This window comes from Phyllobates terribilis, unplaced genomic scaffold (genome assembly GCF_046119375.1).
Source record: "Phyllobates terribilis strain yellow unplaced genomic scaffold, ASM4611937v1 Scaffold_7__3_contigs__length_470593459, whole genome shotgun sequence".
NCBI classification, from domain to species: Eukaryota; Metazoa; Chordata; class Amphibia; order Anura; family Dendrobatidae; genus Phyllobates; species Phyllobates terribilis.
The window spans coordinates 174,051,832-174,196,010 of NW_027362767.1; the positions used below are offsets into that span (position 1 = coordinate 174,051,832).

At 48.4% G+C, this 144,179-nt stretch overlaps 1 protein-coding gene across 2 annotated transcripts; it reads left to right on the plus strand.

Moving 5' to 3' along the window:
* The first annotated feature begins 10,102 nt into the window (after positions 1 to 10,102).
* LOC141153038 (serum amyloid P-component-like) lies at positions 10,103 to 93,012 on the plus strand. Of its 2 annotated transcripts, XM_073637713.1 has the most exons (4): positions 10,137 to 10,243; positions 59,035 to 59,337; positions 70,078 to 70,133; positions 91,496 to 93,012. In XM_073637713.1, the coding sequence occupies exons 2-4, from the start codon at positions 59,282 to 59,284 to the stop codon at positions 92,110 to 92,112; spliced, it is 729 nt and encodes a 242-aa protein (XP_073493814.1). In that variant the 5' UTR covers positions 10,137 to 10,243; positions 59,035 to 59,281; the 3' UTR covers positions 92,113 to 93,012. The 2 variants fall into 2 exon arrangements, with proteins under 2 accessions (XP_073493815.1, XP_073493814.1); XM_073637714.1 differs by lacking the exon at positions 59,035 to 59,337 and having other exon boundaries at positions 10,103 to 10,243.
* Positions 93,013 to 144,179: the final 51,167 nt, after the last annotated feature.

Consider the following 144,179-nt stretch of genomic DNA (forward strand, 5'->3'; position numbering starts at 1 on the left):
GGAGCCACTCCGTCAGCACTCACCACGTGTCCCAGGTACTGCACTTTTGGTTTTAGCAGGTGACACTTCGACGGTTTCACCTTCAGACCGTAGTTTGCCAGGGCTTCGAACACTTCCGCCAGGTGTTTCAGGTGGTCCTCGTAGGTTTTGGAATAAACTATAACATCGTCCAGGTACAGCAGGACCGTCTCAAAGTTCTGGTGTCCCAGACAGCATTCCATCAATCGTTGGAAGGTTCCTGGTGCGTTGCAGAGTCCGAACGGCATGCAGGTAAACTCGCTAAGTCCCATCGGGGTGGTGAATGCGGTCTTCTCCCGGTCCGCCTCTGCGACAGGAACTTGCCAGTACCGGCAAGTGAGATCCAAAGTGGAGAAGAAGTTAGCAGATTTTAAAGCAGCCAAAGACTCCTCTATCCTTGGTAAGGGGTACGCATCTTTGTGTGTGATACGGTTGATTTTCCGGTAATCTACCACATTCTCATGGTGTTGTCTCTCTTTTTAACCAAGACTAGTGGAGCTGCCCAGGGGCTACAGCTATCCCTGATTACCCCAGCCTCCTTCATGTCTCTAAGCATCCCCTTGGCGTGTTGGTAGTGTGCAGGGGGTACGGGACGATACCTTTCCTTTATGGGAGGATGATCTCCCGTGGGGATGTGATGTTCCACTCCCTTTACTCGCCCGAAGTCCAGCGGGTGTTTACTGAACACTCTCTCGTATTCCTGGATCACCCGGTAGACTCCCTGCTTTTGGTGAGCAGGTGTGGAGTCAGTACCCAAATGCAGTTGCTGACACCAGTCCTCCATTTGTTGCTTAGAGCCGTTACCTTCCTCTGGATGAGATGGAGGCAAGGGTTCCACGGACTGTACAGAATTTTGGTTGATGGTATACAATTTGGCTAGCGTAGCATACCGGGGCAGGTACACTTCCCTCTTCCCGATATTTATTATGCGAACGGGCACCCTCCCATGGCGTACATCAACCACCCCCCGTGCCGTCAAAATGGTGGGCCTACTATCTGAGTAGACTGGTTCTACCATTAGGATCAAAAGAAGGATAACGTCCTATAGAAGTGAATAATTGCTGTTGCGTATAGCCATCAACCATCAAAACACCTGGTCCTAGTCTGATAGAAATGTCAGAGACCAGATTTTACAGCCAACAAACATTTTTATTAGTACAGTACATAAACAAAAGCATAATAAGATAGAAAGCACCTCCAAACTGTGAGGGGTAGCAACTTAGGTATAGTGCCACAGTATCATAGTATTATATAGTATAAGATGGTAAGCATACCTAGAGGCTGGTCATATGACGGGCAACCAAATAGTGCAGAACCCCTCAATCCCCTACGTACGTTTCATCTATACAGACTTCCTCAGGGGGTGTGGAGGGAGAGGAGAGGCATGTGGTATTTATGTGTGGAAATAGCCTATCAACTAACCCTTCAGTTGATAGGCTATTTCCACACATAAATACCACATGCCTCTCCTCTCCCTCCACACCCCCTGAGGAAGTCTGTATAGATGAAACGTACGTAGGGGATTGAGGGGTTCTGCACTATTTGGTTGCCCGTCATATGACCAGCCTCTAGGTATGCTTACCATCTTCTTTACTATTTTGCATCTGCTGTGTTAGAGTTGTCCATACTCACTACTTGCAGTATAGCACCATATGGCGGTACATATATTGTATTTTTATATACTACTATGATACTGTGGCACTATACCTAAGTTGCTACCCCTCACAGTTTGGAGGTGCTTTCTATCTTATTATGCTTTTGTTTATGTACTGTACTAATAAAAATGTTTGTTTGCTGTAAAATCTGGTCTCTGACATTTCTATCAGACTAGGACCAGGTGTTTTGATGGTTGATGGTTCTACCATTGCCTGGTAATCTCTACCTCTCAGACCAATAGCTGCCCGGCACCAAATCATCATTTCACTTTTTGGGGGCATGGCAATAGGGAAAGGGTCACACATTCTTACGCTACCAATCTCACCGCCGGAGAGTTCCACCTGTTGCCGTCGCATCAGTGCCCGGATCTCTTTTTGGAGCACTCGCTGCTCGCCGGAGCTGGCGTTCTTGGCAACCTACTGTAAAATGAGAATCACCTCTGCAAGACAATTTTCAATCACATTAGTTCCTAGAGTTATCTTTGGGTGACTCTCGCGCTTGTCAATGTCTACAATGATCAGTCCCTGTGCTGCCAGTTCGACTTTACCGATTTTAATGGTCATCTCTTTAAATCCGATCTGTGGCACGGACTGACCATTGCTGGCGATGATACTCAAGTCGTTGTCTGGGTAGCGGGTTATATCCGAGTCATTCCAGTACTGCTTGAAGAGCACGTACGGGATGGTGGTGACCTGTGACCCGGTGTCAAGTAGGGCACTCATAGGAATGCCATCCAGTACTACAGGCAAGACTGGACGTCCTCCCATGTATTTGTCACGCCAGTTCGATGGGCCTGGTGATCTTATTCCTAGGGGTTGGCCCTCTACCCCAGGTTGTGCCAGTTTAAAGGACAGTACCTTGCCATATGTCCGGGTTGATTGCAGCGGCGGCAGATGGGTTGTCCGTCCTCGTTGTATCGGTCGCTGGGTCTTCCTCTGGCCAGTGGGGTCCTCCTTGGTCGGCGCCACGGGATATCCTCCGGTCCGGATGCCAGCTGGATCTTCCCTGGAGTAGAAACCTGTAAAGACTGCACAGTTCGGGTTAGCGCGGCAACGCTTTTAGTTAGCTCTTGGACCTGACGGTGCAGGTCTGGAGCCGGGTCATTGTTTAAAGCCTGCGCATCAGCTCCCACAGGCCCTGCCGACAAGGGCGCCGTCTCCTTGTGGTAAATGGTAGCAGGGCGTTTGTGGGTCACAGCGCCACCTGGTGCCGGTTCTCGGAGCACCCGGATGGCTCTGTCCTTGAACTGTGCAAAGTCCAGATGAGGGTCCTGTAAGGCCATTGCTCGCAACTGGGTTCGGTGGGCATTGCAATGTAGACCCTCTATAAATTGTTCAGTCAACAACTTGTCTTCGTTTCCCACGCCGTCAGGGTCGGCCTGCTTAATGGCTCTCAGGGCCTCTTGTAGGTTTAGTGCATAGTCCCTTATATTCTCATGTGCTCGCTGCTTGCACCCGTAGAATCTAAGCTTGATCTCGGCTGAGGTACGGGTATCAAAGGTGTCCTTCAGCCGGGCTAGTATCTCTGCGACAGTCCTCCTCCTCCCAAGTGGCCAGGACTTTACCTCCCTTTGGGCTGCCCCTGTTAATTGAGCCACCAGGATGCTCACTTTTTGCTCTTCTGTGAGGGGGTACACCTGGAAGAGGCTATCCAGCCTTTCTCTGAAGTCATTTAGGGTATGTGACTCCCCTGAGTACTGGGGTAGCCAGGCTGCCCCCGGGATGTAGGGCATGGTGAAAGGCATGACCGCAGCAGCGGTGGTGCTGGCGGTGGCTGTAGCAGTGAAGCTCTCCTCCGTATCCGACATCCTCCTCCCCCCTAGTGGACCGTGGCCTACCTTGCGATGATCCTCTTCCGTAGGCCGCGGCTCCGCAGTGGATCGTCAGGGTTGAGGACCTTCCGTCACGCTCCTGTGACGTCGGCGTCTGCTGGGCTCCTTCCAGGACCTTACGCAACGTCCGGACGTGAGGCGGGGCTTCAGTTCTCGCGCGCTTTCGGAGTCCATGCCCCTCTTCTTCTCGCGCGGCGTCCTCGAGATGGCGTCCAATGGCGGGAAAACTCCACGGATGGCGGGAAGAAGGCAAAAGATGGCGTCGGATGGCGGGAAAACTCCACGGATGGCGGGAAGAAGGCAAAAGATGGCGTCGGATGGCGGGAATCTTCACCACAGGTAAGTTTAACAGTCTTTTTCAGGCACGCAGTACCCGGTGGTTGCGGGCACGAGATCCTGCCGACTACGCCAAAGTTGACGCGCCCCCTGGGCCTGTGTTGTGTAGCGTTGCTCACGCGGGGAATACTCGGAGCCGGATCTGTCGGGGTTAGTAGTCCTCGTGGCAGTGACCCGGTCCGTGCCCAGGGTGTCAAACTAAGTGGCGGAATTTAGCAGAAGATGTTATAGTGTTCGACTACGCCACCCGTTGAATGCGGTTATGAAGCCGCCGCTGCAGGGCAGACCGCTGAGGCCGGTGGTACAGTTGTGCAGCGTGGGTAGTATAACCCCCAACGGGAGGGGTATGGCCTGAGGGCAGCAGACGTGGATGATGGGGATAGCAGAATTGCACGCAGGCACCAGGAACCACTCAGAGACGGTGCGGTGTAGTTCAGGGTCTTTACTGGTGGCAAAGGTAGACCCTCCCGGGAGTACTGGCTAGCGATCGGGGCCTGGTCAGTCCGTGAGCAGATAGGATCTCCCCCGGCCAGGCGGAGTTGTAGGCCTCCCCAACTAATTGTACTCTTCCTGGCTACCTTGCTAGAAGCGGGTAAAAGTAGCCCACGTCCCTGAGTGTACCGTGTGGTGCTCACACGTATGGCCGGTGACTCGGGGCCTTCTGGTAGCCTCCGCTCCACGACTGCGGTGCTGGTCCCTTGCGTGTGACCGTGCCTTCGGGTTTCTTGGCCAGAGGACCTGAAATCCCCTGCCGGACGGTTTCTGCTGCTGGGTATGGAACAGTCCCCACAGCCTCGGACTCCGTGTCCGGTGAGATCTCTTCAGTCAGGACGAGCTCTACAGCTTCCAGTCCTGGACCCCTTTTATCACTGCTCCCACAGAGCTCCTGATCTTGCTCTTCCTGCATCTGCTCCACTCCAGACCAGACTGTGTCTCTGTCTGGGACTCCTCTTCTTCTCTTCTTTTTTTCCTAACCCCACCTCAGCCCCAGTTTATATAGGGGAAGTCCTTCCCCTCCCAGGACTGGGCAGGAGGTGTGGCATGCTTAGGGTTCCTGACCAGGAGACCTCCCACCTGCTCACAGACGTAATATTGCTATTACTGTGGTAACCAGAACCCTGGGGTGCCACATTAGTCTAATGTGTATGGGGCCTTAACTTTAAAGGGAATCTGTCACCAGGTGTTTACTACCCCATCTGAGAGCGGCAAGATGTAGGGGCAGAGACCCTAATTCCAGTGATCCATCACTTACTGAGCTGCTTTCTGTCACTTTGACAGAATCACAGTTCTCTCTTCTGCAGATCAAGCAGAGCTCAGAATGCTGAGCTGTGTATAACCCCACCCATACCACTGATTGGCAGCTTTCTGCGCATGTACAAGCTGCCAATCATTGGTGGGGGTGGGACATACAGAGCTCATCAATATGGAGGACAATCTGGGCAACGTATCTCCGGCTGATAAAACAGTGATTTTATAAAAACGACACTAAGCCGCCCAATGACACAATGCTGGAATCAGGGTCTCTGTGCCTACATTATGCTGCACTCAGATTAGGTGGCAACCTGCTGACAGATTCCCTTTAACCCCTTAAGCCCCGCGGGTGGTTTGCACGTTAATGACCGGGCCAATTTTTACAATTCTGACCACTGTCACTTTATGAGGTAATTACTCTGGAACGCTTCAACGGATCCCCCTGATTCTGAGATTGTTTTTTCGTGACATATTGTACTTCATGATTGTGGAAAAATTTCTTCGATATCACTTGCGTTTATTTGTGAAAAAAACGGAAATTTGGCAAAAATTTTGAAAATTTTGCAATTTTCAAAATTTGAATTTTTAAGCCCTGAAATCAGAGCGATATGTCACACAAAAGAGTTAATAAATAACATTTCCCACATGTCTACTTTACATCAGCACAATTTTGGAACCAAAATTTTCTTTTGTTAGGGAGCTATAAGGGTTAAAAGTTGACCAGCGATTTCTCATTTTTCCAACAAAATTTACAAAACCATTTTTTTAGGGACCACATCACATTTGAAGTCACTTTGAGGGGTCTTTATGACAGAAAATACCCAAAAGTGACACCATTATAAAAACTGCACCCCTCAAGGTGCTCAAAACCACATTCAAGAACTTTATTAACCCTTCAGGTGCTTCACAGGAATTTTTTGAATGTGGAAGAAAAAAATGAACATTTAACTTTTTTCACAAAAATGTTACTTTAGACCCAATTCTTTTTATTTTCACAGGGGTAACAAGAAAAAATGGACCGCAAAATTTGTTGTGCAATTTCCCCTGGGCACGCAGATACCCAATATTTGGGGAAAAAACACTGTTTGGGCGCACTGTAGGGCTCGGAAGGGAAGGAGCGCCATTTGACTTTTTGATTGTAAAATTTGCTTGAATAATTAGCGGACACCATGTTGCGTTTAGAGAGCCCCTGTGTGCCCAAACATTGGAGCTCCCCCACAAGTGACCCCATTTTGGAAACTAGACCCCCCAAGGCACCTATCTAGATGCATAGTGAGCACTTGCAACCCCCAGGTGCTTCACAAATTGATTCGTAAAAATGAAAAAGTGAAAAAAAAAACACTTTTTCATTGTTACGAATCAATTTGTGAAGCACCTAGGGGTTCCAAGTGCTCACTATGCATCTAGATAGGTGCCTTGGGGGGTCTAGTTTCCAAAATGGGGTCACTTGTGGGGGAGCTCCAATGTTTGGGCACACAGGGACTCTCTAAACGCAACATGGTATCCGCTAACAAATTGAATGGAAAATCGGCTCAAATTGTTAGCGGACACCACATTGCGTTTGGAGAGCCCCTCTGTGCCCAAACTTTGGAGCTCCCCCACAAGTGACCCCATTTTGGAAACTAGACCCCCCAAGGCACCTTTCTAGATGCATAGTGAGCACTTGGAACCCCCAGGTGCTTCACAAATTGATTCGTAATAATGAAAAAGTGAAAAAAAAAACACTTTTTCATTTTTACGAATCAATTTGTGAAGCACCTAGGGGTTCCAAGTGCTCACTATGCATCTAGATAGGTGCCTTGGGGGGTCTAGTTTCCAAAATGGGGTCACTTGTGGGGGAGCTCCAATGTTTGGGCACACAGGGACTCTCTAAATGCAACATGGTATCCGCTAACAAATTGAATGGAAAATCGGCTCAAATTGTTAGCGGACACCACATTGCGTTTGGAGAGCCCCTCTGTGCCCAAACTTTGGAGCTCCCCCACAAGTGACCCCATTTTGGAAACTAGACCCCCCAAGGCACCTATCTAGATACATAGTGAGCACTTGGAACCCCAGGTGCTTCACAAATTGATTCATAAAAATGAAAAAGTGTTTTTTTTTTCACTTTTTCATTATTACGAATCAATTTGTGAAGCACCTGGGGGTTCCAAGTGCTCACTATGCATCTAGAAAGGTGCCTTGGGGGGTCTAGTTTCCAAAATGGGGTCACTTGTGGGGGAGCTCCAAAGTTTGGGCACAGAGGGGCTCTCCAAACGCAATGTGGTGTCCGCTAACAATTTGAGCCGATTTTCCATTCAATTTGTTAGCGGATACCATGTTGCGTTTAGAGAGTCCCTGCGTGCCCAAACATTGGAGCTCCCCCACAAGTGACCCCATTTTGGAAACTAGACCCCCCAAGGCACCTATCTAGATTCATAGTGAGCACTTGGAACCCCAGGTGCTTCACAAATTGATTCATAAAAATGAAAAAGTGTTTTTTTTTTCACTTTTTCATTTTTACGAATCAATTTGTGAAGCACCTGGGGATTCCAAGTGCTCACTATGCATCTAGATAGGTGCCTTGGGGGGTCTAGTTTCCAAAATGGGGTCACTTGTGGGGGAGCTCCAATGTTTGGGCACACAGGGGCTCTCCAAAAGCAACATGGCGTCCGCTAACAATTTGAGCCGATTTTCCATTCAATTTGTTAGCGGACACCATGTCGCGTTTGGAGAGCCCGTGATGTGCCTAAACAGTGGAGCTCCCCCACAAGTGTCCCCATTTTGGAAACTATACCCCTCAAGGATTTTATTAAGGTGTATAGTGAACATTTTGAACCCAGAGGTACGGCACAGAATTTGTTTACATTAGGTCATCATATTGAATAAGTTGTCATTATTCTTGAGCGCAAGTGCTTGCTACTTGAGTTTGCATCGGGTACTCAGGTATGCACCATGTACAGCGTGTGCTCGAGTGACATGCTCGAGTCCCTGCTCCGCATGTTTCACGGTTATTAGACACCCAAAAAAAAACATGCGGGGATCGCTCGTGCATGGCAGGCAATCCCCGTAAAGTTTTTTGGCTGCGAAGCATATGGGGCAGAGACTCGAGCATGTCACTCAAATACCCACGATACTCAATGCATACCAGAGCACCCGATGGAAACTCAAGTAGCGAGCACTTGCTCTCAACACTAGTCGCCATATTGTCATCTTTTTTTCTTACTTTTGAAAAAAATCCCAACCCCAGCCCTAACCCTAGCACAACCCTAGCCCCAGCACAACCCTAGCCCCAGCACAACCCTAGCCCCAAACCCAGCCCTAACCCCAAACCCAGCCCTAACCCTAGCCCAATCCTAACCCAAGAGTTTATTTTTGACGCCGTTCCTTGTGCGGTATAAGTGATTAGACGACTTTATTCTTCGGGTCGGTGTGATTACAGCAATGCCAGAATCATATGGGGTTTTTATGACTGACAGCTGTCACACACTAAAAGACGCATTTTTTGTAAAATCTAGTTTTTGCATCGCCATATTTTGAGAGCTATAATTTTTCCAGATTTTGGCAGACAGTCATGTGATGGCTCGTTTTTTGCGGGATGACTTGACGTTGTTATTGGTGCCATTTTCAGGCACGTGACATTTTTTGATCGCTTTCTATTCCGATTTTTGGGAGGCAGAATAAACAAAAACCAACAATTCAGGAATTGTTTTTTTTTTTTTTTTTTATTCTGTTCCGCGTGTGGTAAAATTGATGAGGCAGCTTTATTCTTCGGGTCAGTACGTTTACAGCGGTACCACATTTGTATAATTTTTCTATGTTTTGGCGCTTATACACAATAAAAGCTATTTTATAGAAAAAAATATTTTTTTGTATCGCTTTATTCTGAGAGCTATAACTTTTTTATTTTTCGGCTGATGGAGCTGTATGGCAGCTTGTTTTTTGCGGGACGAGATGACGTTTTCAGCGGTATCATTTTTATTTATATGCGTCTTTTTGATCGCGTGTTATTCCACTTTTTGTTTGGCAGTATGGTGATAAAGCATTGTTTTTTGCTTCGTTTTTTTTTTTTTTTTTTTACCGTGTTCACTGAAGGGGTTAACTAGTGGGACAGTTTTATAGGTCAGGTTGTTCCGGACGCGGCGATACCAAATATGTGTACTTTTATTGTTTTTTTTTTATTTTTTTTATAATAATATTTATTGATGGGTACATTATATTTTTATTTTTGGTGTATTATTTTTTTTATTTTTTTTATAATATTTTTGCACATTTTTTTTTTTTTTTCCACTTTCAGACAGTTTGTACACCTTATTACTTTGTCCCACTCTGGGACTTTCACTTTTTTTTTTCTGATCGCCTGCATGGCATAGGAATGGAGCACCATCCCTATGCCATGCAGGCTGTCAGAAGTGCACAGTGTTAAGATTGCTTGGAGATGCACTGCGCATGTCCAAGCAATCTTCCTGCTCTCTGGTGACCCGGATGTTGTCATGACGACATCGGGTCGTCATGGCAACACCCGGGAAGCCGCTGCAGTCTGCGCTGGAAGCCGGGAGAGGAGGTGAGTATCACCGATCACCTCCCCTTGCCCCCGCAATGCCGCGATCGATTTCGATCGACTTCGATCGCAGCATAGCAGGGGTTAATGTGCTGGGAGCGGTGCAGGACCGCTCCCTGCACATAGTACCGGGTGTCAGCTGTGACAATCAGCTGACACCAGGCGGCGATCGCGCCCGCACAGCCTGTGTGCGTGCGCGATCTCGATGACGTACTAATACGGGTCTGGGTCTTAAGTCCCAGGGCACAGACGCGTATTAGTACGTCAGATGTCATTAAGGGGTTAAGGAACCCTTCTAACAAAAAAAGGATTGTCCAAATTGTGTTTGCCTGGCTCTTTGTTCTTGTACTACTGAAGATATCAAACATCTGTCCCCAGAACTGCAGCTTTTTTTTTCCGTTTTTTAGCCACAGTGGATGTCCGATCAGGCTGCTTCACCCATGTTTTCCGGGAATTATTGAAAAGTGAAGAAAAAGCAGAATAATATCCTGCGGATGGGGTGGGGGTTGGGTGTCGAGCAGTATGTGACAGCACATGATTGCAGGTTAGTCATTACACATCCTCTTCTCCCATTAGATCGGCCTTTGTGGAACAATGAAGTCCGAATCCAAGTAAGTGAACCCATCTGTTACTCTAAATAAGTGATACAGGTGCTTCTCACAAAATTAGAATATCATCAAAAAGTTAACTTATTTCAGTTTTTCAATACAAAGAGTGAACCTCCTATATTATATAGAGTCATTACATAGTGATCTATTTCAAGTGTTTATTTCTGTTAATGTTGTTGATTATGGCTTACAGCCAATGAAAACACAAAAGTCTATCTCAGTAAATTAGAATAATTAATAACAAAAAACACCGGTAAAGGTTTCTGAAGCCTGTGAGAAGCACCTGTATGTAAAAAAACATAGAGGTTTGTTGGGCTGCTCTTTAAAAGTCTATGGTGGCTTGAGGTCAACTTCAGTAGATCCCCTAGTAACTAGTAGGAAAATAGAGGGACAAGCCCTTGTTTGGGCTAGTTCCATATATAGGTTACAACTTATTGGTCTCTGTTATCAGCCATTAAGGGCACATTTCATAGAAACTTGGACCCCCGGGCAGCAAGCAAAGTAGTAACCTAGTGTAAGCCTGGAGCAGTGAAAAGATTAACTAAGTTTATGTTCACACGGTGCTTTTTAGTAAGTTTTTTTCCGGCATGAATGAAGCAGAATGTTGACAATAAAAATTCTGCGAACATTACATGTGCTTTTAAAGCATTTTTTATGCGTTTTTAATGCTTTTATTATACATTCAGTTGAATATAGAAAAATAATTCAGCAAAAAATGCTGAAGAAATTGACACGGTGCAGTTTAAAAAATAGAGAAAAAAAACAGGGAAAAAAATGCTTCATATGAATGAGATTTTAGAAATTTCATTCATTTTGCTGTTACTGTAAAATGCTGCATTTTTTTCCTGTTCAAAAAAAAATGCCCCCAAAAAAAGCAGCAAAAATGGTAGGAGTGAAAAAGCCCTAAGTCCAAAGGCTGTTTAATTCTGTAAATGAGGTCTCCAGACTATGTACATGTCAGTGATAGCAGGGTCTAGATTTCAGCGCTTCTTTGCAAATTCGACAGCTTCGCTGAATTTTCCTCCAATATTTGATTTGTGGTGAATAAATTTTGCTACAAATTGCAGTACTGCAAAGCCTTCAGTTACCCAGAAAATCTGTGTATAAGACCGGGAGGTCTTCTAGGACTTTAACAAACCTTGTTTGAGTTTTGTAATGCAAGCACAGGCTTTCTAATGTCCAAATGACCTCAACCTATCTGACTATAGAAAAATGTATGGTAATCAGAGGTAATCAACATTGGTATTCAGGTGGCATGTACGGGTCTAATACTGGACTACTGCAAAAATTAAGTGTGCAAAGAAGGGAAAGGGAAAAAGAAATCCAAACCTACGGGGCCCTGTGTGAAAAGTGATCCCCCCCCCCCCCTTAATTTATGTTTTAACTGTGGTTTATCACATCTTTGGGAAGCTGAGTTCAATTTCCCTCGCCACACACAGGCCTAATTACTGCCACATCTCTTCTCAATCAAGAAATCTCTTAAATAGGACCTACCTGACAAAGTAAAGTAGACCAAAAGATCCTCAAAAGCTAGACATCATGCTGAGAGCCAAAAAAATTCAGGAACAAATGAGAAACAAAGTATTTGAGATCCATCAGTCTTGGAAAAGGTTGTAAAGCAATTTCTAAAGCTTTGGGACTAGTGATGAGCGAATATGTTTGAAATCCGATCTTAAAAGTTAAATTCAGCACAAATGTGGCACATTCGGTTTCGTGATTGGAACGGCGAGCATTTTTACTTAAATTGGGGAAAATCAGCAACATTCGGCGAATAAGTGCGGGAATGTGATTGCGAGGCAACTACAGCGTTTTTAACAGTTTGTCTAGCATAGTGCTTGTGTATGATGAGCAGGGGACATGTTAGATGAGTGGAAGGGCTGGTGAGAGCTCAGAGCAGGTCAGAGCAGCAGCGTAGTTGTAATCTTTTTTTTTTTCCTGTAAGTTTAAGTGAGGAAAGTGCAGATAGCCAATCAGAGCTCAGGAAGCATCCACTCTGTCCAGACACAAGGGCTTCTGCCATTGGCTGCTGAAATCACATGTCCTCTCTATATAAAGAGCGGCCATGTTCCCTCAGCGCCATTTTATGCATGTCACTGCTGCCAGACGCTCCTGCTGAGTGTGCTCTGTCCTGTGTACTGAGAGATATTAGCTAGATAGATGGGCGCTTGTGTGGTAGTCAGAGAGTGTAGATAAGTCCTGTGCTGTGTACTTGTGAAATTGACCTTGCATTTTTTTTCTTGTGCAATTACTGAGATTCAGACAGAAACAGCAGGGCCCACGGCATAGAACAGTGCTGTGCATCAGTTGTGCTGTCTGTGCTGTATGCACGAGTATGTCTTCAATCTATTTTTTCACGTGCTAATGTGATAAAGCAAACAAGCCCTTGTAGCCCACCTTTTGATTTTGTGAGGTTGAAATTCAGCTGTATGCAGACTCTGCAGAGCTTCTGAGTGCAGAGCACAAAAACCTTTTTTTTTTTCATTTGCTAATGTGATAGTGCAAGCTATAGTAGCCCACTTTGTCATTTTTTGTCGGTGAAATTCAGCTGTATGCACAGTGAAAAAAATAGATTTTTTCTGTTGCTAGGTAGAGTCCACAAAATATTTTTTCATGTCGCAAACGTGATACACTCTGCTATAAGCCAGCTAGCAATTTAGTGACGTTGAACTTCAGCTGTTTTCGGAGTAAAAAAATATATTTTTTATGTTGCTAGCCAGAATCCACAAAATATTTTTTCGTGTCGCAAACGTGATACACTCTGCTATAAGCCACCTAGTACTTCTTTAGTAATGCTGAACTTCAGCTGTTTTCAGAGTAAAAGAATATATTTTTTCTGTTGCTAGGCAGAGTCCAAAAAATATTTTTTTCTGTCGCAAACATGTTACACTCTGCTATAAGCCACCTAGTCCTTTAATGGCAGTGAAATTCAGCTGTATGCAGAGCTTATGCAGAGTAAAAAATCTATTTTTTGCTGTGACTAATGTGAAACAGTAGGCTAGATCTGAGTTTGAAATATCTTGGAGCATATATTCTATCTTATACAGGCATCATCCACAGTAAAAAAAATACTTTATTCGATTCCTAACGTTATACTGCAGGGGACATCTCAGTTGGAAATAATTTGGAGAATATCTCCTATGTCATACAGGCCTCATCCACACTAGAAAAAATACTTTCTTCTGTTACTTATGTGATACAGTAAGGGAAATCCCAGTTTGAAATTGTTTGTAGCATATATCCTATGTTTTACAGGCCTTATCCACAGTAAAAAAAAATACTTTGTTTGGTTCCTAACGTTATACTGCAGGGGACATCTCAGTTTGAAATAGTTTGGAGAATATCTCCAATGTTATACAGTCCTCATCCACACTAAAAAAATACTTTCTTCTGTTACTAATGTGATACAGTAAGGGAAATCCCAGTTTGAAATTGTTCGTAGCATATCTCCTATGTTCTGCAGGCCTCATCCACAGTAAAAAAAAAATACTTTGTTCGGTTCCTAACGTACAGCAGGGAACATCTCAGTTTGAAATAGTTTGGAGAATATCTCGTATGCTACACAGGCCTCATCCACACAAAAAAATACTTTCTTCTGTTACTAATGTGATACAGTAGAGGAAATCTCTATTTGAAATTGTTCGTAGCATATCTCCTATGTTCTACAGGCCTCATCCACAGTAAAAAATACTTTGTTCGGTTCCTAACGTTATACTGCAGGGGACATCTCAGTTGGAAATAGTTTGGAGAATATCTCGTATGTTGTATCGGCCTCATCCACACTAAAAAAATACTTTCTTCTGTTAGTAATGTTATACAGCAAGCCATATCTTACCTTCTCATTTAGTGCCGCTGAAATTCAGGTGTGCGCAGAGCTATCGCAGAGGAAAAAATCTAATTTTGTTTTGCTAATAGAATGCTCCTACCACAGTATCTGAGCAACATGAGTGGAAAAAAGAGAGGTCGTGGTGGAAGGGAAATAGGCTTGGTGTTCAAGGTATACGTGGGGTAGGTGGTAATGTTAGTGAAAGCACTAGTGAACCAACACCGTCATGTCCTATCCGAAGATGACTGACAACTTCTGTTACTGGACGGGCTACTCCACTCCCTTTCTTTGGCAGTCGCACAGCGATACGCCGTGTTGATAAGGGCCAGAAAGAGCAAATGCTCCAGTGGATGTCGAGCGCTGCTTCAAGTGGCCTCTCCTCTTCTTCCTCCACCTCAACATCTCACACAGTACAGTCCACAGAGGTGGCACCCCAATTACCCTTGCTTCCCCCCACGTCACAACTGTCCAACTGCCCAACTGACTGTAGCAAACCACAGATGGGCGAGTCTGTAGAACTGTTCACCCATTCTATACCATTGGCATCAGAAGTGTACTTCAAACATTCACAGAGCCAAGAAGAGAAAAGCATCTGCACCGATGCCCAAATTTTTTTTAAGTTGGATTCGGGGCAGGACGAAGTAGGGTTCGAACAGGTTTCTGACCCTCGTCACCACACGTTAATCACCGAGGAGGGAGGTGATCCTGATGAGACTCAGATACCTGTGGCTCATGCGGACTGAACTGTGCTGTCAGGGCAACAAGAGGAGAAGGGACACTCTGAGGGCGAGGAATGGGACAACACATTGGATGATGACGTGGTTCCGCAGTTGTGGTCATGTAAAAGATTGTTTCATCCTACACATGAGAAAGCTAAGAGGTTGAACTCCACCATCTCCAGTCTGTTGGCTACGGAAATGCTTCCTTTCCGCCTGGTAGATACAAACGGTTTCCAAAAGCTGATGGCCCCAGTACCAGTTGCCCAGTTGCCATTACTTCTCTAAGAAAGCTGTGCCTGCGCTACACCAGCATGTCGCAGACAACATCACCCATTCCTTGAGTAAATCTATGTCTGCCAGGGTGCATTTCACCACAGACACCTGGACGAGTAAGCATGGCCAAGTGCGTTACATCTCGCTGACTGGGCACTGGGTGACTCTGGTGGCTGTGGGGACAGGCGGGGAAGGGGCTGCTCCACAAATCTTGGAATCCCCAAGGCTTGCAGAACAAACCTCTGTATTTCACACTTCTTCCACTGCTTCTGCCTCCTCCACCTACTCTAGGGCCTCCACCTGCACACTCAACCTCTGCCTTAACGAGGCACGCGTTCCAACAGTGCAGAGCGAATCCCCACCACCTCCATACTGCACCGTCAGATCTCACAGCAATCAGGCAGTCTTCAAATTAATATGCCTTGGAGATCGTAGTCATACAGCTGAAGCATTGTGGACAGCTCTCCAGGCTCAGTTTGATCAATGGCTGTCTCCGCTGAACCTGGAGCCAGGGAAGGCCGTGTGCGATAACAGTGCGAACCTGTTGGCAGCCCTATGCCGAGACAAGCTCACACATGTGCCTTGCATGGCTCACGTCCTCATTCTAGTGGTACAGCGATTTCCCGCCACTATCCCGGCCTGAATGAGCTGCTTCAGAAAGCACGGAAGCTGTGTGCTCACTTCCGCCATTCGCACTCCTCATGTGATCGACTTGCATCGATACAGAGTCTTTGTCTATGCCAGTTAACAGGTTGGTATGCGATGTGCTGACACGGTGGAATTCCACTCTGCACATGTTGCAGCAACTGTGGCAGCAGCGACGAGCCCTGATGCAGTATGTCATGTCGTATAGCCTGGGCCAATGCAGTACAGACATGGGGCATATCACATTTATGGAGTGGGCACAGATTAAGGACCTTTGCACCCTTCTGCACAGTTTTGAAATGGCTACAAAAATGGTTAGCGCTGATGATGCCATTATCAGCATCACTATTCCGGTCATCTATATGTTGGAGCAGACTTTGAATAGCCCGCGGTTGGAGTTGGTTGTCCGTGAAGAAAAGGAGGATGTGGAAGGAATAAGAATGTCTCAAAGTTCCAGACTGTCGTCACACAGGCGGATGCGAAATGACGGTGGATTACTGCGATGGGGGGGGGGTGTTGGTAAAACCAAATGAACTGTTAGTGAAGGTGCAAGAGCCAATGAACAAATAAAGGAACAAGAGGTGATGGGCGAGCAACAGTCAGAAGATGAAGAGGATAATCATCCCTTCTCTGCTGAACGTGGTTGGCAGGAGGGAACAGAGGAAACAAGCATCAGTGTTACGTAGCCATCAATACAGCCTATCTTTGGACCTCCTGGAAAAAAAACCAACATATGAGTGCCTTCTTGATGCACTATCTGCAACATGATCCCCATATAGTTAGGATTCGAAATAATGAGGACTACTGGGTTGCCACTCTGTTAGATTCACGTTATAACAGTAAATTTTTCCAGATGCTTCCCGCCCTGGAAAGGCAGCCGCTAATGCTGGAGTATCGAAACAAGCTTTTAAGCAACCTTAATAGAGCTTTTCCCCAAGATAGCAGTGAGGCACACAGCGTGCATCGCAGCTGTAGTCTTTCAACCTCCGGCACGTCAGTTCGTCAATGCCAAAACATTAGCAGCAGCAGAGTAAGTGGCAGAAGCAATTTCTGTGAGTCCTTTCACACATTTTTTACATTTTTTGCACCAGCACAACAGAGTACAAGTCTGACAGGTGGTGAACGACTGAAGAGGATGGTACAGGAGTATCTAGGGCTCAATATCAATACCATCAGGGAGGATTTGGACCTTTTTACATTTTGGTCTTCAAAAATGGATGAATGGCCTGAGCTCGCCTGTCACGCCTTGGAGGTTTTATCATGCCCAGCAGCCAGCGTTCTCTCAGAATGTGTCTTCAGCGCTGCTGGTGGTGTCCTGATGGATAAATGCTGCCAGCTGTCCCCTGAAAGTGTAGACCTCCTAACTTTCATCAAGATGAACAAGTCATGGATCTCCAAGAACTTTTGCACCCCAATCGCAGACTGTACAGTCTAGGCGATGTTGTAGTTTTTAGTGTGCTGCATTGATCTCGCAGAATTGCAGTCTATGATATGGCTTATGTGCTGGCCTGCTCTTGCTGCTGCAGGTGTTAACATAAATTTTTGTGAACACACCTGATTGTGTCTCCATCTGCTTCATTAGCTGTAGTGGAAGAGGTTTTGGTTTCCAGTAAACTACTTCTACTCTGGTGCAATTAATGCCACTTTGGTGGTTTTAGGCCCTAATTTTTTTAAATGTGAACACTCCTGATTGAGTTTCCATCTAATGGGTTGGCTATAGTGGAAGAGGAGTCGTTCCTAATTACACTATTTCTACTGTAGTTAAATTGGTGTCTCTTTGCTTTTGTCTGCCACTAATTTTTGTAAATGTGGAGAATCCTGACTGGGTCTCCATCTATTGGGTTGGCTGTAGTAGAAGAGGTTTTGGTCTCCTTTACAATAGGTATATGTAGCACCCTGAGGATTCGGCTGCTACAGGTGTATTACGCCTCAAGCCAGAGGTGTGGTATTCCACTCCCGGGTAAGGATGGAGTGTGGGACTGAGCTCAGATAGCTGCATACACTACATACATCCCATTTCCGGGGGACAGACCGACGGTACTCCCACCAGTATATGTGCAGGTACGATAGTGTCTGTCCCTGGCTGGAGTGGGAGGGGGGTGGAACATCCCAGTAGTGTAGGGGCAGATAGGGGGAGTAGTCTGGGTAAAGCTAGGAGCCCATTGGGTGCTAGTCACCTGGGCTCACACATAGAGGGAGTATATATGGTGGGCACCATCTTAGATCAGGGTCAGTCTTTGTAGAGTCAGAGGAGCAGAGCAGAGAAGCTCAGCCAGAAGGGCTGACAGGGAGTTGTGGTTCCGGCTGGGCCCAGCTCCAAGGCCAAGTCTGAGAGAGAGAGAGGAGTCAGAAGGACCCAGAGAGAAGGAGAAGGAACCCCAAGACCCCAGAATACAAGCAACAAGGTGAAGGGTTGGCACCTAGGGTACCGGATCCCAAGCTGGCAGAGAGAAAAGCACACCTTAGCCAGAGACCGGAGGTCGTGGGCAGGATCTGCCACGACCCTCACCAAATCCACCAGGAAGGCAGACCAAGTATAGGGTCAGGGAACCCAGAAGAGGTGTACCCACCAAGAGACCCGAGGGAGCCGGACATAGGTGGATCCCTGGTGAGAACGGCCAGAAGAGAGGGAAAGTCAGACAGGAGCTCAGGACCACGCTCCAGAATTACTTGGGGGTTGGCCGAGTCCAGGACCTGGTGGACGCAGCACGGCTCGGGTGGTCGCTTCAGGCCAGAGTGACCATAAGAACACCCGTAAGTAAAAACCCCTGAACTGCACAGCCCGACTCTGAGTCTTCTTGCTGATTCATCCTGCACCTTCACAACCACCATCCTCTACATCTGACCCCCTGAGGCTATACCCCTCCCGTTGGGGGTTATACTACCAGAAGCTGCACACACACCACCAGCCTCAGCGGACCCTGCTGCAGCGGCGGCCGTATTGACCGCAAATCAACGGGTGGCGTAGTCGACACTAAAGAACATCCAGCAACATCTGTAGGACTGCCACACACTGAGCTTGACACCCTGGGCACGGACCGGGTCACCGCCACTCGGAGACTACAACCCCCATCTGATCCGGCTCCGGGTATCCCCCCAAACAACACTGGCCCAGGGGGCGCGTCAACTTTGGCGTAGTCGGCAGGATTACGTGCCCGCAACCACCGGGTACTGCGTGCCTGAAGAAAGTCCACATTTACCTCAAAAAGAAGTCTCCCGCCGGTTCCAGAGGGTCCCCGCCATGGGACGCCATCACGGGTCGTTTCCCGCCGGTTGCCCGCCATCTGCAGCCTTTTCCCGCCATCCACGGAGTTTCCCGCCACTGGGAGACGATTCCCGCCATTTCCAGAAGATTTCCCGCCTTGGAAGTGCGGACGCCATTATGGGCGTGCCAGAGGGTGGCAAAAGGTCACCTCCCATCGTGGGCCAGGTCAAGAAATGGCGCCAAAAGTGGAAACCGCCCCCACCAGCAGAGACTGTGATGATTGATATGTCCATCAGCGTGAGAGAACTGCCCCTGGAACTGACAATCACAAAGTTGCCCCGGGACCACCTTCAATGTGGGCGGAGACAGAAGAAAAGAGCGAAGATGGGTGCAGCCTGGAGGAGTCTGGAGAGAGCGCACCCGGAGACAAGAAGTCTGGAGAGGAGTCCAGAGAAAGCGTACCCGGAGATGGAGGGAGAGACAGGCAGCACCGACCCAGTGGTCAGGAGCCTGCTGCAAGCAACAACCCCACTAGGCTTAGTGGAGATCCTAGCACAGCTCCCCCGAGACCGGGAGTGTGCACAGACCGCGCTGGAGGGCCTCGCACGGAGGATGGCCCAGGTGCAGCGAGAGACGCTGACGGAGTGGAGCCGTGAGATGGCCCAGCAGACCGGAACCCGTCAGCGGAGCACGCCACCCGAGACGAGGAGACAGACCGCCTCTGAGGATGGTGCAGGAGGAGTGAAGGCCGGAGACGGCGCCGAGAAGGGAGCTGAACGGACGGAGGCAGGTAAAGGGGACGTCTCTACCCCGAGCCGAGAAACCGTGTACCTGTCCCAGCTCCCCGTCGCAGAGCCCGAAATTCCCCCTGCCGTGCCCGTCGCTGCATCGTCACCGTGCCGGACTAGGCCTCAAGTAGAAGCCGCGGCCGCGACCCCTGTGACGTCACGCGCCTCAACCCTGAGCGCGGCAAAGCAGGAAACACCACAGGCCTGGTCGCAAGGTCTAGTACCCCCGGGCGCCGCAGTGCCAACAGCGCCCTCTACCTCCACTGAGCCACCGGCCTGGTCGCTGGGCCAAGTAACCCCGGGCGCCGCCGTCTTCACGGTGCCCTTTACCTTCAGGGTACCCCAAGCCTGGTCGCAAGGCCTAGTGAACCCGGGCGCCGCTACCACCACCGCGCCCTCAACGTCCACCGTGCCGCACCTGGGTGAAGACTTGTTTGCCCAGCACACGTGCCCGGATGGGCAGCCCTTTGTGTGGCCACCGGAGTTCCACCATCCCCGACTCCGGAAAGAAAGACCCCTAGATGAGCCCCTGATTCCGGTTCCGAAGCCCGTTAAGATCACCCCACTCTCGTTGGAGGAAGCGCAGTTTGCGTGGGACCCCACCGGAGGAGACCTCATGGGATTCACCCAAGAGACTCGGGCAGCCGCAGCTGAGCGTGCGGAGTACTGCCGCCAGCAGTTAGAGGTCTTCGACCGGGAGCGAAGAGAGAGGCGGGTCCGAGAGCAGCGGCTGCAGGAACAGAGCGCAGGGCAGAAGAGCAGGACCAGGAGGAACCCCCGTGCAGCCCACGGTCCCCGTGCCACCGGGACTGTAATTAAATTCCAACTGCAGCACGGTTGGGGTTTCATCAGGGATCACCACACCCCCGGCGACGTCTTTGTCACCAGAAGAGACGTGGAGTCCCATCTGCCGGAGGGACACAGAGGTCGTGACCTATATGTAGGGGACGAGGTCACGTTCACCCGGCACAAGTGTGCCAAAGGACCCTACGCCCTCCATGTACACCGGCTGACGGAGGAGGAGCTACGGTGTGAAGAGGAGCAAGAGGATCCGGACAGGTCTGAGGGAGGAGCAGGAGTACGCCGTCATTAAAGTACGGTAAAGAGACTGTACATAGTTACCCGTCAGGGTATATGCCATGCTGCTAATTTAAATATGTTCCCCGTTGGGACAAGTGAGAACTGTTCCAGTGTGTCCCATCTCCCCACAGGCTGAGGACTGTGAGCAGCCATCCCTTTTCCCCATTGGTCGAGGACTGAGAGCGGCCATACCTTCCCTTGTATATAGTTGCGCTTTCTAAGGCGCCCCCTACCGGTTTTATAGGAAACTGTTGTTTTTCTTGAAGAGACTGTCGCACTTTACCCGGTCACAAGTTGCACCGTGGCCGGAGGAACAAGAGTGTTATTTATGAAAAATGTTTATATGAAAAAGTTTTATGCTGATAGTATATATATTGTTTTATATGTTTATGTTTTATGAAAAAAATTGTATGTTTGTGGATGTTTTTATTCTTTTACAGCCCGAGGACGTGCTGTGATTTACCAGGGGGGAATGTAGCACCCTGAGGATTCGGCTGCTACAGGGGTATTACGCCTCAAGCCAGAGGTGTGGTATTCCACTCCCGGGTAAGGATGGAGTGTGGGACTGAGCTCAGATAGCTGCATACACTACATACATCCCATTTCCGGGGGACAGACCGACGGTACTCCCACCAGTATATGTGCAGGTACGATAGTGTCTGTCCCTGGCTGGAGTGGGAGGGGGGTGGAACATCCCAGTAGTGTAGGGGCAGATAGGGGGAGTAGTCTGGGTAAAGCTAGGAGCCCATTGGGTGCTAGTCACCTGGGCTCACACATAGAGGGAGTATATATGGTGGGCACCATCTTAGATCAGGGTCAGTCTTTGTAGAGTCAGAGGAGCAGAGCAGAGAAGCTCAGCTAGAAGGGCTGACAGGGAGTTATGGTTCCGGCTGGGCCCAGCTCCAAGGCCAAGTCTGAGAGAGAGAGAGGAGTCAGAAGGACCCAGAGAGAAGGAGAAGGAACCCCAAGACCCCAGAATACAAGCAACAGGGTGAAGGGTTGGCACCTAGGGTACCAGATCCCAAGCTGGCAGAGAGAAAAGCACACCTTAGCCAGAGACCGGAGGTCGTGGGCAGGATCTGCCACGACCCTCACCAAATCCACCAGGAAGGCAGACCAAGTATAGGGTCAGGGAACCCAGAAGAGGTGTACCCACCAAGAGACCCGAGGGAGCCGGACATAGGTGGATCCCTGGTGAGAACGGCCAGAAGAGAGGGAAAGTCAGACAGGAGCTCAGGACCACGCTCCAGAATTACTTGGGGGTTGGCCGAGTCCAGGACCTGGTGGACGCAGCACGGCTCGGGTGGTCGCTTCAGGCCAGAGTGACCATAAGAACACCCGTAAGTAAAAACCCCTGAACTGCACAGCCCGACTCTGAGTCTTCTTGCTGATTCATCCTGCACCTTCACAACCACCATCCTCTACATCTGACCCCCTGAGGCTATACCCCTCCCGTTGGGGGTTATACTACCAGAAGCTGCACACACACCACCAGCCTCAGCGGACCCTGCTGCAGCGGCGGCCGTATTGACCGCAAATCAACGGGTGGCGTAGTCGACACTAAAGAACATCCAGCAACATCTGTAGGACTGCCACACACTGAGCTTGACACCCTGGGCACGGACCGGGTCACCGCCACTCGGAGACTACAACCCCCATCTGATCCGCTCCGGGTATCCCCCCAAACAACACTGGCCCAGGGGGCGCGTCATATACTCTAGTGAAATTAATTTTTTGGTGCAGATATTGTTCTCCACACAGGGGTACACAGACATGATAAACTAAAAATAGCTTTTTTTACTACCACGGTATATAAAGAAAGCTACATCTCAGCTTAAAATTCTTTGGTGCAAATGTTGTTCTCCATACAGGGGAAAAAAAATAGGGTTTGCGCAGCTTCCTGATCCTTGTCAGCAGACGTTAAGTTAACCCCCGGGGGAGATGGTGATGCTGATGAGACTCAGATACCTGAGGATCATGTGGACTGTACTGTGCTGTCAGGGCAAGAAGAGGAGGAGGGTGACTCTTGACACGCCCCCTGGGCCGTGGGGTACTCAGTGCCGGGCCTGTCGTTGCTAGGGGAGATGTCACAGTGGCGGAGACCTGGTCCGTGACCCAGGGCGGTCAATCAAAAGGGGAATATTACAGGGGAATTAAAGCTCTTATATAAAGTTTGTGACGCCACCTGTGGTATGTGGCTAAAGGGAGCCGCCGCTGCGGAGCAGGTCCTCTGGAGCTGGTGTAAATACAGCAGAGTTGGTTTAACTCTCCACAGGTAGAGCTTAGCTTCAGGGCAGTGAAGATGTTGCTGTTATGATGTAGTGCAGAGGATGGCGCAGATAATGATCACAGAGACAGTAAGGTGCAGTCCTCAGGGTTTACTCACGGTTTATTAGACTTCCAGTTACCAGTACTAGAGTAACTACCCACGGCATCCTGTGCTTACTCAGGGAGGGGTTCAGCAAACTCCCAGGACTCTCCGGAGTACGTAACGGAACCCCCTTCTGTGTGTTCCTTCTGACCATCTCCCTGCACCTCACACCCAGTGTCTCAGGCCAGTGGCCACGGACCTTGCCGGGCAGCGTCTTCTCTGTCCCTGGGTCCTCTATGGTCACCTTTCTGATGATTAGATGTGGCTTGTGGCTGCAGTACCTGAAATACTGCAGTCTCCGGTTTCCTAGTTGAGGCTTAAGAACTCTACTAGTTTAGGGACCGGTTCCCTCTGTGCAACCTGACCCCTCCACCTCCTGGCAGATTCGGGCATACGGGTGGCCTCCAGCACTACCCGTACCCCTGGGGTCCCTTCCACGTTCCTGGAGCCTTTCTCTTGCTCCTCTCTCTCTCTCTTCAGTCTTGGGCCTCTCTGGCTAGGCCCTCCTCCTCCTGAGCAGAGCTCCTACAGAGCTCCTGCTCCCTCTACTTCTCCTCTCAGACTGAACTGTCCTTTCAAGATGGTTCCCCTTTTTATATTATCCCTAACAAGTGCTCCCCTGATTTACTTCCTCCACCCACACCCACTACATGGTTCCCCCTCACTTTGGTTCCCCCCACTCCAGCCAGGGACAGGGCCCAGCAGGGAAGTGACGCATCTTGCCCCTCCTGCTGGTCTGGAGTAGTGTAGTGTTGGATGCAGGTGTTAGGGTCCCGGGCAGTACTCCTTCCTTACCTGAGCGTGAGATACCACACCACTGGGTGAGATGCAGTACCTCTGTGGTGACTGAACCTGCAGGGGCGCCACACTCTCAGGTCGAGGAATGGGATAACACATTGGATGATGATGAGGTTGTAGATCCCACTTGGTGTAAGCCCAGAGGCATGCAGCTGAGTAGCTCATATGAGTAGGTGGAGGAGGAGGAAGACAAGGAGGTGATGCAACCATGATGAGCACTACATCCTTAGCCACAACCAGTGACCAGCACCGGTCACAAGTCTGCAGCTTGCAGGGGCGGCAAGGGTTGTCTAGCCTGGGCCTTTATTGACACCGCAAAGGATAAGCCAACTCACGTTATCTGGCAACTTTGCAAGAAAAAACTCAGTATAGGGAAAAGGGGCAATAATTTGACTACTACATGCATGAACCTTCACATATGCAATCAACATGCGTTACTCTGGTAATCTTAGTGCGATAAAGTGCAGACCTCAACAACCATCAGCCGCCACATCAACTGCATCTTCTGCTTTTTCCTCTTCCTCTGTTACCGGGCCAAGTATTGTCAAGCAGGTCTCCCACTGCAGAACCTCTGGTTCTTTACCCGCTTCAGTCAGGCTGAGTGAGAGCCCATCCGCTGTAACAGAAGCGGACATGCCTGCTGTTTTTCACCGGTCTCAGAAGACGTGCACACTACAACTTTATCAATCCATCGTAACATCTCCGCTTGCATCTCACTCACGGTCCAGCAGTTTGTCTGGTTCACAGTACTCCACCCTCTCTCAGCACAGCAGCCAGCCCTTAGTCCTGTAGTTGTAGTCACGAAAAAGATTGTTTCCTTCTACACATGACAAAGCTAAGAGGTTGAACTCCACCATCTCCAATCTGTTGGCTACAGAAATGCTGCCTTTCCGCCTGGTAGATACAGACAGTTTCCAAAAGCTGATGGCCATCGCAGTCCCCCAGTACCAGTTGCCCAGTTGAAAATGGAAATGGTAGTGTCAGGCCCTAATTTTTTGAACTATAAACTGTGAACACTCCTGGTTGGGTCTCCATCTGCTGGGTTGGCTATAGTGGAAGAGTTGTCAGTCCCCATTATACTAGTTCTACTCTAGAGAAATTAATTCTTTGGTGCAGATATTGTTGTCACAGGGGTACACACGATATAATCGAAATTGGTTTTATTAATAAAGTGGTATATAAAGCAGGTTACATTTCTTCTGTTAATTGTTTGGTGCTGATATTGTTCTCTACACAGGGGTACCATTAGTGATGAGCGAGCACTAAATGTGCTCAGCTTAGTGGTTCAGCGGTTTCCCAAAACCTACCCAGATCTGCCAGAGCTGCTTGTGAAAGTATGCCGCTTGTGTGCCCTTTTCAGAAAATCAGCTACAGCTTCCGCTACCATGGCAGTGCTTAAGCAGCGTTTGAAGCTCACCAGCTGGTGTCCATTGTGACCACATGTTGTAAATCAACATTGCAGATGTTGGGAAGGGTGATGCTAGTCAGCCCAGCCTCATCTCAATGCAGTTTGGTTGATAATGAGGAGGAGAACATGGACAGTCATCATTTTGGTGAGGACAGGGAAGTCTTGGCTGTCTCGGAAGTCTTGATACTCCTCTTTCAGTCTGTGGGAAAGCTGTATGAGTTTTGCTTAATGATGACCTTCAGTAGCCTAAACCGTGGCTTTGCTTATGCACGTTATTTCTCAAAATGCATTGCAGATCAAGTCATTTCCCAACTCTGTAGTCATGAAATTCAAAGTGTCAAGAAAGATCTTTGTGTGTGACTAAGCACCACTGAGAAGTGTGAGTTGATGATGTTGGAGTGACTGCCATTGCTTATGGAACAAGCTGCCTTAGATGACTTCCTGGGAGAAATGACAGCTGGAGTAGATATGGTTTCCCTCTATGCCAGTCCTTTCACCGAGCTAAAGAATATGGATGTGGTGAAATACAACTGAGAAGCAGCCCTGGCTAAGAAAAGTCTGTGTGAAAGTTCCCGGACACTCTATGGCTGCTTTTTTTTACTGTGGACTGGCTCCAGCAATCAATAAGATCCCTTCACTGGATCCCCATTGCCCAGCGTATCCAGTTCAAACTACTAACACTGACCTACAAAGCCACCCATAACCTTTCTCCTCCGTACATCTGTGAACTAATCTCCCAATATATTCCCTTACGTAATCTCCGGTCTAACATGCTGGAGAAACTTGCACCTACTGCCACTCAGTGTCTTCACCTCCTTTGTGAGAAACTAATGTTTAGGCAGGCACTCAGTCTACCAAATAAAATTCCTGAGAAGGAAATTGTAGATAGCTTCGTTTCTGGTACTGGGTGCACTGCTAATACCATGGCGTGCCATAATTCACTGGAAATATTCCAGGCTGGTTGGAGATGAGCTCATTCCCACAGAAAAGTACCAGCAGCAAGCTAAGGAGATGGTGGCCTCTATCATCATAAAGGAGTTAGCTCGTTGTCTAGGAGACCGACCACCACTGCTGTGTACCTTGTGAACATTGTGTTGAAACTTGCAAGGTGTCACGGGTTTACCATGACAGAGAGGAGTCAGAAGACCTCAGCGTCTGATTCCTTCCACTCCTGCACTCATTAGAAGCCTTTCGTTTTCATATTAATCGGTGCAGGGGTTAATCTGCTCAGTTGTGAGCTCATGGAAGCCTCCCTTCATTTAGGCTCTCAGCAGATTGGTCCCATACATCTCCCCTACTGTGTAACTCTGTGCCCCAACACATCAGACTCTCGCCTACAGTGGAAATCTTGAAAAGGAAGCTGAAGAAGACCCACTTCTTCTGACAAGCGTATGATCTGCGGTAACCCTTGCTCCAGCATACAACTAGCTGTACCCTGACCTACTGTATCCTCACCCATCCCTTGTGGATTATTTGTGCGCCGTCGCGGGCAGGGTCCTCTATCCTCTTGTACCAGTCGGTGAGTCACCGACGGCGACCCCTTTTTACATGTAAAGCGCCACGGAATAACTGTCGCTGTAATAATAATAATAATAATTATAGTACTTGTACTCTGGGTCAATTGATGGCACTTTCCTGGTGTCTTCCCCTAATTTGATGTGTTTTGGCAGCTTTTGAGCCCGTTTGAAGGTGTTGTATATGCATTTGTTTTTGCCCCCCATTGAATCCTATGGCGTTCGGTAATGTTCGACGAATATTTGACGAATAAAATCAGGAATATTTGTAAATTCGGCGAACGTTACAGAACCAAATATTGAATCATTCGCTCATCTCTATTTGGGACTCCAGTGAACCACGGTGAGAGCCATTATCCACAAATGACGTAAACATGGGAGAGTGGTGAACCTTCCCTGGAGTGGCCGGCCGACTAAAATTACCCCAAAAGTGCAGCGATGACTCATCCAATGGGTCACAAAAGACCCCACAACAACTTCCAAAGAACTGCAGGCCCCACTTGCCTCAGTTAAAGTCAGTTTCATGACTCCACCATAATAAAGACTGGGCAAAAATGGCAGAGTTCCAAGATGAACTCCACTGCTGAGCAAAAAGAACATAAAGGCTCATATCTATGTTGCCAGAAAACATCTTGATGATCTCCAAGACTTTTGGGAGAATAATCTGTGGAGAAAAGTTAAACTTTTTGGAAGGTGTATGTCCCATTACATCTGGCAAAGAAGTAACATAGCGTTTCAGAAAAGGAGCATCATACCAACAGTAAAATATGGCGGTAGTAGTGTGATGGTCTGGATCTGTTTTGCTGCTTCAGGACCTGAAATACTTACTGTGATAAATGGAACCATGAATTCCACTGTCTACCAAAAATTCCTGAATGAAAATACCCGGCAATTTGTTTGTGACCTCAAGCTGAAGCGCACTTTGGTTATGCAGCAGGACAATGATCCAAAACACACCAGAAAGTCCACCTCTTAATGGCTTAAGAAAAATACAATTAAGACTTTGGAGTGGCCTAGTCAAAGTCCTGACCTTAATCCGAATGAGATACTGTGGTATGTCCTTAAAAATGACGTTCATGTTTGGAAACCCTCCAATGTGGCTGAATTACAACAATTCTGCAAAAATGAGTGGCCAAAATTCCTCCAGAGCGTTGTAAATGACTCGCCCCCTGGGCCGTGGGATACCCGGAACAGGGCCTTCTGGTGTACGGTGCTGATGGGGGTAGTAGTGGCAACCCGATCCCGTGGCTCAGGGTGGTCAGACCAAATTGTGGCAGTCTATCTATCAGTGTTTTGAATGTCCGACTACGCCACCCGTGGATTGCGGTCAGGGATAACCGCCGCTGCAAGGCAGACCGCTGAGGCTGGTGTTGGTGTGCAGCTCAGGGGTAGGATAACTCCCCACGGGAGGAGTGTAGCCTCAGGGCAATGTAGGTGGATGCTGGGGGTGATGGTGCAGGCGCAGCAAAGATCACACTGAGTCCAATGGTGCAGTCCAGGGTTTTTACTCACAGTTGTTATCCAAGTCACTTCTGTCAGCAATGACTGCCCAAGCCGTGCTGCGTCCACCAGGTGAGGGGCTCGGTCAACCCTCAGGCAACTCAGGAGCATGGCACAGGACCCCCTTCTGTCCTTTCTCTGGCCTCTCGTGCCCCACCAGTGATCAAACTTCTGTCCAGCTACCGCGGACCGTGTCGAGTAAGCGTTGGCCTCCGCTTCCCGCTATCCTATATGGCGCCTTCCTAGCAGGTTTGGCGGGGGGGTCGCACCAATAAATGGTCACGACCTCCGGTTCTTGGCTGAGGGATGATTTACCTCCACCAACTCGGGAATCCGGTACTCTTCCACAGCCTGACCCTTCACCCGATATAACGCGGGTTTGCAACGGTTGCTGTCCGTTCTGCTCTCTTAGGGTCCCTTCTGTTAGAACCTTGCTCTTAGGTTTTTTCCTTTGCTGGTCACATGACCTTGTTGGCCTATTTAATCCTGCTCCGCCCTTCTGGCTTTGCTGGACTTCATTGTATTACTACTCTTTAGCTAGCCTGTGCTCTGTATCTAACTCTGTTAGTTTGCTTGGTCTACGGACCTCTATGTTCTATATATTTTGTTTGTTTTTCTGTCTGCTACTATTTCTGTTAGGAGGTGTCCCATTTTCCTCCCAGTCCTTAGTACTTGTAGGGATTCCTTCCCCACATCTATAGGTCTCCGTGCAGACTAGCTTAGGACTTTAGCAGGTCTGATCGCAGGATCAGGTCCCCTGTTACATCGTAGGGATAAAGCTGAGTTCTATCGTAGGGACAGATCTCCTCTCTTTCCTTAGCTCTGGTAGCAGAACATAACAGTAAGTCCAGCCTGCAAATTCTCTAAGGAAAGATTTTTCTGTTCCATCATGGTGTCGGTTCAGGATTTGGCTCATCACCTGCAGGGACTCTCTCTGGAGGTGGCCGAGCTCCATCAGCACGTGAGTAACTGTCCTGGAGCACATTTCTTGGAGCCTAAGGTATGTTTGCCGGATTTATTTTTTGGTGAACACCGAGAATTTTTTTCATTTAAAAATGCTTGCTTATTGTATTTTCGTTTGAGACCCAAGTCCTCTGGGGATGAATCCCAGCGCATAGGGTTCATAATGTCACTTTTGCGCAAAGAGCCTCAGGAGTGGGCCTTTTCTTTGCAACCTAGTGATACATGCTTCAGATCAGTGGATAGTTTTTTTTCTGCTTTGGGGCTATTATATGATGATCCTGACCGTGTCGCATCAGCTGAGACTGAGTTAAGACGTTTGAGACAGGGATCAGGTAATGTGGAAAAATATTGTACTCATTTCCGTCGATGGTCTACTCAAACAGGGTGGAACGATTCTGCTCTGAAAAGTCTATTTCTTGCTGGGCTCAATGAAAGGGTTAAAGACCTGCTAATTGCTTATCCTACACCTGAAGATTTGCAACAGGCTATGCAATTAGCTATACGGGTGGATAGGAGACTGCGTGCAAGGGTTAATGAGAGCAAATCCTCTGCTATGTCAGTTTCTGGTTATGAGAATGTGTGTACTAACAGTGGTGAACCGATGGAGATTGGATCGGTGGCACCTCGCTCTCAAGAAAAAGACCGAAGATTTTTTGAAGGCTTGTGTTTCTATTGCGGAAAATCTGGTCATTTGATTAAAAGCTGTGAGCTTCGTATGAAGAAAGAAAAAAAAATGGTCAGTCATGCCCGTATTGCCTGTTTAAATTCCAAGGGTGTATTTTTAGCTGCTTCCACGATTGCTCAGGAAAAATTAATGGAATTTCGGGTGTTTGTCGATTGTGGGTCTACTCTGAATGTAATTGATGGGGGATTCTTGGAAAGACTCAATTTAAAACCCGAACCTTTATCATCCCCCATTGCTGTGGTTTCTGTGGATGGTTCCCCTTTGAAGAATATTACTCTCAAGGTCTGTGAATTTCCTCTCACTATTAATGGTGTTCACCATGAGAAATTGGATTTGGTAGTTTTGAATAACTTGCCTTCTCCAGTAATATTGGGATTGCCCTGGTTAAAATTTCACAATCCTGTACTGGATTGGTCTACCAGTGAAATTAAATCCTGGAGCCATAAATGTTATGACAAGTGTTGTAACGGGCGTATTGCAGCTTTGGATAGGGGAGAATTGCCTGTTCCTATTCAGGATTTTTGGAGAGTTTTTTCTGAGAAGGAATCGCAGGTTTTGCCTCCCCATAGAGACTATGATTGTTCTATTGAATTTGTCCCTGGAGCGACTCTTCCTAAAAGTCGTTTATTTAATCTTACTATTCCTGAGAGGAAGGCTTTGGAGGAATACATACAGACAAGTTTAGCCGCCGGTCACATTAGGCCCTCTAAGTCTCCTGTGGCGGTTGGATTTTTTTTTGTAAAAAAAAAGGACGGCGGTTTACGTCCTTGTCTGGATTTTCGTGAGATTAACAAAATTACTGTACGCAATCCTTACCCACTGCCATTGATTCCTGATTTATTTAACCAGTTAATGGGGGCCAAGTGGTTCTCTAAAATTGACCTTAAGGGGGCATACAATCTGTTGCGCATGAAGGAGGGTGACGAATGGAAGACTGCTTTTAACACTCCTGTGGGTCATTTTGAGAATCTGGTTATGCCTTTTGGTCTTACTAATGCTCCTGCATTTTTTCAGAATCTTATTAATGACATCCTTAGACCTTTGATCGGCAAAAATGTGGTTGTGTATTTGGATGACATTTTGATTTATTCGCCGGATCTGGAGTCTCATTGGCGGAGCGTACGTGAGGTATTACAGTTGTTAATGGACAATTCGCTTTTTGCTAAGCTGGAGAAATGTGAGTTCGCTGTACAGAGAATTAGTTTTTTGGGTTACATTATCTCCAGCGAAGGTTTTGAGATGGACCCGGTTAAAGTTCAAGCTGTACAGGAATGGCCTAGGCCTATTGGTTTGAAATCGATACAGAGGTTTTTAGGTTTCGCCAATTATTACAGAAAATTCCTAAAAAATGTTTCTAGTATTGTCAAACCTCTGACCGATCTCACCAGGAAAGGTGCTGATGCGGTTCAGTGGTCTTCTGAGGCTATTGAAGCTTTTGTGTATCTCAAGGAGAGGTTCACCTCTGCTCCCATCCTTATGCAGCCTGATGTTACTAGGCCGTTTTTGGTTGAGGTTGATGCTTCCTCTGTGGGGGTTGGCGCAGTATTGTCTCAGGATAACGGGGATGGATTACATCCCTGTGCCTTTTTTTCAAAAAAATTTTCGGAGACTGAACTGAATTACGATATTGGTAATCGGGAATTATTGGCTTTTAAACTCGCATTTGAACACTGGCGCCACTTCTTGGAAGGTGCGGAATTTCCTGTTCAGGTTCTTACGGATCATAAAAATCTGATATATCTTGATGCTGCCAAGCGCCTGAATGCCCGTCAGGCTAGGTGGGCACTGTTTTTCTCGCGGTTTAATTTCTCCGTTACTTACATCCCTGGTACTAAGAATGTTAAGGCGGATGCCTTGTCTCGCAGTTTTTCTCCCATAGTCGGTGCTGAGAAAGAGGAGAACATTTTACAAGAAGGTGTTGTGATAGCTGCTTTGGACTCCGTTTTGGAAGATGAGATTCTTAAAGCACAGGAGAATGCCCCATCTAACACTCCTCATGGGAGGTTGTTTGTGCCTGGGACCTTTAGGAGAGATTTGTTTGTTGAGTGTCACGAATCTCGGTTGGCAGGTCATCCCGGAATCTCTGAGACCAAGAGACTGGTGGGTCGCAGTTTTTGGTGACCTGGATGGCAGAAGGAAGTCATTAAGTGGGTGCGTCAATGTACTATATGTGCTAGATCTAAGTCCTCACATACTCCTGCTGCGGGGTTGCTTTGTCCTTTGGAGGTTCCCAGTGCTCCTTGGACACATTTGGCTATGGACTTTATAACTGACCTTCCCCCCTCTGAGGGTTTTACTGTCATCTGGGTGGTCGTGGACCGTTTTAGCAAGATGTGTCACTTGGTTCCCTTCGTCAAACTGCCCTGCGCTAAAACTCTCGCTAAGGCCTTTGTCAAGGAAATTGTGAGACTTCATGGCGTTCCTACTGACATTGTTTCTGATAGGGGTCCTCAGTTCGTGGCTCGTTTTTGGCGTGCCTTTTGTGACAGGTTGGGAGTTCATTTATCGTTCTCGTCCGGATATCATCCTGAATCTAATGGCCAGACAGAAAGGAAAAACCAGGATGTTGAGCAGTTCTTGCGTTGTTTTGTGGCAGACAATCAAGAGGGGTGGTCTGAGTTTCTGCCACTTGCTGAATTTGCTCTGAACAATCATACATCTTCTTCTGCTGGTTGTTCGCCTTTTTTTTGTTGTTCTGGGAGACATCCGTCGTTTGGGTCGTTCTCCAAGTTGGGATCTGCCGTGCCTGAGGAGGAGAATTTTTCCGGTGATTTGGAGAGAGTTTGGACGGATGTGCGTGGTAATCTTCAGGAGGCCAACAGAAAATCTAAAGACTACTTTGATAGGAAACGACAGGAGGTTTTGTTCGCTGTTGGTGACATGGTTTGGTTGTCCTCTAGGAATCTGCGGTTGAGGATTCCTTCTAAGAAATTGGGTCCCAAGTTTGTAGGGCCCTGTAAGGTGCTTCAGGTTGTCAACCAATCTGCTGTTAGGTTGGAGGTTCCTACCTCCTGGAGAATTAATCCGGTATTTCATGTCTCTCTGTTAAAAAAAGCTGTTGTGTCGGATGGTGACGCCTCTGCCTCTGTTCCTCCGGTGGTGGAGGATGGGGAATATGAAATTTCTCGCATCCTTAACTCTAGACGGTATAGAGGTAGTTTGCAGTATCTTGTGGCCTGGAAAGGTTTCGGACCCGAGGATAACTCTTGGGTGAGGTCAGATGATGTTTCCGCGTCCAGACTTATCAGAGCGTTTCACAGGAGATTTCCTGATAAGCCTGGTCCTAGGGGATCCGGAGGATCCTCTTAGAAGGGGGGGTACTGTTAGAACCTTGCTCTTAGGTTTTTTCCTTTGCTGGTCACATGACCTTGTTGGCCTATTTAATCCTGCTCCGCCCTTCTGGCTTTGCTGGACTTCATTGTATAACTACTTTCTAGCTAGCCTGTGCTCTGTATCTAACTCTGTTAGTTTGCTTGGTCTACGGACCTCTGTGTTCTATATATTTTGTTTGTTTTTCTGTCTGCTACTATTTCTGTTAGGAGGTGTCCCATTTTCCTCCCAGTCCTTAGTACTTGTAGGGATTCCTTCCCCACATCTATAGGTCTCCGTACAGACTAGCTTAGGACTTTAGCAGGTCTGATCGCAGGATCAGGTCCCCTGTTACATCGTAGGGATAAAGCTGAGTTCTATCGTAGGGACAGATCTCCTCTCTTTCCTTAGCTCTGGTAGCAGAACATAACACCTTCTGCCTTCTTGTTTCTGGAGCCTTTCTACTCCTCTGTCTCTCCTCTTTCCTTCCTTCTCTTCCTCCTTCTCCGGCCCCGGCCTCCTCTCTAGGCCTGCCTCGTGGAGCTGAGCTCAGCCTGAGCCGCAGCTCCCTGTCAGCTCTCTCTCCCTTCTGCTCTGACTGACTGAACTCCCTCCTAAGATGGCTCCCACCTTTTATCTGCTTCTCTGTGTCTGAGCTCAGGTGACCTGCACCCAATGAGCTCCTTCCTATGCTCCAGAAACCGTCCGCTTTCTGCTCCTACACCACTGGGTTCTCTCCCCCTTCCCCACTCCAGCCGGGGACATGGTCAGTTGTGCCTGCATAAATGGGAGCACCGTCGAGCTGTCCCCCGGAAATGGGGAGTGTATGTGTGTATAGCTAACTGAGCCCTGGTCCACACTCAATCCTTACCTGGGAGAGGAATATCACACCTCTGGTTGAGGTTCAATACCCCTGTAGCAACCGAACTCTCGGGGCGCTACATAAAGACTTATTGCCAGTTATCACAAACGCTTGATTGCAGTTGTTGCTGCTAAGGGCTGCCCAACCAGTTATTAGGTTTAGGGGGCAATCACTTTTTCACACAGGGCCCTGTAGGTTTGGATTTATTTTTCCCTTAATAATGAAGACCTTCATTTAAAAACTGCTTTTTGTGGTTACTTGTTTTATCCTTGTCTAATATTTACATTTGTTCTGTGATCTGAAACATTTAAGTGCGACAAACATACAAAAGAATAAGAAATCAGGAAGGCGCAAACACTTTTTCACACCACTGTATGCATATACAGTTGAAACCAGAAGTTTCCATCCACTATATAAAAAGATACATCTGCATGTTTTTCTCAATATCTGACATAAAATCAGAATAAACCTTTCCTGTTTTAGATCAATTAGGATTACCATAATTTTTAATATTTGCAAAATGGCAGAATAATGAGAGAGAGAATGTTTTAAGGTATTTTTATTATGTAATTTGTATACTTCCGGCCATATTCCCACTAGATGTGTCCAACGATGCTCAATAGACTTGCATTGAGATAGGCTGCACACGTCTAGTGAACATGTGACCACAAGAATGCAAATCACATGCCTGCAGTCACTCGCCTGCCGCTCCCGGGTATAGAGTAATTGCAGACATGCGCCCTAGGGCCAGACAACCCCTTTAAGGTGCTATTACTGCAGTACATCACAAATCAATCAATAATTCAAAGATTTAAGTGAGAGGGAGGTGCTGGAACTGCATAGTCAATGTGACTGTGGATTGAATGGGAATGGTATTTTCAGCGTTTCAGTAGTACACCATAAACTGATTTAGGCATTTTACTATCCCTATGCGGAATGAGCTGTGACCTCTGACCTCTTATCCCTAGAAGTATAAAATGTCTGTCCTTGTTCATACCCCATTTTTATACTCTCTGTGATAGTTTCCCCCAATTTGCTGCATTAGACCATGTGATGCGATAGCAGCAGGCCATTATGGGGAAGTCTGCACAAGCTGCACCTGATGCCATCAGCCCACATTGAGTCTTCAGCAGTCTGGAAAATGGTGTCAGGGATTTTTTCATGAGTGTTACGGGTCCGGGATAGCCAGACAGGTGCTCTGGGTAGGCAAGCTGGCGGGCACGGCAGGTAACTGGCAGGTGCTCCAGGTAGGCAGGCTGGCGGGCACGGCAGGTAACTGGCAGGTGCTCCGGGTAGGCAGGCTGGCAGACACGGCAGGTATCTGGCAGGTGCTCCGGGTAGGCAGGCTGGTGGGCACGGCAGGTAACTGGCAGGTGCTCCGGGTAGGCAGGCTGGCAGGCACAGTAGGTAACTTGCAGGTGCTCTGGGTAGGCAGGCTGGCGGGCACGGCTGATAGACAGACTGGCAGGCAGGACTGTTAGACAGACTGGCGGGCAAGGCTGACAGGCAGCGGGACCTGAGGGCTGAGGAAAGTATTAGCACACAAAACAACAACCTTGCACAGGCACCTCCATTTTGGAGGAGGTGCCTTATATAGGGAAAGTCCTCCGGCCATTGGCCGGGGACTCTTTAGGACGGCGTGCGCGGCCCCTTTAAGAGGGAGGGAGCGCACGCGTGCCCTAAGCACAGTGCCCGGGAAGCAGCGTGCGGTGCGCGCCACAGCAGCAACAGGAGGGGGTCAGGAAGACGCCGGACCGGGACCGCAGCAGTGAGGGGAACGGTGTCTCTGCCCGGCAGGAGGCAGAGACGCCGATGCTACAGTACTCCACCTTTACGTCCCCTCTTCTTTAGGCCTGCGAAAAAATTTTTAAGAAGATGAGGGGCATGAATGTTCTCCCTGGGTTCCCAAGACCTCTCCTCCGGGCCAAACCCCTTCCAATCCACAAGAAAGAAAGTCTTTCCTCTTAACCTCTTGGTCGCCAAAATGTTCTCTACCTCAAAGATGTCCTCAGCGGAGACTGTAGCTGGGGTGGTACCTGGATCGTCAGAGAGAGAATTAACTGGTTTGAGGAGAGATACATGAAAGGAGTTGGGAATCCGTAAGGTGATCAGGAGTTTCAGCTTGTAAGCCATGGGATTAATTTGGTTCAGAATCTCGAACGGACCGATGAACCAGGGACCCAACTTATAAGAAGGTATCTTGAGAAGGACATATTTGGAGGAAAGCCAGACCTTGTCTCCCGGACAGAATTGAGGTGGATCCAGACGTCTCTTATCGGCATGTTTCTTCATCCGTTCGGAGGACAGAAGAAGCGCAGATCTAGTGTCTTCCCAAATAGCTGAAAATTCGCTGACTAGAGACTCCACGGCATGATTGTTCACTGAAAAGGAGACCGGAATCAGAATCCAGGGGTGTCGACCGTAGACCACAAAAAACGGGGATTTAGTAGAAGACTCGCCTCATGGTTGTTATAGGAAAACTCGGCCCAGGGCAGGAGCTCAACCCAATCACTATGGTGAGCGTTGACAAAGTGCCGAAGAAAGCTGGTAAGGATCTGATTGATACGTTCCACTTGACCATTGGACTGAGGATGATAAGCAGAAGAGAAATCCAAAGAGACATCCAGCAGCTTGCACGAGGCTCTCCAGAAGCGCAAAGTGAATTTGACTCCGTGATCCGAGACAATGTGGAGGGGTAAACCGTGAAGATGTGATGGATGAAGTCCTTAGCCAGCACAGATGTGTGGCGCCCCTGCGGGTTCAGTCGCCACAGAGGTACTGCATCTCACCCAGAGGTGTGGTATCTCACTCTCAGGTAAGGAAGGAGTACTGTCCGGGACCCTAACACCTTCATCCAACACTACACTACTCCAGACCAGCAGGAGGGGCAAGATGCGTCACTCTCCTGCTGAGCCCTGTCCCTGGCTGGAGTGGGGGGGACCAAAGTAGGGGGAACCATGTAGTGGGTGTGGGTGGAGGAATAAGTTCAGGGGAGCACTTGAGAAGGAGGAGTGGCCAGTCTGATGAGTTTAGTCAGAGGAAGAGAGTGTGTGGAGCAGGAGCTCAGCAAGAGCTCTGCTCAGGAGGAGGGCCTAGTGAGAGAGGCCCAGGACAGAAAGAAGAGAGGAGAGGAGCAGGAAGGAAGGCTCCAGTAAAACAGAAAGGATCCCAGCAGTATGGGCAGTGCTGGAGGCCACCCATACGCCCGAATCTACCAGGCGGTGGAGGGATTGAGCTGCAGAAGGGGACCGACCCCTAAACTAGCAGAGTTCTTCAAGTCTCAACTAGGTAACCGGAGGGTGCAGCATTTCAGGTGCTGCAGCCAAAAGCCACATCTAACTCACCAAAAGGTGGCCATAGAGGACCCAGGGGACAGAGAAGACGTCGCCCGACAAGGTCCGCAGTCACTGGCTTGGGATACTGGGTGTGAGGTGCAGGGAGACGGCCAGAAGGAACACACAGAAGGGGGTCCCGTTATGTACTCTGGAGGTACCTGCGGGTTTGCTGAACCCCTCCCTGAGTAAGCACAGGACGATGTGGGAAGTTACCCTGGCCCTGGTAACTTGGAGTCTAAAAATCGTGAGTAAAACCCTGAAGACTTCACCCCACTATCTCTGCAAATTATTACTGCGCCATCATCCCCTGCACTACACTGCACAGCAACATCTATAACAGGGGTCTCAAACACACATCCCGCGGGCCGCATGCGGCCCCTCCGGCTGCTTCTTTCGGCCCGCAGGCACATAGACCCTGTAACGATCGCGGCTCTCTCCAGCAGCCGCCGACATCAGTGCTGTAGTGCAGTGTATTGCTATGCAGAGACCGGCTCTCTGCACAGCAATACCAGTGCCAGCCGCCGGCCTATCAGAGGCCAGCAGCTGACATCTGCGTCCCAGCGCAGTGGCGTATGACGTCACTGCCATGCACAGATGTCAGCTGCTGGCCTCTGATAGGCCGGCGGCTGACACTGGTATTGTGCAGGGAGCCGGTCTCTGCGCAGCAATACACTGCATTACAACGCTGATGTCGGCGACTGCTGGAGAGAGCCGCGATCGTTACGGGGTCTGTGCCTGTGGGCCACAGGTGCAGAAAGGACACCGAGGGAACGGAGGACAGGTGAGAATCTTTTTTTTTTTTCTCTGTCATGTAAAATACAGCACAGGGGACCTGTGCTCAGTATGGGGGGGGCACTGTGCGCAGTATGGGGAACGGGGACCCTGAGCGCTGTATGGGGGGGATGGGGACCCTGAGCACTGTATGGGGGGATGGGGACCCTGTGCGCAGTATGGGGGGATGGGGACCCTGTGTGCAGTATGGGGGGGACATGTCTGCAACATAAGGACCAGGATCGGGGACCATGTCTGCAATATGGGGGACCATGTCTGCAATATGGGGGACCTGGATGGGGGACCATGTCTGCAATATGGGGGACCTGGATGGGGACCATGTCTGCAATATGGGGGACCTGGATGGGGGACCATGTCTGCAATATGGGGAACCATGTCTGCAATATGGAGGACCATGTCTGCACTATGGGGGACCTGGATGGGACACCATGTCTGCAATATGGGGGACCTGGATGGGAGACCATGTCTGCAATATGGGGGACCTGGAGGGGAGACCATGTCTGCAATATGGGGGACCTGGAGGGGAGACCATGTCTGCAAGATGAGGACCAGTTCAAAAGGTGTATAGAAAATAAAATGGTATCACTAAAAATGTCACTTTGTCATGCAAATAATGTGGCCCCCCAAATGAAATGTTTTTACATGTGCGGCCCATATGCCCAGCTGAGTTTGAGACCCCTGATCTATAAAATCACTACTTCCTGCCCTGGCGCTAAGATCTGCCTGTGGAGAGCTGAACCAACTCTGCTGCGTCATCATCGGCTCCAAAGGTTCTGCACCGCAGCGGCGGCTCCATATAGCCGCATACCACAGGCGGCGTCACGAACTTTATATAAAAACTATAATCCCCTTTCCCAAATTCCCCTTTTATTGATCGCCCTGGGTCATGGACCGGGTCACTGCCACTGTGACATCCCCTGCACCGACTGGCCTGGCACCGAGTACCCCACGGCCCAGGGGGAGCGTCAGATGCAGACGGAAGACCAGGCAGATGGATGAAGTGAGCCATCTTAGATAAGCGGTCGGCGACCACCCAAATGACAGTACAACCGGCAGAAACAGGGAGATCCGTGATGAGGTCCATTGCGATGTGTTGCCACGTAGCGGAAGGCACGGGAAGAGGAAGGAGACGGCCGGCTGGAAGGTGCCTGGGAACCTTGTTATGGGCACAAGAGGAACAAGCCGTGACAAAGTCTGCAACATCCTTGCACAGGGAAGGCCACCAGTAATGTCGGGCAACAAGCAGAAAGGTCTTCCTCTGGCCAGCATGACCGGCTAGTTTGGATGAATGGCCCCAGAGTAGAACCTTCTTCCGATTCGGAACTGCTACAAAGGTCTTACCTTTGGAAGATGAGATAGGTCAAACGGAGCAACAGTCATTACTTTGGAGGGGTCAATGATATGTAGAGGCTCCTCCTCTTGGTCAGAAGACAGGAATGAGCGGGATAGAGCGTCAGCTTTAATGTTCTTGTCTGCTGGGCGGTAGTGCAGAGTGAAGCAGAATCAGGCAAAGAATAGAGACCACCTGGCCTGACGCGGATTTAGTCTTTGGGCGTTCTGCAAATAAGCGAGGTTCTCATGGTCAGTGTAGATGACCACTGGGTGCAGAGCCCCGCCAAGCAAATAGCGCCACTCCTCCAGCACTAACTTGATGGCCAGCAGTTCTCGATCTCCTATAGAGTAGTTGCGTTCAGACGAGGAGAAGAGCTTGGAGAAAAATCTGCAGGTCACCATTCGCCCGGACTAGGATTTCTGGGTGAGCACTGCTACGGCCCCGGATGAGGAGGCATCAACCTCCAGGAAGAACTGCTTGTTGCAATCCAGGCGGTGTAGCACAGGAGCGGAGGAAAAGGTTTGTTTAAGGGAGACAAAGGCCTTCTCTGCTTCGGAAGTCCATTCCCTGGGATTTGCTCCTTTACGGGTGAGCGCAGAGATGGGAGCAGTCCGGGAGGAGAAATGAGGACTGAAGAGGCGGTAATAGTTTGCAAAGCCCGGGATTCGTTGAATCGCCTTCAACCCCTCCGATTGGGGCCACTTTAAGATGGCAGACACCTTCTCGGGATCCATCTGCAGACCAGTCTCGGAGATAATATAACCCAGCAACGGCAGAGAGGTCTGCTCAAAGAGGCATTTCTCGTATTTAGCGTACAGGCGATTCTTCCGGAGCCTCAGCAGAACCTGACGAACATCCCTCCGGTGTGAGGGCAGATCCGGGGAGAAAACCAAGATATCGTCCAGGTACACCACCACGCAAGAATACAGGAGATCTCGGAAGATGTCGTTAACCAGCTTCTAGAAGACGGCTGGAGCATTACAGAGGCCAAAGGGAATAACGCGGTATTCGTAGTGACCATTCCGGGTGTTGAATGCCGTCTTCCACTCGTCTCCCTGGCGAATCTGGACCAAATTGTACGCCCCACGAAGATCGAGCTTGGTGAAGATCTTCGCGCCTTTAAGGCAGTCAAACAGCTCCAAGATGAGAGGCAGGGTGTACTTATTTTTGATGGTAATCTGGTTTAGTCCCCTGTAATCGATACAGGGACGTAGAGAGCCGTCTTTCTTCTTGACGAAGGAGAATCCTGCTCCAGCCGGGGAGGTAGATTTCTGGATAAATCCCCTAGCAAGATTCTCCTCTATGTACTCAGACATGGCACAGGTCTTGGCCAGCGACAAAGGGTAGAAGAAGCACCAGGTACCAGGTCGATGGGGCAATCTTACAGCCTATGAGGTGGTAGTGTCTCCGCTTCCTTTTTGTCAAAGACGTCTGCATAGGACCAGTAGGGCGCCGGCAGACCAGGTAGATTAGCCGGAGTAGACGGGGGGTCGAGCAGGATGAACCGGAACCAGACAGGACTCATGGCTTTCTTGACCCCAACGGAGCACTTCACCAGATCTCCAATTCAGGACGGGCTCATGTCTTTGTAACCAGGGTAGACCAAGCAAGAGGGAGTGAGAGAGACCGGACAGCACATGAAAGGAACATTCCCACCTGAAGAGTTACAGGCTCAGCGACAAGCAAGATGGTTTCCGAGAGAAGCTTCCCATCCACAGAGGCAACCGCCAATGGTTCAGCCAGACTTACGGTGGGAATCTGATAATGCTCCACAACAGCTTGTTGAATAAGGTTCTCAGCTGCTCCGGAATCCAGATGGGCAATCTCAAAGAAGCGGGTCTCACCACTGGAAATGGAAACAGACAGAGTCAAGGACGGAGAGGATTTACTCTTGCCTAGGACGACCTCTCCGAGCCGTCCTAGACCCTGGAGTTTTTCGGCCTCATCGGGCAGGAACGGATCAGATGCTCAATACTGCCACAGTAGAAGCAACTCCCCTCGGCTCGGCGTGTCTCCAGGCGAGACTTGACCATCTTGGTTTGGTCAATTTGCATAGGCTCTGACGAACATGCCCGGGGGATTGCTGGTTGCGAGACTGGCCTTTGGAATGTTGGAGCGAGACGTGGAAATCTTCTCTCCCGGATCGTCTCCTTAGCACGTTCCAGAAAAATGGATGTCAATCCAGGTAGCTAATGACACCAGGTCGTCCAGGGTGGAAGGGATGTCACGACCGGCTAGCTCATTCTTGATCCATCCGGAAAGGCCTTCCCAAAAGGTGGACACCAGGACCTCATTGTTTAAGGCAAGTTCAGATGCAAGGGTTCGTAAACGTGTGGCATACTGGCCCACAGTGAGACTCCCTTGGCGGGGATGGAGAAGTGAGGGGGCAATAGAAGGTTTCCGTCCGGGCTCATTGAAGACCTTCTGGAAGGCAGCGAGGAAAGCCAGAATATCGGACACCAGGGGATCCCCTATTTCCCACAGAGGGTTAAGCCATGCCAACGCCTCTCCGGTGAAGTGAGACATGATGAACGCCAACTTTGCCCTGTCGGAGGTGAACTGGTGTGCCAGGAGTTCAAAGTGCAGTGTGCACTGACTTATGAAGCCCCGACATAGGACGGGGTCACCACCAAAACGTGGAGGCGCAGAGAGCCGGAGTCCAAAGCCGGGTGCCACAGCGCCACTGGGTTGAGGTGCCGTCGGAGCGGGTGCCGCTTGGTTAGAGATGGACACAGTCGGGGTGGACAGCGCGTCCAGGCGGGAGTTGACTGTCCGCAGATAGGACAGGATAGTATCCTGTTGGGATCTCTGGCGACAGACCTCTTGGTACAGGTCTGAGAGCGAAGGAGCCTGGGAGCCACCAGGTTCCATGGCCTGTGCAAACGGTTATGGGTCCGGGTGGTGGAACCTCTGTGCTTCGGTGCAAGGAGGGACCAGAGGGGCGTAACTAAGTGCCTACTCGGACTGACCCAGGTCACACGGCGGCTTAGTCGACTCCGTGAACCAGGGAGGGACCGGGCAGGTGAACCAGGTGCCACTCGGGTAGGCAAGCTGGTGGGTACGGCAGGTAACTGGCAGGTGCTCCAGGTAGGCAGGCTGGCGGGTACAGCAGGTAACTGGCAGGTGCTCTGGGTAGGCAGGCTGGTGGGCACCGCAGGTAACTGGCAGGTGCCCTGGGTAGGCAGGCTGGCGGGCATGGCAGGTAACTGGCAGATGATCCAGGTAGGCAGGCTAGCGGGCACGGCTGATAGACAGACTGGTGGGCAGGACTGTTAGACAGACTGGCGGGCAGGACTGTTAGACAGACTGGCGGGCAGGACTGCTAAACAGACTGGCGGGCAAGGCTGACAGGCAGCGGGACCTGAGGGCTGAGGAAAGTGTTAGCACACAAAACAACAACCTTGCACAGTCACCTCCATTTTGGAGGAGGTGCCTTATATAGTGAAAGTCCTCCGGCCATTGGCCGGGGACTCTTTAGGACTGCACGCGCGGCCCCTTTAAGAGGGAGGGCGTGCGTGCGCGCCCTAAGCACAGTGCCCGGGAAGCTGTGCATGCTGCGCGCCACAGCAGCAGAAGGGAGGGAGCAGGAAGACGCCGGACCGGGACCGCGGCGGTGAGGGGAACGGCGTCTCTGCCCGGCAGGAGGCAGAGACGCCGATGCTACAATGAACCTCACAAATCAAATCGCAAACTGTTCGAATTCGAGGGAACTTGTGAATTTAAGGAAATTTGACTCAAAGTCAATCCTCTGTAATAGTCACTCCCTAGCAGTGACTATTATTTATTTGGTAGTAGCATATAGTATCAAAAAAATTGCCTTCATTAAGGATAAAACACTAATTTTATTACATATGTGACTCGCCCCCTGGGCCGAGGGGCACCCGGAACCGGGCTTCTGGGAGTTGTAGTATCCGTGGCAGTGACCCGGTCCCGTGGCTCAGGGTGGTCAGGCAAATGGCGGTATTTTGTGGGTTTTAGGTTAATTGTCCGACTACGCCACCCGTGGATTGCGGTCAGTGCGGACCGCCGCTGCAAGGCAGAAAGCTGGGGCGGATGGTATATGCAGCTTAGGTAGTGTGACTCCCCAAGGGAAGAGTGCAGCCCCAGGGCAGTGTAGTAGATGGTGGGGGCGATAGTGCACGGGCGTCCCAGCACTAGTAGTGCTGGTGCGGCGATGAAGCACAGAGACGTGGGATTGCAGTTCAAATGCTTTACTCACAGTTCTTTATATTCTTAGTCATTCCGCCGTCAATGACTGCCCAAGCCGTGCTGCATCCACCAGGCCAGGGGCTCGGTCAACCCCCAGGTAATTCTAGAGTGTGGCCCAGGACTTCCTTCTATTCCTTTCTCTGTCCATGCCCCACTAGTGACACTACTTTTGTCCAGCTGCCTCGGGCCTTCTCTTGGGAGGGCTTCGTGCTCACTGCCCTGACCCTATGTGGTATGCCTTTCAAGTAGGTGTAGTGAGGGGTCGCACCAAGATATGATCGCGACCGCCGGTCCTTGGCTGAGGATTAGTCGCCTCCACCAACTTGGGATCCGGTACCCTGTTCTGCCAACCCGTCACCCGCACTCTCCTGGGCCTTTGGGGTTCCTTCTGCCTTCGTGTCTCTGGGCCTCTCTTGGTGTTCAGTTCCTTTCTTTCTTTCCTTTCTGTTCCTGTTCCTTGCTGTTACTGTCCTTCTCCTCTGGCTCTGGCCTTCACTCTAGGCCTGCCTCGTGGAGCTGGGCCCTGGCTGAGCCACAGCCCCCTGTCAGCCTTCCTGGCTGAACTCTCCTTCTCTCTTCTCCTCCTGACTGGACTGAACCCTGTTCTAAGATGGTGCCCACCTTTTATACCTCCCTCTCTGTGTATGAGCCCAGGTGACTTGCAACCAATGGGCTCCTACCTATGCCCAGAAACCCAACCCCTATCTGCTCCTACATCACTGGGTTTTCCTCCCCCCTCCCCACTGCAGCCAGGGACAGATGCTGTCGTGCCTGCACTTCTGTCTAGTGGGAGCACCGTTGAGCTGTCCCTCGGAAATGGGGTGTGTGTGGTGCATGTGACGCGCCCCCTGGGCCATATTCTTTAGGGGAATACCCGGAGCCGGATCAGATGGGGGTTGTAGTCTCCGAGTGGCTGTGACCCGGTCCGTGCCCAGGGTGTCAAGCTCAGTGTGTGGCAGTCCTTACTGATGTTACTAAAGTTCTTTATGTCGACTACGCCACCCGTTGAATTGCGGTCACTACGGCCGCCGCTGCAGCAGGGTCCGCTGAGGCTGATGGTGTTTGTGCAGCTTAGGTAGTATAACCCCCAACGGGAGGGGTATAGCCTCAGGGGGTCAGGTGCAGAGGATGGTGGTTGTGGAAGTGCAGGGAAGATGGTAATGAGAGTCAGAGTCGGGTTGTGCAGTTCAGGGTTCTTTACTTACTGCTGTTCTTGTACCAGTCACTCCGGCCTTGAGTGACCACCCGAGCCGCGCTGCGTCCACCAGGTCCTGGACTCGGCCAACCCCCAAGTAGTTCTGGAGCGTGGTTCTGAGCTCCCTTTCTGTCCTGTCCTCGTCTCTGGCCTTCCCCACCAGGGATCCACCTAAGTCCGGCTCCCTCGGGCCTCTTGTTGGCGAACCCTTGCCTCTGGGTTCCCTGACCCTATGCGTGGTCTGCCTTCCGGGTGGATTTAGTGGGTGGCCGTGGCAGATGCTGCCCACGGCCTCCGGTCTCTGGCTGAGGTATGCTGTAGCCCCCACCAGTTTGGGATCCGGTACCCTGTTGCCAACTCTTCACCCTGTGGTTGTATTTGGGCTCTCAGAGTTCCTTCTTTCTCCCCCTCTGGGTCTTTCGTTCTCTCCTCTCTCACTCTGGGCCTGGGGCTGCTCTGCTCCTCTGCTTTCTTCCACTGCTCTGCAAAGTCTTACTTCTCACAGACTGACTGACTGACTGTGGCTGACTGACTGACTGACCCTGATCTTAGATGGTTCCCACCTTTTATACTCCCTCTATGTGTGAGCTCAGGTGACCAGCACCCAATGAGCTCCTAGCACTACCCAGACTGCTCCCCCTATCTGCCCCTACACTACTGGGATGGTCCACCCCCCTCCCACTCCAGCCAAGGACAGACTCGATCGTACCTGCACATTTCTAAGTGGGAGTACCGTCGGTCTGCTCCTCGGAAATGGGATGTGTGTAGTGCATGCAGCCTACCGAGCTCAGTTCCACACTCCATCCTTACCCGGGAGTGGAATATCACACCTCTGGGTTGAGGTGCAATACCCCTGTAGCAGCCGAATCCTCAGGGTGCTACATTCCCCCCTGGTAAATCACAGCACGTCCTCGGGCTGTAAGACATAACACCAAAAACATACATTTTTTTTCATAAACATATAAAACAACATATATTAGCAAATAAAACATTCTCGTCGCCTCTGGCTCCTCCTCCGGTCACTGTGCAACGTGTGACCGGGTAAAGTGCGACAGTCTCTCTGGAAAACTGGTTTTCCTATAAAACCAGTAGGGGGCGCTTTAGGAAGCGCAACTATATACAGGGGAAGTTGGCCGCTCTCAGTCCTCGGCCAGTTAAGGAGGGAAAGGGAATGGCTGCTCACAGTCCTCAGCCTGGTATGGATACGGAATAACGGGTACACAGTTCACTCATGCTGGTCCCAACGGGGACTATATATATGTAGCAACAGTTTCTTTGGTACCCGGTCGGGTAACTATCTACATCTCCTGCTCTGCCGCACTCAACGGCGTCTTCCTCCTGCTCTTTGCTTGTAGCTGGTTGTAACTTCAGACCCGTCCGGGTCCTCTTGCTCCTCCTCCTCGCACCGCAACTCCTCCTCCGTCAGGCGGTGTACGTGGAGGGCGTAAGGTCCTTTGGCACACTTGTGCCGGGTAAAGGTGACCTCGTCCCCGATGTAAAGGTAATTCTTCGGGCCAGATGAAGGGCCGCCCGTCCGGCCATGTGAGCTGGCTGAACAAGTCCTCCCCCAGGTGTGGCACCCTTGGTTTTACGGGCGCGGGCGCGGTGGTGGTGGCGCCCGGGTTGCCCAGGCCTTGCGGCCAGGCCTGGGGCACCTGGAAGGTGAAGGGCACCGTTAGGACGGCGGCGCCCTGGGCTACCTGGCCTTGCGGCCAGGCAAGAGGCTCCGCGGAGGTAGGGGGCGCTGTTGGTGATGCGGCGCCCGGGGGTACTAGGCCTTGCGACCAGGCTGGTGGTATTTCCTGCTTTGTCACGCTCCGGGTCGAGGCGCGTGACGTCACAGGGGTCGCTGCGGCGGCTTCCGGTCGGGGCCTAGTCTGTGTCGGTGACATGGCGTTTTCGGGCACAGCAGGGGGACTTTCGGGCTCTGCGACGGGGAGCTGGGGCAGGTGGGCGGTTTCCCGGCTTGGGGTATAGGTGTCCCCTTTACCTGCCTCCTTGCGTCCGGCTCCCTTCTCGGCGCCGTCTCCGGCCTTGGGTCCTCCCGCGCCATCCTCAGAGGCGGTCTGTCTCCTCATCTTGGCTGGCGTGCTCCGGGTCTTGATTTGCTGGGCCATCTCCCGGCTCCACTCCGCCAATGTCTCTCGCTGTACCCGGGCCATCCTCCGTGCGAGGCCCTCCAGGGCAGTCTGTGCACACTCCCGGTCTCGGGGGAGCTGTGCTAGGACCTCCACTAGTCCTAGTGGGGTCGTTGTTTCCAGCAGGCTCCTGACCAACGGGTCGGTGCTGCTCTGCTCTTCTTCCAGCAGGCTCCTGGCCAGCGGGCCGGTGCTGCTCTGCTCTCCTTCCTCGGTCTCTAGCAGACTCCTGGCCAGCGGGCCGGTGCTGTTCTGCTTTCTCTCCATCTCCGGGCAAGCTCCTCCGCCACTCCTCTCCAGGCTTCTTGCCTCCGGGTGCGCTCGCTCCAGACTCCTCGTTAGACTTCTTGTCTCCGGGTGCGCTCGCTCCAGACTGCTCCAGGCGGCACCCATCTTCGTTCTTTTCTTTCGTCTCCTCCCACTTCGAGGGCGGTCCCGGGGCAACTCGGTGACTGTCAGCTCCAGGGGTAGTTCTTTCACGCTGACAGACACCTCCAGCATCACAGTCTCTGTTGGTGGGGGCGGTTTCCACTTTTGGCGCCATTTTCTGTCCTGGCCCACGATGGGAGGCGGCCTCTTGCCCTCCTTTGGCACGCCCATAATGGCGTCCTCTGCTCTTCCAAGGCGGGAAATCTTCGGATTTGGCGGGAAGCGTCGCCCAGTGGCGGGAAACTCTGCAGATGGCGGGAACAAGCTGGAAATGGCGGACAATCGGCGGGAAACGACTGGTGATGGAGTCCGATGGCGTGGACCCTCCGGAACCGGCGGGAGACTTCTTTCTGAGGTAAACTTGCACTTTTCTTCAGGCACGCAGTACCCGGGTGTTGCGGGCACGTAATCCTGCCGACTACGCCAAAGTTGACGCGCCCCCTGGGCCATATTCTTTAGGGGAATACCCGGAGCCGGATCAGATGGGGGTTGTAGTCTCCGAGTGGCTGTGACCCGGTCCGTGCCCAGGGTGTCAAGCTCAGTGTGTGGCAGTCCTTACTGATGTTACTAAAGTTCTTTATGTCGACTACGCCACCCGTTGAATTGCGGTCACTACGGCCGCCGCTGCAGCAGGGTCCGCTGAGGCTGATGGTGTTTGTGCAGCTTAGGTAGTATAACCCCCAACGGGAGGGGTATAGCCTCAGGGGGTCAGGTGCAGAGGATGGTGGTTGTGGAAGTGCAGGGAAGATGGTAATGAGAGTCAGAGTCGGGTTGTGCAGTTCAGGGTTCTTTACTTACTGCTGTTCTTGTACCAGTCACTCCGGCCTTGAGTGACCACCCGAGCCGCGCTGCGTCCACCAGGTCCTGGACTCGGCCAACCCCCAAGTAGTTCTGGAGCGTGGTTCTGAGCTCCCTTTCTGTCCTGTCCTCGTCTCTGGCCTTCCCCACCAGGGATCCACCTAAGTCCGGCTCCCTCGGGCCTCTTGTTGGCGAACCCTTGCCTCTGGGTTCCCTGACCCTATGCGTGGTCTGCCTTCCGGGTGGATTTAGTGGGTGGCCGTGGCAGATGCTGCCCACGGCCTCCGGTCTCTGGCTGAGGTATGCTGTAGCCCCCACCAGTTTGGGATCCGGTACCCTGTTGCCAACTCTTCACCCTGTGGTTGTATTTGGGCTCTCAGAGTTCCTTCTTTCTCCCCCTCTGGGTCTTTCGTTCTCTCCTCTCTCACTCTGGGCCTGGGGCTGCTCTGCTCCTCTGCTTTCTTCCACTGCTCTGCAAAGTCTTACTTCTCACAGACTGACTGACTGACTGTGGCTGACTGACTGACTGACCCTGATCTTAGATGGTTCCCACCTTTTATACTCCCTCTATGTGTGAGCTCAGGTGACCAGCACCCAATGAGCTCCTAGCACTACCCAGACTGCTCCCCCTATCTGCCCCTACACTACTGGGATGGTCCACCCCCCTCCCACTCCAGCCAAGGACAGACTCGATCGTACCTGCACATTTCTAAGTGGGAGTACCGTCGGTCTGCTCCTCGGAAATGGGATGTGTGTAGTGCATGCAGCCTACCGAGCTCAGTTCCACACTCCATCCTTACCCGGGAGTGGAATATCACACCTCTGGGTTGAGGTGCAATACCCCTGTAGCAGCCGAATCCTCAGGGTGCTACACATGCAGCCTACCGAGTCTTGGTCCACACTCCATCCTTACCCGGGAGTGGGATATCACACCTCTGGTTTGAGGTGCAATACCCCTGCAGCGGCTGAACCCTCGGGGCGCTACATATGCTTTAAAAAACCCTAACAACATATACAGACAAGATTGTGGTGTATTTTAAAAATGAGACATACACCCAGATATAAATGACTTATTGAGGGATATGGGTCTGATGGGAGGAAAATAATTTATCAATAAGCAGTCTTATTGTTTGGTGCCGCCATGCCACAGAGATTGGCACCCTAGAAGCAACACAAGTTGTGGCGCCTCCTCTCAATGTAGACTTTCCCTCGCTGTTCATAAAACCCTGCACAAAAATTCAGGTGGGAGTGCTGAATATTCCTTCCTTTCATTTAACATCCCTGATTAAACAGAGCTTTCAATGGATGGTAATAATAATAATAATAATAATAATAATAATAATTTGTCAAGTTGGTCATTTTTAGAAAAATCTTTTAATAAGAATATCTCGTTAAAACTCCTGATCTTTGCTCACCTGTTTGACAATAATTTCCCCACCCCAAGATCTCCGGCAATGTCGGCGACTATTTACGCTTGGAAATCCCTATATAAATCATTGAAATTGACTCAGTAGGATTTGAATCTGGAATAACAATTGAAATTTTAGAGGTAATAAACTCCCATTTAAATCTGAGAAAACTGGAAAAAGAAAGGCATCAAATTAATTTCAGATTTATTTCTAGATAACGGTAACGACAAAAAATCTTTCTCCCTTTTATCTCTGGATGACATTGGTTGTGTCCCATACCTAGATATAAAGAGATACCTTAATGATTTTAACAAAAGAAAACATTTCCAAAGAATCCCTTTACCATCAGTGATCTTCACAACTCCTCTATTTGGAGCACTAAAAATCTATAACCATTTCAATGGCGACATTGACTTTACTAAATCCACCAGTATTAACAACTGGGAGAAAGATTATAACAAGAAGTTCTAGTTGGAGGAGTGGGAGAAAGTCTGAAAATCAGGTACAAATCAAACACTTGCGTCAGCCTACATGAAACCTATTATAAGTTACTGACTAGATGGGATCTCACACCTGAAAGATGAAATAAGATGAAATAAGACGTCTTCATCCCAATCTCCCCTTTGTGGATACTGAGGTCATGTAAAGACTTGTTCTGGGATTGTAGTAGTGTCAGCGGACTTTGGAGAAAAGATGAATCTCTTATTACTCAAGTCAGAGGTAACTAAATCTCACTCACCCCTTCTCTAGCAATTCTTTCCCTGGGCATCGATAAACTGCTAAAAGAGCACCAACATATTGTCTCCCATGTCATAACTACTACCAATCATCTAATAGCGACATTCTGGGGACGTAAAGACTCCTCCTATCGAAGATATCATTGAATGAGTAGCAATACATGACGTACAGTATATGAGGATAATCATGCTCTTAAAAACTGCAATATTTTAAAATATGAGAAAGCTTGTTCTCTGGAAGATGAAATTTGCAACTCCTTTGTCTTAACTCCTTTACATTAGGTATCTAGCTATCTGTCGGTCCCTTCTCTCAAGCAGCGGGTGACTCAATTTAATAGTTGTTAAGCACGTCCATTTTCTAATTCAATTGAAACTAAGTTTACTGTGTATGCATTGGCCAATTCTTGACCACATACTGTGTATTCACAGACTCCTTTGTTTTGTGTTTTTTTTCCCATTTCCCCTCTGCCCGATTTATCCCTTCTCCCCATTACCCTTCAACTTTAACATTTAGGTTTTAGTTAAGATTTTTTCCCTAATTCCTTCCCTTGCATTCACCTTCCCCCTTTCCCCTCTTAAGCCACTAATTGTCATGTTATTATTTGCTTTCCCCTGTTAAAATTTTAATTTAATAAAAATTACTTGCTAAAAAAAAATGGGTCACATGCCAAAACCCAGTAGTGATAAAACAGGAAGAACCGGACTCACAGCATACAAATCAGTGTCCATATGTGTGTGTGTATATATACAGTACAGACCAAAAGTTTGGACACACCTCATTTAAAGATTTTTCTGTATTTTCATGACTTTTAAAATTGTACATTCACACTGAAGACATCAAAACTATGAATTAACACATGTGGAATTATATACTTAACAAAAAAGTGTGAAACAACTGAAAATATGTCTTATATTCTAGGTTCTTCAAAGTAGCCACCTTTTGCTTTGATGACTGCTTTGCACATTCTTGGCATTCTCTTGATGAGCTTCAAGAGGTAGTCACCGGCAATGGTCTTCCAGCAATCTTGAAGGAGTTCCCAGAGATGCTTAGCACTTGTTGGCCCTTTTGCCTTCACTCTGCGGTCCAGCTCACCCCAAACCATCTCGATTGGGTTCAGGTCTGGTGACTGTGGAGGCCAGGTCATTTGGCGTAGCACCCCATCACTCTCCTTCTTGGTAAATAGCCCTTACACAGCCTGGAGGTGTGTTTGGGGTCATTGTCCTGTTGAAAAATAAATGATGGTCCAACTAAACGCAAACCGGATGGAATAGCATGCTGCTGCAAGATGCTGTGGTAGCCATGCTGGTTCAGCATGCCTTCAATTTTGAATAAATCCCCAACAGTGTCACCAGCAAAGCACCCCCACACCATCACACCTCCTCCTCCATGCTTCACGGTGGGAACCAGGCATGTAGAGTCCATCCGTTCACCTTTTCTGCGTCGCACAGTGGTTGGAACCAAAGATCTCAAATTTGGACTCATCAGACCAAAGCACAGATTTCCACTGGTCTAATGTCCATTCCTTGTGTTCTTTAGCCCAAACAAGTCTCTTCTGCTTGTTGCCTGTCCTTAGCAGTGGTTTCCTAGCAGCTATTTTTACCATGAAGGCCTGCTGCACAAAGTCTCCTCTTAACAGTTGTTGTAGAGATGTGTCTGCTGCTAGAACTCTGTGTGGCATTGACCTGGTCTCTAGTCTGAGCTGCTGTTAACCTGCGATTTCTGAGGCTGGTGACTCGGATAAACTTATCCTCAGAAGCAGAGGTGACTCTTGGTCTTCCTTTTCTGGGGCGGTCCTCATGTGAGCCAGTTTCTTTGTAGCACTTGATGGTTTTTGCAACTGCACTTGGGGACACTTTCAAAGTTTTCCCAATTTTTCGCACTGACTGACCTTAATTTGTTAAAGTAATGATGGCCACTCGTTTTTCTTTACTTAGCTACTTTTTTCTTGCCATAATACAAATTCTAACAGTCTATTCAGTAGGACTATCAGCTGTGTATCCACCAGACTTCTGCACAACACAACTGATGGTCCCAACCCCATTTATAAGGCAAGAAATCCCACTTATTAAACCTGACAGGGCACACCTGTGAAGTGAAAACCATTTCCGGTGACTACCTCTTGAAGCTCATCAAGAGAATGCCAAGAGTGTACAAAGCAGTCATCAAAGCAAAAGGTGGCTACTTTGAAGAACCTAGAATATGAGACATATTTTCAGTTGTCTCACACTTTTTTGTTAAGTATATAATTCCACATGTGTTAATTCATAGTTTTGATGCCTTCAGTGTGAATGTACAATTTTCAAAGTCATGAAAATACAGAAAATCTTGAAATGAGAAGGTGTGTCCAAACTTTTGGTCTGCACTGTATATATATGTATGTATAATTAGTGATGTTACCGGTCACAATGGACAGACCCAATGCACACATTTACTTGAAATGGGAAAACATCTCTAGCTCACATAGTTTGATAAAAATCATAAACTGCAAAAAAAGGGCTACTGCAGGAAAAGATAAAGATATACTTCCCTGTAAGAAGCGGTCCTAAGGCCTCAACGTGTCCCCCTCATCTCCGCAGGATAGAGGTTCATCAGTGGACTGGCAGAGTTTGTAGCCGAGAATCCACCACCCATCCAGTGATGTTTTCCCATTTTTTTTCCCATTTTAAGTAAATGTGTGCATTGGTCTGTCCATTGTGACCGGTTACATCACTAAGTATATACACATATGGACACTGATTTGTATGCTGTGAGTAGAGATCTTACTGTTTTATCACCGCTGGGTTTGGTTATGTGAACCATTTTTGTGCCCCCTCGTAATTCTTTATCCTTTATTGGCTGTTGATGGGTGAATTTTCTGCAGGGTTTTATGGACAGTGAGGGAAAGTCTATGTGTCTGTGTTGAGAGGAGGCGCCACAACTTGCGTTGTTTCTAGGGTTCCAATCTCCGCGGCACAGCAGTACCAGACAATAGGGCGGCTTAGTGATAAATTCTGCTCCTCCCATCAGACCCATATTCCTCAATAAGTCATTTATATCTGGGTGTATGTCTCATTTGTGTGTACATGTTGTTCGTTTTCCTTTTTAATGAATATCTACTAAAATTATTGCTTTATCCTTAACCCCTTCATCTCCTTGGATGTATCCATATATCTAGGTCGGTAGGTACTTACTGATCTTGGACGTATGGATACGTCCAGGCGATTTTGCGGTCACAGAAGCTGTGTGCACGCGATCGCTACCAAGTGTTCAGCTGACACCCAAGCACTCACTGGCAGAAGCAGTGCCCTCACCACTCCCGGCAGTTTAACCCTCTAAATGCTGAAATCAATAGCGATAACAGCATTTAGAAGGCAGACAGAGGGAGGGAGACCCTTCTGCCCTCCGATCGCCGCCACCACAATGCCGATCTTTGCCATAGTGATTCGAAGTCATCATGAAGACAACCGGGTTATCAGGCTCTAGCAAGCATTATAACTGCTATCAGCCTGCAGAAAGTGAAAGTCCCATAGACGGACTAAGTAAAAAAGCGATACAAAAATATATATTTTTTCTATAAAACAGTTTTTATTGCGTAAAAGCGCCAAAACTTACTGACCCGGAGAATAAAGCTGCCTTATCAATTTTACCACATGCGGAATGGCATTAAAAAAAAAAACAAGAAAAAAACAATTTCTGAATTGTAGGTTTTCGTTCATTCTGCCTCCCAAAAATTGGAATAGAAAGCGATCAGAAAACGTTATGTGCCCAAAAATGGTACCAATAAAAACACCAACTCGTCCCACAAAAAACAAGCCCTTACATGACTCTGTTGGCAGCAACATGGAAAAATTACAGCTCTCAAAATATGGCGATGCGAAAACTAGTTTTTACAATAAAAAGTGTCTTTTAGTGTGTGACAGCAGCCAAACAGAATAACCCGCTATAAATCTAGTATCGATGTAATCGCACCGACCCGAAGAATAAAGTCACTTATACCGCATGATGAACGGCGTAAAAAATAAATAAAACTAATTCTTCACCTGCTGCTGATTTGTTCATTCTGACTCCCAAAGATCGCAGTAAGGCTCAGCCCATTTTTACATATTTATCGTGCGCTGAGCGCTTACACCGGGATTTCCATGTACATTTCTAAAATACGTGATTCAGACGGAACCCCCGATGGAAGATTCTCTGTAATGAGGCAGATGGAGGCACCGTGGACGCCATCTGCCCTATGATCCGGTGGTTTCCGTATTTTTACTTGTGCATAAAAGCGCAGCCAACCACAGTTTTGTGCACCTCTGAAAAGAAGGACAATGTTGAACAGAGTACAGGTGGAGTCCAGAGTAACTCTGCTGCCTCATCTCATTATAGTGAATGGATCCGTCAGAGGTTTCATCTGAATCACATCACTCAAAGATTTAGATGAAAACCCTGATATATAGTACAGACCAAAAGTTTGGACACACCTTCTCATTTAAAGATTTTTCTGTATTTTCTTGACTATGAAAATTGTACATTCACACTGAAGGCATCAAAACTATGAATTAACACATGTGGAATTATATACTTAACAAAAAAGTGTGAAACAACTGAAAATATGTCTCATATTCTAAGTTCTACAAAGTAGCTGTGACGCCTCTTACTCGAAAAGCCCTTTTCTTTACCCTGGGAGATGGGGGACTCGGAGTCGGGTCCTGTGATGGAGAGATGGGGTGCAGCCGTGGCCCGGACCCGACCCGTGCTCAGGGCCGTCACAGTTAAAAGAAGGATGGTATGGGCTTATGTGGGTTGAGTGGCTGATTTACGACTATGCCACCTGTGGCACCTGGTGAAGGCCACCAGCGCCGCTGCAGTCCACTGAGGCATGGTGTTATGGCGGCCAAAGTTATTACTACTCCCCACAGGCAGAGCGAGGCCTCAGGGCAGAGGGACAGGATGGAGGAGGTAGTAGTAGAGGAAGACGGGCGCCGCGTCGTGCGGTGTAGCGCAGAATAAACAGTCCGGAGGCCATAGGGGTGAACTTCCAAGGCTTTACTCACATAGATGGCAGAAGGAAGGCGACTCCCTGCTCCCCACGGAGTCCTGCGGTCACCAGGGACGAGGGTCCGACAACCTCCGAGTAAGTCCAGCATTCAGTCGGGACCCTACACCAGAGTGTTCCTGAACTACAGACCTAATCCTTTCCTGTCCGTGTGTGTGCAAATAGGCCGGGTCTCCCTCTGATCTCGGCTCAGAACAAGGGTACGGGTGGCAGCTCCGCTCCTTCCGATACCCGGTGGGATCTGCAGGGCCTACCGGGCGTTCCCGACCAGGACATGGAGTAGCAAGGTCGGGTGTCGGGGGCCGGTACCCCTCTTGCAGGGGGACTCCCTCTGAATATATCAGGTTGGCGAGGACAGGTGGCGTACACCGCTCCGTCTGCATCCTGTCTGGGATTCATTTGCTGTGGAGCCACACTCCTAAGCTCCGGGCCTTCTTGGTCGTGGTACTTGACCGGGTCGAGACATTCCTTGTCTACAACCTACCCCTCGCCCCAAGGCCGGGGCACGAGGGCTGTGTCTCCATCCGATGCGGGCCCACACAGGATCCGCGTTAGGGTGGGAGATCACAGTACCCTCCGCAATTGACAGCATGAAGACAGTCAAAGAGCGATCAAAGAGCAGTCAAAGAACCAAAACCCAACATGGCTTTTTATTAAATAATCAATTTAAAGTGTAACTAGATTGTAAGTCCTCCACCCTCACCCACTAACTGGTTCCCCTAACTCTTGGTTCCCCAGTCTCCCTGTAACCAGGAGGGCAGCACCTAGTGCTTACTAGCCCCCTCTGGTGGAGAAATGTGGTGTTGGATGCAAAGGTTGGGTCACGACTATCACACTGTTCTTACCTCAGAGGAGGAACACTACACTCCATTAGAGAAGTGCAGCATCCCTGTGGCGGTCGAACCCTCAGGGGCGCCACATAGCCACCTTTTGCTTTGATGACTGCTTTGCACACTGTTGGCATTCTCTTGATGAGCTTCAAGAGGTAGTCACCGGAAATGGTCTTCCAACAATCTTGAAGGAGTTCCCAGAGATGCTTAGCACTTGTTGGCCCTTTTGCCTTCACTCTGCGGTCCAGCTCACCCCAAACCATCTCGATTGGGTTCAGGACTGGTCACTGTGGAGGCCAGGTCATCTGGCATAGCAACCCATCACTCTCCTTCTTGGTCAAATAGCCCTTATACAGCCTGGAGGTGTGTTTGGGGTCATTGTCCTGTTGAAAAATAAATGATGGTCCAACTAAACGCATACCGAATGGAATAGCACGCCGCTGCAAGATGCTGTGGTAGCCATGCTGGTTCAGTATGGCTTCAATTTTGAATAAATCCCCAACAGTGTCACCAGCAAAGCTCCCCCACACCATCACACCTCCTCCTCCATGCTTCACGGTGGGAACCAGGCATGTAGAGTCCATCCGTTCACCTTTTCTGCGTCGCACAAAGACACGGTGGTTGGAACAAAAGATCTAAAATTTGGACTCATCTGACCAAAGCACAGATTTCCACTGGTCTAATGTCCATTCCTTGTGTTCTTTAGCCCAAACAAGTCTCTTCTGCTTGTTGCCTGTCCTTAGCAGTGGTTTCCTAGCAGCTATTTTTACCATGAAGGCCTGCTGCACAAAGTCTCCTCTTAACAGTTGTTGAAGAGATGTGTCTGCTGCTAGAACTCTGTGTGGCTTTGACCTGGTCTCTAATCTGAGCTGCTGTTAACCTGCGATTTCTGAGGCTGCTGACTCAGATAAACTTATCCTCACAAGCAGAGGTGACTCTTGGTCTTCCTTTCCTGGGGCGGTCCTCTTGTGAGCCAGGTTATTTGTAGCGATGGATGGTTTTTGCAACTACAGTTGGGGACACTTTCAAAGTTTTCCCAATTTTTCGCACTGACTGACCTTCATTTCTTAAAGTAATGGTGGCCACTCGTTTTTCTTTACTTAGCTACTTTTTTCTTGCCATAATACAAATTCTAACAGTCTATTCAGTAGGACTATCAGCTGTGTATCCACCAGACTTCTGCACAACACAACTGATGGTCCCAACCCCATTTATAAGGTAAGAAATCCCACTTATTAAACCTGACAGGGCACACCTGTGAAGTGAAAACCATTTCCGGTGACTACCTCTTGAAGCTCATCAAGAGAATGCCAAGAGTGTGCAAAGCAGTCATCAAAGCAAAAGGTGGCTACTTTGAAGAACATAGAATATAAGACATATTTTCAGTTGTTTCACACTTTTTTGTTAAGTATATAATTCCACATGTGTTAATTCATAGTTTTGATGCCTTCAGTGTGAATGTACAATTTTCATAGTCAAGAAAATACAGAAAAATCTTTAAATAAGAAGGTGTGTCCAAACTTTTGGTCTGTACTGTAAGTGCTCAGCGTAGAGCGCAGGATAAATCTGATCCCAAATGTTATGTAAAATGTTCCTTTCAAAAGCTTCAAATCAATCCACAAAAAAAGCCCCCACTCAGGTCCGTCATCTGTCAATGGAAATATAGCGGCTTCCACGTTACTGGTAGCACAACAGATCTCGAAAAGCGAAATGGCCCTCGCCTCCCAAAATAAATTCAGAATATTCTGCGCTCCCAAATGCCCACCTCCCTTCTGAGCCCCACGGTGTGCTTAATCCGCAGTTAGCATTCACATGTGTCGTCACTGCATTCTTGGTTTTCTATCCTTTGGATTACGATATCGGAGAGAAGAAGACACAGGACAGGATGTTTGTGTCTAAACATACTCTAACCTTTATTACAAAACACAGGGCTAATATACACCCTGAAGGCAGGAAACGGATTTGCCATATATGGTTCGATTATACAGTTTAGCTGAACAAGCGAAAAAAACTAGTTTCTGTATGCTTTAAAATATTTAATTAGACTTTTCTGGTTACCAAGGCCATTTTATTTTTTTGCAAGAACACATTTTTGCTACAAGAAGAAACATCTTAGATTTTAGAAAGGCAGATTTTAAGAGACTCAGAAAGAGAATAGGAGGGATCCAATGGCTGGATGTCCTTAAGGACAAAAATGTCCAGGAAGGATGGGAAATTTTTAAAAATGAGATTCTCAAAGCACAATCGTTAACAATCCCGAAAAGTAGGAAGAATGGGAAGCATTTAAGGAAACCAGGATGGATGAACACAGAACTTAAACACATGCTAAAAAGAAAGAAAGAAATGTTTATTAAATGGAAAGACGGAGGCATATCTAAAGAAGATTATAATGCAGTCTGCAGATCCTGCAGGTCACGTATCAGGTTAGCTAAAGCTGACAATGAATTAAGGCTTGCAAGAGATGTCAAAAGCAATAAAAAAGGATTTTGGGGGTATGTCAAAAGTAAAAGAAAAGTCAAAGATGCTATAGGATTTTTACAGGATGAAAATGGAGAAATGGTAAGAGAGGATGTTGAGAAGGCCGAACTTTTTAATTCCTATTTTGCATCTGTTTTCTCTCAGAAAGAAAATGTAACATCAACTGATCTTCACTGTCCTTTTAAAGGAATAGAGGAATCCAAGTTATCTGTAAACAGAAAGATTGTGAGGGAATATTTAGCTAACATAAATGAGTTCAAGTCTCCAGGTCCAGATGAATTACACCCCAGAGTACTGAAGGAGATCGTAGAAGAAATTTTAGAACCACTCTCCATAATCTTTGAAAATTCTTGGAGAACAGGAGAAGTCCCAGAAGACTGGAGAAGAGCAAATGTTGTTCCTATCTTCAAAAAGGGGAAGAAGGTGGACCCAGGGAACTATAGGCCGGTGAGTCTGACTTCTATACCAGGAAAGATCTTTGAACAAATTATTAAACAACATGTATGTAAGTACATGGATAAGAATGAAGTGATTAAGCAGAGTCAGCATGGGTTTGTAACTAACAAGTCATGTCAGACTAACTTAATTTCCTTCTATGACAGAATCACTGACTGGGTGGATCAGGGAAATGCTGTAGATATAGTATATCTTGACTTCAGCAAAGCATTTGACAAAGTATCTCACACCATCCTTATTGAAAAAATGACCAAGTATGCAATGGACCAGGCAACTGTTAGGTGGATTCATAACTGGCTTAGTGATCGGACTCAAAGGGTGGTTGTAAATGGCTTCACATCCAGCTGGATGAATGTCTCAAGTGGGGTACCACAGGGCTCCGTCCTGGGACCTGTATTGTTCAACATCTTTATCAATGATTTAGATGAAGGAATTGAGGGTAAACTGATTAAATTTGCTGATGACACAAAGCTAGGAGGGATAGCTAATACTAGAGAAGAGAGAGAGAGGATTCAAAAAGACCTAAATAAACTGGAGCAGTGGGCAGCAACCAACAGAATGGTTTTTAACAGGGAAAAATGCAAAGTACTACATCTGGGCAATAAAAATGAAAAAAGCATATACAGAATGGGAGGAATAGAGCTAAGCAACAGTACATGTGAAAAAGACTTAGGTATACTAATAGATCATAGACTGAACATGAGTCAACAGTGTGATGCAGCAGCAAAAAAGGCAAATACAATTCTGGGATGTATTAACAGAAGCATACAGTCTAGATCACGTGAAGTCATTATCGGTCTTTACTCCTCTTTGGTCAGACCTCATCTGGAATACTGTGTACAGTTTTGGGCACCACATTTTAAAAAAGACATAGACAAACTGGAGCAAGTTCAGAGAAGAGCGACCAGAATGGTGACTGGTCTGCAAACCATGTCCTATGAGGAACGGTTGCAGGATTTGGGAATGTTTAGCTTGCAAAAAAGAAGACTGAGAGGAGACTTAATAGCTGTCTACAAATATGTCAAGGGCTGTCACATTGTAGAAGGATCATCTTTATTCTCATTTGCACAAGGAAAGACTAGAAGCAATGGGATGAAACTAAATGGGAGGAGACACAGATTAGATATTAGAAAAAACTTTTTGACAGTTAGGGTGATTAATGAGTGGAACAGGCTGCCACGAGAGGTGGTGAGTTCCCCTTCAATGGACGTCTTCAAACAGAGGCTGGACAGACATCTGTCTGAGATGATCTAGTGAATCCTGCTTTGAGCAGGGGGTTGGACCAGATGACCCAGGAGGTCCCTTCCAACTCTACCATTCTATGATTCTATGATTCTATCTGGCCAGGGAGGACGACACGTTATCTTCTTAGCAAGGACACGCTATTGATACAAGAAGGAACATTTCAGCTTGCTGTTTTTTTACCTAAAATAACTGTCAGACTTATATAGCATAGATGGGGCCTTTAAACTTGAGCGACTCCATCTTCTGCTATAACATTCCATCCTTTTGTTCCTTCATCTATCAATACGAATCTCTATGTTTTCTTTTAGTACAACGCTGAATACACATTAGAAAAAGCTTAAAAACCAAATAAAACGCAAGACACATTAGCAAAACCTGTAAAATAGCTTGCACTATACCAGCCAACCACCCACCGATACCTTTAAACCAATTTGCGGGATTTAGAAAGGAAAATCTCTGTGTGGAATTATTGGCCCAAGTATCTGAACAGTTCACCCAAAAGTTTCTCTTCCCATGAGACTGGAACAGCGAGAAAGGGTATGCTAGTGGATGTCACAGGGGCATGTGTACATATCCAACAATTAGCAATGGTCTGGTTTTGCTCCTTTAGTCCATCGATTAGAGCAAGATGGTGTTTAATGAATCTATTGTCGTCTCCATCTGTGGGGCTCAACCTACTCCATGCACCTGTGGTTGTAAGTATGCAGGTAAGTATAAACAATGTCATCATTCTTTGTCCGCTGGTTCTCCTAGTATCTTTTTGCAATGGGATGCGTGGATCCAGGTCTCTTTTCCCTCTAGCTTAACGGCTGTACTTGTGGTCAGCAGAACTTGAAAGGGTCCGTCAAACCGTGGATCTAGGCTTTTCCTCACGTGTCTTTTTATAACCACCCAGTCTCCAGGTTGCAGCGTACGGCTGCTAGAGTCTTGATCTGGATCTGGAAGAGAACTGAAGACATTATCATGTACTTGCTTAATCTTTTTGTGTAAAGCCCTCACATAGGAACTTAGCACATGGTTGTTCATTTCTAATGCTTGCGGATAGAAACACCCTAGGCTGGGTACGTTGCCAAACAATATCTCATATGGAGAGAGTCCAGTTTTTTTATTAGGCGTGTATCTTACTGAAAACAGAGCAAGCGGTAAACAGTCCGGCCATGGTTTTCCTGTCTCAGCCATGGCTTTCTGAATTTTTAATTTCAATGTCCCATTCAGTCTTTCCACTTTACCACTACTTTGTGGGTGATATGGGGTGTGGAATGCTTGTTGAATTCCTAGAGCTGACATGACTTCATTCATTATTTCACCTGTGAAGTGTGTACCTCTGTCACTCTCAATTACCTCTGGTACCCCATACCTGCAGACCACCTCCGCAAGCAGTTTCTTTGCGGTTGCCGCAGCCGTGGCTTTGGCAATCGGGAAAGCCTCTGGCCATCCTGAGAACAAATCAATACAGACCAACACATATTCCCATGATCCTGACTTTGGCAGCTGAATATAATCAATTTGCAGTCTCTGGAATGGATAGAGGGGCCGGGGGGTGTGTTTGGGTGGTGTTTTAACTACTCTACCCTGATTATATGTAGCACATATCATGCACCCTTGTACCAGGTTTTCAATACAGGTGGAGAATCCTGGTGCCACCCAATGTTTCTGCATCACACTCATCACACCCGTTTTAGATTGGTGTGTCGGCCCATGTAGTATCTGGGCAGCTGCTGGGTACAGTGCCCTTGGAAGGCATCGTCGTGTCCCTTTCCCCCATACCCCATTTGCTTCATTCAGGCATGCACCTTCCTTTAACCACTTATCCCTGAGCCTGCATTTGGGATAAGATGTCCTCAGACACAAAGGGGTTTTTAGGGGCACTTAACTGACGTACTGTTGACCCTTGTTGCGGCTTACAGGCTGCTGTTTTTGCCGCTGCATCTGCCATTGCGTTTCCTCTGCTTACCTGGTCAGTGCGTCTGGTATGTGCTCTTACCTTTATGACAGCTACTTGTTTGGGTAGTTGTAGTGCATCAATTAACTGCTGGACCACATCAGCATTCTTAATGGGGTGTCCTGCTGCCGTCAGGAAACCTCTTGACTTCCATATTGGACCAAAATCATGCGATATACCGAATGCGTACCTAGAATCTGTGTAAATGTTAACAATACTACCTTCCGCTAGTTTACAGGCCTCGGTTAGGGCCCTAAGTTCAGCTTCTTGAGCCGACTGGTGTGGGAGCATTGGTTCTGCCTTGATTACTGCATTGAGGGAGACAACTGCATATCCAGTATGGAAGGTACCTGAATCGTCCTGATGACGGTATCCATCTACAAAAAATTCAAAATCTGCATTTTGTAATTCATGTTCAAATACAGTAGGTAAACCTGCTGTTTCTTGTGCCATCATTTGTACACAGTCATGAGGAACTTCCTCTCTTGGATCTTCCTTAAAAAGCACAGTACCTGACTCCTCCTTTAGATCCGAGAGAGGTAACAAAGTTGCTGGATTCAGGGTAGTACACCTCTGTAAAGAAACATTGGGAGGCATTAATAGTGCACATTGTAACCTGAGATGACGTGCTGCTGAGAGGTGAGCGGGTTGCACTTGGTTCAATATAGTGTAGACATCATGAGGTGTTAGAACGGTGAGCGGGTGGTCAAGAACAATGTCTGCGGATTTATGGAGTAATAGTCCAACAGCATGCAGAGCATGTACGCAGGATGGTGCACTTCTGGCTACCGCATCTAATCTGCCACTAAAATAGGCAACAGGTCTCTGATTATCACCGTGTGTTTGAGTTAAAACTCCTGCTGCATGTCCAGCTTGCTCATGAAGGTACAGAGTAAATGGGAGCTCATAATTAGGGGTACCCAAAGCTGGAGCGACAAAAATACGGTTCTTGAGAGAATAAAAACAGTCTATTGCCTCTGGTGTTAGTACAAAAGGTGTTGGGGTAAGACAGTCAAAGAGGGGCTGCATTAAAACAGAGACGGCATGAATCCACTGTCTGCAATAGGAAACAAGTCCAAGAAAAGTTCTGAGGGCTGCAACATTAATGGGGACGGTGAATGCCTGTACTGCTTGTTTACGTGCATTTGTCAAATGACGAGCTCCTGGTGTAATGCAATGTCCCAAAAAGGTGACTGAAGATTTACAAAACTGAAGCTTATCTTTCGATGCCTTGCAGCCAGCGCGATAGAGAAACAACATAAGCGATATAGTTGCACTATGACATTGTTTCTTGGAGGGGGCACAAATGAGCAGGTCATCGACATATTGCAAAACAACGATATGTGGTTCAGACCATCCCTCCAGTATTTCCTGCAGACTTGCAGTGTACATTGTGGGTGAATTCTGGGCACCCTGTGGCAACACTGTCCATGTATATTGACTACCCTGGAATGTGAAAGCAAACAAGTACTGGCAGTCAGGATGTAACGGTACACTGAAAAATGCATTTGCCAAATCGATCACTGAAAAGCAAAGAGAGTTAGAAGGTATCTGTGACAGAAGAGTATGCGGGTTGGGCACAACTGGTGTTAGAAGTTCTGTGGCTTTGTTAACCAACCGGAGGTCATGGACCATTCTATATGCGGCTGGTTGTCCTGGCACGCTCTTTTTCTTTACTGGGAACAGGGGAGTGTTGCAAGGGGACTGGGTTTTGACTAGGACTCCTCTGTGTAGTAATTTTTGGACTTGCTGGGCTATGGCATTCTCCTGAGCCGAGCTAAGGGGATACTGCTTCTGTTGAGGCAATATTGCTCCTGGTTTTAATTTTACCATTACTGGTTGAACTCTTAACCTACCAACATCTGTTTTGTCTGAGGCCCAAAAATCATGTGGTACAGCATGCTCCAATATCGGGGGAAACTCATTTTTCTCTTCTATGCTGGCAATATCTAGTGACATAATTTTGCAAAGGGTACTTGGTTTTAAACCTGGGGTCATGGTGACAGTGCCATCGGGATGATACTCAATATGTGCTTGTAATTGGGACAACACATCATTTCCCAAAAGATTACATTGGCCTCGGGGCGATACCATGAGCTGGCTATGTACAGTAGCTCCTTGAATTTGCAGGGGAATTCTCTTAGTGACAGGAAGCAGGACAGACGGGGAATTGAAGGGGGTGGCAATGACATGATGTGAAAAATCAGTGTCAGTATATGGCCAATCACCTTGCGTAATTACTGAATTGTTGGCCCCCGTATCTACTTGGAAATCGATTTCATGTCCCCCTGGTAGGTTCACCTGCACTATACAACTGGGAGTTGGGGGTAAGGAGATGAGGGGGTTCATGTGCAAGCTACCCTCATCCTATGGGGGCGTTGTTTGGTCAGCTGGAGCAGGGTTCCCCAACTCCAGTCCTCAAGGCCCACCAACAGGTCATGTTTTCAGGATTTCCTTAGTATTGCACAGGTGATAATTCCATCATCAGCACAGGCAATAGTTACATCACCTGTGCAATACTAAGGAAATCCTGAAAACATGACCTGTTGGTGGGCCTTGAGGACTGGAGTTGGGGAACCCTGAGCTGGAGGACCCGTACTCTGAGCATTTGGATACGGGTTGGTCCTACAGTTCTTTCTAAAATGTCCTGGCTTTTTACATCCGTAACACAGTTTCTGTCCTCCTCCTTCAGTCCGTCCTCTGCCTCTGTTGTTTCTGGGGGTCGTCTCTACTATGTGTATTCTGGCAGTTCTTTTTGCCTGCGCTATGTCATGCTGTGCCCCCTGAGCTATTCTAGGTAAATCTTCTGCCTTCACTGATCTCCAGTCCGGTCTACTTGCTTTTACCTTCTCTGCAATCTCTTTCTTTAGTCCATTCATGAAAGCACTTGCTAATACCCTCTCACTAGTCTTATTCCCGGGGTTGAACCCCATTTCTGACCAGGTTTTCTTTAATGCATAGAAATAATCCTTATGATCTTCCTCCTTCCCCTGCACTCTATCTTCTAGTGTAACTTGCTTTTCTGCTTGCCTGTCTTGACATGCTTTTACCAACGCTGCTGCGAATAGGACTCCAGCTGCTGCATCATTAGATTCTGCATCTACGGGTCCGGTCCTATTGGCATACTGTTTTTTTGTCTCATCTATCAACCTATCATAGCGGGCTTCATCTGCCAATTTTCCCTTAATTACCCCCTGCAGATCTATTCTAGTGGCATGGTACGTATCCTGTATGGTGGTGATCATTCTAGCGAAACCCATAGGGGACTGGGATGGGTCTGGCAGCTGGGAGATCAGTGCCAACTGCTCTGAAGGACTCCATGGTTTATACATTAACATTGTACGAGCTTCCTGACCTGGAACCACTGCATCCCCCCCTGCTGCTGCTGCTGCTGCTACTGCTCCCAGTGCTCCCGGCACAACTACCGTCCTTATTGGGAATAGACTAGCTGGGTGGGGTCTCGGTCCTCCACATGCCACACAGATGTCTACTGTCAAGGGGTTCTGCTGTCCACATCTGGGGCAAACCCAACATTTAGGTTCCTGGGAATTCTGATACTGGGGTGGGGGTGACGTCGGGAGCGGACAGGGAGGAAAATCTGTCATTCCGGTTTTTGTCAGTCTGTAACGTCCGTCTCCTAATTCTTCAATCTTTCCTTCAAAATAAGCGCATGCATTCATCCATACATCTACTGTCCCTAACAGACCCTTATCTTTCAGCCATCCATGATAGGAGTTAAAGAAGGATTTCCATTTCTCTCCATTCATCTCTCCATTCTCATTCATTCCCGCTTTACACAATATTTTGTCAATTCCAATCAGTGCCTGTTTCCCTTCTCTGCGTACCACTAAGTCTTTGGCTATAATGCCTTCCTTGGCATTTTGGTTCCCCATTTTTTTCGGTTCTCCTCACCTAGAAGAGACTCCTCAGTCACTTAGACAATAGTCACTTAGACAATGGGCCACAAAGGTTTCTGAACCATTCCACTACTAGCCTCTCTAGGACTTATACGTCAGCCAGAAAAACAGACCAAAAACATCAATCCCGGGACACATCCACAACACAATCATAGGATCCATACTTTCATTCTTAAATTTTCCAAAGGATAGAAGGCAGGACTGATCTGAGGGGATTCTACTGGTTCAAAGGGACCTGAGCCAGACAACAATCTGTGAATTACCTGGGGAGCCGACCGCTCGGGGGTGAGGGAGTCTCTTCTATGCAGTGATATAATTAGGTAGAATATAACAGTTATTCTTACCTCAGCGCTGTATATATCACCAACAGAGAGCTTCACTCGTCCCACGTCTCGGACCGGTCGAGCACCCTTGGGTAGATTAACTCAAGGTCCCTGTTCGAGGCGCCAGCTGTCGTCACTGCATTCTTGGTTTTCTATCCTTTGGATTACAATATTGGAGAGAAGAAGACACAGGACAGGATGTTTGTGTCTAAACATACTCTAACCTTTATTACAAAACACAGGGCTAATATACACCCTGAAGGCAGGAAACGGATTTGCCATATATGGTTCGATTATACAGTTTAGCTGAACAAGCGAAAAAAAATAGTTTCTGTATGCTTTAAAATATTTAATTAGACTTATCTGGTTACCAAGGCCATTTTATTTTTTTGCAAGAACACATTTTTGCTACAAGAAGAAACATCTGGCCAGGGAGGACGACACGTTATCTTCTTAGCAAGGACACGCTATTGATACAAGAAGGAACATTTCAGCTTGCTGTTTTTTTACCTAAAATAACTGTCAGACTTATATAGCATAGATGGGGCCTTTAAACTTGAGCGACTCCATCTTCTGCTATAACACATGTTTGGCATTTCTGTAGCAATAGAAGCCTGTCTTATTTATGGGTGCATGTCTCCAGAAGCATGAGCTGGGCACACTGTATGGGCTCTACAATGTACTGGTCACTACAATGCACTGAGCACTACAATGGCAGTTTTCAATTTTCACTTAGCAACATCTACTGCTGCTTGTTTCTGGAAAACTCCCATGGAGTCAAAATTGTCACTACACCTGTAGAAAAAATCCCAGAGGGGTATAATTTCCAAAATTGGGTCACTTGTAGGGGGATTCGGCTCTTTTAGCACCTTGGGGCTCTATATATGTAGTCCGCAAGTTATTCTTGGAAGATCTATGTTCCAGGAGGCAAATAGCGCTTCGTTCCTCCTGAGTCTCACCGTGTGGCTAAGCAGTACTGTACAGTCACATATGGGGTATTTGTACATTCAGCAGAAATTGGGGGACAAATTTTGGTGCCATTTTTACCCATTTCCCAGTATGAAAATTTAAAATCTGTGTCTAAAACAAAATTTTGGTTGTAAAAATGTAATTATTTTTTTCTTCACTGCCCAATGGTATAAAATTCTGTGACCTACCTGTGGTGTCAATATGATCACTGCACTCCTAGATGAATGCATTGAGAGGTGTAGTTTGTAAATGGTGTCTCTTATGAGTGGGTTCAGCTGTTCTGGCACCTCAGGGGCTCTGCCAATGTGACATGGCACCCTCAAACCAGTCAAACAAAATCTGAATTCCAATATGGCACGTCTTCCTTTCTGAGCTTTGCACTGTGCCTCAAAAGTAGTTTTCGACCACATATGGGGTGTCAGCGTACTCAGGAGAAATTGCACAATACATTTTGGGGTACATTTTTTTCCTGTTATCCTTACAAAAAATGAAAAAATTGGAGGCTAAAAACATTTTTGTGGGAAAAAAATATATTTTTTCATTTTCACAGAGCAACGCAAAATTCTGTGAAACACCTGTGTGTTCAAGGTGTTCTCTACACATCTAGATAAATTCCTTGAGGGGTCTAGTTTCCAGAATTGGGTCACTTGTGTTTTTTTTTTTTACTGTTTAGGCACAGCAGGGGACTCTCCAAACATAACATGACACCTGCATACCATTCTATCAAAGTCTGGGTTCTAAAACGTCACTCCTTCCTTTCTGAGCCCTGCTGTGCACCCAAACAGTAGTTTACCCCCACATATGGGGTATCTGCATTTGCCCGACAAGTTTTGGGTTCCATTTTCACCTGTTAACCTTGTAAAAATGAAAAATTGGGGCTAAAAGAAGGTGCTCACCACACATCTAGATAAGTTCCCTGAGGGGTGTAGTTTCCAAAATATTGTTACTTGTGGGCAGTCTCTACTGTTTAGGCACATCAGGGGCTCTCCAAATGTGACATGGCATCCGTAAATTATTCCAGCATATTTTACATTCAAAAAGTCAAATGGCGCTCCTTTCCTTCCAAGCCCTGCTGTTCGCCCAAACAGTAGTTTTCCTCCACATATTCCACATATTGGGTATCGGCGTAGTCATAAGAAATTGCACAACAAATTGTATGTTTCAATACAAAACAAACAGTTTCTCCTATTACCCTTATTAAAATGCAACATTTGGGGCTAAAACACATTTTTGTGGGGAAAAATTTGATTTTTTTCGTTTTCACAGCTCAATGTTTTAAACTTCTGTGAAGCACCTGGGGGTTCAAAGTGGTCACCGCACATCTAGATATGTTCCCTGAGGGGTCTTGTTTCCAGAATGGTGTCACTTGTGGGGGTTTCCACCGTTTAGGCACATCAGTGGCTCTCCAAACGTGACATTGCGTCTGCTAATTATTCAAGCAAATTTTACATTCAAAAAGTCAAATGACGCTCCTTCCCTTCCGAGCGCTGCCGTGTGCCCAAACAGTGGTTTTCCACCACATATGGGGTATCGGCGTGCTCAGGAGAAATTTCACAACAAATTTTGGGGTCCATTTCTCCTGTTACCCTTGTAAAAATAAGAAAAATTTGGGTCTAAAGTAAAATTTTTGTGAAAAAAAGTTAAATGTTTATTTTTTCCTTTCACATTCCATTTTTGGGAAGCACCTGAAGGGTAAATAAACTTCTTTATTATATTTGAGGTTTTGAGCACCTTGAGTGGTGTAGTTTTTAGAATGGTGTCACTTTTGTTTTTTTCTGTCATATAGACACTTCAAATGTGATGTGGTCCATAAAAAAATGTTTTTCTAAATTTTGTTGGAAAATTTCCAATTTTTAACCCTTATAAAAACTTCCTAACAAAAAAATCTATGTTTTAAAAATTGTTCCGCTATAAAGTAGACAGAAATGTTATTTATTAACGATTTTGCGTGACATACCTCTCTGATTTAAGGGCATAAAAATTAAAAGTTTGAAAAATTAAATTTTTTTTGCCAAATTTCCATTTTTTTCCCACAAATAAACGCAAGTCATATTGAACAAATTTTACCACTATCATGAAATACAATATGCCACAAAAAAGCAACCAGTGGGATCCATTGAAGTGTTTCAGAGTTATTAACTCATAAATTGACATTGGTCAGAATTGTAAAATTTGACCTGGTCGGGAAGGTGAAAACAGACTTGGGGGGTAAAGGGGTTAATGAATTTTTTTTATACTAGTGAGCACCTTAGAATTTTTTCCCCATATGTACTTTTCATACATTAAACTAGTAACAAATAGACATCAACCAAAATGACACCCTGTCTCTGTATAGGATGAAGGTCCAAGTTCTGCTGTTTGTGGTCATCATCGGATGTTGTGCCCTGGAGAGTAAGTCAGTCACAATCTCTATGTCTGTCTGTCTGTTTATCTGTCTATCTATCTATCGATCTATCTATCTATCTTTCTTCGAATAACTGTCTCCTTCCTGTCCTAGCTACAGTGGGGAAAATAAGTATTTGATACACTGCCGATTTTGGAATTTTTCCCACCTACAAAGAATGGAGAGGTCTGTAATTTTTATTGTAGGTACGCTTCACCTGTGAGAGACAGAATCTAAAAATAAAAACCAGAAAATCACATTGTATATTTTTTTCATAATTGGCATTTTATTGCATGAAATAAGTATTTGATACAATAGAAAAACAGAAATTAATAGTTGGTCCAGAAACCTTTGTTTGCAATTACAGAGGTCAGACGTTTCCTGTAGTTCTTGACCAAGTTTGCACCCACTGCAGCAGGGATTTTTGCCCACTCCTCCATACAGATCTTCTCCAGATCTTTCTGATTTCAGGGTTGTCATGGGCAACATTGAGGCTCAGTTCTGCCCAAAGATTTTCTATTGGGTTCAGGTCTAGAGATAGGCTAGGCCACTCTAGGACCTTGAAATGCTTCTTACAGAGCCACTCCTTAATTGCCCTGGCTGTGTGTTTCGGGTCATTATCATGCTGGAAGACCAAGCCATGACCCATCTTCAATAGTCTTACTGAGGAAAGGAGGTTGTTGGCCAAAATCTTGCGATACATGACCCCATCCATCCTCCCTTCAATACGGTGCAGTCATCTTATCCCCTTTTCAGAAAAACACCCCCAAAGTATGATGTTTCCCCCACCATGCTTCATGGTTGGGACGCTGTTTTTGGGGTTGTACTCATCCTTCTTCTTCCTCCAAACACGACAAGTGGAGTTGATACCAAAAAGTTCTATTTTGGTCTCATCTGACCACATGACCTTCTCCCATGCCTCCTCTGCATCATCCAGATGGTCATTGAACTTCAAATGGGCGTTGACATGTGCTGGCGAGAGCAGGGGGATTTTGCATGTCCTGCAGGATTTTAATCCATGACGGCGAAGTGTATTACTAATGGTAATTGTGAAGACCCGGGGTCTTGCGTGGGTGTAACACTACTCAGAAAACACAGGGTGAGGGTAAAACAGCGTGGCATTACTTTATTAAACCACAACAAACACATAGAACAGTCCCAGCAAATACCCAAGATGGTACGACATTACACACCCTCACCCTTCCGCTTTCCCCCCCTGGGATAGAACAGCGGCGACTTTGGAACTTCCAGGGCCAACTACCTCAACCAGTGGCGCCCCGCTTCTAGCAGGCCCCCACAGAGAAATGGTAGTGGCAAGCTTAGGAAGCTAGCAGTCCATCGAGGTACAAAGCCAGGAGACCCGAGTCCCACCCTGGCCTCTCCGAGAGTTTCCATGGGGCCAGAGGACCTGCTGGTCCCAATATGGCTTCTCCGAATGTCTCCATGGAATCCAGGCGACCGGTGGGTCCCTCCTGGCAACCCCAAACAACATATCCATGGGGCCAGGTGACTTCATCGTCCCAACCTGGTCTCCCCAAATGTATCCATGGTCTCTCTGATGGTTAATGGAGCAGATCCGTATATTTCCAGTCAGGGCCATATACCCTTAGGCTAGAATCAAGTAGAATCCAAATCTGTGTCTCTTTGGGTAAAGCCATACTACCAAGCTAATGGTGTGAGGAGAGTCTGATCTTTGATTCTCCTTGTAAAGTCTCTTTCTAATTTCTGTTCCAAGTCTGACTGCTACAAAAGCACATGACCCTTTTTAAGTATACATCCACATGTTAGGGAAGTAAGGGCAGCCTCATGTCTCATTGCTTGAGTATTTAATGAATTTGCTTAGTTTGTCATCCTGTCTTGTGAGTCAATAAGCCACCGGTTACACAAAGGTTCATCAACATAGTTAGCAAACATTCATGGTTCCAGAATCAAAGAGGAGACAACAAACAGGGTTATACAAATACTGGTCTATTCTTCTTGACCAGGCACATAAATACACATACAAAGAAAATAGTTAGTGATAAGTGAACATGCTCGCCACTGTTCGGTACTCGCCCGAACATCTCACTGCTCGAGATGCTCGGTGAGTATTTTCTGGTTGCTCGGCGGGAGCTCAGGTCTCCTCCCTGCATGTTTGCCACTCTGTAGAGAGCCAATAATCATGCAGGGATTGCCTGCCACACACTGTAATGCTGTAGCCATGTTGGTTGTGGAATTACAGTGATTGGCTGGCCGCACAGAGTCATCAGGTCTATAAAAGATCTGGCGATGCCATTCTCGTCACAGTCTACCCCGGCATCAGGCAGAGTAGGGAGAGCTGCAGCTGAGCTAGGGAGAGATATGCTTTTTTATTAGTTAGTGTAGGTATACCCCAACATCTATATATATCCATCTGAACTAACAGTCCTTCTGAGGACTAATCCAGCTGCATCTATTCAGTGGTGACAGCAGGAGTTAGGCAGGCAGGCAGGCAGTGTATGTGGCAGACTACAGTGCATATAGAAAGAGGGTCCACTGAACGTCCTGTTAGTCTAGGTATTCCACAACATATACAGTACAGACCAAAAGTTTGGACACACCTTCTCATTTAAAGATTTTTCTGTATTTTCATGACTTTGAAAATTGTACATTCACACTGAAGGCATCAAAACTATGAATTAACACATGTGGAATTATATACTTAACAAAAAAATGTGAAATTACTGAAAATATGTCTTATATTCTAGTTTCTTCAAAGTAGCCACCTTTTGCTTTGATGACTGCTTTGCACACTCTTAGCATTCTCTTGATGAGCTTCAAGAAGTAGTCACCGGATATGGTCTTCCAACAATCTTGAAGGAGTTCCCAGAGATGCGTAGCACTTGTTGGCCCTTTTGCCTTCACTCTGCGGTCCATCTCACCTCAAACCATCTCGATTGGGTTCGGGTCTGGAGACTGTGGAGGCCAGGTCATCTGGCATAGCACTCCATCATTTTCCTTCTTGGTGAAATAGCCCTTACACAGCCTGGAGGTGTGTTTGGGGTCATTGTCCTGTTGAAAAATAAATGATGGTCCAACTACACGCAAACCGGATGGAATAGCATGCCGCTGCAAGATGCTGTGGTAGCCATGCTGGTTCAGTATGCCTTCAATTTTGAATAAATCCCCAACAGTGTCACCAGCAAAGCACCCCCACACCATCACACCTCCTCCTCCATGCTTCATGGTGGGAACCAGGCATGTAGAGTCCATCCGTTCACCTTTTCTGCATCGCACAAAGATACGGTGGTTGTAACCAAAGATCTCAAATTTGGACTCATCAGACCACAGCACAGATTTCCCCTGGTCTAATGTCCCAAACAAGTCCCTTCTGCTTGTTGCCTGTCCTTAGCAGTGGTTTCCTAGCAGCTATTTTATCATGAAGGCCTGCTGCACAAAGTCTCCTCTTAACAGTTGTTGTAGAGATGTGTCTGCTGCTAGAACTCTGTGTGGCATTGACCTGGTCTCTAATCTGAGCTGCTGTTAACCTGCGATTTCTGAGGCTGGTGACTCGGATAAACTTATCCTCAGAAGCAGAGGTGACTCTTGGTCTTCCTTTCCTAGGGCGGTCCTCATGTGAACCAGTTTCTTTGTAGCGCTTGAAGGTTTTTGCAAATGCACTTGGGGACACATTCAAAGTTTACCCAATTTTTCGGACTGACTGACCTTCATTCCTTAAAGTAATGATGGCCACTCGTTTTTCTTTACTTAGCTGCTTTTTTCTTGCCATAATACAAATTCTAACAGTCTATTCAGTAGGACTATCAGCTGTGTATCCACCTGACTTCTGCACAACACAACTGATGGTCCCAACCCCATTTATAAGGCAAGAAATCCCACTTATTAAACCTGACAGGGCACACCTGTGAAGTGAAAACCATTTCCGGTGACTACCTCTTGAAGCTCATCAAGAGAATGCCAAGAGTGTGCAAAGCAGTCATCAAAGCAAAAAGTGGCTACTTTGAAGAAACTAGAATATAAGACATATTTTCAGTTGTTTCACACTTTTTTGCTAAGTATATAATTCCACATGTGTTAATTCATAGTTTTGATGCCTTCAGTGTGAATGTACAATTTTCAAAGTCATGAAAATACAGAAAAATCTTTAAATGAGAAGGTGTGTCCAAACTTTTGGTCTGTACTGTATATATATGTATATATACACTGCTCAAAATAATAAAGGGAACACTTAAACAACAGAATATAACTCCAAGTCATTCAAACTTCTGTGAAATCAAACTGTCCACTAAGGCTATGTGCCCACGATGCAGAAATGCTGCATATTTTTTCCGCTTCTCCCTGGCAGGAAAAACGCATGCGGATTTTAAATGCGTTTTTCCCGCCAGGTAGAAGCGTTTGTCAAGCGTTTTTGCATGCATTTCTGCATGCGGGTTATCAAGCGCTTTTCCAAGCGATTTTAGCATCACTTGGAAAGTGCTTGACAACTAGGTCACACTATATAAATCCATGCAACCGGCATATGTAGTGTGACCAAGAAATAGTTACAAAAAAAGAATAAGAATGGTAAAAAATAAAAAATAAAGATTATGCTTACCTTCCGATGGCCCCCGGTATTATCTCCGCTCCGTTCGGTCTCTTGTATGGGTCGCGGTGGTGTTTAAGGACCTGCGGTGACGTCATTGAGTCATGTTACAGGTCACGTGACCCCCGACATCAGCGGTCGCGTGACCTGTCACATTATTGAATGACGTCATGGCAGGTCCTTCACACCACCGCGAGCCGTACAAGAGACCGGACGCATCACTAACGAGGCCGGGGGACATCAGAAGGTAAGTATAATCTTTATTTTTTATTTTAAATTCTTTTTTTTACAGGTTCTATGGTACCCAGGTCTAGATGAGAGTCTCTTCTTCTCCAGACCTGGGTACCATCAGCACATTGAACCGTGTGATATCCGCATGTGCAGATGCAGTGATGCGGCTGTCACTCGGTCCAATGCAAGTCAATGGCGGCGATTACGCTGCCTGTCCGCAAAATTAATGGACATGCTGCGCATTTTTCTGCAATGATAATCCGCAGCGCAAATTTCCGCAGCATGTGCAAAGCACATGCTGATTATCATTGGGGACCATGGAGCACGTATTACCAAGCGTTTTTTAAGCATTTTCGCTGCGGAAATTCCACGACAAAAACGCTTGAAAAAGGCATAGTGGGCACGCAGCCTTAGGAAGCAACACTGAATGACAATCAATTTCACATGCTATTGTGCAAATGGAATAGACAATAGATGGAAATTATTGGCAATTATCAAGACACACTCAATAAAGGTGTGGTTCTGCAGGTGGGGACCACAGACCACATCTCAGTACCAATGCTTTCTGGCTGATGTTTTGGTCACTTTTGAATGTTGGTTGTGCTTTCACACTCATGGTAGCATGAGACGGACTCTACAACCCACAGAAGTTGCTCAGGTAGTGCAGCTCATCCAGGATGGCACATCAATGCGAGCTGTGGCAAGAAGGTTCGCTGTGTCTGTCAGCGTAGTGTCCAGAGGCTGGAGGCGCTACCAGGAGACAGGCCAGTACACCAGGAGACGTGGAGGGGGCCGTAGGAGGGCAACAACCCAGCAGCTACCTCCACCTTTGTGCAAGGAGGAACAGGAGGAGCACTGCCAGAGCCCTGCAAAATGACCTCCAGCAGGCCACAAATGTGCATGTGTCTGCACAAACGGTTAGAAACCGACTCCATGAGGGTGGTATGAGGGCCCGACGTCCACAGATGGAGGTTGTGCTCACAGCCCAACACCGTGCAGGACGCTTGGCATTTGCCACAGAACACTAGGATTGGCAAAGTCGCCACTGGTGCCCTGTGCTCTTCACAGATGAAAGCAGGTTCACACTGAGCACATATGACAGACGTGACAGAGTCTGGAGAGGCCATGGAGAGCGATCTGCTGCCTGCAACATCCTTCAGCATGACCGGTTTGGCAGTGGGTCAGTAATGGTGTGGGGTGGCATTTCTTTGGAGGGCCGCACAGCCCTCCATGTGCTCGCCTTAGGTAGCCTGTCTGCCATTAGGTACCGAGATGAGATCCTCAGACCCCTTGTGAGACCATATTCTGGTGCGGTTGGCCCTGGGTTCCTCCTAATACAGGACAATGCCAGACCTCATGTGGCTGGAGTGTGTCAGCAGTTCCTGCAAGATGAAGGCATTGAAGCTATGGACTGGCCCACCCGTTCCCCAGACCTGAATCCGATTGAGCACATCTGGGACATCATGTCTCGCTCCATCCACCAACGTCACGTTGCACCACAGACTGTTCAGGAGTTGGCGGATGCTTTAGTCCAGGTCTGGGAGGAGATCCCACAGGAGACCATCTGCAACCTCTTCAGGAGCATGCCCAGGCGTTGTAAGGAGGTCATACAGGCACGTGGAGGCCACACACAATACTGAGCCTCATTTTGACTTGTTTTAAGGACATTACATCAAAGTTGGATCAGCCTGTAGTGTGTTTTTCCACTTTAATTTTGGGAGTGACTCCAAATCCAGGCCCCCATTGGTTAATAAATGTGATTTCCATTGATGATTTTTGTGTGACTTTGTTGTCAGAGCTAGGCAGGCAGGCAGTGTATGTGGCAGACTGCAGTTCATACAGCACAAGAGGCTCTATTCCAGTTCTGTCTGCTGTTGCTCTTACAGATATTTCTAGAGATAGCCCCAGGTATCAGGGGCCAGGGCTAATTTTTTTTTTTATCTTAATCCTGATTATTTGCTTAAAACGCAATCCAGAGAACACAATTTTTCTGTTCCATTTGCTTGTTGCCACTGCAGAATACAGCCAGCTCCTTTCAATATTACAGCGATAAAAATCCAGAAATTTGTAGTGAACGTGGAAAATATTGGCCTCCATTTAACTTTTGTTGCAGTGTGTCAGTGAAGTTATTGACTCTAGGTCGTTGTGAAAAATAGTGACCTACAGGCCAGCTATTTAAAACTGTGGTTTTCCGTCACACGTATCACATACAAGTTTGCTCCAAATTCAGCCATTTCTGGCCTCCAATTAAATTTTGTTGCAGTGTGTTAATGAAATTATTGACACCAGGTCGCTGTGAAAAATACTAACCTACACGTCTGCTATTTAAAACTGTGTTTTTCCGTCACACGTATCACATATCACTGCGGTTCAAATCCAGCCATTTGTAGTGAACGTGGAAAATATTATCCTCCATTTAAAATGGGCAAGGCGCATGGCAAGGGACGGGGAAGTGGACGTGATGGTGATGGTGCATGCAGAGGATAAGGCCGAGGCCGTGGGCAGGCTGAAATTGTGCTACAGCAAACAAACACATCTTGTCGCTCGACCATCCTGCCCAATTAATAGGGGACAAAAGAACACCACTATTGAACACAGAGCAGTGTGAAAAGGTTATTCGTTGGATAGCAGATAATGCTTCTAGTCACTTAGCCACCACCACCACCACCCTGTCTTCCACATGGGCAAGTCTCAGTAGCTGTGAGTCTGGACTGCATATTCCTCACCCTGATCCTCCTTCCTCCCACCTTGCCGAGTGCCCGGAGACAACTGATCCCACACTTGGACACTCCGAAGAGTTGTTCACTTTTCCATTTATAGATTCAGGCCTCTCGCTCGGTCTACTTGAAGGGGGGCAAGAGGAGATCGCATGTAACAATGCCTAAATATTTGAGCAGCCACGGTCACACGAAGGCGACAGTGAGAAAATGTCACAAGAGGTGGATGATGATGAGACAAAATTGCCAGAAAGTCAGGAGTAGGACCAGGGTGCGGAAGTGGAAGATGAGGTAGTGGAAGATGAAGTCACTGACCCAACCTGGCAAGTTGACCTGCAGAGCAAGGACAGCAGCACACAGGGGGAAGGGAGGCATAGCTGTTATGATAGGCTACAAGCACTAAGGAAAGACAGGAGATCTGTCCCTACAATAGAACTAAGCTAGATCCCTACGATGTAACGGGGAACCTGATCCTGCGATCAGACCCGCTAAAGTCCTCAGCTAGTCTGAACGAAGACCTATAGATGTGAGGGAGGGATCCCTACAAGATCTAGGGACTGGGAGGAAGATGGACACCTCCTAGCAGAAATTGTAGCAGTAAAAAGACAAACACACAACATAGAACATAAAGGTCAAAAGACCTAGCTAAACTGACTGAGAAAGGTTACAAAGCACCTGGCTAGCTTAAGAGTAGAAATTACAATGAAGTCCAGCATGGCCAGATGGGTGGAGCAGGATTAAATAGGCAAAAAGGTCATGTGACCAGCAAAATAGAAAAAAACTAACAGGAGAGTTCTAACAGTACCCCCTCTTCTAAGAGGATCCTCCGGATCCCCTAGGACAAGGCCTATCAGGAAACCTCCTGTGAAATGCTCTGACAAGTCTGGAAGCAGAAACATCATCCGCCCTCACCCATGAGTTATCCTCGGGACCAAAACCGTTCCAAGCGACGAGATACTGCAAACTCCCCCTATACCGTCTAGAATTAAGGATGCGGGAAATTTCATATTCCCCGTCCTCCACCACCGGAGGAACAGTGGCAGTGGCGTCTCTATCTGATACATCAGCTTTTTTCAATAGAGAAACATGAAACACCGGATTAATCTTCCAGGAGGTAGGAACCTCCAACCTAACAGCAGATTGGTTAACTACCGGAAGCACCTTAAAGGGCCCTACAAACTTGGGACCCAATTTTTTAGAAGGAATCCTCAACCGCAGATTCTTAGAGGACAACCAAACCATGTCACCAACCGTAAACAAAACCTCTTGACGTTTCCTGTCAAAGTACCTCTTAGATTTTTTGTTAGCCTCCTGAAGATTACCACGCACATCCGTCCAAACTCTCTCCAAATCACCGGAAAAACTCTCCTCCTCAGGCACAGCCGATACCAATTTGGAGAATGACCCAAAAGACGGATGTCTCCCAGAACAACAAAAAAAAGGCGAACACCCAGCAGAAGAGGATGTATGGTTGTTAAGAGCAAATTCAGCAAACGGCAGAAACTCAGACCACCCCTCTTGATTGTCTGCCACAAAACAACGCAAGAACTGCTCAACATCCTGATTCTTCCTTTCTGTCTGTCCATTAGACTCAGGATGATATCCAGATGAAAACGACAAATGAACTCCCAACCTGTCACAAAAGGCACGCCAAAAACGAGCCACGAACTGAGGTCCCCTATCAGAAACAATGTCAGTAGGAATACCATGGAGTCTGACAATTTCCTTGACAAAGGCCTTAGCGAGTGTCTTAGCGCAGGGCAGTTTGAGGAAGGGAACCAAGTGACATTATGAACCCTATGCGCTGTGATTCATCCCCAGAGGATCTGGGTCTCAAACGAAAATACAATAAACAAGCATTTTTAAAGGAAAAAATGCGCTCCAGAACAGCTACTTACGTGTTGTTGGAGCTCGACCACCTCCAGATAAAGTTCCTGCAGGCGTTGAGCCAAATCCTGAACCGACACCATGATGGAAACTGGAGGTCTTTCCTTAGAGATATTTTTGGGCTGGACTTACTGTTATGATAGGCTACAAGCACTAAGGAAAGACAGGAGATCTGTCCCTACAATAGAACTAAGCTAGATCCCTACGATGTAACGGGGAACCTGATCCTGCGATCAGACCCGCTAAAGTCCTCAGCTAGTCTGAACGAAGACCTATAGATGTGAGGGAGGGATCCCTACAAGAACTAGGGACTGGGAAAAAGATGGACACCTCCTAGCAGAAATTGTAGCAGTAAAAAGACAAACACACAACATAGAGCATAAAGGTCAAAAGACCTAGCTAAACTGACTGAGAAAGGTTACAAAGCACCTGGCTAGCTTAAGAGTAGAAATTACAATGAAGTCCAGCATGGCCAGAAGGGTGGAGCAGGATTAAATAGGCAAAAAGGTCATGTGACCAGCAAAATAGAAAAAACCTAACAGGAGAGTTCAAACAATAGCACCACAACAGGCAAGAACAAGCAGTGTGGTGGCCGCAGACAGAAGGCAGGCAACAGTTCCCCGTAACATCAACACAACGGAAGTTGCAAGTACAAATGTTAGGTTTTCCCGAGTCTGGTTGTTTTTTAAAGATTCTGCCGATAACCCCAAAAAGGCCATTTGCACCACCTGCCAGGGCAGAATTGTGTCACCCCAGGCCTGGATGCCACAAACATTAAAGGCTGTGTCTGAGAGCAGGAGGGAGGTTCCCTGGTCAGGGACCATTAGCATGCAGCACCTCCTGTCCCAGGCCAGTAGGGGGAGCAGGCTGCCCCTATAAAAGCTGGAACTGACGGAAGGGTTAGAGAGACCAGGACCCACTTCTGAAGCATCCAGAAGGGTTCCCAGAGGAAAGGGACAAGTCAGCAGCAGCTGAGGAGTCCTGGAGGCAGAGGAGGAACAGCAAGCCAGGGACAGAGGCAACGAGAGCCAGTCCTGGCTGAGAGAGAACTACACAACCAGACACTGGGGTCCGAGGCTGTCAGGGTTGCAAGCCCGGCAGCAGATAACCAACCTGCGAGGGATTTTAGGTCCCTTGGCCTGAGAAGCCTGGAGGCTCCGCCACACAGAGGGACCGGTACAGCACGGAGAAGCAACAGGTACCTAAGGCCGGAGTCGCAAGCCATAGAGGCGTAGTACACGGCCAGCTCAGGGACGTGGGCTATCACACCACGAAAAGGGGGATAGTCAGCAAGGGCAGAGAGAGAACGGTAGGCCTAGCCACTCACCCTGACCAGTGGGGCTCGCCCGAATGCTCTCAGACACCCAGGCCCATTCCTACCCTGTACTCCTGTTGGCTCATTAGTACTAACTACAATAAAGACCCTGGACTGTTTGAAGCAGACTCTGAACCCTTATTATTGCGGCCTGCACCATCACCCCCAGCATCCTATTACACTGCCCTGAGGCGACACTCTTCCCGTGGGGAGTTATCCTATCCCTGTGCTGCATATCAACATCAGCCTCAGCGGTCTGCCTTGCAGTGGCGGTCATCCCTGACCGCAATCCACGGGTGGCGTAGTCAGACATTCAAAACCCTACAAATAGACTGCCACAGCATTTGGTCTGACCACCCTGAGCCATGGGATCGGGTTGCCACTACTACCCCCAACATTGCACTGAAGCCCGGTTCCGGGTGCCCCACGGCCCAGGGGGCGAGTCAGCTTTGGCGTAGTCGGCAGGATTGTGACTAACCCACCACAAACGGGTATTGCGCGCCTGAAAAAGACTGTACACGTACCTCAAAAGGAAGTTTCCCGCCATTCGGAGCCGTTTCCCGCCATCTTCAGTCGTTTCCCGCCATCTTCAGCCGTTTTCCCGTCATCGGACGCCATCTTCGGGACGCTGCGCGGGAAGAAGAGGGGCGTGGACGTCCAAACCGCGTGAGACCTGAAGCCCCGCCCTACGCACCGACGCTGCGCAAGGTCCTGGAAGGAGCGAGAGCGACGCTGACGTCACCAGGACGCGACGCAAGGTTCTCGCCCGGAGCAGCACCAGTGGAGCCGCGGCCTACGGAAGGGGATCAACGGAAGGTAGGCCACGCTTAACTAGGAGGGAGGAAGATGACGGACGCGGAGGGACATTCTACCACCAGCGTGGCTGCAGCAGCGGTGAAGCCGTTCTCCATGCCCTACATCCCCGGAGCAGCCTGGCTGCCCCAATACTCAGGGGAATCCCATACCTTAACTGACTTTAAGGAAAGACTGCACAGTTTATTTAAAGTTTATCCCCTGACAGAAGAACAGAAAGTGAGCATTCTTACGGGGCAGCTAAACGGTGCAGCCCAGCGGGAAGTGAAATCATGGTCAGATGAGGAGAAAAGGACTGTAAAAGACATTCTGACCCGGCTGAGGAGTACCTTTGATACCCGTACCTCAGCAGAAATCAAAATGCGGTTCTATGGCTGTAAGCAGCGAGCCCAAGATAGTATCAGAGACTATGCCTTGAACCGGCAAGAAGCTCTGGGAGCAATCAAGCAAGCTGACCCTGACAGCGTGCAAGACACTGATAAACTGTTGACTGATCAGTTCATAGAAGGTCTACTGTCCAGCGCCCACAGAACCCAGCTGCGCCTCATGGCCCTACAGAACCCCGATTTGACTTTTGCGCAGTTCAAGGATAGGGCCATCCGGGTGTTCCGAGAACCCGCACCAAGTGGCGCTGTAGCTTCCCGGCGCCCTGCCATCACTTACCACCAGGGGGCGGTGCCTACCCCGCAGACCTTGTGGGGGCTGATGCACAGGCCCTAAATACATCCCAGCCTGCAGACCTGCACCATCAGGTCCAAGAGCTAACAAAGAGTGTGGCTGCACTGACCAGGACCGTACAGTCATTGCAGGTGGAACCGTCAAGACCAATCAAGCTGGCTTCCAGTCCGGAGGATGTCCCGTGGCGTCGACAGAGGAGGATCCCGTCGTTCAGAGGGAGGCCCGCCGGCCGTTACACTGAGGATGGACAGCCGATTTGCCACCGTTGCAGTCAGCCAGGACACATACCAAGGTACTGTACTTTAAATGGGTCCGACCTGGGGTAGAGGGCCAACCCCCAGGCATAAGGTCATCAGGCCCGTCTAATTGGCGTGATAAGTACGTGGGGGGACGCCCGGTCTCACCCGTAGTGCTGGACGGTATTCCCATGAGTGCACTACTGGACACCGGGTCTCAAGTGACTACCATCCCCTACGTACTTTTCAAGCAGTACTGGAGTGACACTGATATAACTCGTTACCCAGACAGTGACTTGAGCATCATCGCCAGCAATGGTCAGCCCGTGCCGCAGGTGGGGTTCAGAGAGATGACTATCAAGATTGGTAAGGTTGAACTGCCGGCACAGGGAGTGATCATTGTGGACATTGACCGTCGTGAAAGTCACCCTAAAATAACCTTGGGTACTAATGTGATTGAAAACTGTCTTTCAGAAGTCATTGTAATTTTGCAGCAGGTGGCGATGAATGCGAGCTCCAGCCAACAGAGGGTCCTCCAGAAAGAGATAAGAGCCCTGATGAGACGGCAACAGGTAGAACGGTCTGGTGGTGAGATCGGTAGCGTGAGGATGAGCGACCCGTTCCCCATTGCCATGCCTCCCAAAAGTGAAATGATGAACTGGTGTCGGACTGCAATCGGGTTAAGAGGGAGAGACTACCAAGCCATGGTAGAACCCGTGTACTCAGACAGCAGGCCCACCATTTTGACAGCCAGGGGGGTGGTTGATGTCCGCCATGGAAGGGTGCCCGTCCGGATCTTAAACATCGGGGAAAGGGAAGTACCCTTGCCCCGGTACGCTACACTAGCCAAATTGTTTGCCGTCGAACACAATGCTATCAGGGTCGTGGAACCCTTGCCTCCATCTTCCCCGGTGGAGGGTAATGGCTCCCAGAAACACAAGGAGGACTGGTGCCAGAAACTCCATGTGGGTGCTGACTCTACTCCCCTGCACCAAAAACAAGGAGTCTACCGGGTGGTTCAGGAGTACGAGAGAATTTTTAGTAAGCACCCGCTAGACGTCGGCCGAGTAAAGGGAGTAGGACACCACATCCCCACGGGGAGCCACCCACCAATAAAAGAGAGGCACAGACCTGTACCCCCTGCACATTATCAGAACGCAAAGGGCATGCTGAGAGAAATGAAAGAAGCTGGGGTCATTAGAGATAGCTGTAGCCCCTGGGCAGCCCCCTTGGTTCTGGTAAAAAAGAAAGACGGTACCATGAGAATGTGCGTGGACTATAGACAAATCAATCGTATCACCCATAAAGATGCGTACCCGTTACCTAGGATAGAGGAGTCTTTAGCAGCTCTAAAATCAGCCAATTTCTTCTCTACTTTGGACCTTACTAGCGGGTACTGGCAGGTTCCTGTAGCAGAGGCTGACAAGGAGAAGACCGCCTTCACCACCCCGATGGGATTGAGCACTCTTCCCGTGGGGAGTTATCCTATCCCTGTGCTGCATACCAACATCAGCCTCAGCGGTCTGCCTTGCAGCGGCGGTCATCCCTGACTGCAATCCACGGGTGGCATAGTCGGACATTCAAAACCCTACAAATAGACTGCCACAGCATTTGGTCTGACCACCCTGAGCCATGGGATCGGGTTGCCACTACTACCCCCAACATTGCACTGAAGCCCGGTTCCAGGTGCCCCACGGCCCAGGGGGTGAGTCAGAATCAGTAGGGGTAGCAAAACTACCAGCCTGACCGCCACCAGCATGATCAGGCACAAGGCAGCAAAGCACCCGACTAAATGGGCCAAACCCCAGGGTCCAGCAACAGTGTCTGCGGGTGACACCACTGCTTCTTCCGCTGTTGTGCGTTCACGCCAATCCCCTGTACATGGCGCATGCCAAGATGCCTCCCGCCCTGCACCTATCGTTGAACACTCTCAACTAGCACCATCAACAAGCACGTCCAAGTCCTTGTCCCAGCTTGTTCAGTTGTCCCTACCCCAGTCCTTGGAACACTAGAGCAAATACGCAGCTAACGCCCCTCAGGCCACATAACTAATGTGCCCTCAGGCACACTGGGTTAACATAGTGGAATCCGGGACCCAGTCGGACCTTAGGACAGGGCATGTCCTACCAACGCCGAGGATTGCCCCCACATTCTACAGCTCCTGTACCTCCTCCTCCTCCTCTTCAGCATCCGTCTCCGAAATTACCACATCAGTCGCAAGCTGGAAGCACTGCAGCACTGCCTCGTCCAAGCGGCAACAGGCTGTGCTGAAGCTAACATACTTAGGTGACAAACCACTCAATGCTGAAGATTTGTGGACAGCTCTGAAAGAGCAGGCAGATCTGTGGCTGAAACCACTGACCCTACAGCCAGGCATGGTCGTGTGTGACAATGGCTGGAATCTGGTGGCGGCTCTGAGGCGAGGCAAGCTCACACACGTACCATATCTGGACCATGTGCTTAACCTTGTGGTTCAGCGGTTTCTCAAAACCTACCCGGATCTGTTGGATCTGCTTGTCAATGTACTCTGCCTGTGTACCTATTTTAGAAAGTCAGCTACAGTTTCCGCCGCTCTTGCCGTGCTTCAGCAGTGTTTGCAGCTTCCGGCTCACCGACTGGTGTGTGATGTCCCCAACTTTGGAACTCTACATTGCAGATGTTGGGAAAGATTTGTGTGCAGAAGAGGGCAGTTGTTGACTACCTGCATCAACAAGGCCGTCGGTATTCAGGACAGACTCCACACATAAAACCTCAGGAGTGGACGTGGATGTCAGACATCTGTACTATTCTCCAAAACTTTGAGGACGCCACCAAGATGGTGAGTGGCGATGACACCATAATTAGCATCACCATACCACTTCTCTGTCTTCTGAAACGCTCTCTGCTCTCAATTAAAGAGGATGCATTGCAGGCAGAGCACGATGAGATGGAGCAAGGAACCATACAGGATGATTACACACAGCCCAGCCTCATCTCATCCCAAAGTGGATTGGGTGACAATGAGGAAGAGGAGGAGGAAGAGGAAGAACAGGAGCTAGTTTCCTGCGCTATAGACGGTACTACCTGCACAACTGTCATACAGTCTGTTCAGCGTGGATGGCCTGAGGACAGGGAGGAGGAGGAAGAGGAGGAGGATGAGGAAGAAAGCATGGTCAGTCGTTCTCTTGGTGATGACACGGAAGTCTTGCCTCTTTGCAGTCTGACACACATGGCTGAGTTTATGTTACACTGCCTTTCCCGTGACCCTTGGTTGTCCAAATTTTGGGTGACAGTCATTACTGGTGACACTTGTAGACCCATGCTACAGGGAGAACTTTCTATTTCTTACTCCCTTGCAGGACAGACCTAATAAAATGGTGCAGTACGAGAAGGCCCTTGTTGCGGAATTATTAAAAAAATTCCCATCTGAAAACGCTGGCTGCAGAGGTCACAGTTTGTTGGACAACCAAGGAGTACAGGCGAGAGAGCTACAAATTCAATCCAGCAGAGGCAGGGGAACACTGTCAAAGTTCTGGGACAGTTTTCTCAGACCCTTCCATCGCACAGGCCCTGAGGCGCGGTGTACTCTCACAAGGATTACAACGTTTCGGAAGATGCTGAGGAAGTGCCTTGCCAACTGTACCAAAGTCCTCCGTGATTCCTCTATGCCTTACAATTACTGGGTATCCAAGCTGGACACGTGGCATGAACTGGCTCTCTACGCCTTGAAGGTCCTGGCCTGCCCTGCCACTAGCGTTTTGTTAGAGCGGGTCTTTAGTGCCGTCAGTGGAATTATAACCGATAGGCCCATCCGCCTGTCAACTGAAAATGCTGACAGGCTGACTCTTATAAAAAAGAACAAGGGCTGGATGGGGCCAGACTTCTCAACACCACCGAATGATAGCAGCATAACAAACTGAAATACAGTGTTTTTTCTTGGGGAGGTCTTACTCTATTCCAATGCACCTCTGTCTTCACACCCAGACATGGGTATACGCTTCCTGATTTTGTCTATTTGCTCTTGTCCTCCTTCTCCCCATCCTCATCCTCAACCACCATATCATCACCATATGTACCATATCAACATATCTACATCTCTTGCAAGGGGCATTGGAGTGCCTCCAAATTTTTGGCAGCCGTTGGTTCACTGCATAGGCAAACACTATGGGAGACCCACTTCCTCATAATGGGAACATTGTTTTTAGGATGCTCTCTGACCTCTACGTGTCTTGCAAGGGGCAATTTTTGGAAGCCCTTGCAGTCACTGCATACGAAATAACAGTATAGGAGACCGTCTCTTTATTAATGGGAACAACAAAGCATAGCCGGTTGATGGCTCTCTAGCAATAGTGAGGGCCGACTGATGGCCCTATAAAAATAGGCTTTGTGACTTTCAGAGTCCCTCCGTCATAAATGAAACAGGATGTGTCTGATGATGTGTCACACACCACATGGCCAGATAAGGTTGTAAAATGTTAAAATGACATTTACCAGTGAATACATTTGTCTTGGTTGAAAGCAATGCAAAAGTGCAAAAACGCATTAAAAATGCTACGTGTGAGCATAGCCCAAGTGTGGAGGAGGATTTTTGTTTTTGTATATTTATTTTGCCTTATTTACAAGTCATTACACTGGAAAGGATGTTCTTAAACATATTTCCCAGCAAAGTCCATTTTGGTTTTGTTTTTGCATGTTTTATTGTGAGTCCATAAAAGTGGCGTAATACCTCTGACAACGTTGTTGACAGCAGTGACCTGGGAGTCAGAAATGCTTCCAGGGGTCTTCCCCATGCTGTTCCCATGTCATTTGAGCACTGTTCCCATCGATTTGGGCAATTTTTAGGCCCTCTGTATACAGCCGGCGGGAGCCGCCTGAAAAATGCTCGAGATTCCCATAGACTTACATTGGGCTTGTTGCTCGGGAGGAGCACCCGAGCATCCCAATTTGCTCGCCCCGAGCATCGAGCACCCGAGCATTTTAGTGCTCGCCCATCACTATTAATAGTGTATTTCTCTTGGATTAACAAATCTAAAAGTCTGTCTGATAAAGATTTTAAGCTGTATTGTGACAGTAATGTTTGAGACTGTGGTCCCATCTCTCTTCAGGTCATTGACCAGGTATGAAAGTGTAGTTCTGGCTTGATTCCTGACCTTTCTCAGAATCATCCTTACCCCATGAGGCGAGATAGTGCATGAAGCCCCAGACCAAAGAAGATTGACAGTCATCTTGTGTTTCTTCCATTTTCTAGCAGTTGTTGCCTTCTCACCAAGCTGCTTGCCTATTGTTCCCTGTAGCTCATCCCATCCAGGCTTGTGCAGGTCTACAATTTTGTCCCTGGTGTCCTTAGACAGCTCTTTGGTCTTGGCCTTGTTGGAAAGGTTGGGGTGTGATCAATTGAACTCGTTACGTGTATAAAAGACACCTGTCCACACACTCAAACAGGTGCAATTAATACAGGTAATGAGTGCAGAGTAGGAGGGCTTCTTAAAGAAAAACTAACAGATCTGTAAGAGCCAGAAATCTTGCTGGTTGGTAAGCAAAGATGCTGAGGAAGTGCCTTGCCAACCGTACCAAAGTCCTCCGTGATTCCTCTGTGCCTTATAATTATTGGGTATCCAAGCTGGACATGTGGCATGAACTGGCTCTCTACGCCTTGAAGGTCCTGGCCTGCCCTGCCGCTAGCGTTTTGTCAGAGCGGGTTTTTAGTGCCGCCAGTTGAATTATAACCGATAGGCCCATCTGCCTGTCAACAGAAAATGCTGACAGGCTGACTCTTATAAAAAAGAACAAGGGCTGGATTGGGCCAGACTTCTCAACACCACCGAATGATAGCAGCGTAACATAAACTCAAATACAGTGTTTTTTCTTGGGGAGGTCTTACTCTATTCCCATGCACCTCTGTCTTCACACCCAGACATGGGTATACGCTTCCTGATTTTGTCTATTTGCTCTTGTCCTCCTTCTCCCCATCCTCATCCTCCACCACCATATTATCACCATATGTACCATATCAACATATCTACATCTCTTGCAAGGGGCATTGGAGTGCCTCCAAATTTTTGGCAGCCGTTGGTTCACTGCATAGGCAAACACTATGGGAGACCCACTTCCTCATAATGGGAACATTGTTTTTAGGATGCTCTCTGACCTCTACGTGTCTTGCAAGGGGCAATTTTCGGAAGTTCTTGCAGTCACTGCATACGAAATAACAGTATAGGAGACCGTCTCTTTATTAATGGGAACAACAAAGCATAGCCGGCTGATGGCTCTCTAGCAATAGTGAGGGCCGACTGATGGCCCTATAAAAATAGGCTTTGTGACTTTCAGAGTCCCTCCGTCATAAATGAAACAAGATGTGTCTGATGATGTGTCACACACCACATGGCCAGATAAGGTTGTAAAATGTTAAAATGACATTTACCAGTGAATGCATTTGTCTTGGTTGAAAGCAATGCAAAAGTGCAAAAACGCATTAAAAATGCTACGTGTGAACATAGCCCAAGTGTGGAGGAGGATTTTTGTTTTTGTATATTTATTTTGCCTTATTTACAAGTCATTACACTGGAAAGGATGTTCTTAAACATATTTCCCAGGAAAATCCATTTTGGTTTTGTTTTTGCATGTTTTATTGTGAGTCCATAAAAGTGGCGTAATACCTCTGACAACGTTGTTGACAGCAGTGACCTGGGAGTCAGAAATGCTTCCAGGGGTCTTTCCCATGCTGTTCCCATGTCATTTGAGCACTGTTCCCATCGATTTGGGCAATTTTTAGACCCTCTGCAGACAGCCGGGGGGAGCCGCCTGAAAAATGCTTGAGTTTCCCATAGACTTACATTGGGCTCGTTGCTCGGGAGGAGCACCCGAGCATCCCAATTTGCTCGACCCGAGCATCGAGCACCCGAGCATTTTAGTGCTCGCCTATCACTTTAATAGTGTATTTCTCTTGGATTAACAAATCTAAAAGTCTGTCTAATAAAGATTTTAAGCTGTATTGTGACAGTAATGTTTGAGACTGTGGTCCCAGCTCTCTTCAGGTCATTGACCAGGTATGAAAGTGTAGTTCTGGCTTGATTCCTGACCTTTCTCAGAATCATCCTTACCCCATGAGGCGAGATAGTGCATGAAGCCCCAGACCAAAGAAGATTGACAGTCATCTTGTGTTTCTTCCATTTTCTAACAGTTGTTGCCTTCTCACCAAGCTGCTTGCCTATTGTTCCCTGTAGCTCATCCCATCCAGGCTTGTGCAGGTCTGCAATTTTGTCCCTGGTGTCCTTAGACAGCTCTTTGGTCTTGGCCTTGTTGGAAAGGTTGGAGTGTGATCAATTGAACTCGTTACGTGTATAAAAGACACCTGTCCACACACTCAAACAGGTGCAATTAATACAGGTAATGAGTGCAGAGTAGGAGGGCTTCTTAAAGAAAAACTAACAGGTCTGTGAGAGACAGAATTCTTGCTGGTTGGTAAGTGATCAAATACTTATTTCATGCAATAAAATGCTAATTAATTATGTAAAAGTCATACAATGTGAGTTTCTGTTTTTTATTTTTAGATTCTGTCTCTAACAGGTGAAGTGACCTACGATAAAATTACAGACCTCTTCATTCTTTGTAGGTGGGAAGACTTGCAAAATCGGCACTGTATCAAATACTTACCGTATTTTCCCCACTGTATTTTCCTTTTTTGTTTCCCTATATGCCTTGTCCCCAATTTTGCCCCACCAGTATGTGAGCCTGTTTACCCTTTTTTCGTGATGGGTTGGCCACCCACTGGAGGCAGAGCAGATAGCAAATTCTTCCAGTGTCAATGGGAAAATATTTAGACAACAGAGTGAAAATCAAAGCAAAAAAATAAAATAAAAACAACAGAATTGGTGTTTTTTGTAGCAGCAATTCCCCTCCAAAAATGCGATAAAAATCAATGTAACCAAAATGTCAACTAGACGTGCAAAAAAAACAAATGCTTAAGGGGAAAATTAAAATAGTACGACTCTCAGAAAATGGGGGCACAAACTTTTTTTTGCAAATTTTCAATTTTTTTTTACCACTTATATGCCACTTATATAAAAAACTGGTATCTTCCTAATTATATTGACCAGGAGAATCAGATTATCAAATCATTTTTTACTACATAACGAATGACATAAAAACAAAACTGAAAAAAAATTACACAGTTTTTTCAGTATTAAAGTACTTGGAATTTTTTCCTGAATTTTCAGTCCATTAACATGGTAAAGTGACTGGTGTCATTCAAAACTGCAACTCGTCCCACAAAAAAAAAACAAGCCCTATGGCAATGGAAAAACAAAAAAGGTATGGTCCTTGGAAGAAGAGGAGGAAAAAAATTAAAGCTCATAAATGAAAAATGGCACAGTCCTTGGACATACATGAAAAATGGAACACTACTAGGACAACCCCTTCTTGAACTAAATGTTTGGCCCCAATAAAATAAAAAACCTATACTCACGTCCCATGCTGACGCTGTTCTAGCGGTGTCAGCACTCGTGGTCCCGGGGTTGTGATGTGGTTGATTGACACATGGAGCCCGACGCCCAATCAGCGCTGGCGTCACCGTCTCCGCCTCCTGTCAAATTAAACATGAAGAGGAAGTCCGGAATGCAGCTGACCCCAGACATCCTCTTCATGTTTAATTCGACAGGAGGCAGGGACAGTGACACCAGCGCTGATTGAGAGTCGGGCACCATGTGTCATTCTACTGCATCACAACCCCGGGACTGTGAGTGCTGACACCGCTGGAATGGCGCTAGGACGGGAGGTGAGTATAGGTTTATTTTATTGGGGCCAAACATCTAGTTCAAGAAGGTGTTGTCCACTAGTAGGACAACCCCTGTAAAAGACAATCGCAGACCAACCAAATTTAAACAGTTTATTGCGTCGAGGCTACTACGAATTTTGGAACTTTCCATCAGGCATTGTTGTTTTCTCTTTTTTTTAGATTTGCATGGTACATCTTTTGTGTTTTCTACAATCAGTGAAACAGCAAAAGTGGTTTTGAAGCCCAACATCATAGAACCATTGAGCGAAATGACCGCCTGTCTGCAGTCCTACACAGAAAACGTCCAGAGAGACTCCCTCTTAAAAATGGATGCAGGAAAGTTCAAGTCACAATTCCACCTCTACCAAATTGCAGATTATTACAACATTGCCATAGGTGGAGTTTCAATTTCCTTTAAAACCAGTAAAGAGAGCATGGAGTGGAGACTCATCTGTGTGTCCTGGGAGTCCAGCACAGGGATCATCCATTTAGTTGTCAATGGAAAACTCTTCCCAAGAAAGGTTTTAAGACCAGGTTATATCATAGATTCAAATATTACTGTGGTCCTTGGGCAGAACCTTGCTGATGTTGGCCTAAATTTTTACAGAGGAGCACCCTCTTACGTGGGTGAAATTAGAAACGTCCATGTGTGGGATCGCGCACTCAACCCCAGTGAGATGCAATCAATGTACTATAATAATTGTTATTACTGTAATGGAAGTGTCATTAGCTGGGAGTCTGTGGACTATGAGATTTATGGAGATGTCATCTTGTATAAACCATCCATAAAACCTTAGTGGATGTATGTAAATTGCTGAGAAATTTGACATTATATCTAATATAGCCAAAATCTTTCGAAATGCCTTTTTAGCAGGTGAACTTTGGGAAGGACACTGACATAGAAAACAGTGCACTTCTGACCAGTGGACATTTCTGAAATTATTATAGAGATGCTTTTTAGTAGGGTATTCCCTGGGAATGACACTTAAGCCAAGGCCCCACTATCAGTATTCGGTCAGTACTTTTTCTCAGGCGTGAGAGCCAAAACCAGGTGAGGAAGAATCAGGAAAAGGGTATAATAGCAACAGGTGAAGCAATTCTGCATTTATCATCCACTCCTGGTTTTCTCTCCCACTCCTGAGAAAAAATATTGACCGAATACTGACCAAATACTGATAGTGGGGCCGTGGACTTACGTAGAAAACAGTGGACCTCTGACCAGGGGTACTATCTAAAATTATAGACATGCTTTTTTGAAGGGTAACCTCTGGGAGCAACACTTGCAAAGAAAACAGTGAACTTCTAACCAGAGGTACTTTTTGAAATTATAGAGATGCTTTTTTGTAGGGTAACCTCTGGGAACAACACTTACGTAGAAAACAGTGGACCTCTGACCAGGGGTACTTTCTGGAATTCTGGAACTACTTTTTTTGTAGGGTAACCCCTAGGAATGTCACTCACCGAGAAAAAAGGTGACCTCTGTTCATGCAGAATTATTTTTGGTTACCCTATGTGCACAATGATTTTTGTTCCTACATAGTCATGGTAAACTATCTTATAATGCACACGTATAACCATATAATACACAGCTGATTAATGAAATATATGTGATTGACATTTAAGACAGGTCCTTTATGTCTATAAATTGTATTTTATTCCTCGGAACATTGTAAAAATAAAAAATAGACTATAAGATACTTCATCCGCCTGTCTACTTATTTAGTAGTATCAGTAAACCTGACAGACTCTTGACCAATCTGATCTGCCCATTCCATCCCTTGGATTTCTTTCCAATTTCAAATCCCTTGGACTCATTACTGTCAAATGCCCCAAGCTTCCCACACTGTGATATAGTCCAGCATTTCCTAACATGCCCTGAATTTTGTAGACTGTTGCTGATTTGAACTATCAGCAGAATCATCAGCATTTGAAAATTTGGACGCACCCCAATACCCCTTTAAAGAGACTTAGAGGAGGGCCTCCTGAAAACAATGTTCCCATTATTAGGAAGTGGGTCTCCCATACTGTTGGCCTATGCAGTGAATGCAAGGGTTGCCAAAAATTGGGAGGCACTCCAATGCCCCTTGGAAAAGACGTGGAGGAGGGCCTCATAAAAAAATGTTCCCATTAGAAAGGAGCGGGTCTCCTATACTTGTAATGCCCATGCATGAAGTATATGGGCTGACAAACATTTACCCCTGGGGGGTATACAGGAACATACAGTATAAATTTTTTTTACGGGCAACATAAACACCCTTTAAAAAAAATGATGGGAGTGTTGCATCATGGACCACGGTCACCCTGGTGATATGGTGGTGGAGGATGAGGATGTGAGTGTTGCATCATGGACCCTGGTGATATGGTGGTGGAGGATGAGGATGAGGAGAAGGAGGAGGACAAGAGCAAATAGCCAAAATCAGGAAGCGTATACCCATGTCTGGGTGTGAAGAGGTGCATGGGAATACACCTCCCAAAAAAGAGTTTATATTACGCTGCTATCATTAGGTGGTGTTGAGAAATCTGGCCCAATCCAGCCCTTGTTCATTTTTGTAAGAGTCAGCCTGTCAGCATTTTCAGTTGACAGGCAGATGCGCTTATCCACCAGCTTATTCCACCAGCGGCACTAAAAACCCGCTGTGATAAAACGCTAGTGGCAGGGGCAGGATGTCCAAGGCATAAACAGCCAGTTCATTCCACGTGTCCAGCTTGGATATCCATAAGGCACAGAGGAATCACGGAGGACATTGGTACGGTAGGCAAGGTACTCCCTCAGCATCTTCCCAAACTTTGCACTCCTTGTGAGAGTACCCCGCACATCAGGGCCTGTGCGATGAGAGGGGCTGAGAAAATTCTCCCAGAACTTTGACAGTGTTCCCCTGCCTCTGCTGGATTGGAGTTGTGTCTCTCTAGCCTGTAGTCCTTGGTTGTCCAACGAACTGTGACCTCTGCCACCAGCGTTTTCAGATGGGAATTGTTTTAATAGTTCCGCAACAAGGGCTTTCTGGTACTGCCCCATTTTTGCAGACCTGTCCGCCATGGGAATAAGAGATAGAAAGTTCTCCTTGTAGCGTGGGTCTAGAAGTGCCACCAACCAGTAATGACTGTCACCCAAAATTTTGAGAACGCGAGGGTCACGGAAAAGGCAGCGTAACAAACTCAGCCATGTGTGCCAGATTGCTAACAGGCAAGACTTCCGTGTCCTCACCAAAAGGAAGACTGACCATGCTCTCCTCCTCCTCTCTCTTCGCAGGCCATCCACGCTGAACAGACGATATGACAGTTGTGCAGGTAGTACTGTCTATAGCGCATGAAACTAGCTCCTGTTCTTCCTCCTCCTCCTCTTCCTCATTGTTACCCAATCCACGTTGGGATGAGATGAGGCTGGGCTGTGTGTAATCACCCTGTATGGTTCCTTGCTCCATCACATCGTGCTCCGCCTGCAATGCATCCTCTTTGATTGTGAGCAGAGAGCGTTTCAGATGACAGAGAAGCGGGATGGTGACGCTAATTATGACGTCATCACCGCTCACCATCTTGGTGGAGTTCTCAAAGTTTTGGAGGATGGTACATATGTCTGACATCCATGTCCACTCCTGAGGTTTTATGTGTGGAGTCTGAACTGAATACCGACGGCCTTGTTAATGCTGGAACTCAACAACTGCCCTCTTCTGCTCACAAATCCTTCCCAACATCTGCAGTGTAGAGTTCCAACGCGTGGGGACATCACACACCAGTCTGTGAGCCGGAAGCTGCAAATGCTGCTTAAACACGACAAGGGCGGCGGAAGCTGTAGCTGACTTTCTAAAGTGGGCACACAGGCGGCGTACTTTAACAAGCAGATCCGGCAGCTCTGGGTAGGATTTGAGAAATCGCTGAACCACGAGTTTAAGCCCATGGGCCAAGCATGGTATGTGTATGAGCTCGCCTCGCCTCAGAGCCGTCACCAGGTTCCAGCCATTGTCACACACGACCATACCTGGCTGTAGGTTCAGCGGTGTGAGCCACGGATCTACCTGCTCTTTCAGAGCTGTCCACAACTCTTCAGCATTGTGCGGTTTGTCACCTAGCATATTAGCTTCAACACAGCCTGTTGCCGCTTGGCTGAGGCACCATGGACAGGGGATTGGCTTGCATGCACAACAGTGGAAGAAGCAATGGTGCCACCCGCAGACACTGTTCCTGGACTCTGGGGTTTGGCACACAAAGTCTGGTGCTTTGCTGCCATGTGCCTGATCATGCTGGTGGTAGTCAGGCTGGTCGTTTTTCCACCCCTGCTGATGCTGGCATGGTAGGTGGTGGAAATGACCTTTTTGTGGTCATCGGCAGAGTCTTTAAAAAACAACTAGACTCAGGGAAGACCTAACAGTTGTACTGGCAACTTCCTTCGTGTTGGTGTTACGGGGAACTGTTGCCTGCCTTCTGTCTGCGGCCACCACACTGCTTCTTCCTGCCTGTTGGGGTGCTCTCCCTTCCTCCCCTGTGAGCTTGACTCCTCTCTCTGCATGTCCTCCTGCTAGGTTGGGTCAGTTACTATATCATTCACCACGGATGGCAGTCCACAGAAAGACTGTTTGTTGAGATGGATATGTGTAATATACTTCTGTTCTACCTACACTACCTAATAAACAAGCAAATCTCTCCCTAGCTCAGCAGCACCTCTCCCTACACTGTCTGATTGCGGAGTAGCCTGACGAGCACGGCGGCGCCAGGTCTGATATAGACCTGATGACGCTGTGCGGCCAGCCAATCACTGTAATGCCACAACCAACATGGCTGCGGCATTACAGTGACTGGCATGCAATCCTTGCATGTTCATTGGCTCTGTAAAGAGTGCCAAATATGCAGGAAGGGGACCCGAGCATCCGCCTGAGTATCTCGCAAGTACTCGTTGAGCTCTGAGCATCTCGAGTACTGAGATGCTCATTGAGTACCGAGTACTTGCGAGTATGCTCGTTCATCACTACACATAGCATGTGTATGTATATGTGTTCAAAGTACGAAGGGCACTCACTAATCTTAGGAAAATCACACTTTTACCATCAAAGAGGCCGATAAGGGAGGAAAAATGGTATTGTGGCCTACCAATATGTTTATTAAACCCTTTACCCCCAAAGGTGGTTTGCACATTAATGAGCAGGCCAATTTTTACAATTCTCACCACTGTCACTTTATGAGGTAATAACTCTGGAACGCTTCAGCGGATCCCACTGATTCGGAGACTGTTTTATTGTGACATATTGTACTTCATGATAGTGGTAAAATTTATTGGATATGACTTGTGTTTATTTGTTCAAAAATCAGAAATTTGGCAAAAATTGTGAAAATTTTGCACACTGGGTTAATATAGTGGAAGCCAGGACCCAGTCAGTCCCTGGGACGGAACATGTCCTCCCAACACTGAGGATTGTGGGCCCTGGATCAATCAGGGTTGCCCCCACATTCTACAGCTCCTGCACCTCCTCCTCTTCTTCAGCCTCCATCTCTGAAATGACCACATTAGTCGGATGCTGAAAGCACTGCAGAACTGCCTCGGCCAAGCGGCAACAGACTGGGCTGAAGCTAATATGCTTAGGGGACAAACCGCACACCACTGCAGAGTTGTTGACAGCTGTAACAGAGCAGGTAGATTTGTGGCTGTCACCGCTGAACTTACAGCCAGGCATAGTTGTGTGTGACAATGGCCGGAACCTGGTGGCAGCTCTGAAGCTAGGCAAGCTCGAACACATACCATGCCTGGCCCATGTGCTCAACCTAGTGGTTCAGCGGTTTCTCTAAACCTACGCGGATCTGCCTGAGCTGCTTGAGAAAGTACGCCGCATGTGTGCCCATTTCTGAAAGTCACCTAAAGCTTCCGCCTTCCTCGCCATGCTTCTGCAATGTTTGCAGCTTCCAGCTCACCGACTGGTGTGCGATGTCACCACGCATTGAAACTCAACGTTGCATACGTTGGGAAGGATTTGTGAACAGCAGAGGGCAGTTCTTGAGTACCAGCTTCAACACGCCCGTCGGTATTAAGGTCAGCCTACGCACATAAGAGCTAATGAGTGGACATGAATGTCTGACATCAGTGCCATCCTAAAAACCAAGCAATGTGAATTGAGGTCTAAGATGGTACACATGCAAGAAATAGGAGCATGTTCACACTAGCAAAAAGATGCAAAACCTACAAAAGACAAAAAATATATCTCATACCCTACCATCATTATATATAAATGTAAAGCAAAGTTGCATATGAAATATAGGGTACTTAGTGAACTATTTTTGATCAAGAAAAGTATACAAGCCGTCCCACCAGCGACAAGGTGACTCTAAATTGGGACGGTCCTACACTGTCTATATTAAAAACCTTACTGTATATCAAAGTTGAAGTAATGCATATAAAAGGGTAGACAAATAGAACCGGGTCCCAATATCAGACCACCCAAGCCAGTGGTAAGCTACATATATACTAACCAGCTCAACAAGGGGCATGCCACACCCCTAATTTGCACAGAATGCAAACAAGACAAAAAACCAAGCAATGTGAACTCAGTGCCGTCCTCCAAAACTCTGAGGACTCCACCAAGATGGTGAGCGGCGATGATGCCATAATTAGCGGCACCATCCCGATTCTTTGTCTACTGAAACGATCGCTGCTCACAATTAAAAAGGAGGCATTGCAGGCGGAGCACAATGAGATGGAGCGAGGAACTATACAGAGTGATGCCACACAGCCCAGTCTCATCTCATCTCAACGCGGATTGGGTGATAATGAGGAGGAGGAGGAGAAAGAGGAGGAGGAGGAACAGGAGCTGTTTTCCTGCACTACAGACGGTACTACCCACACAACAATCATACCGTTTGTTCAGTGTGGATGACCTGAGGTGAGGGAGAACGAGGAGGAGGATGAGGAGAGCATGGACAGTCGTCCTCTTGGTCAGGACACGAAAGTCTTGGCTATTGGCAGTCTAGCACACATGGCTTTGTTTATGTTCCGCTGCCTTTCCGTGACCCTTGCATTTTGGGCAACAGTAATTACTGGAATTACTGGTTGGTCACACTTCTAGACTCATGCTACAAGGAGAACTTTTTATCTCTCCTTCCCATGGCGAAGAGGTCTAATAAAATGTTGCAGTACCAGAAGGCCCTTGTTGAGGAATTATTAAAAAAATTCCCATCTGAAATGCTGGCGGCATAGGTCACAGTTCGTTGGACAACCAAAGAGTACAGGCAAGGGAGACACAAATACGATGCAGCAGAGGCGGGAACACTGTCAAAGGTGTGGGACAGTTTTCTCAGCCCCTCTAAGCACCCAGGCCCTGATGCACGGGGTACTCTGACAAGGAAGGAAAAGTTTTAGAAGATACTGAAGGAGTACCTTGCTGATCACACCAACACCCTCCATGATTCCTCTGTGCCTTATAACTATTTGATATCCAAGCTGGACAAGTGGCATGAACTGGGTCTCTATGCCTTGGAGGTCCAGGCCTGCCCTGCCGCTCGGGTTTTGTCAGAGTGAGTTTTTAGTGCCGCCGGGGGTATTATAACTGAGGCGCATCCACCTGTCAACTGAAAATGCTGACAAGCTGACTCTTATCAATATGAACAAGGGCTGGATTTGACCAGACTTGTCATCACCAATGGATGATAGCAATGAAACATAAAGTCAAATCCAGTGTTTTTTTGGGGGGGGGTCTATTCCCATGTGTAGCGCCCCGAGGGTTCGGTTGCTACAGGGGTATTGCACCTCAACCAGAGGTGTGATATTCCACTCCCAGGTGAGGATGGAGTGTGGACCAGGGCTCAGTTAGCTGCATACATGCATACACCCCATTTCCGGGGGACAGCTCGACGGTGCTCCCAGATGCGGGCACAACTGACCATGTCCCTGACTGGAGTGGGGAGGGGGGAAGAGAACCCAGTGGTGTAGGAGCAGATAGGGGGCGGTTTCTGGAGCATAGGAAGGAGCTCATTGGGTGCAGGTCACCTGAGCTCAGACACACAGACGCAGATAAAAGGTGGGGGCCATCTTAGGAGTAGGGGAGTTCAGTCAGTCAGAGTAGAAGGGAGAGAAAGAGCTGACAGGGAGCCGAGGTTCAGCCTGAGCTCAGCTCCACGAGGCAGGCCTGGAGAGAAGGCCGGGGCCAGAGAGGAGAAGAGGAGAAGGAGAAGGATGGAAGGAGAAGAGACAGAGGAGTGGAAGGGCTCCAGAAACAAGAAGGCAGAAGAGACCCTAAGAGAGCAGAACGGACAGCAACCGTTGCATACCCCATTATACCGGGTGGAAGGGTCAGGCTGTGGAAAGGTACCGGATCCCTAAATTGGTGGAGGCAAATCTACCCTCAGCCAATAACCGGAGGTCGTGATCATTTATTGGTGCGACCCCCCGCTAAACCTGCTAGGAAGGCACCATATAGGATAGCGGGAAGTGAAAGCCAACGCTTACCCGACACGTTCCGCGGTAGCTGGACAGAAGTCAGGACACTGGTGGGGCACAAGAGGCCAGAGAAAGGACAGAAGGGGGTCCTGTGCCATACTCCTGAATTGCCTGGGGGTTGACCGAGCCCCTCACCTGGTGGACGCAGCACGGCTTGGGCAGTCATTGCTGACAGAAGTGACTGGGATAACAACTGTGAGTAAAAACCCTGGACTGCATCATTGAACTCTGTGTGATTTCTGCTGCACCAGCACCATCACCCCCAGGTTCCCCTTACACTGCCCTGAGGCTACACTCTTCCCGTGGGGAGTTATCCTACCCATGTGATGCACACCAACACCAGCCTCAGCGGTCTGCCTCGCAGCGGCGGTTATCTCTGACCGCAATCCACGGGTGGCGTAGTCGGACATTCAAAACACTGATAAATAGACTGCCACAATTTGGTCTGACCACTCTGAGCCACGGGATCGGGTTGCCACTACTACCCCCATCAGCACCGTACACCAGAAGGCCCGGTTCCGAGTACCCCACGTCTCAGGGGGCGAGTCACATGCACCTCTTCATACCCAGACATGGGTATACGCTTCCTGATTTAGTTTATTTTATGTCACCCTCCTTCTTCTCCTCATCCTCCACCGCCATATCAACAGGATGACCATCATGCAACAGCCACATAATGTTTTTAAGGGTGTTTATGATGCCCGTAGGAAATTTTTTTAGAGGCCTACCTCTAACATTCTGTATGTTATACAGTATGTTCATGTATACCCCACAGGGGTAAATGTGTTTCAGCCCATGCACTTAGTGCATGGGCATTACCATTATAGGAGGCCCACTTGTGGCGCCCATGAGGGTTCGACCGCCACAGGGATGCTGCACTTCTCTAATGGAGTGTGGTGTTCCTCCTCTGAGGTAAGAACAGTGTGATGGTCAGGACCCTTTCTTCACATCCAACACCACACTTCTCCCACCAGAGGGGGGCTGGAATGCACTAGGTGCTGCCCTCCTGGTTGCAGGGAGACTGGGGAACCAAGAGCTAGGGGAACCATTTAGTGGGTGAGGGTGGAGGACTCACATTTTAGTAACACTTTAAATTTCATATTTAATAATAAAGCCATTTTGGTTCTTGTCTTGTGATCTCCCTCCCTGAGCGTGGATCCTGTGTGGGCCTGCAGAGCACGGAGACACGGCCCTCGTACCTTAGCCTTGGGTCGAGGGGCAGGCTGCAGATAATGAATGTCTCAGCCCGGTCAAGGACCATGACCAAGAAGGCCCAGAGCTTAAGAGTGTAGCTCCACAGCAAATGGATCCCAGGGAGGATGCAGACGGAGCGGTATACGCCACCTGTTTTCGCCACCTGATATACTCAGAGGGAGTCCGGCTGCAAGAGGGGTACCGGCCCCCGACACCCGACCTTGCTACTTTACGTCCTGGCCGGGAAAGCCCGGTAGGCACTGAGGATCCCACCGGGTATCGGGAGGAGCGGAGCTGCCACCCGTGCCCTTTTTCTGAGAGGAGTTCAGAGGGAGACCCGGCCTATCTACACACACACAGACAGGAAAGGACCCGGTCTGAAGTCTAGGAACACTCTGGTGCAGGGTCCTGATTTAACACTGGACTTACTCGGAGGTTGTCGGATCCCCTTCGTCTTTGGTGACCGCAGAACCCCGTGAGGAGCAGGGAGTCGCCTTCCTACTGCTATCCCTTTTGTGAGTAAAGCCTTGGAAGTTCACCCCTATGGCCTCCGGACTCTTTATTCTGCACTACACCGCACTACGCAGCACCAGACCTCCTGGACTACTACCCCCTCTGTCCTGTCCCTCTGCCCTGAGGCCCTGCTCTGCCTGTGGGGAGTAGTAACAACTTCGGCTGCCATAACACCATGCCTCAGCGGACTGCAGCAGCACTGGTGGCCTTCACCAGGTGCCACAGGTGGCGTAGTCGTAATCAGCCACTCAACCCGGATAAGCCCATACCATCCTTTTTAATGTGACTGCCCTGGGCACGGAGCGGGTCCGGGCCACGGCTGCACCCCATCTCTCCATCATAGGACCCGACTCCGAGTCCCCCATCTCCCAGGGTAAAAGGGCTTACAGAAGGCTTTGAGGCGTCACACACTCCTTAATAATGGGAACAATTTTTTGAATGAGGACTTCCTCTACATCTCTTCAAAAGGGGTATTAGCCCTTGCAGTCACAGCATGGGCATTACCGCTATAGGAGTCCCACTCCTTTATAATGGGAACAATTTTTTTTAATGAGGCCCTCCTCTACGTCTTGTTACGGGTCCGGGTGGTGGAACCTCTGTGCCGAGGTGCAAGGAGGGACCCAGAGGGGTGTGACTAAGTATCCACCCGAACCGACCCTGGTCGTACGGCAGCTAACGACACCGTGACCAGGGAGGATCCGGGCAGAGGGACCAGGTGCTACTCTGGGGACGACCTTGTAAGAGAGCAGGTGGCTCCCACGGGTCAGATGGCTGGGACTGACCGGTATGGTGGATGGACACGGCAAGCAGGCGGAAGTCTCTGGTAGCTGACAGGTGGTCACAATTCGAGAAAGCAGGGCAAGTAGCAGTCTTTAGGTTTACCAGGAAGGTGGTCACAGCAAGTGACGGCAGGGTCTCCAGGCAGGCTGGCAGAGAACAGGCAGGTGCTCCCAGGTGAGCGGGCAGACAGACGAGGCGGGTAACTGACAGGTAACTGGTGGGCGCTCCCAGGTGAGCGGGCTGACGGACACGGCAGGTAACAGGCTGGTAACTGGTGGGCGCTCCCAGGTGAGCAGGCAGACAGATGAGACAGGTAACAGGCAGGTAACTGGTGGACGCTCCCAGGTGAGCAGTCTGACAGACAGGGCAGGCGGATGCTCCCAGGTGAGTGGGCAGATAGCCAAGGCAGGTAACAGGCAGGTAACAGGTGGACGCTCCCAGGTGAGAGGTCTGACAGACGGGGCAGGCGGATGCTCCCAGGTGAGCGGGCAGATAGCCAAGGCAGGTAACAGGCAGGTAACAGGTGAGCGCTCCAGGTGAGCAGGCTGGCAGGCTCGGCAGGTAACGGACAGATAACAGGCTGGCAGGCAGGATGAGAAGTCAGGCTAGCAGCGGAACCTGAGGGCTGAAGCACAGGTGAGACACAGTGCAAACAACTTTGCTCGGGCACCTCCATTTTGGAGGAGGTGCCTTATATATGGGAAGTCCTCCGGCAATTGGCTGGGGACTCCTTAGGACGACGCGCGCGGCCCCTTTAAGAGAGGGGGAGCGCGCGCGCGCCCTAAGCACAGTGCCCGGGAAGGAGCGTGCGCCGGCAGCAGCGAGGGAAGGAGCGCTGGAGGACGCCGCGCGCAGAACAGGAAGGTGAGAGGGACGGCGTCTCTGCCTAGCAGGAGGCAGAGACGCCGATGCTACACGTCTCTTCAAAGACGTATTGTGTTGCGTCCTAATTTTTGGCAGCCCTTGCAGTCACTGTATATGCAATAACAGTATAGGAGACCTACTCCTTATTAATGGGAACAACAAAGCATATCCGGTTGATGACTCTATAACAATAGTGAGGGCCGACTGCTGGCCCTCTAACAATAGTAATGGCCGCCTGATGGTCTTTTAAAAATAGGTTTTGTGACTTTCAGAGTCCCTCCTTCATAAATGAAACAGGATGTGTCTGATCGTGTCTCACACACAACATGGTCAGATAAGGTAGTGAAATGTTAAAATGACATTTACTGGTGAATGTATTTTTTACTGTTGAAAGCAATGCAAGGCCACCAGAAAAATGCTCAAGTTTCCCATTGACTTATGTTGGGCTCGTTGCTCTGGTTGAGCACCCGAGCATTACGATTAGCTCGACCCGAGCAACGAGCATCCGAGCATTTTAGTGCTCGCTCATCACTAATGCTGAAATGTGGCCTTGTTTCTGGACCACGTTATTAGCACAAAGAATTTAGATTCTGAAATGAGGACTAATGGCTGGAGAAAAAATATGAGCACAAAATAATTATATAATGAAATGTAGCCTTGTTTCCGGAGCACACTATTAGCACAAAGAATTTAGACTCTGAAATGTGGACTCCTGGCTGGAGCACAATATTAGCAGCACAAAATATCTATATGCTGAAATGTGGCCTGATTTCTGGAGCACGCTATTAGCACAAAGGATTTATTTGCTGGAAGGTCGATTTCACAGCCACACAGGATCCTATCTGAACTAGCTGACTGACAATCAATCGCCTAGCTGACTATCCAGAAGCAGCAGCAGGAGCAGCCTCTCTGCACTGTTACACTGACAAAATGGCGCCAAAACAACATGTCCGCTCTTTATGTGGAGACGTACATGTGACTTTGGCAGCCAATGACACAAGCCCTTGTGTCTGGACAAGTACATTGTGGATGGTTTCTGCACCCTGATTGGCTGCCTGAATCTCCACACATTAAGTGAAGAAGAAAAAAAATGAAGAATAAAATCTGCAGTTCCTCTGAACTCTCCCACCCCCTCCCCTCATCAAACACGTCATCATACAGCACCACTATCCTAGCCAAAGTCCTAACAAAAGCATTAATGGAAACACAATAATTTATGGCACTTTGGCTGAATTTTGCCGATTTTGAAGAAAATGCTCGGGGTCTGAACACGAACCCGAATGTGCAATGTTCGTGCCAACTTTGAGATTGGCGAATGTTTTCCGAACAAGTTTGGTTTGGTCAGGAGATGGTTGTCTGCGCTACAGAGGGTACTACCCACACCAGCTTCATCCCGCCTGTTCAGCATGTATGGGCTGAAGAGGAGGAGGAGAGGGAGGAGGAGGACAAGGAGTGGGAGGACGAGGAGGAGCCATACTACTATTGGGTATCCAAGCTGGACACATGGCATGAACTGCCTCTTTACGCCTTGGAGGTCCTGGCCTGCCTGCCGCTAGCGTTTTTTTCAGAGCGGGTTTTTAGTGCCGCTGGGGGAATTATAAGTGATAGGCGCATCCGCTGACAGGCTGACTCTTACAAAAATGAACAAGGGCTGGATTGGGCCAGACTTCTCAACACCACCGGATGACAGCAGCGGAATATAAAGACAATTCAAATGTTCCTTTTTTTTCTGGTGTATTTCATACACCACTTTCCACCCAAAAATGGGTATACACTTCATTAGGCGGCCCTCATTCTTAGTTTTTCCAGGGTGGGTATGATGCCCTCCTTCATAATTTTTACAGGATGTGAATGAAGCCTACCTCTACAATTCTCTCACATATATATTTCAGTTTTTCAGCCCTTGCACTTAGTGCATAGGCTTTACCAGTCTAGGACTCTCACTACCTAACAATTGTAACAGAATTGTATGTCTAATACAGGGTGTATCGGAGTCCTTCTTCCTTCTAAGTTTTGGCAGTTCTTGCATTGTCCGCATAGGCTTTGTGAGTTTCAGAGTCCCTCCTTCATAAATTACACAGGGTGTATCTGACCATGTCACACACACCTCATGGCCAGACAAGGTAATAAAATGATAAAATTACATTTACTGGTGACTACCGGTGGATGTAGCTTTATTTCCCCCCTACTATGCCATCTACTGTAGTCATAGAAGTCAGGGGAAATACGGTGAGAGATGGCATGGCTATTAAGGGGTGGAGGAGGCGACTTTTTTTCTTCTCTTTTTAATTTTGCCCTATATAAGTCATTATACAGGAAAGAATGTTTCCAAAAATGTTTTCCTATAAAAACCATTTTAACTTCGCTTTTGTATGTTTTATTGTCAGTCCGTAAAAGTGGTGTAATACTCTGACAACATTGTTCCCAGCAGCGACCTGGGAGTGAAAGATGCTTTTAGGTGTCTTCCCCATGCTGTTCCCATTCCATGTGAGCACTGTTTCCATCAATTTCAGCGATTTTCCTGCCCTTCAGCCCTCCTGTTAGGGTCTTCCGGAGAAATGCTCGAGTTTCCCATTGACTTACATTACACTCGTTACTCAAGTCGAGCCCATCCGAGCGTCCGACCTGCTTAATTCGAGTACTGAGCATCCAAGCTGTCACAGGGTTACCGCCACAAAGAGGTTCCAGAGAACTGCAGCGTTCTGAGCATAGTTTACACACACTGAGCCGAAGCTCCTCTCTAGTTTATTAACTTACTGCTTTTTGTCAGCAGTGTGGGAGTTAATCTGGATTGCTGGGTTTTCCTGAGGTTCTGGTTTCTCAGCTGATTAGGGTTAACTACACTTTCCTTCTATGTAGACTCAGCTCTGACTTCCTAGAGTGTCAGTGATCTGCCTGGCTTGGAGAGTGAAGAGGAGCGTTGTGTATAGGAACTTGGAGGTTTACTTTGCTATCGTGGTTGATGTTTTGTTGCGTGTTTTCCTGCATTCTCTCCTTTTTGGTTTCCCATCCTTAACTCCCTTGTGTTTCCTCTGTGGCTGAGTGAGCATTTTGTGTGACTGCTATTTCTGTTTACCCTGTCTGTATTTCCCTGTCTTGTCACAGTATCATTATTTTGCACTGTCTTCCTCCCTTGGGCTGAGAGGGGGGTCACTGTGCAGGAGTTAAGGAGATGCTGGCGGCTCAGGCCTCCTCACCATCAGAGGTACCCCTGAGGTAAGGGAAAGTCAGGGCCACCCTAGTGTGGCAGGGACAGGTGCGGGTCCCAACACTCAGCCATTTCCCGGTTTCACTGTTTTACTGTGTGACACAAGCATTTTAGTCCTTGATCATCGCTAGTCACACTGTATGGAACCGCAGAGACTAACTGGACACTATAGAGAGGACACTTGGCCTTTTCACTTTGTGATTGGAAACATTTAAAAAAGTTCTTACAGGCTACTACAGTGTACAAACTACGGTCCACATAATATTAAACAACGGGTAAGTATCAGGTCAAAAATCCCTGAACCAGCACGGACATGCCTACTCAGAACAGATAAGATACTAGAGAAAATGCGAGTATAAATGGCATAAAAAACAGCTTTATTAGTAGAAATAATTTTAACATATACATCATGCAAGTATATGATAACATCATATTAATGGGACATAAAGTGCAGTGTGCCAGGGTCTACATCACCACACGGTGGAAGGGCTAATGAGCTATCTGAGTTGGTAACAGAAAATAGTAAATAAATAGTGATGAGCAGACTTGCATAAGAGTACAGGGAGGCTCAGAAATAAGCCATGCCACAATAGTATCAGGCTGATGCATCATGAAATCTGCTTACCAAAGAAAGGCCAATAACACCGTGGGGTGTCACAGGTGAAGAGCGGTGGAAGTAAAATGCCTCGACGCACATTTCGCCGGTGGAGTGCCACGGTTTTCTCAAGAGGCTTGTGTCAAGTGTGCTAGCGGGACCTTTAAGTACGCCCATCAGAGTCACGTGTATCATCACATGACATCACCCACATAGATTACCGGCGTATATCGCCGATGGTAAATGCATAACAGCGCATGCAGTAGGAGTCCCACCCCCCCACCACATGGACCCAGGACGTCACACCAACAGCGCATGCCCGGGAGCGCATCTGAGGACGCAACTCCCGAGGATGCGCAGAAGGCCTGCTGATAGCCGGGCTCGTGCATGGGGACGGGAAGACCACGGTGCAGGCGCACAGCATTATCAGGTAAGCATATGGGGAGAATTTAAAACAAGGATGGAAATATATATGCCAGTCTGTTTCTATATAACAGAAACCCAAACAGATGTGAGCAACAATCATTAAATGTACATATCAAATCTGTAACATACCTGGCGGCGTTCTTGCATAGGGCACCATCTCCCACTATGCAAGATCGCAAACTTGATCATCAGTCCAGTCTGCTAGCCTGGCTTCTTTCCATGCTGTCTGTTTGTCTCTATTCTGACTGCTTAGGGCGGCGGCTCGGTCACTTCCTGTTTCTTGTAGCTGCTGTGGGCACACCCCTAATGCGTCCTCAGCCTATTGCTGTCAGTCACTGCATATTTAAACCAGCTTCACCTAGAAGCTGATGCCTGAGCAACGCTTTCATTCAGTGTGCCTCTTGACTCTGAATGTGCCAGGTCCTGTTCTGTTCTTGTCTGTTTCCACCACTCTGGGGACTGTATTCCCAGACTGGTTCCTGTATCTCTTTCAGCAGCAGTTCCTGTCTGAACTGTACCCTAGCCTGTTCGTCCCACCTTCTAGGGGCCGCATACCTAGATCTGTTATCTGTGTTTTCTTGCCTGTCTGTCCGCCTTCCTGGAGGCTGTATTTCCAGGCCAGTCTGAACACGCTCCTAGCCTGTTCGTTCCGCCTTTTCTGGGGGCCGCATACCCAGACTCGCTCCTGTATCTCGCTGCAGTGTCAGTTCCTCTCTGAACACTCAGTTCCAGTCTGAACACTCTCCTAGCCTGTTACCTGTCTTTCTCTATGGCCGTACCTTCCCTTTTTCTGCAGAGTCTGAACCTGCACCTAACTCCTACTTGTTGTCGCTGTACTTCCGTTTGTGAGTTTAGAGTCCACTCGCTACTTCATTGCAAGTATCTTGTGTGTATCTGGTTCTGCCTTTCCATTCCAGTCTGTTCCATGTGAACAGAGCCCTGTCCCCTCTGCTCTGCTTTTGCTCACCGCTCCGGCGGTTTCTGCCCGCTCTGCCTTGCTCACCGCTCCAGGCGGTCTCGCTCTGCTCTGCCTTGCTCACCGCTGCAGGCGGTCTCGCTCTGCTCTGCCTTTGTTCACAGCTTCAGGCGGTCTTGCTCTGCCCTGCCTTTGCTCACCGCTCCAGGCGGTCTCGTTCTGCTCTGCCTTTGCTCACCGCTCCAGGCGGTCTCGCTCTGCTCTGCCTTTGCTCACCACTCTAAGCGGTCTCGCTCTGCTCTGCCTTTGCTCACCGCTCCTAGCTGTCTCGCTCTGCCCTGTCTTTGCTCACCGCTCCAGGCGGTCTCGCCCTGCTCTGCTCTTGCTCACCGCTCCGGCGGTCTCGCCCTGCTCTGCTCTTGCTCACCATTCCGGCGGCCTCGCCCTGCTCTGCTCTTGTTCACCGCTCCGGTGGTCTCGCTCTGCTCTGCTTGTCTACCGCATCTGCGGTTCTGTCTGTACTGGACCTTATCCAGTCTGTGCTCCAACCTGCTAGTGCCTCCCCGTCTGCACGCCAGCCATACTTGTCAGTACCCCCCTGTCTTCATACCAGCCGTGCCTGCCAGCATCCTCCTGTCTGCACTCCAGCCGTGCCTGCCAGTGCCCACCTGTCTGCATGCCAGCCTAACCTGCCTGTTCCTGTATTCTCCGGTGTGGGTCAACAGCCGTGTCCGGGGTCTGACCTGGAGTGGCACCTGGTCCCTCTGCTCAGTTCCTCCCTGGTGCACTGGCGTCGTTAGCCATTGTGCGACCTTGGTCGGATCGGGTAGATACTTAGTTACGCCCCTCCAGGCACTCTCCGGTTCATGGCACAGTGGGATCACTAAACACGCACACGCCAGTCAGTCCGGGCGTGTGCATAACAAAATCCAGCACAAATACAGGCAAGAACATCAAATATGTAAATATATATTTCATAATGGCACATTCAATCGTAAAGGTAATGACCCTCAACAGAGGTGTCAGTCATCTAACATTATAAGGCATGGATTAGGGAACAATATACATAACAAAAGTTTGATCAAATCACACATAACAGTGTGATGACCAACAGGCAGTTGTTCCAAACAGCTTAATGTTCAATGATGATACGTCCATAGGAGTCCAGATTTAAGATCACCCCCATAGGGACACAGGGCGTGCGAATTAGTCCCTCCCAGCACGACACTAAATGAGGAAAAATAGACACAATAGTAAAGAAAATGATAAAAACAATTTTGAAAACAAAAAGTGAAACGCCAACCGTAACACAAACTTAAAAGTAACAACAGGACCTATAGGTGAGCAGCGGAAATTACCCCATATCAAAGGAAAGATGAAAACCCTAGACTCTCATTCAGGCCCCGTGGAGCCACATCGTCCAAGGTAACATCTTTTTTGGCCAGAAGTTGTTTACCATTTCCACCCCGGGAACCAAGATGTAAGACATCAATACCACGCACCTTCAGGGTTTTGTGTATCGCCCGAAAGTGACGTGGTAGAGTCCCCGGGGGTCGGCCACTGTCCTGGCTGCGCCAATGTCCCGCACGTGCTCCTATACTTTGACCCTTAGTTCCCTTGTAGTTAGTCCAACATATATTAACTGGCAGCCACAGGTGGCATAAGAGATAACATGAGTCGTGCCACAAGAAATTCACTGGAACCATCAGAGGACGTGAATGAAGCACAGCACAGGACTTTGGCGCAGGCAGCACAGTGGTCGCAAGGGAATGATCCCACCGTGGGTCCACGGGACTGAAAGGGATTCGAAGGAGGGGAACATAGTGGCTAGAAACCAGAATGTCACCAAGGTTGTTAGCCCATTGAGGGGTCATGAGCGGGTAATCCCTTACATGCTCCCGCAGGGAGGGCTCCATTGTCGAGAGAGCATCGCTCCCCACTCATGGTTGAATGTTGAGATGTAGCGGACCCTCTCAGATGCCCTACTTTCATCCAGGGGAGCAGGATATAAGAGATGGCTACGGGGAGTACCCCGTGCTCTCCCATAGCCACGGAAAAAGCATCAGTTCAGCCAGATCTGCAGCCAGTTTCTCAAAATTGAAATCAGTAGAGCAGATTGGAAACGTTTAAAAAAGTTTTTACAGGCTACTACAGTGTCCTACAATTGTTCTTCATGTTATGCTGCCATCTGGTGGCTAAAATGTAATAAGCATGAATGTCTTTTGCGGCTATTACAAAGCAAGCACAAAGAGGAGATGATGGCGTCGATTTTTCTGCCACCAATAACAGCAGTGATTATTTTCATATGGCGAAAGAAGTGATCTACTGATGATTACAATATCAAATCGCTCAAACGGCGATACTAATTATTTTTATCTTTGGATCAGGAATTTTTTATGTTTTTCTTCTGTTTTTACTATTTTTTAAAACTTTATTTGTCCACTTTTTATTTTATTTTTTAATCCCCATAGGGGAATTGAACATGCACATTCAACTTTGATGTGATCCGTAGTCATAAATCAGCTGAGAGAAGAAAAAGAGGTAGAAACTCTCCAACAGTCAGACATCAGGATGAGCTCACAGACAGGCTCGCAGTTAACTCATTCTGCAGCCCAGAATAGACAATGAAATTAGGCTATAGAAGGCAAAAAGAAAATGTTCCTAAATGAGACAGCGCCAATGGTGTCTGTTAGAAGCAGGTTTTGGCTGTATAAAGCAGCTGGAGCCTGCCATGTGTGGCGTGGACATAGCTCCATACATGTGATATACTACTATTAGTGATGAGCGAAAGTACTCGCCACTGCTCGGTGTTCGCCAGAGCATCACACTACTCGACATGCTCGGCAAGTATTTCCGGGTTGCTCGGGTCTCCTCCCTGCATGTTTGGCACTCTTAGAGAGCCAATGAACATGCCGGGATTGCCTGCCATGGACTGTAATGCTGTAGCCATGTTGGTTGTGGCATTACAGTGATCGGCTGGCTGCACAACGTCATCGGGTCTATATAAGACCTGGTGACGCTAGGCTCGTCCCAGTCTATCCCAGAAACAGGCAGAGTAGGGAGAGCTGCTGCTGTGTGAGGGACAGAATTGGCGGTGTAATAGTTAGATATAGGTAGTGGTACTCCAGGAGTGTATATATATATCCATCTGAACTAACAGTCCTTCTGAGGACTAATCCAGCTGCATATATTCAGTGGTGATAGCAGGAGTTAGGCAGGCAGGGTTTGTGGCAGTGTATACAGCACAATAGTGTCCATTGCACGTTCTGTCTGCTTCTGCTGTTACAGATATCCATAGACATAGCACCAGATATCAGGGGCCAGGGCTATTTTTTTTTTTATCTTAATCCTGATATTTTCTAAAAAAGTAATAGTGTCCAACATTTTACTGCTCCATTTGCTTGCTAGCACTGCAGAATACAGCCAGATCTTTTCCATCATCAGACGTGATCCCATATTACAGTGATAAAAATCCAGAAATTTGTAGTGAATGTGGAAAATACTATCTTTCATTTACAGTTTGGCAGCAGTGTGTGACACGTAGTCGCTGTGAATAATAGGAAACTACAAGTCTGTTATTTAAAACCGTGGGCATCCGTCAGACGTATCACATATAACTGCAGTACAAATCCAGCCATTTGTGGCAACCGTTGAAAATATTGTTCTCCATTTACAGTTTGTAGCACCGTGTCAGAGAAGCTAGTCATACGTGGTCGCTGTGAATAATAGGAAACTACAAGTCCGCTATTTAAAACCGTGGGCGTCCGTGAGATGTATCACATATAACTGCAGTGCAAATCCAGCCATTTGTAGCGACTGTGGAAAATATTGTCCTCCATTTAAAATGGGCAAGGCGCATGGCAAGGGACGGGGAAGTGGACGTGATGCTGATGGTGCATGCAGAGGCCGAGGCCATTGGCAAGATGAAATTGTGCCACAACAAACACCCACATCTTGTCGCCCGACCTTCCAGTCCCAATTGCTAGGGGACCGCAGCACACCACTAAAGAACCCGGAGCAGTGTCAAAAGGTTGTTGGTTGGATAGTAGATAATGCTTCCAGTCATTTTGCCACCACCACCACCCTGTCTTCCACACGGTCAAATCTCAGTAGCTGTGAATTTGGACCGCATATTCCTCACCCTGATCCTCCTTCCTCCCACCAGGCGTAGCACCACAACAGGCAGGAGCAAGCAGTGTGGTCGCCACAAACACAAGATGGGGAACCGTTCCCTGGAACATCAGCACAACGGAAGTTGCCAGTACAACTGTTAGGTCCTCCCAAGTCTGGTTCTTTTTTAAAGACTCTGCAGATAACCCCCAAAAGGCCATCTGCAACATCTGCCAGGCCAGCATCAGCAGGGGTAGCAAAACTAGCAGTCTGACCACCACCAGCATGATGAGGCACATGACAGAAAAGCACCCGACTAAGTGGGCCAAATGCCAGGGTCCAGAAGCAGTGTCGTGGGTGACACCACTGCTTGTTCCGCTGTTTTGCATGCACGCCAATACCCTGTCCATGGCGCATGCGAAGATGCCTCCTGCCCTGCACCTGTCGTTGCACACTCTCAACTAGCACCATCAACCACGTCCACGTCCTTGTTCTAGCTCAGCGTTCAGTTGTCTCTCTCTACCCTAGTCCTTGGAACGCAAGCGCAAATATACAGCCAACGCCCCACAGGCCACACTACTAAATTCACACATTTCACGAATGCTTGGGCTCGAAATGTTGCTTCTTAGGCTCGTGGAGACGGAAGCTTTGCACAACCTGATGGCAGCAGCCATCCCTCGGTACTCGGTCCCTAGCCGCCACTATTTCTCCCGGTGTGCCATCCCCGCATTACACAAGCACGTGTCCAAGAACATTAACCATGCCCTCAACAATGCAGTTACTGGACAGGTCCACCTAACCACGGACACATGGACAAGTGCTTGTGGGCAGTGACAGTATATCTCGCTGACGGCACACTGGGTTAATATAGTAGAAGCCGGGACCCAGTCGGACCTTGGGATGGAACACATCCTCCCGACGCCGGGGATTGCGGGCCCTGAGTCAATCAGGGTTGCCCCCACATTCTACAGCTCCTGCACCTCCTCATTCTCCTCCTCCTCTTCAGCCTCCATCTCCGAAATGACCACATCAGTCAGAAGCTGGAAGCACTGCTGCACTGCCTCGGCCCAGCAGCAACAGGCTGTGCTGAAGCTAATATGCTTAGGTGACAAACCGCACACCACTGCAGAGTTGTGGACAGCTCTGAAAGAGCAAGTAGATCTGTGACTGTCACCGCTGAACCTACAGCCAGGCATGGTCGGGTGTGACAATGGTCGGAACCACCTGGTGGAGGCTCTGAAGCGAGGTGAGCCCGCAGAGGGCAGTTGTTGAGTACCAACTTCAACACGCCCTTCTGTATTCAGGTCAGCCTCCGCACATAAGAGCTGATGAGTGGGCATGGATGTCTGACATCTGTGCCATCCTCCAAAACTTTGAGGACTCCACCAAGATGGTGAGCGGCGATGACACCATAATTAGCATCACCATCCCGCTTCTCTATCTTCTCAAACAATCACTGCTCAAAATTAAAGAGGAGGCATTGCAGGTGGAGCATGATGAGATGGAGCAAGGAACCATACAGGGTGATTCCACACAGCCCAGCCTCATTTCATCCCATTGTGGATTAAGTGACAACAAGGAAGAGGAGGAGGAGAAGGAAGGAGGAGAAGGAAGAACAGGAGCTAGTTTCCTGTGCTATAGACGGTACTACCCGCACAACTGTCATACCGTCTGTTCAGCGTGGACGGCCTGAGGAGAGGGAGGAGGAGGATAATGAGGAGAGCATGGTCAGCAGTCCTCTTGGTGAGGACATGGAAGTCTTGCTTGTTAGCAGTCTGGCACACATGGCTGACTTTATGTTACGCTGCCTTTCCCGTGACTCTCGCGTTCTCAAAATTTTGGTTGACAGTCATTACTGGTTGGTGACACTTCTAGACCCATGCTACAAGGAGAACTTTCTATCTCTTATTCCCCCGGCGGATAGGTCTACTAAAATGGGGAAGTACCAGAAGGCCCTTGTTGCGGAACTATTTAAAAAATTCCCGCCTGAAAATGCTGGTGGCAGAGGTCACAGTTTGTTGGACAACCAAGGAGTACAAGCAAGAGAGACAAAGATACGATCCAGCAGAGACAGGGGAACACTGGAAAAAGGTCTGGGAGAGTTTTCTCAGACCCTCCCTTCACATAGGCCCTGATGCGCGGGGTACTCTCACGGAGGGATAATTTTACAAATATGCTGAAGGAGTACCTTGCCGACCATACCAATGTCCTCCGTGATTCCTCTGTGTCTTATAATTATTGGGTAGCAAAGCTGGACACGTGGCATGAACTGTCTCTCTGTGCCTTGGAGGTCCTGGCCTGCCCTGCCGCTAGTGTTTTATCAGAGCGGGTTTTTAGTGCCGCTGGGGGAATTATAACTGATAAGCGCTTCCGCCTGTGACCTGAAAATGCTGACAGGCTGACTCTTATAAAAATGAACGAGGACTGGATTGGGCCAGACTTCTCAACACCACCGAATGATAGCAGCGTAACATAAACTCAAATACAGTGTCTTTTTTTGGAAGGTCTATTCCCATGCATCTCTTCACGCCCTAACATGGGTATACGCTTCCTGATTTTGTTTATTTTCTGTCCTGCTCCTTCTCCTCATCCTCCACCACCAAACCACCAGGGTGACTGTGATGAAACACCCACATAATTTTTTTAAAGGGTGTTTATGATGCCTGTAGAAAATGTTTGTTATACAGTATGTTCATGTATGCCCCCCAGGGCTAAATGTTTGTCAGCCCATACACTTAGTGCATGGCATTACAAGTACAGGATACCCGCTCCTTTCTAATGGGAACATTTTTTTAATGAGGCCCTCCTCTACGTCTCTTCCAAGGGGCATTGGAGTGCGTCCAAATTTTTGGCAGCCCTTGCATTCACTGCATAGGCAATAACAGTATGGGAGACTCACTTTCTAATAATAAGAAATCTTTTTTCATGAGGCCCTCCTCTACATCTCTTCCAAGGGGCATTGGAGTGCCTCCAAATTTTTGGCAGCCGTTGTAGTCACTGCATACTCAATAACTGTATAGCAGAACCACTTCTTTATAATAATAATAATAATAATAATAATCTTTTTATTTATATAGCGCCAACATATTCTGCAGCGCTTTACAATTCAGATAATTTGCAGACATTATCGGCACTGTCCATATTGGGGCTCACAATCTACATTCCCAGTCTTTGAAGTGTGGGAGTAAACCGGAGAACCCGGAGGAAACCCACACAAACACGGGGAAAACATACAAACTTCTTGCAGCCCTTGCAGTCACTGCATGGGCATTACCACCATGGGAGACCCACTCCTTTATAATGGGAATTTTTTTTTTAGTGAGGCCCTCCTCTATGTCTTTTCAAAGGGGTATTTGGGTGCATCCATATTTTTGATAGCCCTTGCAGTCACTGCATATGTAATAACAGTATAGGAGACCCACTCTTTAATAACTAGATGGTGGCCCGATTCTAACGCATCGGGTATTCTAGCATATCTCTCCCAATCCTCCTTTATAATGCCCCATGCAGGAAGTCACATCCCCCCTATATAACACCCCATGCATAATACCCCATGCAGGATTTCACATCCCCCGTATATAATACCCCATGCATATAATACCCCATGCAGGATGTCACATCCCTCGTATATAATACCCCATGCAGGATGTCACATCCCCCCTATATAATACCCCATGCAGGATGTCACATCCCCACTATATAATGCCCCATGCAGGAAGTCACATCCCCCCTATATAATACCCCATGCAGGATGTCACATCCCCCTATAGTGCCCCATGCAGGATGTCACATCCCCCCTATATAATACCCCATGCAGGATGTTACATCCCCCCATAGTGCCCCATGCAGGCTGTCACATCCCCCCTATATAATACCCCATGCATATAATACCCCATGCAGGCTGTCACATCCCCCCTATATAATACCCCATGCATATAATACCCCATGCAGGCTGTCACATCCCCCCTATATAATACCCCATGCAGGATGTCACATCCCCCCATAGTGCCCCATGCAGGCTGTCACATCCCCCCTATATAATACCCCATGCAGGATGTCACATCCCCCCATAGTGCCCCATGCAGGCTGTCACATCCCCTCTATATAATACCCCATGCATATAATACCCCATGCAGGCTGTCACATCCCCCCTATATAATACCCCATGCATATAATACCCCATGCAGGCTGTCACATCCTCCCTATATAATACCCCATGCAGGATGTCACATCCCCCCATAGTGCCCCATGCAGGTCCCCTATGGCCCCATACAAAAAAAAATAAAAAAATCCAATACTCACCTCACTGCTTCTCTGGACTCCAGCGTAGCTGGCATCTTCCCGCTGTGCGCTCTGAACGCTCAGGAGAGAGCACGGTGTAAAGACGTCACCGCGCCCTCTGACCTGAGACGTCACAGAGCTGCAGCAAGAGACACAGGAGCTGCTGCGCAGGCACGGGGAGGGGTAAGTATGACGCCGGGTGCCGGGGTCCTGATCCAGCGGGGGGAGGGACAGGAGGAGAGGGGAAGGGAGAGGAGAGGAGGGGAGGGGAGAGGAGGGGAGGGGCATCACACTTGTCCTCGGGAGATAAGCGGCCGTAGCCGCTGATCTTCCGACGATAGCCGCATGTAGGTCAGCGGCGCCTGCGGTCGGGGGACTTATGCTGCGAGCAGCCGGCTGCATCGCCGCTGACCTCCGTGCCACACATGAGCCGCTAATGGCCGCCATGTTTTTCTGAAATGCCGCATCGCTGATTGGCCGCGGCGGGACCAATCAGCGACTTGGGATTTCCAGGACAGACAGACAGACAGACAGACGGGATAAGACAATTATATAGATAGATGGGAACAACAAAGCACAGCCAGCTGATGACCCTCTAACAATAGTGAGGGCTGACTGTTTGCCCTTTAAGAATAGTAAGGGCCATCTGACTATAAAAATAGGCTTTGTGACTTTCAGAGTCTTTCATAAAAGAAAACACAACATGGCCAGATAAGGTAGTAAAATGTTAAAATGACATTTACTGGTAAACGTATTTTTCACTGTTGAAAGCGATGCAAAAACGCATCAAAAACGCTACGTGTGAACATAGCCCAAGGTGTGGATTTTTGTTTTTGGCTATTTATTTTGCCTTATATACAAGTTATTACCCTGGAAAGGATGTTCTTTAACATTTTTTTGGTTTCGTTTTTGTATGTTATATTGTGAGTCCGTAAAAGAGGCGTAATACTCTGACAACATTGTTCACAGCAGTGACCTGGGAGTCAGAGATGCTTCCAGGGGTCTTCCCCATGCTGTCACCATGTCATTTCAGCACTGTTCCCATTTATTTGGCCAATTTATAGGCCCCTTGCAGACCTCCGGGTGGGGGGGCACCGGAAAAATGCTCGAGTTTCCCATAGACTTATATTGGGCTCGTTGTTCAGCCCTAGCACTCAAGCATTCCAATTTGCTCAACCCGAGCACCGAGTACCCGAGCATTTTAGTGCTCACTCATCACTAACTACTATCTTACTTCTAGACAATCCTTTTAAAATATGTCATAAAATAGACATAAATAAGTGCGTAGTTTTTCTTTTCAAAACTTTTGAACTTCACAACCAAAAATCCTGAAGTTGTAATCCTTATTATAGAAAGCAGAACAAAGGGTAGAAAGTCCTCAGATCTCAGTGTGATGCATTTCACTCCCTCCAGGTCCTTAGTTACACACGCCACGTCACAGCATTAAGTCTGGGATTGTGCGTGACAGCCGATCATCCAAATGGGTCTAATTAGAAAATACATGTAGCGTACAGATCTGTTACCCCGCACCACAATAAGATGGAAATATTAACACTTACAGTGTCAACTTAATACTGCACATCATGATGAAGATGAAGATCATTAAAGCCGCTACAGATTGTGCAGAGAGTCGAAAATATTCCTTATTTAAGTAGCACCGGAGCAATTCAGATGGTATATTGTGGGGTATACAGGGTGAGGCAGGAGACAATATGCACATTTATGGACAGCAGCACAGGATCATTAAAGGTGGCGGCATTAGTTGTCAGACTGAAAACTGGTGGCAGGTTCCCTTTAACCCCTTCATGACATGGCAAGTTTTCATTTTTTCCTCCCCTTCTTCCACGAGCTATAACTTTTTTTAACTTTTCTGTCAATATGGCCATGTGACAGCTTGTTTTTTTCAGGACGAGTTGTACTTTTGAATGCCACCATTCATTCTACCCCATAGTGTACTGAAAAACAGGAAAAAAATGTCAAATGTGTCGAAATGATAAAAAACAGTGCAATTCTACAATTGTTTTTTATTTACCATGTTCACTATATGGTAAAACTGACCTGTCATTATGATTCTCCAGGTCATTACGAGTTCACAGATGCCAAACATCTATAAGTTCTTTTTATCTAAGTGGTGAAAACAAAATCCGGAATTTGTAAAAAAAAAAATTTTGCTTTTGCTGCCATTTTTCAAGTCCCGTAATGTTTCCAATATTCAGGATCTGGGGTCGGGTGAGGGCTTACTTTTGTGTGCCGATCTGACATTTTTTATTGATACCATTTTGGGGTAGATACAAAGTTATGATCTCCTCTTATTGCTTTTATTGCAATGTTGCGGCAACCAAAAAACGTATTTCTGACGTTCTGATTTTTTTTTGTTACGCCGTTTACCGATCTGATTCATTATTATATTTTTTGATAGATCGGACTTTTATGAATGCGGCGATACCAAATATGTGTATTTTTATTTTTGTTTTATTTTTAATGGGAAAAAAAAGGGGTGATTTGAACTTTTTAAAAAAAAATTTCATGTTTTTAAAAAAACTTTTCTTTTGACTCTTTACTGGTTTAATAGTCCCATTAGGTGACTTGAAGCTGCAATCATTTGCTATATATAGCACAAGCGATCAGTGTATCAGCACTGCCGTGTATAGCGAAAACTACAATATCCTATGAATGCAAGCAACGGGTCGGCATTAACAGGAGAATCAGGCATGACCCCCGGCTGACATGGCAATCCATCAACGATCGCATCATGGGGGCACCGATGGGAGAGTAGAATGACGAGTTCCCCTGCCAACATGTGTTAAATGCCACGGTCAGAGATTGACACCAGGATTTAACAGGTTAACAGTGGAGCTCTGATCCACCCACGGCTGTTAGAGGCACATGATGGCGGATTAAATCAGCCAATATCTGCCGAGGGAAAGATGTGAGTAAGTTTACGTCACATCTAGAGATGATCGAGCACTAAAATGCTCTGGTGATCGTTACTCGGACTGAGCAATTCCTAATACTCAAGTCAATAGGAAAGCCAAGTTTTTTTTCCGGCAGACCCTACAAAGAGGTCTGGGGGCAGTGAAAATGTTTCAATGAAAGGAAAACAGCATGAGGAAGACCCCTGGAAGCATCTTTGACTCCCAGATCAATGCTGAGAACAATGGTGGAACACTATTGAAAATCGACGAAAAATTGCCTTTTACAGGAATAAAAGTGTTAAGAATATTTTTTTTCCTGTATTATGACCTGTATATAAGGCCACATTTAAAAAGGATTTAAAAAAAGATATAATTGAAGTAAACCAAAATAGTTTAAAAAAAGAAATAAAAAAAATAGCAAAATTTCAGTTTCATTTATGAACAAAGCAAGAACTGCCAAAAATTGGGGACTCAGAGGGACTTAGATCCACCCTGTATTAGACATAAAGAAGGGCCTCATACACATTCTGTTCAAATTGTCATGTAGTTATACTCCTAGACTCATAAAGGCTATGCACTTTTGAGGGTTATATTCCACCGAAATGTACTCCAGACCACGGAATAGTCTATACATGAGCAATACAATAAGGATAAAGTTTTCAACAAGTTTTTTGAGGGTTATATACCAATGAAATGTACTCCAGAACACAGAATACTGTATGGCTGCAAAATTTAAGCCAGCAAAAAAAATTTTAAATGCTTTATTTTAGTTTTACAGATCACAGAAATGTACCCCAGACCATGGAATAGTGTATGGGTAAGAAATGTGAACAAGCCTCATTTTTAGATGCTTTTTTGGAGTGTTATAAACCATTAAAATGTGACAGAAAACACGTAATACTCTACGGATGAGTAATGTAATCCATTAATATTTGTTAAGGCTTTTTGCAAGTTTTACATACCACTGTAATGCAACACTAACCGTGTTAAATTGTGGAGTGACTGGAGGAGTCATTGAATCCATAACATTTTTTTGAATGTAAACATTTTGAAAGTGTACTTGATGTACTTATACAGTCAAAGGCTTTGCAGAAAGTGCAGAGCAGACAAACATTATAAGGAGGGTAATCCATAGACTCCTGAAAGGCAACAACTGGCGGGCCTCATTAAAATATTGAAAAACTTTATGTGCTGATTTCATCTGGTAGTGTGTAAAAGTGTGGGTTAATCCAGCCTTTGTTCATTTTTATGAGAGTGAGCCTGTCGGCATTCTCTATTGACAGGCAAAAGCGCGTGTCTATTATAACCCCCTGGCGGCACTAAGAACCCACTAAGACAAGAAGCTAGTGTGGCGCCCCTGAGGGTTCAGTCGCCACAGGGGTACAACACCTCAGATTGAGGTGTGGTATCTCCTCTTCCAGGTAAGGATGGAGCATCTCACAGGACCCCGCTTCACCACTCAACACTACACTACTCCTGTCCTGTAGGGGGTCTAAATGCACCAGGGTGCTGCCCTGTCCCGGGATAGAGGAGATGGGGGTGAACCAAAGATAGGGGGAACCATGTAGTGGGTGAGGGTGGAGGACACACTTTTAGGAAACACATATTGATTTATATTTAATCTACGTCCATCTTACGTTCAAGGTCTTTGATTGAGGATCTTCTGTCGGGGTCCAGCAGGAGGCTGTAGCTGGCGGAAGGTTCGCGGTCCTCGTACTCTGGCCTTGAGACGAGGAGCGGGTCAGAGTTAACCACTGTCTCTATCCGGTCAAGGTCCTGACCTAAGAAGGCCTTGGAGGGGAGCAGAGGAGATAGGCTCCACAGGCAAAAGGATCCCAGGGGGATACGGACGGAGCGGAGTCGCCACCTGTATAGTCAGAGGGATTCCTGCTGCAAGAGGGGTAACCGGCCCCCGACATCTGACTTTGTTACTTCACGTCTCAGTCAGAAAAGCCCGGAGGCTTAGTGGATCCCAGGAGGGATAAAGACGGAGCGGCATACGCCACCTGTATCTCTTAAACTGCGTTTATCCAGTGGGACCCGGCCTTACACCACATTCGTACCACACACAGTCAGGAAGAGACTTAGTGGGAGAACTTACCAAGGAGAGGAACACACACCAGAGGGGTCTCGACACTAGCGGCACAGCAGCACAACACCTCCAAGGCATAGAGGGACAGCTCATGCTAGGTGTCCAGCTTTGAGACCCAATAGTTGAAAGTCGAAGAGTAATTAGGGTGGTTTGGTAGGCCAGGTATTGCTTGACCATCTTTAAAAACTTTTCCCTCCATGCCAAACATATCCGGTCATCAGGTCCTGGGTGATGGGAAGGTGTCATGGAATTTGCTCACACCTTTGAGAGTGTACCTCTACCTCTGTTATGTGTCTCCCTGGCCTCTCTTCCATGGTTGGGCAGTGAAGCTAGCCGCTTGACACTAGCGTTGTCTGATGGAAATTTTTTCAGCATAATTTCCACAATGACCTTCTGTTATAGCACTATTTTGGATGACCTCTCCGCCTCAGGAAGAAGATATGCAAAGTTCTCCTTGTAGCATGGGTTTAGCAGGGTGAACAACCAGTACTCTTTTTGGGCCAAAATAAATGTAACACGTGGGTCATGGGAAAGGCAGCGGTACATAAAGTCGGCCATATGTGGCAAGGTCCCTACAGCCATCACTTCTCTGTCTCCATCATGATGATGACTCTCCATCTCCTCCTCGCTCTCTTCCTCTTCATTCCCATTCTCAGCCCATCCACATCGGAGAGATGGGACGAAGGTTGTGTGGGTACTAGCCTCCGTTGCGCTAGCCACCAGCTCCTGTTCCTCCTCCTCAGCCTCCACCTCCTCATTGTTACCCAATCCACGCTGAGCAGATGAAATAAGGCTGGCCGGGGTAGAATCTCTCTGTCTTATGTCTTTCTCCATCTCCACCTGGTCCGCATGCAAAGGATCTTGTTTAATTGTGAGTAGCGACTGTCTAAGTAGGCACAGAAGTAGGATCGTTCACTGATTATGGTGCCATCCCCGCTCACCATCTTTGTGGAGTCCTCAAAATCTTAGAGAACTGCACAAATGTCAGACATCCATGCCTACTCTTCAGTTGTTATGTGTGGACGCTGCCCAGAATACCAACAGGCGTGTTGGAGCTGGTACTCAACAACTACCCTTTGCTGCTCACATGTCTACATCGCACACCAGTCGATGAGCTGACACTTGCATGCGCTTCTGCAGCACTGCCATAGCAGCGGCTGCTGTAGCTGACTCATGGAAATGGGCGCTGATGCGACGTAGTTGACCAGAATCTCTGGCATATCTGGGTACATTTTCAGAAACCACTGAACTACCAAGTTGAGCACACGTGCCAAACATGGTACGTGTGTGAGCTTGCCAAGTTTCACAGCCGCCACCAGGTTACACCCATTATCATACATGACCATGCCTGGTTGGAGGTTCAGCGGCGAGAGCCACTGATTTGTTTTTTCTGTTATTCCTTTAAGTAACTCTGCCGCGGTGTGCGGTTTGTCTCTTAGACAAATTAGCTTCAGCAAAGCCTGTTGCCGCTTCGCTTGATGTGGACGAAGTGCTCTAATATAGCACATGCGAGATGGAGGATGAGGAGTAGCAGGAGGGGAGTGCTGGAACTGGTGTAGGAGGTTGAGAAAACCCTGATAGAAGTAGGGACAGCAATCCTAAGTGTCGGGAGCATGTGCCTTGCTATGGTGGGACTCGGACTGAGCCTCCACAGTGTTCACCCAGTGTGCCATCAGGGAAATGTAGCACACCCCCCTAGCCACAAGCACTTGTCCACGTGTCAGTCGTTAAGTGGACAATGGCAGTAACTGCGTTAAGGGCATGGGTGATATTCCTGGACATGTGCTGGAACAAGGCGGGGACACCACACCTGGAGAAAGAGTGGCAGCTGGGGACTGAGCACCGAGGGATGCTGTCTCCATGAGTCGGCGGAAACCCTCTGTGTCTACCAGCCTAAATGGCAACATTTACATGACAAGCAGCCTAGAAATGTGTCCGTTTAGCATTTGGTCCAGTGGGTGGGTGGCTGGAAACTTTCTCTTTTGGGGAAACGACAGCTGGGGTAACGACAGCTGAACGTGGGCTGGGACAAGGATTTGGAAGTGCCTGATGATGGTGCCTCAGAATGTGCAAGGACAGGTGCAGGGTGGGAGGTATCTTTACCAGTGTCATGGACAAGGGATTGGGAAGCACCTACCACAGAGGAAAAGGCAGTGGTGTCATCAGCTGGCACCAATCGTGGACCCAGGCTTTCGGTCCACTGAGTTGGGTGCTGAGATGACATAAGCCTGATCATGCTGGTGGTGGTTAGGTTCTTAGTGGTCAAACCCCTTCTGATCTTGGCATGGTAGAGGTTGCAAATGGCCATTTTGTTACTCTTAGAACTCTCTTTAGAAAAGTCCCAGACCGGGTAACATCTAACTCTTTGATGGAGAAATTCAAGAATGTCGGTGCGCTGCAGAACAGTTTCCCGCCTTCTCCCTCTGATCACCCCACTGTCTTTTCCAGTCTGTTTCGGTGATGCCAATCTCTCCCCTCAGCGCTGCTGGCCTCATTCTGCATGCCAGCTTCCCAGGTTCGGTTGGTGACTTCGTCAACTACCACCTTGTCTTCCACCACCGCACCCTAGTTCTCCTGACTTTGTGACTTAACAAGACTTAGCGGCAACTGTGTCTCATCATCATCTTCCTCCTGTCCAAAATTTGCTATTCCCCACCATCATGTTCTTGTGGCCATGGTTGCATCATTAAACAGCATGTCCTCCTGTCCCCCTGGGAGCATGCAGGTTGAGAGGCCACAATTAAGAAATGATTTTTAAAGAGCTCCTGGTAGTGTCCTAGTGTGGGATTACTAGTCTCCTGTGACTCAAAATGGTGAGAGGAAGGAGGATCAGGGTGATCCAGACTTTAGGCTGATGAGACTAGACCGCGTGGAAGACTAAGTGGTGCTGCCAAGACTTCTGGAAGCATTATCTGCTATCCATCCGACCACCTGTTCGCACTGCTCTGGCTTCAGAAGTGGTGTACTGTGCCTCCCTGCAAAGTGTGACAGGAACCTATGTGTTGTGGATGTGCATGTATCTTGTGCTCCAGCAACAGTCATAGTCGCACCTGCCCCACGACCTCAGCATCTGCGTGCACCATCATCAGCACTTTCACTTCCCCAACTTCCCTTAAGGCTGTGTGCCCACTATGCGTTTTTCAAGCGTTTTTGCCGTGGAATTTCCGCATTGAAAACACTTAAAAAACGCTTGGTAATACGTGTCCCATGGTCGCCAATGATAATCGGCATGTGCTCTGCACATGCTGCGGAAATTTCCGCTGCGGATTATCATTGCGGAAAAATACTCAGCATGTCCATTAATTTTGCGGACAGGCAGCGTAATCGCCGCCATTGACTTGCATTGGACCGCGTGACATCCGCATCACTGCATCTGCACATGCGGATATCACACGGTTCAATGTGCGGATGGTACATGGGTCTGGAGAAGAAGAGACTCTCATCTAGACCTGGGTACCATAGAACCTGTAAAAAAAAGAATTAAAAAAAAAAAATAAAGATTATACTTACCTTCTGATGTCCTTCCGGTGTTTTCCTCCGTTTGGTCTGTTGTATGGGTCGCGGTGTTGTGAAGGACCTGCCATGACGTCATTGAGTCATGTGACGTGTCACATGACTCAATGACGTCACCGCAGGTCCTTCACACCACCGCGAGCCGCCCAAGACACCGGACGCAGCGGAGAAAACACTGGGAGGACATCGGAAGGTAAGTATAAACTTTTTTTTATTTTTTACCATTCTTATTCTTTTTTTTTAACTAACTTGGTCACACTACTATAAATCCATGCCGGTTGCATGGATTTATATAGTGTGACCAAGTTGTCAAGCAAGTGATGCTAAAATTGCTTGGAAAGTGCTTGTCAACCCGCATGCGGAAATGCAAGTGAAGAACGCTTCACATCCGCATGTCCCTGGCAGGAAAACGCATGTACAATCAGCATATACAATCCGCATGCACAATCCGCATGCACAATCCGCATGTACAATCCACATGTACAATCCGCATGTACAATCCGCATGTACAATCCGCATGTACAATCCGCATGCGTTTTTCCTGCCAGGGAGAAGCGGAAAAAATATGCAGCATTTCTGCATCATGGGCACATAGCCTAACGCACGCCTTACGCATTTTGTAACTGTTCGGTCTCTTGAAACCAAATTTTTTTTTTAATGAAAGAAAAAAATTGGTCACCTGCAGCAATCAAAGTGGTTTTTGGGAGTTTACTCCACCGTAATGTAACAAAAAGAACGCAGAAGTGTTTGGATGACAATCAAATTCAATCCAGAAAAAAATTTCAATGCTTTTTTTCAGTTTTAGGTGTCACAGAAATGTTCACAGACCACATTACACTGTGACTGAGAAATGGAAGCCAGGAAAATGTTTCAACAATTTTTGGGAGTGTTATATAACACAAAAAAGGACCTCAAAGCACATAATACTTAATGGATCAAAATCTATTTAATTTTTTCAGCCCCCACAAAAAAGCTGCAGCTATATAGTTGCCAACGGACTGCACAGACCTAATCCCTGTCTACAGACTGTATTCTGCAACTCTCCCTCCCTCCAGTTAATGCAGAATGTATGCGATACAAACAGCATAGCACAGGATTAGCCCTGACAAGGGCTCTTAGTATGATGGTTCTGCTTCAGCACCAGTATCAATCGTTACACTGTGCACTCACAGGCCTGTATAAGCACTGGGACAGGTTCAGACTGTGCACTCACAGGCCTGTACAAGCACTGGGACAGGTTCAGACTGTGCACTCACAGGCCTGTACAAGCAGTGGGACAGGTTCAGACTGTGCACTCACAGGCCTGTACAAGCACTGGGACAGGTTCAGACTGTGCACTCACAGGCCTGTACAAGCACTGGGACAGGTTCAGACTGTGCACTCACAGGCCTGTACAAGCACTGGGACAGGTTCAGACTGTGCACTCACAGGCCTGTACAAGCACTGGGACAGGTTCAGACTGTGCACTCACAGGCCTCTACAAGCACTGGGACAGGTTCAGACTGTGCACTCACAGGCCTGTACAAGCACTGGGACAGGTTCAGACTGTGCACTCACAGGCCTGTACAAGCACTGGGACAGGTTCAGACTGTGCACTCACAGGCCTCTACAAGCACTGGGACAGGTTCAGACTGTGCACTCACAGGCCTCTACAAGCACTGGGACAGGTTCAGACTGTGCACTCACAGGCCTGTACAAGCACTGGGACAGGTTCAGACTGTGCACTCACAGGCCTGTACAAGCACTGGGACAGGTTCAGACTGTGCACTCACAGGCCTGTACAAGCACTGGGACAGGTTCAGACTGTGCACTCACAGGCCTGTACAAGCACTGGGACAGGTTCAGACTGTGCACTCACAGGCCTGTACAAGCACTGGGACAGGTTCAGACTGTGCACTCACAGGCCTGTACAAGCACTGGGACAGGTTCAGACTGTGCACTCACAGGCCTGTACAAGCACTGGGACAGGTTCAGACTGTGCACTCACAGGCCTGTACAAGCACTGGGACAGGTTCAGACTGTGCACTCACAGGCCTGTACAAGCACTGGGACAGGTTCAGACTGTGCACTCACAGGCCTGTACAAGCACTGGGACAGGTTCAGACTGTGCACTCACAGGCCTGTACAAGCACTGGGACAGGTTCAGACTGTGAAGTTGACGCGCCCCTGGGCCTGTGTCGCGCTGCGTTGCGCACGCGGGAGCTTACCCGGAGCCGGATCTGTTGAGGGTTGTAGTCTCGTGGCGGTGACCCGGTCCGTGCCCAGGGAGTCAGACTAAGTGGCGCTGTTTTAGCAGTAGATGTAGGACGACTACGCCACCCGTTGAATGCAGCTATGGAGCTGCCGCTGCAGGGCAGACCGCTGAGGCCGGTGGTAGGATAGTGCAGCGTAGATGGTATAACCCCCAACGGGAGGGGTATGGCCTCAGGGCAGCCGACGTGGATGATGAGGGTAGCAGGAACCACTCGGAGACGGTACGGTGTAGTTCAGGGTCTTTACTGGTGACAAAGACAGACCCTCCCGGAGTACTGGCTAGCGATTGGGGCCTGGTCAGTCCTTGAGCAGATGGGATCTCCCCTGGCCAGGCGGAGTTGTAGGCCTCTCAAACTAACTGTACTCTTCTGGCTACCTTGCTAGAGGCGGGTATAAGTAGCCCACGTCCCTGAGTGTACCGTGTGGTGCTCACCCGTATGGCCGGTGACTCGGGGCCTTCTAGTAGCTTCCGCTCCACGACGGCGGTGCTGGTCCCATGCGTGTGACCGTGCCTTCGGGCTTCTTGGCCAGAGGACCTGAAATCCCCTGCCTGACGGATTCTGCTGCTGGGTAGGAGTTAGTCCCCACAGCCTCGGACTCCGGGTCCGGTAAGAAATCTTCTCAGTCAGGGCGAGCTCTGCAGCTGCCAGCCCCTGACTCCTTGTAACACTGCTCCCACAGAGCTCCTGTTGTTTCTTCCTATGCTGCTTCTCTGTCTCCACTTCTGGCAGGGCCCAGGAGCTGGGCCCAGCCGGAGCCACAGCTCCCTGCCAGCCCTCCTGGCTGAACTCTCCCTCTCAACTCTCTAACCCTGCCTCAGCCCCAGGTTTATATAGGGGAAGTTCTTCCCCTCCCAGGACTGGGCAGGAGGTGTGGCATGCATAGGATTCCTGACCAAGAGACCTCCCACCTGCTCTCAGACATAACATTGCTGTTACTGTGGAAACCAGACCCCTGGGGTGCCACATTCCCCCCTAGTGAAATTTAGTACTCCGGGACTAAACATATTTTAGAAAAACATAACAAGATATAACAACAATAATAGTACAATAAGAAGAAACACATAAAGGTGGTCACGGATATCTGTAACCGGGTGCAGTCTTTGAAGAAAGCAAGGTGTCCATTTCACCAAAACAGGGAGACGTAACCAGGTAGGGGTCTGTTCTGCCCCGAGTCCTTAACAGTCTTTAGTCCGTCCTGGGTTACGCTCCAACTATGTACACAGGATTCCCGGTAAATCCACCAAAGACTCCTATAAACAACTAGAAACACATAATTATACACAAGCAATAAGAAAAACAGGTAACCACTTATACATTTCAAATCCTCCAACGTGCGGGTAACTGGCCTCTAGTGGACCTACGGAGCTGACTGTCTAGCCCTGAACTACAGGGTGTAGGAGCTGTCAAGGGTAAACTGGGCAGCTGTCTACCGGCTCTTTGGCTCACTAGGGGTACGGCAGGCTCACTATAAGCAGAGGGTTGATCCTCCTGTTCTGCTTGTGTGGAGTCTTCTGCCTCCTGGACCGGCTGCTCTTCCAGCTCTACCTGTCGCTCCGTAGGTGCTTGGGATGCGGGTTGGAGGAAGGTGAGTACGGGTACCACAACTGCGCCATTGACTTGAGTCCAAGACCGAGGGAAGTCTCCGAGCACAGTACTAACCATGTCTTCCCTTTCCTCTACGGGTCGAGGGTCTTCTTGTTCCTCTTCAGGGTTCCGTAGCTGTTCGGGACACTTCTTCAGGTGATCCCGGGATACAATGGTTGTGGTTTCACCTCCGTCTTTACTGATGGTACAGACCTTTGGGTTGTCGTGGCTTGAGGGCAGTACGGTGTACGGGTCCTTCTCCTACTGGTCGTCCAACTTGTGGAGCCGTCTTTTTCTCTTCAAGACCTGCTCTCCGGGTACCAGGGGAACAGCGGGAGCATACTGGTTGTAAGTTTTCTCTTGTCTTTCCCTAGCCTGACAGAGACTTCGCTCCACGCTCTCCTGTACTCTCCGGTACTGCTGCTGCCTCTCTGTGTCCCAGTCTGCTTCTGGTGAAGTGTCCTCGGGTGTCAGGACTCCCATTTCCAGGTCAACAGGTAACTTACCAGGTCTCGCCCTCATTAGGTAAGCCGGGGTACAGTTGGTGGAACCTACCGGGATGTGGTTGTATAGGTCCACCAAATCGGGCAGCTTCTCAGGCCACAGACCGCGTTCTTCCAGGGGCAACGTTTTCAGAAGATCCATTACCACCTGGTTCATTTTCTCACAAAGTCCATTAGTTTGCGGATGATAGGGTGTCGTCCTTATCTTCCGGCAGCCATACAGAGTGCAGAATTCTTGGAAGACCTCCGCTTCAAAGGCAGGTCCCTGGTCTGTCAACACTTGGTCCGGGTACCCGTGTGGACGGCAGAAATGCTGCTGGAAGGCTCTAGCTGCTGTTCGAGCTGTTAAGTCCTTGACGGGGACGACAACCAAGAACCGGGAGTAGTGATCCACGATGGTTAGTGCGTAGACGTAGCCACTTCTGCTTGGGGTCAGTTTTACATGATCCAAGGCTACCAGTTCCAACGGCTGCCGGGTGACGATGGACTGCAGGGGAGTCTTCTGGCTGGCACGGTCCTTCCTTCTTAGGTTGCACGGGCCACAGTCTCTGCACCACCTCTCGATGGTTCCCCTCATGCCTACCCAGTGGAACCGCTCGCGCAGCAGGAACTCCAGCTTCTTCCATCCGAAGTGTCCAGCCCCGTCGTGGTATGCCTCCATCACCATGGCTGCGTCTCTTCGTGGCACCACTACTTGCCAGATTAGTTCATGCGTCCGGGAGTTAACCATTCTGCGGCACAACTTCCCCTTGTAAAGGAACAGTCTACTCTTTTCTGCCCACAGTTGCTTGGCTTCCTCCGGAGCGTCTGGGTCAAGGCGAGCCTCTGGCCGAGTCAGCATCTCCTTTACCAGCCGGACGGCAGGGTCGCTGTCTTGCGTTTCCGCCCAGTTGTAGTGAGGCAAGGGGTTAAACGTAGCGGCTTGCTTACTCCCTACCCGGTGGGAACACTGGATAGTCCCATGACGGTGGAACGCAGGGAGTTCGACTTCTTCCAGTTCCTCTGGATCTTCTCCTACGTCCGGTAGATTTGGCATCCTGGACAGGGCGTCCGCGTTGGTATTGGAGCGTCCTGCCCGGTATTTGATTGTGAACTCGTAGTTGGACAGACGAGCCATCCATCTCTGCTCTAGGGCACCGAGTCTTGCTGTGTCCAGGTGTGTCAACGGGTTGTTATCCGTGTACACGATGAACCGGGAAGAAGCGAGGTAGTGCTTAAAGCGTTCGGTGACTGCCCACACCACTGCCAGGAACTCTAGCTTAAAGGAGCTGTAATTCTCCGGGTTTCTCTCGGTGGGTCGCAGTTTTCGGCTGGCGTAAGCGATTACTCGTTCTTTCCCCTGCTGGATCTGGGACAGCACAGCTCCTAGCCCGATGTTACTTGCGTCAGTGTAGAGGATAAAGGGCTGGCTGTAATCGGGGAACGCCAGGATTTCATCCCCCGTGAGGGCCATCTTCAGCTGGCGGAAGGACTCTTCTTCTAACTTCTCCCATCTGAAGGGCGGCTTCTGGTTCTTGGCCTTCCGGGACTGGCCTATCAGGAGGTCCTGCATAGGAGCTGCCTTTTTGGTGAAACCGGGGATGAATCTGCGGTAATAGCCTACCAACCCAAGGAACTGCCGCACTTCCTTTATACTGGAGGGACTTGGCCATTCCTTAATTGCGGTGATCTTATCAGGGTCGGGAGCCACTCCGTCAGTGCTCACCACGTGTCCCAGGTACTGCACCTTTGGCTTCAGGAGGTGACACTTAGAGGGTTTCACCTTCAGGCCGAAACTTGCCAGGGCTTCGAACACTTCCGCCAGATGTTTCAGGTGGTCCTCATAAGTCTTGGAATATAAGATGACATCGTCCAGGTACAACAGGACCGTCTCGAAGTTTTTGTGTCCCAGACAGCACTCCATTAATCGTTGGAAGGTTCCGGGTGCGTTACAAAGTCCAAACGGCATACAGGTAAACTCGCTAAGTCCCATCGGGGTGGTGAATGCGGTCTTCTCCCGGTCCGCCTCTGCTACAGGAACCTGCCAGTACCCGCTAGTGAGATCCAAGGTAGAGAAGAAGTTAGCAGATCTTAAAGCAGCCAAAGACTCCTCTATCCTTGGTAAAGGGTACGCATCCTTGTGTGTGATACGATTGATTTTCCGGTAATCTACACACATCCTCATAGTGTTGTCTTTCTTTTTGACTAAAACTAGTGGGGCTGCCCAGGGGCTACAGCTATCCCGGATTACCCCAGCCTCCTTCATGTCTCTAAGCATCCCCTTGGTGTGTTGGTAATGTGCAGGGGGTACGGGTCGATACCTCTCTTTTATGGGAGGATGATCTCCCGTGGGGATGCGGTGTTCTACCCCCTTAACTCGCCCGAAGTCTAACGGGTGTTTACTAAACACTCTCTCATACTCTTGAACCACCCGGTAGACTCCCTGTTTCTGGTGGGAGGGAGTGGAGTCAGTTCCCAAGTGTAGTTGCTGACACCAATCCTCCATTACTTTCTTAGAGCCGTTACCTTCCTCCGGGTGAGATGGAGGCAAGGGTTCCACAGACTGTATAGAGTTTTGGTTGATGGTATATAATTTGGCTAGCGTGGCATACCGGGGTAGGTATACTTCCCTCTTCCCGATATTTATTAGGCGAACGGGCACCCTCCCATGGCGTACATTAACCACCCCCCGTGCTGTCAAAATGGTGGGCCTACTGTCTGAGTAAACTGGTTCTACCATTGCCTGGTAATCCCTACCTCTCGGACCAAAAGCTGCCCGGCACCAAATCATCATTTCACTTTTTGGGGGCATGGCAATAGGGAAAGGGTCACACATTCTTACGCTACCAATCTCACCGCCGGAGAGTTCCACCTGTTGCCGTCGCATCAGTGCCCGGATCTCTTTCTGGAGCACTCGCTGCTCGCCGGAGCTGGCGTTCTTGGCAACCTGTTGTAAAAGGAAAATCACCTCTGCAAGACAATTTTCAATTACATTAGTTCCTAGCGTTATCTTTGGGTGACTCTCGTGTTTGTCAATGTCTACAATAATCAGTCCCTGTGCCGCCAGTTCGACTCTACCAATTTTAATGGTCGCCTCTTTAAATCCGATCTGTGGCACGGGCTGACCATTGCTGGCGATGATACTCAAGTCGTCGTCAGGGTAGCGGGTTATATCCGAGTCATTCCAGTACTGCTTGAAGAGCACGTACGGGATGGTGGTGACCTGTGACCCGGTGTCCAGTAGGGCACTCATAGGGATGCCATCCAGTACCACAGGCAAGACTGGACGCCCTCCGACATATTTGTCGCGCCAGTTCGATGGGCCTGGTGGTCTTTTTCCTGGGGGTTGGCCCTCTACCCCCAGGTTGTGCCAGTTTAAAGGACAGTACCTTGCCATATGTCCGGGTTGATTGCAGCGGCGGCAGATGGGTCGTCCGTCCTCGTTGCACCGGTCACTGGGTCTTCCTCTGGCCGGTGGGGTCCTCCTTAGTCGATGCCACGGGATGTTCTCCGGTCCGGATGCCAGCTGGATCTTCCCTGGAGTGGAAGCCTGTAAAGACTGCACAGTTCGGGTTAACGCAGCAACGCTTTTAGCTAGCTCTTGGACCTGATGGTGCAGGTCTGGAGCCGGGTCATTGTTCAAAGCCTGCGCATCAGCCCCTACAGGCCCTGCCGACAAGGGCGCCGCCTCCTGGTGGTAAGTGATAGCTGGGCGCCTGTGGGTCACAACGCCATCCGGTGCCGGTTCTCGGAGCACCCGGATGGCTCTGTCCTTGAACTGTGCAAATCCCAGATGAGGGTCCTGTAGGGCCATTGCCCGCAACTGGGTTCGGTGGGCATTGCAATATAAACCCTCTATAAATTGTTCAGTCAACAGCCTGTCCTCGTCTCCCACGCCGTCAGGGTCGGTCTGCTTAACGGCTCTCAGGGCCTCTTGTAGGTTCAGGGCATAGTCCCTTATACTCTCATGGGCCCGCTGTTTGCACCCGTAGAATCTAAGCTTGATCTCGGCTGAGGTGCGGGTATCAAAGGTGTCCCTCAGCCGGGTTAGTATCCCTGCGACAGTCCTCCCCCCAGGTGGCCAGGACTTTACCTCCCTTCGGGCTGCTCCGGTTAATTGGGCCACCAGGATGCTCACTTTTTGCTCTTCTGTGAGGGGGTACACCTGGAAGAGGCTATCCAGCCTTTCTCTAAAGTCCTGCAGGGTATGTGACTCCCCTGAGTACTGGGGTAGCCAGGCTGCCCCCGGGATATAGGGCATGGTGAAAGGCATGACCGTGACAGCGGTGGCGCTGGCGGGGGTTGAAGCGGTGAAGCTCTCCTCCGTATCCGACATCCTTCTCCACCCTAGTGGACCGTGGCCTACCTTGCGATGATCCTCTTCCGTAGGCCGCGGCTCCGCAGTGGATCGTCAGGGTTGAGGACCTTCCGTCGCGCTCCGGTGACGTCGGCGTCTGCTGGGCTCCTTCCAGGACCTTACGCAACGTCCGGACGTGAGGCGGGGCTTCAGTTCTCGCGGGCTTTTCGGAGTCCACTCCCCTCTTCTTCCCGCGCGGCGTCCTCAAGATGGCGTCCAACGGCGGGAAAACTCCACGGATGGCGGGAAGAAGGCTGAAGATGGCGCCGGATGGCGGGAATCTTCACAGATGGCGGGAAGAAGGCTGAAAATGGCGCCGGATGGCGGGAATCTTCACCACAGGTGAGTTTGAAAGTCTCTTTTTCAGGCACGCAGTACCCGGTGGTTGCGGGCACGAAATCCTGCCGACTACGCCAAAAGTTGACGCGCCCCTGGGCCTGTGTCGCGCTGCGTTGCGCACGCGGGAGCTTATCCGGAGCCGGATCTGTTGAGGGTTGTAGTCTCGTGGCGGTGACCCGGTCCGTGCCCAGGGAGTCAGACTAAGTGGCGCTGTTTTAGCAGTAGATGTAGGACGACTACGCCACCCGTTGAATGCAGCTATGGAGCTGCCGCTGCAGGGCAGACCGCTGAGGCCGGTGGTAGGATAGTGCAGCGTAGATGGTATAACCCCCAACGGGAGGGGTATGGCCTCAGGGCAGCCGACGTGGATGATGAGGGTAGCAGGAACCACTCGGAGATGGTACGGTGTAGTTCAGGGTCTTTACTGGTGACAAAGACAGACCCTCCCGGAGTACTGGCTAGCGATTGGGGCCTGGTCAGTCCTTGAGCAGATGGGATCTCCCCTGGCCAGGCGGAGTTGTAGGCCTCCCAAACTAACTGTACTCTTCTGGCTACCTTGCTAGAGGCGGGTATAAGTAGCCCACGTCCCTGAGTGTACCGTGTGGTGCTCACCCGTATGGCCGGTGACTCGGGGCCTTCTAGTAGCTTCCGCTCCACGACGGCGGTGCTGGTCCCATGCGTGTGACCGTGCCTTCGGGCTTCTTGGCCAGAGGACCTGAAATCCCCTGCCTGATGGATTCTGCTGCTGGGTAGGAGTTAGTCCCCACAGCCTCGGACTCCGGGTCCGGTAAGAAATCTTCTCAGTCAGGGCGAGCTCTGCAGCTGCCAGCCCCTGACTCCTTGTAACACTGCTCCCACAGAGCTCCTGTTGTTTCTTCCTATGCTGCTTCTCTGTCTCCACTTCTGGCAGGGCCCAGGAGCTGGGCCCAGCCGGAGCCACAGCTCCCTGCCAGCCCTCCTGGCTGAACTCTCCCTCTCAACTCTCTAACCCTGCCTCAGCCCCAGGTTTATATAGGGGAAGTTCTTCCCCTCCCAGGACTGGGCAGGAGGTGTGGCATGCATAGGATTCCTGACCAAGAGACCTCCCACCTGCTCTCAGACATAACATTGCTGTTACTGTGGAAACCAGACCCCTGGGGTGCCACACACTCACAGGCCTCTACAAGCACTGGGACAGGTTCAGACTGTGCACTCACAGGCCTCTACAAGCACTGGGACAGGTTCAGACTGTGCACTCACAGGCCTGTACAAGCACTGGGACAGGTTCAGACTGTGCACTCACAGGCCTGTACAAGCACTGGGACAGGTTCAGACTGTGCACTCACAGGCCTGTACAAGCACTGGGACAGGTTCAGACTGTGCACTCACAGGCCTGTACAAGCACTGGGACAGGTTCAGACTGTGCACTCACAGGCCTCGACAAGCACTCTCTCCCTCCAATACGAACTGTCACAGAGCTGTGCAATGGCGTCAGTGTGCTGAGCCTGGCGCCACCTGCTCTTTTATAATCTCTAATGATGTCATACGGCCAGCCAATCACAGTAATGCCACTACCAAGATGGCAACGGCGTTATAGTGCCACACATGCAATCTCTGCATGCTCATTGGCTGCATAACAGGCACCAAAGATGCGAGCGGGGATTTGAGTTTGAATACAAGCATCACCCATTGCTCGCTGAGTAACGAGCACACCCGAGCATGATGATATTAGGGTGATAATCGAGCATCACCGAGCATGTTCGCTCATCCCTAGTAATAGCTCATGAAGAGGTTAAAATAATGAACCAATGGAATTAGATAAGAACCTACTGTCAAAAATCAGTTACTTTTTCAAATGTCCCATTTTTAAAGGGAACCTGTCAGCAGGTTTTTGCTATGGAATCTGAGAGCAGCATAATGTAGTGGTAGAGACCCTGATTCCAGCGATGTATCACTTCCTGGGCTGCTTGGTGCAGTTTTGATAGAATCCCTGTTTTCTATGCTGTAGATGTAGCAGTGGTCAGAATGCTTAGCTGTGTATAACCCCCCTCACATCCCTGATTGGCTGCTTCCTGTGTACAATCAGTGTTTCAGGGCGGGGTTACACAGATTAGTTGGACTGTCTGGCCAGTGAGACCTAGTCATGCAGTGATAATCTCCTGCTGATAAAACACTGATTGTATTGAAACTATAACACACTCTCCGGACCCTCTGCTCCTCATCGTCACCCGTCCATTCCTCGCTGTATCCTTTGATCGCCGTCTCGAATACTGAAATCTCCAGGCCTCTCACACTGAGCTAGGACTTCTGGCTTTGATGAGGCCTGGGAAGGTTCTGTGCATGTGTGTGGGAGGTCACTATATCATGACGTCACGCTGTGCTACATGACCTTGCATATGCTTGCGCAGAAGCGTCCCGGACATCATCAACACTGCCAGTCCTAGGGTGAGGCTACTCGGGGATTTTGGTGCTCGTGGCAGCGATCAGAAGATGTGGTGACGACTGAACAGGTAACTGTCAGGAGCAGAATGGAGAGGCCGGAGAGGTGAGTGATAAGGGGAGTAGAAGGATTTTTTTTTATCTTTTGATGGCCCTTTATGGTTCAGAAAAATGGCAGAAATCCGCATTCGGGTGTACATCTGTATAAGACCACGGTGCACTCAGAGCTCTGAGTTACGTAGGGGACCTCAGACTTCCATTACGTGCGGACAATCACTTTCGACCTGTGAGACTTAGTTTTATCTTACAGCCCCATGTGTCTAGTTTTCCTGTACACTTAGAATGATTTCTAAATGAAGATAAAACATCGCGAGGGAAGAAAGGAAATTGATGACTTCTCCGATATATCAGCTGTCACTACCAGCATTCACATTAACTCATTAGCCAGTAAATAAGATGACTCCATGCAAAGTGCTGCAAAGAGTCGGTCCGAGCCAGCCCACGCCTGGACACATTAAAATTGTCCTGCATCAGCTCTTTATACAATATACACTTCCATTTTGTGGTATTTTAAGTGTTACTTATATATATATATACATATAGAATGGTATTGAAATCCACAAAATTGCTTCAGCTGCTGACTCAGCACTTGGTGTCATCAGCACTTTAGTCTTTTGACCACTGAACCTGTTCTAAAGTTATATCGTTATACACTGTATAAGTGTGTGGAAAAGTGAGTCATATATGCCACTAAAATTATGTGCGGGAGACGCTATTCTTTTCAGAAGAGTACAATAAAATAACGTGCAGATGGAGGAGCCTCCAATGTTATTTTTTTGGCACAGTAATTACCAAGTGAGCAGTGCTCTAAACGAACAAAATAAGGGTTCTACACTTTTTCTGCAGTATGTTACTGCACCCGAGTTGGCCGTTTTACTCACATCGAGACCACATACTTGGTGGTTACAGTCTTACAAGAGGCAACAATCCTGGTTAGTATAGTCTTATAATAGGTAACAAACTTCGTGGATACAGTCTTACACATAGCTTAGTAGTTAAAGAATCTTACAAGAAGCAACAGGTTTAGTGATTACAAAGTATTACAAGAGGGAATTAACGATGGTTACAGAGACTTACACGAGGCAACAAGCTTGGTGGTTAGAGAGTTTTACACGAGGCAACAAGCTTGGTGGTTAGAGAGTTTTACACAAGGCAACAAGCTTGGTGGTTAGAGAGTTTTACACAAGGCAACAAGCTTGGTGGTTAGAGAGTTTTACACAAGGCAACAAGCTTGGTGGTTAGAGAGTTTTACACGAGGCAACAAGCTTGGTGGTTAGAGAGTTTTACACAAGGCAACAAGCTTGGTGGTTAGAGAGTTTTACACAAGGCAACAAGCTTGGTGGTTAGAGAGTTTTACACGAGGCAACAAGCTTGGTGGTCAGAGAGTTTTACACAAGGCAACAAGCTTGGTGGTTAGAGAGTTTTACACGAGGCAACAAGCTTGTTGGTTATCCAAGGGAAGAATAAGGCATTTGGTGAAAATAAGGAACTGCTCACCTACGGGGTTGTATTAACCCACAACGGCTGCACCCTCAGATTGGGAATCCCATCGTATCAAACTGTTGATAGGAAAATGAGCATGATAGTCCGTGATGCCGATGTAGAAAGCAAGAAACCGGAGAACAGCAATGATGTGATTAAGTGATTTATTCTCAACATCTTTTGAAGTTCAATTAACTTCTTCCTCAGGAAACCACAGTATTAAATTCAGAATTTACTACTGTAGTTCTCCTGAGGAAGAAGTTAGTTCAACTTTAAAATGTGTTGAAAATAAATCAATTAATCATATCATTGCTGTTCTCCGGTTTCTTCCTTTCTACATCGGCAGGCAGACTATCACCCTCATTCTCCTACCAAAAGGGAATAAATGATGGTTAAAGAAACTTACACAAAGAAACAAGCTTGGTGGTTACAGAATCTTACAAGAGACAATAAGTTTGGTGATTGCAAAGTATTACAAGATGGAATAAACGATGGTTACAAAGTCTTACAAGAGGCAACAAGCTTGGTGGTTTCAGAGTCTTACAAGAGGGAACAAATGATGGTTACAGAAACTTACACGAGGGAACATGCTTAGTGATTACAGAGTCTTACACAAAGCAACATGTTTGATGGTAACCGTCTTACAAGAGGCAGTAAGATTAGTAGTTAAAGAATTTTACAAGATGCAACAAGCTTGGTGGTCTAGGTTTTCAAATGAACCAATGGCTTTACCCTAGTTGCCGTTATACTTCCCCAAGAAGGTAGGCAAAATAACAGTTTTTTTCCCTATACTGCAAAAATGAAAATTGCATTTTTTAGCCAGTAAGATGGTGAATTAGCCAGTTAGCCCAGGTAATGCTAGACCACAAAACAAGTCAAAGCTCATAGTGATGCATTCTTTTATGAAGGAAGAGAAGTTTGTACATGCGTACATGGCTTTTCAATATTGTTATGAGCAGGGGCGTATTTAGGGGGGAGTGAGTGGGGCATTTGCCAGGCGGCACCATAGGACCGCCTGATGAGTCGGTCCAACGTGTCTCCCCTGTGGCTGCATTTTTGCTGTCCCCTGGAGTGGGAGTCGGCTGCTCTCTGTTCCAGATCTCAAGTTGACAGCCAGCTCAGAGAAGCAATCAATTGTACTCTCTTCTCTCAGACGCAAGTACAATTGAAGCCCTGAATGCTGGCACTTGCGGGGCAGGGTGGCGTCAGCTGTGCGACTAGGTCATCTGATCACACTACTAACATCCCTTTCCAGGGCCGCAGAGGCTCGGTGAACGTTGGTCTGGTAAGTGCTCCCCTGGAGCTGAAGAGACCATAGATTTATTGTAATGGGGGAGGGGGAATTTAAGGAGACACGAGGAGCAAGATGAACCTAGTATATGAAGTGGGGGTGTGAGGATTGGAACGGACACAGGATATGGATTGAGGGTGTGGAGATTGATGTGGAAACAGTGTATGGAACAGGGGTGTGGGGATAGGTGCAGACACAGTTTATGGATTGGGGGGTGTGGGGATTGGTGCAGACACAGTATATGAAGTGAGGGTGTGGAGATTGGTGCGGACTCAGTATATGGAGTGATGTGGGGGATTGGTACAGACACAGTATATGGAGTGATGGTGAGAGATTGGTGCGGACACAATATATGGAGTGAGGGTGTGGGAATTAGTGCGGACACAGTATATGTAATGGGGGTGTGGGGATTGGTGCGGACTCAGTATATGGAGTGATGTGGGGGATTAGTGCAGACACAGTATATGGAGTGATGGTGAGGGATTGGTGCGGACACAGTATATGGAGTGAGGGTGTGGGAATTAGTGCGGACACAGTATATGGAGTGGGGGTGTGGAGATTGGTGCGGACACAGTATGAGGACTGAGGGTGTGGGGATTGATGGGGACACAATATATAGAGTAGGAATGTGGGGATTGATGCGGACACAGTATGAGGAGTAAGGGGGAATTTGTGTGGACGCATTATAAAAAGCAGAGTGTGGATTGGTGTGGACACACTGCGTGGAGTGGAAGGATTAGTGCAGACACAGTATGAGGAGTGGGGGGTGTATGGATGCACTATGAGGAGTGGGGGAGTTGTACCACAGTGTGGACACAGTATGTGAAGCAGAGGGGATTGTGCAGACACAGTATAAAGAGCAACAGCATTGGTGTGGACACAGTATGAGGAGAGAGAGGGATTGGTCCCGACACAGTATGAGGAGTGTGGGGGGGATTAGTGTGGACACAGTATGAGGAGTGGGGGGGGGGATTACTGAGGACACAGAGTGAGTAGTCAGAGGGGGATTGGTGTAGACACTGTATGAGGAAGGGGTGTGTGGGGAATTGGTGCAAACACAGTATGAGGAGTGAGGGGGAGGGAAGTGGCATAAAGATGCGAAGGGGGGATTGGTGTGGAGACATAGTATGAGGAGGGGGTAGAGGGAATGGTGAGGACTCAGTTTGGGGAGTAAGGGGGACCTATGAGGAGAGAGAATGGCAGTATGGGAAGCGAGGGGGACCTGCGAGGAGACAGTATGGCAGTATGGGGAGGGAGGGGAATTTATGAGGGTATAGTATGGAGAGTGCAAAATATGTGAGGAAACAGTAAGAGGAGCAGGTGGAATGGATGTGGAAACAGTATGGGGAGTGCGATGTATGTGGAGACAGTATGGAGAGTGAGGGCAGAAATATGTGAGGAGACAGTATGAAGAGGCAGAGGGAAATGTGTAAAGAAACTAGATGGGAATAGTGTGAGGGGACAGTATGGGAAGAGAAAAGTGTGAGGGGGCTCAGAATAGAGACTGGGTTGTGTGGGGGGTTGTACAGAGAGGGGGCAGCATGGGGAGCAGTGTGAGGGCACAGCAGGGAGGACACAGTATGCCAAGGAGTGGGTGTGTGATGAGGGGGCACAGTATAATGACTGGGCACTATAGGGGGGACACAGTGTGAGAGGACAGTGTGAGGAGGTGGCAAGTATGGAAAGGAGGGGGGAGTCTGAAGGGATGAACCATAGGAGGAACAGTGTGGTGTAATTTTGTGCTTGGAGCACAGAGAGAGGCAATTATTTATTTAGGGGCAGATGTTTTTATTCAGAAGCATAATAATCACGCTGCTATTTTTAAGGTCACCGTGTCGGGATGTGCTGCAGAAGACCAAAGAAGATGGAAGTCTACACAGATGAACTGTGGCTGTGAGAAGTCATCATGTCATCTGGACGAGATGAAGAAGGAAAGAAAGAGAACGACTCCAATCAGAGACAACGTCGTCTATAAGGTATCTGAATATACCTGTAAATGTTTATTTGTGATACTGCCGGCATCTCATCAGCACTGTGTTCCTGTATGATCCGAACTCTAATGGCTGTTAGGAACAACTCCCTGTACCACCTTACCATTGTTAAGGACATACTGAGGGATATAGGTTCACGTAATACAATTGTATATAGGGCTGACCTGAGATTACAATTGATCCCCTAAAATTGTAAAGTGCTGCAGAATATGTTGGCGCTATAAAAATAAAAAAAAAATGTTATTATGGCTGTGCTAAGATTGTGTAACATCACGACCGATGTGCCTGCATGGCTTCCGATCCCACCCACCATGCAGGAATATCGACTTACTCACCAGTCCAGGTAGTGCAGTGGGGTCCTTATCCTCTGCTTGCTGTGCATGCTTCCTGGCTGCATGCTTAGGGCGGCTGCACCTGCACTTCCTGAGTCTTAAAGGTGCACTTTCCTAATGTGTCCCCAGCCTATTGCTAAGAGGCACTGGGTACTTAAGGCACCTCCACCCATCGGGAGGTGTCTGAGCAACACTTTTTCAGTGTGTGTTTTGAACTGCTGAGTTGCCAGGTCCTGTCCTGCTTCTATACCTGTTTCCGCCACCCTAGGTGCTGAATACCCAGGCCTGTATCCTGAACCGTGTACCTCTTTATACCTGTGTCAGTTCCTGTCTGAATTGTGACCTATCCCTTATCCTCTATCTACCTGCATCTGATCTTTCCCTTCTCCTCTTGTGTCTGAGCATGTACTTATTCCTAATACCTGCAGTGTCTGAACGAGTGTCTTCCTCTAATCTGTTGTTACTGTGCAACATTAGTGTTAGTGAGTATGTGGCGCCCCTGCGGGTCCAGTTGCCACAGAGGTACTGCGTCTCCACCAGAGGTGTGGTACCCCACTCTCAGGTAAGGAGGGAGCACTACCCGGGACCCAACCACTCACACCCAACACTACACCACTTCATAAGGAAAGGTCCAGATAGCTCCTAAGGGAGAGGACAGGCCTGGTCCCTGTTAGGAAGGTGGAACTAAGTAGAGGAGTGGGTGGAGGAAGTAGTTTAGAGGAGCACTGACAGAGGAGTATAAAAGCAAGGGTAGAAACATCTAGAAGGAGTCTGGTCCTAGGAGTGAGAGAGGAAGGGAGGACCGAGGAGGAGCACAGCCCAGTAAAAGGGGCCCAGTAGGAGACTGAGGAGAGAACAGCGGAGCAGTGAGAGGGGCTCCAGAGATAGAAGGGATCCTAGGGGCACGGCGTGTGCGGGATGCCACCCGTGCGCCAGAGTTCACGCTGATCGTGGAGGGGACTGGCCCCAGACTATTGGAGGACTGCAAGACTCTGGCTTGGGACACTGTGTGTGAGGCGCAGGGCAGGAGAGAGAGAGAGCCAGCGCAGAGAGACGACCTGGAGAGGTACACAAAAGGGGGTCCTGTTTAAGTGCACTACACCAGCAACATCTACCTCATCAAGCACTATATACTGACCTGGAGCTTAGCTCTGCCCGTGGATAGCTGAACCATCTTTGATGCGTCACCAACAGCCCCAGTGGATCTGAACAGCAGCGGCGGCCACATATAGCCGCATACCACGGGTGGCGTCACAAACTTTATTCCTCTTTTCTTTATTCCCCCAATTTACTTTTCTTTATTGACCGCCCTGGGCCATGGACCGGGTCGCTGCCACCGTGACTACCCCAATAGAAAAAGACCGGCCTGGCTACTGAGCACCCCATGGCCCCAGGGGGCGCGTCAACTTTGGCGTCACGAACAGGATCTACCGACCCGTTAACCGGGTCCTGTGTGCCACAAAGACTGTGTACAACTGTATAAACCACAGCCATTAATGTAGCATGACGCGCCCCCTGGGCCAGTGCTGTTAGGGATACCCGGAGCCGGATCAGATGGGGGTTGTAGTCTCCGAGTGGCTGTGACCCGGTCCGTGCCCAGGGTGTCAAACTCAGTGTGTGGCAGTCCTTATGATGTTACTAGATGTTCTTTTGTGTCGACTACGCCACCCGTTGAATTGCGGTCAATACGGCCGCCGCTGCAGCAGGGTCCGCTGAGGCTGGTGATGTATGTGCAGCTCAGGTAGTATAACCCCCAACGGGAGGGGTATAGCCTCAGGGGGTCAGTTGCAGAGGATGGGGGTTGTGGTGGTGCAGCGAGGATGGAAATGAGACTCAGAGTCGGGCTGTGCAGTTCAGGGTTTGTTTACTTACTGCAGTTGTTCTGGTCACTCCGGCCTTAGGTGACCACCCGAGCCGCGCTGCGTCCACCAGGTCCTGGACTCAGCCAACCCCCAGGTGATTCTGGAGCGTGGTCCTGAGCTCCCTTTCTGTCTTGTCCTCTTCTCTGGCCTTCCCCACCAGGGATCCACCTATGTCCGGCTCCCTCGGGCCTCTTGGTGGTAAACCCTTGTCTCTGGGTTCCCTGACCCTATTCCTGGTCTGCCTTCCGGGTGGATTTAGTGGGTGATCGTGGCAGATCCTGCCCACGACCTCCGGTTCCTGGCTAAGGTGTGCTGTAGCCTCTGCCAGCTTGGGATCCGGTACCCTGTTGCCAACTCTTCACCCTCTGGTCTAATTTGGGCTCTTGGAGTTCCTTCTTTCTCCCCCTCTGGGTCTTTCTTTCTCCTCTCTCTCTCTCTTGGCCTTGGAGCTGCTCTTCTCCTCTGCTCAACTCTGACAGACTGACCTCACTCTGCAAAAGACTGACCCTGTCCTAAGATGGTGCCCACCTTATATACTCCCTCTATGTGTGAGCTCAGGTGACCAGCACCCAATGAGCTCCTAGCACT

Coding starts and splice junctions, on each gene's coding strand:
- LOC141153038 (XM_073637713.1), top strand. CDS start 59,282: ATGTTGTTCCTATCTTCAAAAAGGGGAAGAAGGTGGACCCAGGGAACT. Junction 59,338..70,077: donor ACCCAGGGAACTATAGGCCG/GTGAGTCTGACT, acceptor GTCTCTGTATAG/GATGAAGGTCCAAGTTCTGC. Junction 70,134..91,495: donor CGGATGTTGTGCCCTGGAGA/GTAAGTCAGTCA, acceptor TCTTTTTTTTAG/ATTTGCATGGTACATCTTTT.